Raw genomic sequence first — 143268 nt, 5'->3', positions numbered from 1 at the left:
TCACTACTGCAGGTGGCAGCGTTGTGCTTAAACAAGGTTACAAAAGCAGCCCCTCCCAGGCACCTTGTCGGGAGTCTTGGTACTCTTTCCACCTCTTTGCCACTCTCCGTTGTGAAGCGAGTCCACCCTGGTCTCTCCTCTCGCTCTCCTCCCTCTCTTCTCAGAAGGTGGGAGAGCTGTACATAGAGAGCCTCCAGTCAGCTCTGTCAGTCAGTGTTCACTCCTGGACTGACAAGTGTGACCTTGTCTCTCTCTCTCTCTCCATCTGGGTCTCACCTCACCTCTTCGGTCCTCTCGTTCCGTTGTGCTTGTTTTCCTTTTTACTGAATGAACCGACGCACAAAGCGCACACATGCACGCAGACACGGAGACACGCACACACACGCCAAGCTCCTCTGAGAAGCCCTGTGTCCAAGGGCTCCAAGATTAAACGTTTTTTTTTGTATCGGAGCATTTTAAGGTAGAGGGGGTGGGCGGTGGGGGTCGATCTGGCTTTAGTGCACTAATGAACAGGTCTCCTTTTCATAAACTGACTATCTACACAGACCTTCTAAAGATAGTCCATTCCAGTTGATTGCAAGCACACTGAGCGATGTTGCTGGTTCTGATGCAGCAGGTACTTGTGTGTGTTGTTCCCCAGCTGAGACGCCCATCGAGGAGTTTACGCCCACCCCAGCCTTCCCTGCGCTGCAGTACCTGGAGTCTGTGGACGTGGAGGGAGTGGCCTGGAGAGCAGGGCTGAGGACTGGAGACTTCCTCATCGAGGTAACCAGGGACAACCAAAACAGTCTCTGTGGGGACCGCTTCGGCTGCCAAAACGAGAAATAATATAATAATAATTGATGACACATCTAACCTTGTTGATGTTTTTTCTGTCTTCGTGGTGTGTCTGTCTCCGTGTGTGTGTGTGTGTGTGTGTGCGCGCCCTTCCCAGGTGAACGGGGTGAATGTGGTGAAGGTGGGCCACAAGCAGGTGGTGTCTCTGATCCGTCAGGGAGGCAACGCGCTGCTGATGAAGGTGGTCTCTGTCACGCGCAAACCCGAGTCTGAGGAGGTGGTCCGCAAGAAAGGTGAGCCACTGAGGGGGGGGGGTGGGGGGGGGGGGGCAGGTGCATGAGGAAAGTTAGGATGGAGAAAAAAGAGGGACGGATGGAGAGAAAGGGGAGGGGAGGGGGGGTTAACTGTGTAACTTTGCGAGTTGCTACGGCATGAAACGAGCAGACTGTTTCCCCGTGCCTTTCATAGTGTGAAGGGCTGTCTCATGGTGCAGCCGCGTGCAATGTGGACTCAGAAACAGACACTCACTGTTGAGGGGATTGTCGCGGGAGTATACAGGCCTTATCTAGAGAGTCTGTGTGTTTCCGTTGTCAAGGTAATTTCACCATGTTTCTCCTCTGTAAATTCATGTGGTTTCCATGTCAACCACATCTGATCATTACTCAGCTCCCACACAGTCCTGGCACTTCGACCTCGGAGCCTGTATGATTTTGTGTGTGTGTGTAGCATTGTACCACTCCTCCATATAGGATGGAAAGGTGGAGTCTGAGAGAGAAATCATTGACCTACTTCCATCTCGAACAGATACAGATCGCTGTAGTGCTAATTCTCTCCTGCTCTCTAGCTTTCCTGCTCTGTCTCTCTCTCTCTCTCCCTCTCCCTCTCCCTCTACCTCTCCCTCTCTCACACACACACATGCACAGACCAACACCCAAATGCACTCGCACACACATATGGTACTGTATGTGCCTGTTTGAGAATGTAAGAAGATTTCTCTCACTCTCTCTCTCTCTCTCTCTCTCTCTCTCTCTCTCTCTCTCTCTCTCTCTCTCTCTCTCTCTCTCTCTCTCTCTCTCTCTCTCTCTCTCTCTCTCTCTCTCTCTCTCTTTCTCTCTGGCTGTTGCTTTTCTCTCTGTTGTTCAGAGCAGACATCTGTCAGTAGCAGGGAGAGAGAGTGAGAAGGCGATCATATGCCGAAATGTTTAGTGGGTACTCAATGATTCTCATCATGAGGATCAGATCATCAGATACTGTCCGTATGTCCTTCTGGGAAGTCAAAAACCGTGATATGCATGGGAACTAACAAAGAGAGACCTGCGGTATTTGAGGCATTGACCCCCCCTGCGACACCACGAGGAAACTGGTATGATTTCTGATTTTAAATGTTAAAAAAGTGGACCCCTCTGTGCCACAGTACGCATGTCAGGTGCTGCACTGGACACTGCATGTCCCTGTAGAAGTGAAAGGGGGGGGGGGGATTGAAGCAAGGCTAACCTGTTTGTGTCCTCCAGACAAATGCAGAGTGAGAGTGTAGTATTTGATGGACAAGTGAGACGGCAGCGGCTAGATCTAAGGGGAGAGGTGTTCCCAACCTCCCCTGGGTGTTGAACCAGCTGTCTGTGCTGTCCCGTGTTGTCCCAGGCTCTGATAAAGGGGTCCTTGTCCCTCCTCATCGCTGGCAGATGTACTCCCTGTCTTCACTGCTCCTCCCATCTGATTCTCTGCAGTTTGTAACTTACCTGGCACACGCACACCCTCCTCTCTCTCTCTTACACATGCACACACACACACACACACACACACACACACATATCGTGGCTCTGCACCAACCTAGGCCTTACTACCGCCACCGTTACCATGGTGACTATGCTGCTAGTTTGAATTAGGCATTGCATTACAGCTACAGCATCCCCCTCTCTTTTGCTCTCTCACTGTCTTTGTCTCTCTCTCTCGCACTCTCGCTCGCTCGCTCTCTCTCCGTTCCTTCCCTCAAACTCTCTCTGTCACCCTCTCTCTCTCCATCCATCTCCCACTCTTCTTCTCTGTGCCGTAGATAGCTGTGTCGCCCAAGTGGAGCTGAGAAGATGTTTGCGAGCTCTGGACTGTGCCCAGGATGGCGCATGTACAGAAAACCTCTCTCTGCCGAGCCCAGCAGCATTATCCGGCCGCTGTAGTGTTTGCAGATCCATCGCTTTACAAGGGTGCGTGCAGAGCAGGCTTGGACGATAGTCCATAAAGCCGGCTGGAACAGTATTGTGGGGTATTGTTTGAAGACAGAGAGGTTAGTCAAGCTACTAGTCCGGCTGCTGTTACTGTATTTACAGTAGACGCAGGTTAGCTAGTGTTGGAATGTGGACGGCTGCTGTGCGCTTTCAGCGCGGGAGCGGGATTGCTCAACGGTCTGCCGCGTTCTGAGCCTGTTGAGGACACTGCTGAGCGTTGAATTTGTGATATAGTGTTGTGATATTAAGTCGGTTGGTTATTCTGTGTTGCTGTTATGTGGTGGCAGTGTGTCAAAGTAAGGGGGCCTTTCGAATATTTGGCTTTGCAAGTATGGTAGGGTACTGAAGGGTCCCTGGGGAGGCATACTAGCTGTTGGATCCTGTTATCTCTCTCTATCTTTGTTACACTGTCGCTGTCTCGCTGTCTTCCACTGGCAAAGACACATGCCACTACGTACTCATTGGAGGGATTCTGAGTGTGTTGGTGTGTATTTGCAGGTGTGCGGTTGTGTGTGTGTGTGTGTGTGTGTGTGTAGCTCCGAGTCTACCCCTGCCAGATCCCAGACACTGAGTAGATAGACAGGGAGATGGCTGTCTCAGTCCCTCTCTTCTCTCCCTTATTTTCCTTTCAGCCTGCTGAAGGGGGAACAGTGTGTGATTGCCCGCATAGATGGGTAGAATGGGAAGGTAGAATGCACGAGCTCTACTTCAAATAGGACTGCAGCAGCTATCTGCAGCCTGTGCGCTCTCAATGGGGACGAGACCTTGCGGCACCCAAACAGACAGACGGAGAGACCACAAGAGCCAACAGTACACTGACAGACTGAGAGTCAGACCGACAGACAGCAATGAGCATGAAGAAACTCGGCTCCAACCGGGACCTGAGCAAAGTTCTAGCCGAGTGCGAGGCGTCCACCTCGGCCCAGTACGACCAGATGAAAGCCGTGAAGACGGGATGGGGCCTCCGCCTTGGCGACGCCAGGCGAGCCCTGAGCCGCAGGACCAGGGGGCCTTCCTCCCCCTCGACGTCATCATCCTCACCCTGTCTTTTCTCCACAGCCCCCCCGCCACCCAAGAGGGCTCCCAGCACCACCCTGACTCTACGCTCCAAGTCCATGACTGCTGAGCTGGAAGAACTGGGTAAGTACAATAATCGTCACACACGCACACACACACACACTACTCTGTTTCTCCTTCTCTCCCTCTTCCCTCTCCTTTCCCCCCTCTCTCTCTCACTCTCTCTCTCTCTTTCGAATGTCTCTTTAGTCAATTCGCGTCTCTGCTCGTCTTCCTCTCCACCAACTGTTTGCTGTAATCTCTGTGACTCCACGAGCATTATCTTGTTCCTGTCCCTCTGTTGACACTCTCTCTTTCTCACCAAGCTTCTGCTCGGAGGAGAAGAGGAGGTGAGTCTGAGGCGAGACGTCGTCACCGAGCTCATCAGCGTCAAAGACATGATTTCACCTCATCCGTGTCAATTTAAGCAGCGTTGATTAGAACAACCAGACACACACAATCACGCACTTACGCACACGCACGCACGCACGCACACAACCAAGCTTGTCACTAATCCCATGGCACTTTAGCCCCCCCACAAAGGCCGGGACCACTGGCTGTGGTCCCCTCGCCCTGTAATTGCCGGGTTTCAAGCTCTCTTTCATCTCTAACTCCGTGATCTAGAACTTTCCTCATCATTTCATTCGCCGCTTTGCCGGTTTCCAAAGCTGATTGCCACCTCTAGACTTGGATGTTGTCAGTCAGTGTGGACTGGGGGCTGCATGAAGGGTCAGCAGAGTATGTCACTATGCCACCATGATGGCAGTGCTCCAGCAAGCCTTCAGTGTTGTGATGACGGACGTGGTTGATGTCGGAATGCCGTTGCTTGTTGTTTAGCGAGAGGCTGATAGTCTGGGCTGTCGTGACATTTTGCTGGAGGCGTGGTTGCAGACACATGTCACGCCGCCGTGTCGAGATGAGTGTGGTGCGGTGCAGTGTTTACACTGGGTCTCCTCCTCCTGTAGAGAGGCTGGATGAGATGCTGGCCTCCCAGGAGCCCATGCTGAGAGCCCAGCCCTCAGAGGTGGACTACAGAGCAGCCACCGTCAAACAGCGGCCCACCAGTAGAAGGATCACACCCGCGGAGATCAGTGTGGGTACACACACACGCACGCACCACACATACACATTCACACACACACACATACAACACACCTGATCATTTTTAGTGTGCAATCATTGTTTGGTCTTCTTAATATTCCTGCGTTGCGATGTCTGTAATGACAATGGAACCTTGTGGTGTTTTGTTCCAGTCGCTGTTTGAGAGACAGGGGATGACTCTACATGGAGGTCTCCACCCAGGGATGGAGAGGGGGCACATGCAGCTGCCCAGAGGCATGTCCAGGACCAAGTCCTTTGGTGAGACCTGGATATTGCTCTCAGGATAGCTATTGCACGGTCCAGCTAGCTGAGCTGGAAACTCGAACCCATTGGTTTGAGCTTTTTGGAATATGACCGCAACACAATTCGTATTTTATAGATAGATAGAGATACTGTATGTATTGTATGCTGTAATGTATGCACCCCTCCCCCTCCCCCACCCCTCCCCCTCCCCCTCCCCTCCCCTCCCCTCCCCTCCCCTCCCCTCCCCTCCCCTCCCCTCCCCCTCCCCCACCCCTCCCCCTCCCCCTCCCCTCCCCTCCCCTCCCCCTCCCCCACCCCTCCCCCTCCCCTCCCCTCCCCTCCCCTCCCCTCCCCTCCCCTCCCCTCCCCCTCCCCCACCCCTCCCAGGTGCATCTGAGGAGGAGCGTCTGTCTGCCCTGGCCGCTGAGCACCACTTCCCCCGCAGCTCCTCCATGACGGACAGCCTGCGAGAACACGCCCAGCCCCACCCCATCCCGCCTCCCCCGCAGACGGCCCCCCCGCCTCCCCCCTCCCACTACTACCTGGACACAGGCCCTCCCCCGGCCTTCTGCCCTCCCCCTCCTCCCGCCAGGGTCCACAGTCAGGGTCACGACCCGGGGGCGCGCTCCAGCTTCAAGCCGTCCTCTCTGGACTTGCCCTCGGAGGCGTCCTCGCGCCAAAGCTTCAGCCACGCCGAGAGACAGAAGAAGGCTCGCTCCATGATCATCCTCCAAGACTCCTCCCATCTCCCTGTCGAGCCGACCGACATACCCCGCCCCTCCGCAACCGGCACACCCCCTGAGCGAATCAAACGGAAAGGGCGGGTGATTGACAACCCTTATGCCAATGTGGGCCAGTTTAGCATTGGACTGTACACGCCCACCAAGCCCCAGCGCAAGAAAAGTCCACTTGTCAAACAGTTGCAGGTGGGTCGAAGATGTACACAAAGAAAAGTTTATGTAAAATACAGCTCAATGAGTCAACTAGCCGTTACAAGGTGCATAGATCCATAATATTAGGATACCATTGATATCCATATGGTAGGATATCGATAGTATTTCATGTTTCCATGACTTCAATGAATAGTGTGTTCTAGTGTATGCCTGTACAGTGTGTTTACAGCCCTTGCTGTAGGTGTGGTTAATACTGTGTGTTGTGTCTCAGGTGGAGGACGCCCAGGAGAGAGCCAGCCTGGCCTTAGCTGCCGGACACTCCCGAGAGCCCTCCCCTTCTGGCCGGCACACCCACGGCCACGCGCACACACACACCAGCCGCGCAGACTACTACCAGCAGCAGCTGTTGGCGGAGCGCGAGCGCCTACGCGCCCAGGGAGAGGCTCTGCTTCAGGGGAAGGGCCCGTTCGCGGCAGCCATCGCCGGAGCCGTGAAGGACCGCGAGCGCCGCCTGGAGGAGCGAAGGAAATCCACCGTCTTCCTGTCCGTGGGGACCATGGAGGGGGGGTCTGGACCTGACCCTGAGGCCCCCTCCCTCACTCAGTCGCGGTCCATCGATGAGCGGATGCTCACAAGAGAGCTGGGCCAGTTGCCCCCCCCAGCGCTGGCCCTCCGGCCCTCCCTTGGAGGGACCACCTTTATCCACCCGCTGACGGGCAAGCCCCTGGACCCCAACTCGCCCCTGGCTCTTGCGCTGGCCGCAAGGGAGAGGGCGCTGACGTCCCAGAGCCAGTCCCCAGCCAGCAGCCCAGAGCCCAGGACTAAACAGGAGCGGCCTGGCCTCTTCAGCGACACCCAGACCAAAGAGTCTCAGCAGGGGGAAGGGTCGCCTCCTTTCCCCCCACAGAGCACCATGGTAGTGGGGTATGGTGGAGTGGGAGCCCTTCCGGGGGCTGGAGCCGGTAAGGCCCAGTGGGGAACGTCTTCACCCGCCCTCCACCGTCAGGACATGGAGGGAAGAGCACAGGACAGGAAGGAGGAGAAGAGGACAGAGGATAAAAAGAGTATGTTAATCAGTATCATGGATACTTCTCAGCAGAAGACTGCAGGCCTCATCATGGTCCATGCTACCAGTAATGGCCAGGCTGTCGGGCTTGGGGCTGGGTTGGATCAGGCCCCCACCTCAACAACATCTGATCCCACCAAGCCCTCCAGTCCCCGGGCTGCTTCCCCCAGCCCCACACCTTCTCAACCCCAGGCCCAGACTCAGGCCCAGCCCCAGCCCCAACCACAGGCCCAACCACAGGCCCAACCACAGACCCAGCCACAGGCCCAGCCACAGACCCAGCCACAGGACCAGACAGCAGCCAGTCCAGGCCAAGATAAGGCTTTGGTCCAGGGCAGCTCAGAGGAGGATGTTGAGCCTTACACAGTGACACTGCCCCCCGCTATGCTGTCGTCCAGTGACGAAGAAACCCGCGAGGAGCTGCGTAAGATTGGGGTGGTCCCTCCACCAAACGAGTTTGCTAATGGACTGCTGGCCCAGGCACAGGCCCAGGCAAAGGCACAGGCCAAAGCCCAGGCACAGGGGACCCCAACATCCCCAACAAAACCTGCCACCACCTCCCCAACCACACCTCCTACCCATATACCCTTGACCCCCTTGGCCCCCACTCCCATCCTGACCCCCACCCAGGCCCAGGCTCCCCACCTTCAGCCTACCCCCAGTGGAGCAGCCGTCTCAGGGAAGCCCTCGGATCCTCTGGAGCCTCCGCCCATGGGGGAGTCTGGCTCGGCGGCCGACTCTGGCGTGGAGGAAGCTGACACCCGCAGCTCCAGCGAGCGGGAGCGAGACCATCACCTGGAGACCACCAGCACCGTCTCCACCGTCTCCAGCATGTCCACGCTGTCCTCGGAGAGCGGCGAGCCCGCCGACACACACACCACACACACCTCCTACGCCGACGGGCAGACCTTCGTGCTGGACAAGCCACCTGTGCCTCCTAAGCCCCGACTCAAGTCCCAGATAGGAGGCAGTAAAGGCCCTGTCACCTTCAGGGACCCTCTGCTGAAGCAGAGCTCTGACAGCGAGCTGCTATCACAACAACAGGCTGCCGCTCTGGCTGTAGCCGCGGCTGGGGGGACGGCGCTGGGCTCTGGGGGCCTGGGCTCTGCCTCCATGTCTGGGCTAGCCCCCGGCAGGCCTCGCTACCTCTTCCAGAGGAGGTCCAAGCTGTGGGGAGACCCCGTGGAGCCTCGAGGCCCCGGGTTGGGGTTAGGGGTGGGGAGTCTGGGGAATCTGGGAGGACTGGGGCTGGGGTTAGGTCTGGGACTGGGAAGTGAGGAAGGATGGAAACCGTCTGTGATGGGGGAGCTGAGTAGCAGACTACAGCAACTGAACAAAGACACTAGATCACTGGGAGAGGAGCCTTTGGGGGCATCTCTGGACCCTGGGAGGAAGTCACCTGTTACAGGTGCCAGGTAAGAAGACACGTTTACGGGGAGAGCAACTAGAGCTAAGCCTCCTACAATAATCTGTAGACACAATTTTAGCTGTTTTTGTTATGTAGTCCAAGTCCACACTGATTTGAAATTAAAATGGAGTATACAATGGGGGACATTGCCCTTGGATACTCTCCCAAGTTTATTGCAACATCCACCTAGAACAAGAATGAGATGAAACTGATGATTGATGTCATTCCCTGTGGATAGAGCTGGATGCATTTAAGTCTAAATAAATTTAAAAAATGATGAACCCAGTATCATCTCATGCTAGCCCAGAGACTTCCTACTCCCCCTTTCCATATTCATACGTTTACCTAGAATAACCACTGTAGTAGCTGTGCTGTTATCATACACTATTCGTTTTTTCCCCCCCAGATTTATTTTCACTGCATATTTGATCCTGATGTTATGGCTCTTACCTCTCTAGGCATGCTCCAGGCTATAGTCATGGATGTACATTTAGACTAGTATTGGCTAATAAGTATAGTAATAATATAACTAATAAGCTAATAAGCTAATAAATAATGGCTGTAAGTCGCTCTGGATAAGAGTGTCTGCTAAATGACTAAATGTAAATGTAATACTGGGAAGCACAGCCAGTGGTTATGTTACCACAGTTCTGATTATGTTACCACAGTGCTGTTAAAATATTACAATGTCAACACATTGGTTCATACTGTTCAAAACGTCCTGCTTTGTAGAAGCACTAGTAAATACATGTACTTATCACCAAATACAAGTGTTGGCGTATAGGTAATATATATTAATTTCTGAATATGCATGATCTGCTTTCTCTCATTGTAAAGTATGGGAATAATCCATGCCTATCCCCATCACAGTCCTCTTCAGTGGTAAGTAAGGCATAGATGCCGTAGCAGACCACAGACCTTCTGCAGGGCTAGCATTAGCATGTGGCAGGGCTAGCATTAGCATGTAGCAATGCTGCAGTGCCGGAGCTTCCCAACATAAACCTCCCCCTGTCCGACCTACAGTAACCATGGTAGTGAGGAGACACATGAACTAGGATGGCGATTTTTTGCTCATTTGAAGTACAGTAGGTTTGGGCGTTGTAGAACCCACACAGCAAAGTGTCAATGTGTTTTTTCCTGCTCTGAAAGTCCAATAAAGTCCTTTGTATCCCTACAGATGTGAAAAGGACCCAGAAGAGAGTAAACCTTAAGTTTATAGCCTCTAGGGTAAACCAACGTTCATTTCTTATCATTTCTTATTTCCTAACAAGCCTATCAACTAATCCCATGGAAATGGAATAACCCTTTTTTTTGACTTCTTGTGTCTTATTCTATTTTTGTTTCATCAAAATCCCAACGTCAGTGGTTACCTTGTTTGCATCGCTTCTTATCTCTGAAACGAATAGGACCCTTCTGTCTTTCTGAGGGTTTTACAGTAGAGCACACCTCCAGCGCTCCACAGGTAGGGCTGGTACATACGTGCAGAGTGAAAGGATTGTCTTTATAAAGTGCATGTCCTCAGGAGGATCGAGGAGGAGAGTCGATGACTCAATAGATCACAATGCTAGGGGCCCACTTGGAGTACAAACAGCTCTCTGTTTCCACGGTTACGGCATTGGCCGCTCACTTAGAGTTCTATCTAGTCCTTAAATGATTGTTGAATCAAATCAGTCTGTGAAACATTAGCTGGGTATGTGTGTGTGTTTGTGTGCGCGTGTGTGTGTTTGTTCCCATGGTTGCTTAGTGGGTACATGTTGGTGCAAACAAGGTAACACAGGACCTAGAGGCATGCACTTCCTATGAGCTACTTCTCATCTCTCATACACTTTCCTTTGGGTTTGGAGCTACAACCAGTCAAGCCACCGTTCTTACTCCAGTCTCTAGAACCTTCCTTTCCTCTATCTGTAGACACCAAGCTCTGCTCAAATACCATGACATGCATCCTTCTCCCATGTCCTCGGGAGATATCAGCATCGATCGCAGTAATAGATAGAGTAGCTCCACTCTACTGCGCTGCCCCCCCTCAACCTGGTCTGTGATCTCCTCACGGTTGGAAGGATGTATTCTCACAGTATTTGAACACATTGAACTCTACCCTCCTCCCACCCCCCCCCCCCCCCCCACCCCCCCCCCCCCCCCCCCCCACCCCCCGTTGCCTTCCACCCCGAGGGTTTAGCTCAAACAGCTTTGAGCTTCAGGCACTCTTCATAGCGGAAGCGAGATTCACCCGCACTTTGCTCTATGTCGCGTAACATTCAACTTCATTTGCTGGCATTTATGCTGATGGACTTTGTATTTTATGACTTGTATTTGTTCGTACAACAGTATAACACGATAAAGGTAGCATGAGGTCCTGTCACATGGAGAACTGAGGCGTAGAAGACACGTAAGAGCACTGAGATGCTTCCCCTGCACCTTATGCCTGTTTCTCTACTGACCAGGAGCAGTTATGGCTGCCTCTACAGTGGCCAGGCTGACCTTGGCCCTAACCCTGACCCTGGCCCTGACCCTGGCCGGCAGCAGTAACAGAGGGCTGCATGCACACCTCAGCTCTCTGATGCCCTTTAGTCCATGCATAAGCTAACATGCAGCTTTCCTATGTTCATAAAGTGAAGACCAGTATTACAATCTCAAAAGACATTCATCAATCACAGTAATAAAAAGAGGTCATAACACTATCTCTGACATCATCGGGATCCCTGAGATGGTACAGGATAGCACTTTGTCATATGAGAACAATCATTCTGATTGTCCCTCTTCCCGCTCAGTAACACTCATCCACACTTTATCCAATCAGAATTGTTCATCCCTCTCACTTCTGCCATTAACACTCCGGTGCACTCTTCTCTCCTGCCGAGCGGAGATCAATAAATCTGGATGAAATGCAGATGGAAAATACCCTTTATTTCTCTCTCTGCCTCTCTTTCCCCTTGAACCCTGTCACTTAGACCTGCTTAGACCATGCACCATTCCAAGCATAGCCTAGTCAGCATATCAGTCCTCCTACTGAGATGTTACTCCGTCACTCAATGCCTTCCATTCAAACTCACCCACAGCCAGCTTCTATACTGTATGTGCCATTCATATCCACCATTTGTACATGCTGTGTATGTAATAGATTGTTGGTTCAGAGAAATGTGGTTCTTTTCTGTTTTTTCCTCGTCTTTTAAGTTATATCCTTATTTTTCTCAGTGATTATGTTGAGGATGGCATTGGTCCTCTGACTAATATTTTCTTCAAAGTGTCTCTTTAAAGACAACAGGGGCACTGTTAGCTATAATGCAACTGTATTATTATTTACATTTAGTCATATTAAACTAATGTGGTAATACAGTTTGTATTTAACATTTACTTTTACAATGTTAATAATATACGTATATATATATGCACACATATATACATACTGTATTCACACAAACTCACATACTTATACAAAACTGGTTCTTGAGGTTATAAAAGGGTTGAGTTCAAGTCAGGAGACGTTTGCCATGGCTCTTGTTGCTTTATTTGGTTGTCTTTTGTATTCTTTATCATTTTGTTCAGTGTTTGAGATGTGAATAGTGTGCTCATTTCTCTCTCATGTACCTTGCTGGCCAGATTTAGTCATGCTAAAACCCGATTCTGTTGTTGTTGTCATGCCAAACATACACATACACTCACATACATGTAGACATGTGCAAATCCTCACACCTAGCCATAATAAATCTCTCTCTCTCTCACACACACACACACACACACACACAGGCATGGCAAGGGCAACAGAGTTGAGTTTAACAGAAGCTAGTTCTGGCTAGCAGGCTACGTCTCATGGACTGATGCTAACATTCTCTCCCATTGCTCTCTCTCTCTCTCTCTCTCTCTCTCTCTCTCTCTCTCTCTCTCTCTCTCTCTCTGCTCACCTTGCATGCTCCGCCCTGCTGCTCTGATCTGATTGGTCTAGAACTGACTGTGCGCCCAGGAGGGCGGGACGACTGTGTAAGTGCGCATGGAGCTCATCTCATCTCACTCCGCTCCCTAGACTTGGTCATGTCTGTACACGCTGCCTAGCACCATGTCCATCACACTCAGCAAATACAAATGATGCAATTTAATAAAAACATGCACGTATGTTATCTCGACATAGACATGCATGTTAACACAAAATGTGTTGGTACTTACTAAGCTCTACTAAAAACGTCTACTTTCCCACCTCTTCCCCCCCCTCCCCTCCTATTCCATAACCGCCACCTGTACCCTCCACGACAACCTCTCACTTGCTTCTTCGTTTGCTCTCCACCTCACAGCCCATAGGCCGAAACGGACTACTGTAGATGTTTGCACCTGTCACTGTTAACGGTCAATCAGGCGTAGAAGGAAAAACAAACAAGGCATCCTCTTGTTGCGGTGATAGGCAGGTGCAAACTCTAAGTGACTAGGCACTCGATGCTGCCAGACTCAGAGGAGTTGTCTCTTCGGACACTTCAGGGGAACAACACTGTTCACCTTTTGCAGTGCTGAGACTGATTTAAGAGTCGTAACAGACATTGTTTGTTTTCACTTTGACCTCACTAGTTCCTTCTGAGTAACCATTCATTCCATTACCCTGGTAGAATGATAGAGATGTGACCCTTACTCTTTGCATGCACAATTCAATTGTTTGGCTTAGAAAACAGTGTTGAATAACTGTGAGTGTGTGTGTATGTGTGTGAGTGAGTGAGTGAGTGAGTGAGTGTGTGAGTGAGTGAGTGAAAGGTAAAGAAAGAGCCAGAATAAACCACCAAAACAACTTGAATCATGATGCAATGTACAACGATTGAGAAGTCAGAGTCATTACTTTATGGTAGTGTTACAAGGAAAGTGGAGATTGGGAAAGTGAAACTCCTTTGCTGATTAACTGGACCAAGTTTCTAACTCTCCAGAGATGTTAGAGTTAGAGATCCCCAAAATCCGACCACCCATACCAAGACTAGACGTCAGCCATGCACTGATGAGAACTTTTATCAGGTTCTGCTAACGTGATTTAAAAAGTGAGGCTATGAGAGAGTTAGACACAGAGAGAGAGACAATCCCAGGGTTATAAATGTCCCCTGAGATGGGAACAATATTGTACTCCGTTCAAACATTGTCTTTAGAAACAAAATGAGGCTGTTTCTCTTGGTGGTGCTGTTAGATGAAGCCTGCACTGACTAACGGTCACTAACCCCAGCCTACACGTCTTGGTTTGTTTGGTGTGAGGGGTTCCAAAATGACATCGTCCTTCAGTGTCAGAACAAATCCATATTATTCTAATGGATTTTTAATTTCTCTGTCCCCTTACGTCTCCTTCTTTGATATCCTGGTTTCTCTGTCTTTCTGTCCCTTCCTCTCCTCTAGACTTTTCAGCAGTCTAGGAGAGCTGCACACCATTTCCCAGAGAAGCTACGGCACCACATACACCATCCGCCCAGGCAGCCGCTACCCGGTAACACGACGCACACCAAGCCCGGGCGCAGGCTCCCCTGACCGAGGGGATCCGCTCGGGCGACTCACCGGATTCGGCCTGCCCACTTCTCCCACCATGCCTCCCCACACCATCCTCAAGTCCTCCAGCCTCAGCCTGCCCCATGAGCCTAAGGAGGTCCGCTTTGTGATGAGGAGCTCCAGTGCCCGCTCCCGCTCCCCATCTCCATCCCCCTCTCACTCCCCCGGGCTGGGCTCTCCTCTCCTGGCTCTCAGGCCCTTCCACCAGAAGCCCCTCCACCTGTGGAACAAGTATGACGTGGGGGACTGGCTGGAGAGCATTAACCTGGGGGAGCACAGAGCAGGCTTCCAGGAGCACGAGATTGAGGGCTCCCATCTCCCAGCTCTGACCAAGGATGATTTTGCAGAGCTGGGCGTGACGCGTGTTGGACACCGCATGAACATCGAACGAGCGCTCAAACAGCTGCTGGAGAGCTGACCCCTGCCTTGAGACAGAGGAAGAGAGGGAGAGGAGATAGGAGATTAAGGGGACAGAGAGAATTGGGGAGAAATAAGTAAAGAGAGAGACAGCCTTCCCCTTTTACTCCGGCTATATGTGTAGGTCCTATCAATTCATCTTTAATTAGTTTTATTGTATTTGGATACAGTTATTGTTTTAAAAGAATACCCTGCGCTCTATACTGAATTATGATAATTTACTGTACATGTTACCCACTTGTCTGCTGCCCACATCATTGCCTGCAGCCAATCAGATTCAGTCAGATCAGACCTCAGACCACAGACCACTGGGTCGTTACACGAGTTCCAACTGGAACCAATTCGATTTGTATTTATTTGTGAAAGGTCAAGTGGATGCCCTGGGACCCTGGTAGCCTGTATCTTACCTCTCTACCTCTGTTTCTCCCACTCTCTCCCTCCTGTGCTCGGGGCCTCCGACGGCTTTCATCGTTTGAGTAAATAAGAAGGTTCCAAACGGAAAGTTCAGTTGCCTTTCAACATATTTCTACTGAGATCAGCAGTGGCGAACACAGGACTATGGACACATTAGTGACACAGCTCTGAAAAAGGGCGTGTCTTCTCTCTACCTGCTCTTATCTTTCAGCTGTTTGAGCCCAGATGTGGAGCTCCGCCAAGGAGCCCATAGGAGAAGCCCTTCCTTCCCCAGGACCCTCTCACAGAGCTCCGCCAAGGAGCCCATAGGAGAAGCCCTTCCCTCCCCGGGACCCTCTCACGGACTGACTGTGCTAACTATTATATTTGGAGAATGTTTAACCAACACTAGTGGCTTTTTTTCATAATCAAACAATTTGCTTTGGGTTTCCAAAGGGAATATTATAGATCTAAATGATATATGTACTTACATAGCTTTGAGAAGAAAAGACCGAACGTTGCAAGAAGAAATGTAATAAATGCAACTGTACCAGAAGAAGACAGAGAAAACACTTTCAATTTATTCCGACAATAATAAAGTCATTTCTACCAGTTATATACATATATATTTGAAAGGAAAAAGTATATATATATGAAAATGACATTTTGTCATAAGTATACAACTTTACTAAAACACTATTGATGGTATTATATATAAAAATCCAGTGTTGAACCTTCATTATATGGTCACCCTTTCCTGAACAGTAGCATGAGAGTTTGCATCATGTTTTGGAAAGAGAGTTTGTTTTCTAATTTGTTTTCTTACGGTCTTCCGTCACATGCAAGGGCATCCCATAATGTGAGCACGTGACCTAAATTGACTCCCATCCCTGTTGCCTTGGCTACAGATCTTTGTCACTCAAATTGGCTCAACTGCTAGACCTCCACCATACTGTGTTCACCTGTCCTGTTTCACCCCTCCCCAAATGACCCACCGGATAACCAGGTCTCTCACATCCAGCATAGCTAGAGTCCTTTTAACAAACACTGGCTCTCTGTTGTCCATCTGGCTCAGGAGATGGGATGTCATCTGAGAGGTCTCAACCATATGATCTACAATTGTATTCCCATTGGCTGCCCTTGGTGACAGTCTGAGACAGTGGGGGTTGTTCTATTGGCCTTTCTCTGAGAGAACACCAGTTGATCCCTCCACCAGAAAGCAGCACCTTCACACCAGGTCAGCCAAATATGGCTAGGAGCCAGGCATCTACCCCAGTTCTGTATTGGACTGTCTTGGTAGTAGTGGTGGAAGGTTGAGTCTAGTGTGGAGGCAGAAGGGATCGCCCTCATTGGCTCACTGTGACCACCTGACCTTGCTCCAGTGTTTTGCCCCAGGGCTCATTTGGGCTTTGGTTTGTTTTATTCTTGTTTTTGTTTGGACGTTTGTTGATGTGTTCCTCTTCTACACTGTGGGTAGATTTTGTAGCTTGTGGAACATAATATGTATCAAATTTATTTTCACTCACGTGATGTTTGGAGTGAAAATTAAGAGAAAAAAACAGATATTCAATCTGCTAAAAAGTACTTACACTTGTAAATATGAACAAACTACAAATATTAGCTTTTTATATTAATCAAAAGCAATGTATATATGATAGATTTCATATAAATTTTTGAAAAACAAAAAATATATAGATCTATATATGAATGTTTGGCATATATGCATAGTTAAACACCTGTGAGAAAGGTGAGAAGATTTTATTCTTTCTATGAACTCTTGAACTTTTGAACTCTGAACTATGAACTAGGGGAAGATTTGCACAAAACAAGGTGCTAGCATTAAAGCCACCCATTGTCCAAGCACATCTGGACACTAACTCTAACCATCCAATCATCCCTTTCCACCATACATGTATGTGTGCATGTCAACATCTGTGTGTGTGAGCGTGTATGTGTGTGTGCGTACTTGGGATAACATTTGTGTTGTGTGTTTATATCTGAAAGTGTTCATAAAGGTATAGATTTTAGGAGCTAGTCAGCTGTAGCCTTACTGTAATACCGTCAGAAATACCTGGCATGGTTTGTCATAGCCAACCCCATTTAATAAATCTAACACCCTCACACAGGCACACATAGACACAAACATGCCCGAGCTCTCACATTGTACTACCCTATATTGTCTTGGGAATATTGTCATATACAGGAATTAGGAAAGTGTGTGTTTGCGAGTGCGATGCGAGTGTGTGTTTTATTAAAACAGAAAATTCACCTGTCACCTTGGTGACAGGTGAATGAATTGAATGTGTGATTATTTCACATTTTGCCCCAGCTTGGTGGCTGTTTCTGTCTGGACTTGAGTGGTGGGCTTGTGTGACCTCAAGACACACCCCATCACCTGATGCAGTGATGCATCCCCTCCTCATGCTATCTGGCTGTACTCCTTTTTCCTTTTTCAGACTTTCAATTTCTGAGTTTTAGATATGCTCTGTGAGGTGATTTAAAGAGGACGAAAAACTAAGGAAAAAAACGTGCCAAAAAATAAGAACTTTTAACTGTATATTTTATTTATCTTTGCTTTAGGACTACCTTAGTTACAATGTTCTTGAGCTGTTACTCAATAATATGGTGCCATCTCCTGGAAATCTTGAGAACTACAGACATTCGTTTAGATCCTCCACTGTATGTACAGCACCTTTTTGAGGTGGGAATACAGTCATTTTTATGTTTTGTAAAGGAATAATAAATATATATAGATATATATAGATATAACCAGATAATTGATGATTTTAAGAGCTTTGCATTAACTTAATTAATTAATTTCTATTTATAAACAAGGTATTTGCTTGGTTTCACTGTGTTGAAGGTTGTTATGAAGCTTGACTAATTGCTCCCGAAAGATGTTGATTCGGAAATACACACACGAACACACACATACAGACACACACACACACACACACACTCAAATAGAAATCCAGTTGGATCCCTTTTGTGAGTTTGCCAGTTTCATATGCAAACAACACTATAGAACGGAGAAGTGAAACAAGACACATCAATCACATTGTTGAGTTTTGCTGTAGGGTGAACCTAATCTTCTTTTCTAATCAACAAAGCACAATCTAGATGGTGAGAGGGAGTGGTGTATCCTTTGTTTTTGATCCACTGGGATCTGGTGACCCTCTGGATATAGTGATCGTATCATGATTAAGGGGGTTTTACTTTCAATGTCAATTTTCTCCTTGTTTGCACTGTGAAGTTTAATATGGTGGGTCTATCACTGTGACGGCAAATCCTAGTCCTGCAGGATTCCTCTTTCCCTCCTCAGCAACTAGCTCTGGTGGGCTGAAACAATGTGAATAGTTAAAGATTTACATGTTTGTGTAAACCTCCACGCACATGCTATCACAAACCCTAATCCTACATTGAGTCTCCAGTGTTAAATGCAAGGGGAGGGATGGGATCAGAAAAGATCAATGGACAGCAGTGGACAAGAATAAAACAACAGGGTTTGAAAAACAAAATAACATTGGGGATTACCCCAATGTTATTGGGGTGTTTTAACTGCCCCCGCTATAAAGAGTCGGACTATTTCCTTTCAGCCCACAGGTTGTGTCCATTCGAAGACAGAAAGGGGGAGTGAAGGAGGGATACGGTAAGGCCACAGATGTCATTGTGATAGCTCCACCACAGAGATCTATGTTTGTTATCTTATGTAATAAATTTATAATTAAAAACATGACATCACGTGTCAATCAGTCATTGGTCTGACCACTGAGGTGTCTTACACTAAACAGTAGTTGAACCACACAATCATGCAGTTAACAGGGTTCCTGCAGGTTTCAGTAAGTCAAATTTAACCACAGGACCCCATGGTGTAGTGGGATGAGAACAAGGGCCTACACTACAACGACCTAGGTTCAAAACCAGCACAGAGCGTAGTGCCAAACACATCCGTGGGCCCAGATCCCTGCAACCACAGCGCACTCCCCGACTGTCCAGATCCCCTCTCCCAACTGTCTTTACAGGTAGCCAGCTGTCCCACCAGGAAAGGCTCAACCAAGAGTCTAAAAAGAACTTTACCTTTTATCAGTTTTATTTATGTCGAGTTTTATTTATAAGTCAAGTTTTATTTATAAGTCCAAGAGCAAAAATTGAGCTGTAAGAAGATCGTTCAGCCAGATTTGAAAAAAAATCCCTCACACACTAGCCCAAATCCACTACTTTGTAATAACTTTCTGGGGCCAGCGTTTCTGGAAATGAACGAGGGTAAAACCTTTTTTCGACCTGACTAAATTAAATTTAAGACCTCAGAGTTGAATATTTATTATTTGAATTGTGGTACACAGTAGAACATGATACACATCTACAGCGTAGCTGTCATTACGAGATAATCATTTTGAAGGGTGACTCTTTGTTTAACGTGTGTGTAAGCAGTTCATTAAAAGGAAGAATAAAATGTGTGAACAACACATGTTGATGCTTCCAGTATTGCCAGATAACTTCAGACAGAACTTTAATGAACATGAAAGTCAAACTTCCTTATAGCCAACAAAGCTGCAGAGGGTAATGAGCAGTGCCAATAGACGTATCTCTCTCCCTTAATGAGCTGAGAATATATTATGCAGATGTGTCAAAATCCTGATGAAAGTCATCTGGATTTTTTCACCAAGCTATCTTTACGAAGTTACCACAGTCAGACGACTCAAAATACACCGACACACCCTCTAAGACAATCACATGGTTACATGGTACCTTTGCTGTTTCATTAAAATACACTACACGACAAAGCTCTGGGTTGACAGTGCAGGACATAGAGCAACCATAGCAGCCAGTACATGTTCCCTAACTGTCACAGCACACAGAGCACAACCCACAGTGCAAAAAGCCGATGAGATCAGAGCAAAGAGACGGTTCACATTCACAGGTTCACTTTGCTCTCAGTCACACACCTCGTGAGTGTGTGCGCATCACGCTTTACAATAAAAACGGAATCATTCTCTTCTCTTCTGTCCTCTTAAATAACGTACCTAGTTCACACGCTGAAGAAAAAAAACAGTCAAGTCTTTCTACGTAACATCGAGGCCTGAACCTACACCATGGCCTCGTCCTCCCTCACACCACCCCTCCTGGGTGGATGGAGTGGAGGGAGAGAAGATGGTAATGGGGCCAGGTCAGGGGGGAGGGAGGACTATGCTGCAGGGAGGCTGAATGGAGCCCGGGGTGAGGCAGGCCCTGGATTACATCAGCACAAGACTATTATTAGACAGGCAGCTCACTGCGTGTTTAAACAGCCTGTACTAAACCCTGCTCACAGTGAGTGACAGGTTGGACCCACCACCACCACTGTTAAGTCAAAAAGGACGCAAAGAATAAGGTGTTGACAACATAAAACTTTTAAAAAAAAAGATAAGTCCATAATTTAGGAATGACTTCAGAACGATTGGTCCATAGTGTCCCAGAGAACCAGGGCATGGGTCTCCACAGGCTTCAGCATTGGAATGAAATGTCCACAACCTCAGCTTGACGACAGCTCACTGTGGCTGGTACCCACAGTACCAGCCACAGTGAGACACGGGAGGAAGGTGTCTATGAGGGGAAGATCTACTGCATTGAAACAGTGGGACTTGGTGTCACACAGACTCAGGGCTCTCTGTGTTCAGCCCTTCTTCCACAACCTCTGAAGTCTTCTCCTTCTTCGGCTCCAGCTCAAAGTTCTGCAAGTTGGGAAATATTAAGAAGATTGGATTAACACGTTGGCCTTTTAAAACCTTCTGCTGTACTTTTACTGCTGAGTGGCAACGTATGCACAGCATTCACAATAGTAGAATATTGTATACATTTGACAGCATGTGGTACAAATGTACATAACGCTCATCTAAACCTCTGCTACTACGATAAAAGACAAGGATGGGTCCGATCTTTTTAGAGGTAATTCAGTAAATAAACGTTTGTGTGCTTGCACTAATACCCTTTGGATTTCTGCTTGGAAACAAAACCTTTGCTGTGTAGGAAACCAAAAGATCTTGTAAATACTTAGAAAGAAGGACGCTGTACCTCTAGTTCTCGCATAACTTCATCCATGAAGTCCCGAGAGTTCTGCTTGTACTGCAGTGCCATCTTGATGGTTTCTCGGAACATCTGAGAAACAATCACAGCTGTTAGTCACCTGACCTATGTGTGATTTGATGTGAGGTAGGAACTGAGTGTGCATTTGGGGTGTATCGTCACCCTCACCTTCACTACATTAGTCCCATCAGCAGCAGACACAAAGTAGTGAGAAAGTCCCTGCTTCTTGGCAAAGTTAAAGCTCCTTTGAGTCACCTTCACATCAGCTGAAACAAAAAGAGACACTGCAAAATGCATGTCGATTCGTGGTTCGCCGATGGCTCACCAGTGAAGCTTGCGTACAGTGCATTCTGTACACAATGAATGAGAGTTATGACCTAATGACTCACCATCTATTTTGTTGGCTACCACCACACAAGGGATCTCTGGTCTGTATTCTCTCAGCTCTTTGTACCAAGTACTCAGATTCTTATACGTGATTTTTCTCTGGACGTCGAACACCTGGGACACACCACCCAACAGTCATCAGCTGGTCAACGTGGCACCTGAGGACTTGAGGTGGGCAGTTTTGATACGAAACACTTACCATGATACATGCATGTGCTTTATGATAGTAGGACGGGTGCATGCTCTGGAACCTCTCCTGACCTGCAGTGTCCCAGAAATCTGGGGGGGGGGGGGGGGGGAGGGGACACGAGAGCATGAACACACCCGACACCTCAATGTGTCATCCTGCATGCGGTTACCAGGAGAACAACTCTGGATAACAGTGACAGCTTACCAGTTACCACAGTAGTGTTCTTATTATGAGCTGTTGAACGTACACAGACACCTTTTATGACAGTGTAGTCAATAGCCACTGCGAAAGGAAATGTCAAATCATAATACTTACCCACTAATATAGTTTTCCCATCAATAGTGGTGGTGTACTTGTACAGAGTTAGGGCATAGGTTGACAGCTGGTGTGGACGACTGGAAAATGTGTTAGGGAATACAATAATACACCCCAGGTTTTAATTTGGGAGTTTAAAAACGAGTCAAATGGCAACGCTTCAAAGAAAAGAGCAGAGGATGAAACTAAATTGTAGGCTATATTGATTAAGTTAACAAAAGGTTATATGCACCTCAATAAAGGCCATCACATTTGATCTGGGACATACAGACGTTGCTTTTCCTATCTACCACATGAAGAGAGGCAAGTTTTATCGCGTACACTGTAGCAGCACCAACATGAAAAGGATACTATCCATCCATGAGAAATCTCTCCATCAACCTGCAAGACAAGAACGACAAAATGTGATTTAAATTGAATCATTTTAGAACAAAGTAGGCTAAACTACACGTTACTTCGGCCACTACACGGCACTGTGCAATCAGCTGTTAATACACTGTTGATTCAAATTATGTTCTCTCCCGTTTCAGTGTGCTGTTTTTGTTGTTTAGCTCACACCTGTCTACTGCAATTGTGCGCCGTGACTTACTTGGATTTACCAACTGCACTGTCTCCAAGGCAGATGATCTTGAGTTGTTCGTCCGCATCGTACTTCTCTTGATCCAATTCAGAGATGCCAGTGGCGTCTCCCGCCATTCTTTCAGGCAGATGTTCTGTCCGTAGCCTTCCTTTGTCTTCCCTTGGTCCGTTTAAACCAGTGGTTAGTCAAGATAGCTAACTAACTTGCTAGATTAGAAAATAGCTAGTTAGATAGCTATTTAGGATTGCTAGCTAACGTTAACTAGCTACTCACTTGAGAGATTAGCTCGCAAACTAGCAAGCTTTAGGGCAGCTACTTTGACAATTTACCGTAGTAACTACGACATGTACAAACACCAAATTTAGGAAATGTCAACGACGCCTAGATTAATACATGTGTGGAATATATTAAAATTTGCTGGACGTCGTTGGACTTGGGGTAGCAACATGTTTTGTGAACAGCAGCTGCCTAGTTCCTACGCAACGAATAGACGCTTTAAAGGCCCCCTAGTCTGTCCTTTAAATTGCCTGTTGAAATGCATTTTTCTACCTAATTTAAACCTTTAACAGACAAAAACATGATTTGCCATTCGAATTGTTTTTATTGCTTACAATGTTACAACTTAGTAAACATTGTTCATAATTTTCTTTTTCGAAAGAGACTAGGGATCAGCGTTTTACCTACTACGTATTTGCTATTGTTCAAGTTCAGTCACCATGGTTTTAATACTGTCAGTGTAACCTTGCTTTAGCTAACAACGCGCATTACAGATGATGAACCACAATCTAATAATGAATATCAATAGACAATGTCCACAGATTATCTTTTTCCTAAAGTAGTCATTTAAGACAATCATAAAATCAGAAGTAGCATTGACATAAAAGTATGAATACTTGGCACAGCACTCTTCAAAACAATTCTTCACTCTTAATCTAGACATTTGTATATGATGCTGGATTATCAGAATAAGTAATCATTTGTCAGTGTAGAGGATTGTTGATCCTGCAGTGTTTATTTATAGGTAAAAGGAACATGGCAAGGGGTAAGAAGAGATACTTATTCAGCAACATCCACAATAAGTGGCGCAATAAACTCAGAGTGGCGGATTCCAAAAGAGAAGCTTGGAGGCTTGACCCTTGTGAAGGTCACCTGCAAATGGAAAATAGGCAGCTAGTAGTACCCAGAAGTTCACAGGGAAGTTAGTTAGAAATATTGTTAGAAGGTAACTTACCTGCTCAGGATGGTGGGCCCCAGGGCCTGGTTTCCTGGTGGTATCTCCAGGCATGCTGTTACGGCCAGTCATGCTGTAATGGGCAGGCTTATGCTTGTAGGTGCAGGGGTCCACCACTCTATAAGTCCCTGGGCCAGGAGTCTACAGGATAAACAACATCAATTACACATCAGTTCCAGTCAGTAAACAACCCCCAGGAGGCCATAAAATCGTTTTTTGATGGATCAAACTAACCTTTTGCAGGTCCTCATGGAAGCTGCCAATCTTGCTGCGTCCGCGGAGGGAGAAGTTTGGAGCTGAGGTTTTGTTAACAGTGTTTGGCCCGAGCACAGAGGGCAGCATGTAGGCAGCAGGTCCTGAGGGAAGAGAAGACTGTTATTCACACCTAATACATTTATATTGAATGGCCAATTATTACAGTAGCATTCTGTCCATAATATAACCTCGAATTGGAACATTGATAGGGGGTCAGGAAGTTACCTGGTGTCTGGTCATTAAGGAATCCTTTGCTCCTGGCAGAAAGGGAGTAGGCAGGAGAAGAGTAGTAGGCTGACTTTCCTGCCCTCTCTGGGGAGTAACGCCCTAAAACACCGAACAGAGAAAGAGTGTGTGTGTGTGTGTGGTGGGTGTGTGTGTGTGGAGTTGGACGTGTGCATTGCTGTGTTATTGACCTGGCCCAGGGGTCTGGAATAGCATGATGTCCTTGGGCCGGCTGTAGAGGGAGTAAGCGGGAGTCCCATCTCGACCCACCCTGGTGATATTGGAAGGGACCAGATATCCTGGGCCGGGGGAGCAGTCCGAAGAGAACTGGCGGTGACGTGTCCCAAAGCTAAATGCAGCACCTTTCAGCTTCCTGGGGTCATGAAAGTTCATACCTGTCAGCACATATAGAGAGGAGAGTCATATGATGAGTTAGAGAATAGATGTTGATCTTCTCAGAAGGCCGATGAGGGTTGGATAAATTGTACCTGTGGCCCCTGGAAGAGCATATTTGGGTCCAGGGCTGCTGTAGAACGCAGCTATGGGGCCTCGGGGCTTGTGTGGCCTCCAGGACCCAACCCAAACATCCCTACCTGTCATGATTAGTCTAAAGGAAAGCACAAGAAAAGATAATTTCCTAAATTAACTCATATTCATTAGCAATAAAGTAGCAGTCAACTTGTAGTTATACAAAATGAAATATAAGCTCAGAATAAAATAGAACCAAGTATGTATAGACAAACCCTTCTTCCAAGTTGAACAGTCAGTCGAATGTCTTTGATTCTATGAATGTCTTTTAGCAACATTTAGCGCAATTATGACGTCGAGCGTCAGGTCACAATCTACAGCTGAACTGAAGTTGCGCTAAAGTGTTTAGCAACAGTGGGCAGGCTGATAAGTGAACTTGTGTACAAAAAAAATCCACCAATAACTGAAACTAGCCCAGTTTGGCACCTATTGCTGAAAATTAAAATCAACATTAGCCTACTAAAACAATAACGCAGCAATCCAGCACATAACAAATTTATAGAATCACACTTGAAATCGTTCCAACAGCGTTTTTTAAACTGTCTGTTTTGTAATCAAATCAATGTACTAAGCACTGATTTATTTAGCCCCAAATGAGATCAATCGATTCTATAAATATGTCAATATAAATCAAAGCAGAGTCCTTTATTGATGTCTGAAGTTCAACCCATTAGCCTACTTTTTGCTACATATATGTAGCAAAAAGTAGGCTATATATAGGCCTATAACCTATCTAGAACTGAGACTTGAATATTACAACCAACCCAATAAAAAGTACAGTCTGTAATTCCATATACGGCACCTACCCCATTACCTTACCGCCATATAAAATCCATACCTAAGTGATTTGAAGTAGTCGTCACCCTTCAGTAGCAAAAGCCGCTCCCCGGAACACCACACGTGCACAGAGACCAAACACAAGAGTGTTTAAAACTTGGTTGTGCTCTGGCTCACTATGACGACGTTTCCATAGAGATGACACTTTGGTAGGCAGGCAAAAAGCATTTAAAGGTTGAACAGTAGGCCTAGTGGACTATTAACATGATGGGAAAAACCTGATTGTATGCTTGCCACACATTTGTATTATACTGGGATCTATGAAAGCCCAGTCGTGAAACACAAACCTTGATCTCCTTTGGATTGCCACTTGTCCGAGACAAACCTGTGCTACTGATCACCACCACCCCGTTTCCAGACCGTGTTCTTAGTCATGTACAGTTACCTAGCCTAGGAACTAGATCAATCTTAGAGCTCATGCTTTACAGCTATCATGTAGGAACAGATCCTTACAATATTGAACTCGCCTATAGGCTTAAATATGGATATGTATTAGGCTTTAATCACAAGTTTACATTAAAAGCTCCATGAGCCGTGTTAAAGGTAAAAATGTATTTAATACAAAGATTTCGGAATCATGTAACATCAGGGCATATGGACATGTTTCTGAGGTAGGCTACAAAGAAAAAAGCTGACTTTTCAGTTATCATAGAAAATACAAATGAACACACTTCTGCCTATTTAAAAATATTGCTTGTGCATCTATTATGCGTGTCCTTATTATGAATTCCAAGCATATTCTTATCGTGATTTCTAAGCCATGCCTAGTCTCTTGTCATTTTTGCCAATGTAAAATTCGATGCACAATGAAAGCAGGCCAGTCAAATTAAGCATTTACCATGCCTGATGCAGGTGTTGAAAATTATTTATTCACTGTGCTTGATAATGAGTGTTGTTGCAAGCTTGTGTCAGAGAGTTATTGCTATGGAGCGTTTCTCTGATATTACACTTGAAGATTTTCATCAGGGCAGTATGGCTCTCCAACTCCTCTTGAGGGCGCTGTTGGAACAAGAACAATTCTTCACATCAGGGCCTAGCCCACAACATACATCTAACCTCACACACACGAGAATAAATGACCCAGTCAGGCTAAGGGACAATGACAGTCTCACAGCGTACAAGTCACCAACACACACATACTAAACACACTAACCCTGATAAGTGCCCGCATCAGGCGTCGCAGCACAGCATCCTCTCTGTATGGACACAGACTGGTCACCTGACCCACGCACCCCAAAAGACAGGAGATGGTGTGCTGCTGGGGCTGGCAAGAATAAACACAAATCATCAGATCGTATGAGAAAAGAGAAACAACACAGAATCAATCCTTGGGCTACAACTGGAGCCGATGGAGTTCCAGTACATTCGAACACATGTCCAAGACGAACGTGGATAGCTAGCTACCTTAAGCAGCACATGGAGGTTGGTACATTGGGCTCCTGAGGACAACAAACCAGTGTCCTCTGCACTCAGTACAGGATCCTGGCGGAGAACAGACCAGAGGACAGATGGAAAAATTGTGAGAGATTGAGAGGAAGAGCACTGTGTTGCCGTGTCGACCACAGCCTCAATCTCATCTCCACTGTTGAGGAGTATTACTCAGATTTGAGTCCTGACCTTGGGATCGTGTTCAGATCCCACTGACCTTGAGTTTCTCCAGCCAGGCCCACAGTAGACAGCTGAGGACTTGGGGATCCGACTCTGTCACCAGTAGGGCCCATCCACCCTCACTGGTGTTCAGCTCCTCCTATTGACGGTGGTTAAATATGTTAAGAGTCTCCGGAGCTGGTTGTGGATCGAAACGTGTGTCGAGAATGTGTTATTTAAGTACACTGGGGTTGTACTTCTTGGTGTGTTTCTATGGGCAACCACCTGTATCAGAGCTGCCCTCTGCAACACCGTCTCCCCTGGAGTGTTCTGGTCCGCCATTGCCTTGGCAACAGCACGAGCCACTGAAGCCTGTCCTGACTTGCGTTGAGTCCTGCGTAACTGGGTGGAACACAAGCGTCAGCCAGGACCATGTACACACAAACACTTATCAGTCAACACTGTTTACACAGGACGCATGTGTATAATTTGTCTTTAACATTGTTGCAAGTTTACCTCAATGTTGGACCTGAATTTAGGAAGAGCCATTGTCTTCTTGGCTGTGCACTTAGACTTATTGGCATGGTCATTGTTGTTTTCCCCACTACCAGCTGGGGGATGAAGTTTTTGTGTGTGCTCTGTGTTGTCACAGTGACCAACAGATGGTGTGGCTGGGTCAGGGCTGACAGGCTTCAGATCTGGTTTGATCTGATCTAGTCCATACCATACTCTCCCAGTCCCTGACAGGGGTTCATAGTAAGAGCCCAGCTCCAGATCCTAATGAAAATACAACCACAGTGAGGATAGAATCCCAGAGCAACCACTCTTCATTAGCACAGTCAACCTCACCATTGGGCCAAAGCCTTACCAGCATTCCAGAGTTGTAGTATGACGTACAAGCGTCCTAAATCCAGTCTCACCTGTCTGACCGTGATCTTGCTGAGGTCAGAGTCGCTGTAGCTGCGTTTGTTCAGCAGCACCTCTCTCTTCCTCTCCAGGAAGCCCTGGGGCTCGTCCCAGGAGGACACGGAGGTGAGGCGAGAGCTCAGCCAAGAGGCCCGCTGGACCTCCCTCAGCAGGGGCAGGTACTGCTTGGCCACCAGGGTCTCCCTCACAGCCCAGCCCAGGGCCCGCACCGCCGCCTTCCTGTCCAGCTCGGCATGCACCTCAGCTTGGGCAGGGAGGCCAAGGGCCAGGCAGGACAGCCGCAGACACAGCAGGTACACCACCTGTATCAGAAGTCAGCGGGAGATACGGACCAACATATCAGTTGAAAAAAGGTTGGTGGATTACTTCTTGAAGTTAACCAGTATTTGCACTAAGCGTGCAGCTGAAGCCATGACCTTGGGTAAGTGTCTGAGGGTGCGGGCCTCCTGGCCATGCAGCAGGAGGGCCTGACGGTGCAGGTGGAGCTGCAGGGTGAAGTGGGCCCCGTGGCGCAGGCTGAGGTCCGGGTACTGGGCCAGCTGGGTGCCCAGCAGGCGGGCAAATTCGAACACCAGGCTTATCTGGGCACGGGTCTGGATGGAGCGAGGCCGTTTGATCCGGACATACTGGACGGCTTCGCTGGGGCTAATGCGCAGGGTGTAGACCAGGTAACAGGCTATCAGAACTCCTGTCAATCACAGAGTACGTCTCAGCAACTCAACTGGATTCACACATTCGCTCCACTTCAATCTTTTGAAACAGACACAACTCCACATGCACATCTACACACAAGCCCACACACATTTCTACATATCCACCTGTCCTTCCCAAGCCTGCATGGCAGTGAACAGCTACTTTTCCCTCTTTCACAGCAAACGCCAGCACCTTCACTCCATCCATCATACCAACCAGAGATGACACACTGAAGTCTGGCATGCCAAAGTTAAAAAAGAAAACTTAAGACACACACGGACACACACACACACGGACACACACACACACACACACACACACACATACACAGACAGTTAGCACGCATGTGTTGGCATCAAGCAAGTAATGTAATGATTCAAAATAACAAGACTGAAATGAGAAATCTGGTTTGACACATCCAACATAATACACAAACTTAGAAAGTGATTGAAGTGTAGCAGAGTGTAAACTGTGGATGTACAGGTGTGTAAGGTATAAAGGTACTTACTGTCATTCTCCATGAAGGCCTGTGGGGAGTAGGTGAAGCCACTTCCAGGATCCAGGGGAGGGCCGCAGTAAGCATGCTCCCCTGGAAGCTGCATGTTGATGATGGACTTGATGTTTAACCTGGAAGATCAGGGTCACTTATGACAGATCCACAGAGAGATACCCAGCATACACAAACACGGTTTTGTTTGAAGCAAGTATGGGCTTACCGTTTGAACTGCTCTATTATGTTGTATTTATTGATAAGGTGAGTGGAAGGGCGTGTCATGGCTACAATGTCATCAGTTACCCTGAGAGCAGAACAAAATATGGTTAGCAGTTGGGGGTCTTATTTACTTCAATAACACAGAGCTCTTTGTTTGTCTCTCTGATTCTTTCTCTCTCCCCCCCCCCCCCTCTCTCTCTCTCTCTCTCTCTCTCTTTCTCTCTCTCTCTCTCTCTTTCTCTCTTGTTCTCTCTCACCAGGAGGAGAAGAGGCCCTGGATGACCTGCTGACTGGGCCTCCAGCATGCTGGGCCTTCATAGCGACAGTCCCGCCCTCCACAGGCCAGCAGACAGATGATCTTGTGTGGGATAGCCTTCACCAGGTTCTCCCTGGCCTGGGAATATGAGGGCTGTGGAATCGGCACAGGCAGGGTCATTCTGGGAGTTGTGGTTCCTAAAAGCGTGCTCTGTCTGAGAGCCCTGTTGGCTTTATGTGTGTCGTGTTTGCAGCGGTAGAGTGGAACAGCCGACAGGAGTCTGAATAATCTGTTGACGGATTTTAATCCTGCGAGGCCTCGTGGCAGTCTCACGCAACCATCTTTTACACATCAAGTCTGTTTGTCGGAGAAGACTCTTGAGGTTGAATAGCTGGAGAAAAAAAAGACAAAATTGTGCATCATTGCTGTACCAAAAGATTCTCAGATACATGTGGATAGTGTCAAGTTAAAGAGGTAACTGTAAAAGTTAATGACGCCGAGAAAGGACACTTCCAACTCAAGAAAGGATAAATTCAATTTATGCAAAAAATACATTTAATAAATACAATATAGATTAGCCCTACTGCCACTTCCAAATGTGCACATTTAAGATGAACGTTTATGATATTTGAAGGTACCATGGATGAAAAAATAAATCTGGAAACCTCATCTCTTGTGGCTCACCTTTCAGGCACTATCTTGGAGAGAGAGTTGATCCATGTCAGACAATATCCATACAGAGAGGAAAACAGGTCCACAGATCTGAGGGAGACACTTCTATGTGCTTACCTAGCAAGCCACACACACACACACACACATGTACACACTCATGTGTGCTGACCCAGCTTCTCTAAGCCTTATTAGCTGTCATAATTACATTAGAAGAGACATTCATAAACGATAGTAAGCTGTTTTACATAACACCTATACATTTTGCCATGCCAGTCCTATAGGGTCCCTAAATACCATCTGGAACCTGCAGTGATACATACCGTTACCATGTTTTAAATGTCTTGTCACAAACAATATTTGCCAAAAGAGATTTGTGTGTTGCGAAACCTAGCTATTTTAACTGCAGGAAATTCTATTTGCCGCGTCTAGCCATTTTACCAATAGTTACTGGGGAATGTATGTAAACAATCACGTTAACAGTAATGCTAATGGTTAACCAGGCACTCCAACACATAAGCAGGAAGAACGTAAGAGGACTACTAGGATGGGTTCCTGCAATGGCATTTAATATCCACCAGGTGGAAGCAGATACAAGGACAGCAACAGTGTTCCAGAAAAACATGGTACATTGAGCAAAACATACAGAACACAAAAATATGCATTAAAGCCCCCTACATAAACTAATATTGATTGAGGGATGATCCATATTGTGTGGCGCTATTGATATAAAAAGTAAATATCAGCGGTTTTCTGCACAAACTACACTGGAGCACTCTCTGGCTTTGCAGAGATTCTGTCTTCATAGGCCATCTGTCGCTACTCCAGTGTCCTGTCCTCCGGCCAAATTCAATAGGAACCTTCCAACATCCTGTTTCTAAATCCTACCATCTCCCATCTCTGCATTTAGGACACTCAGACCAATTTTTCTCCACATGTAATCACACATCATTGAGCATGACCATCAAAACCAAAATCCATATGTTCCTCATAGACAGACAAATCATCTCTGCAATTGGTTACATAAAACGACAGGGACTGCAGTGTAAACATTACTCTCTAAGACAGACCATCAAATAACGCTGAAAACAGCATTGTGTGTGTGCACTCTCTGGATTACTTTGACAAATGAACAGTTGTTTCCACTGATGGTTTAACTTTTTACGAATGAAACCCCGTCCAGACTTCAAAACAATAACAGCATACCATGAGGCTTCTGGTGATACATGTGCAGAGCTCCGTGCTTTACATGGAAGATGCAGTTATTCCAACCTTCTCTCTTTCTCATTACCCAATCTTGGACATTTCAACCGTTAAAGATCATTGTCGTTAGACAGATAGAAGCAGGTAGAAGCATGTTTGAACCGTAAAATAAATAATCCATATTTGGATGTTTGAACCTTAAAATAAATAATCCATATTTGGATTTGACAACAATTGTCTTGTGGATTAGAATTCTTATTGACTTTATTCACTGACTAGCAGACAAGGTGCTTCAGAAGAGTGGCTGTATACAGTGTCTGCAATGCACCATGTCATGATCCAAAACATTGTCTATCCTAAACACCTAGCGGGACATAGTCTAAAAAAGTCTGCTGCACATCCTGGATTAATTGCCCCAGAACTCCCCTCCCCTAGGTGTGGCGCTCCAGACGTCTCTGACCTCCTGACCCCCACATCCTGCTCAGCTCAGCAGGCCTCAGACGCCTCCCTCAGCCAGACCTCCAGTCATAAACTTCAGGTCTTCCCTATCCCCCTCCTCTTCTTCCAGGCTCCTCCTCTGCTTGTCTTGTGCATCTGTGCTTTTGCTGTCTCCCCTTGACCACTCAGCACAAACATTCGCTTACATAACATCTTTTTTATTAAAATGAAATCTTTTAAATCTCGCCTACTTTATTTATCTCGATTTTGGACCTTCCAGAACATGCTTCATGTTACAACCTGTTCAGATCCACCACTTAAACTTGTGGAAGGTTTCCTCCTTTTCATAGTTAGAGAGTATTAACAGCTCTGGCCTCAGTGCAAGCGGCCTTGAGGCTCTATAACAAGCTGTGAAGCTTCAGTCCAAGGCCATTAGAAGGGTTATGATGTTCTCTACTGCAGGGAGCTGGGGTCTGGGCCTGTGTCCCACCTCACTGTACTGGCCAAAAAGGAAATCCCTCGGTTAATGGCTATACAGAGCATTATCACATTAAAACTTGGGATGAAGCAGCCAAACACACAACTTTACACACACATGCAAGAGTACACCAGTCCATATTCATACTGTACACATTCACACTCAAATCAGACTCTGAAAACCTCATGCAGCCTTCACACAGTCATGTAAGCCCACATGCAACCATGCACTTCAAGTGGAACTAACTTCATAAAATATCCAAGCAAAGACAAACAGTGCAAGAGGCTGGATTGACAGTCTTATACATTAATTGAGAGTCCTTAGAGATCAATAATGTAATAAACCAGATTCACAATGAAATTCCATTTAGAGCCATTGACTTTTTAGAATCCACTTCATAACACGGCATGGATCATGGATCTCACTTATCTCCTCTCCACATGATTTTCCTCCTCTCCATCCTCCAACCTTGACTTCAACCCTCATCCCCCTATCCTCTTTTCTTCCTCCTCTCCCTGTCCTCTTTCCCTCCTCGGGTCCTCCTCCTCAGTGCTCCTATCCCCAATGTGTGCATGACAGGTGTGCTCTGGCCTCTGGTCCGCTCTGGGGGAGTCTCATCATGTCCGTCTGATCGTCGGTTCAGTCTCTACACCAGCACGGACACAGACACTAAATATGAAATGACTTTAAGCCCACAAATTGGGGAAATACACATGAAATGATTGTTTTCACAGCTGTGCACTTGGCGCCAATGCTTTAGACTGGAGTCAGTGGTATGTGTCAGGAGAGAGGGGAGTAGACTTCAGGAGTGTCCTATTAAGAAGGAAGAGTGTGCGTGTTCGTGTTCGTGTGTCTGCGTGTCGGTGTGTGTGTCTGCGTGTTTGTGTGTGTGTGTGCAAAAATATCATGGGAGCAGATGAGACCAGAGCTTTGGAGCTGATTGATGGGATTGCTTTCTGTTCTGTCATCAACTCGCTGGTCTGTCCTCCTCTGAGTTGTTTGTATTGAATAAAGCATCTGTAATGAAATCATAGTTCAGCGCTAAACACTGATCCTAGATTCCCTCCCTCTCTTTCCCCCTCATACATCCTCCCTCGCTCAGCTTTGATGCCGTTTATATAACAAGGTTACCTCTGGTACTTGCTCTAATTTCCCCATGAGGAGTTTCCTGTGTAGAGCCCAGAAGGATCGTCGTTCCACGGCCTCATTACACCTACGGTGAGTTACTGTACTGATGATAATGAGGAATGCTAATAGATTTCGGTGCAATGGTACTTGTGTTGTGCTCTCTGGGGTCAGCAGTCACATAAACACTCTGCTGCTCCACCATGTGGTTCAGGGAGTTGCTCGGATACAATTATTTTTACTTTCACACAGACAGTCCCACCATGACCTGACTCCGGTTCATAAACTCTCAGTAAACTGTGCATTGTCAACACATTTACATTTTGAATACAAACATTGAACAGAACAAACGAGAAAAAGCACGAGTTAGTGTTTTATAGACCAGGGAACAGTTCGATGTGCCAGTAGAAGATGACTAATTCCTGACTGGCAATGGCAAACTTTCATCAAAGAACAAGGTTTTGAGGAAAGAGTTTTGTGTCATATCCAGGCGAATTCTACAGTCACACGCAAGCACAGTTTACTGTAAATCCAAAGATTCAGATTAACTCTTTGGCTTTGGATTGGATCATACACACAGTAGGAAATTTGATCATAAGAGTAGTTAATGTATTGCAGACTACAAAAAATTGTGAATGGTGAAAGTGGTTAAATAATTTAAAAGGTTAAAGACTGTGGTCAGCTTGAGATCCTGACTGGTTAAGGGAAACAACAAGGAAATGAGTACCAGCCTGGTCCAGAACCGGCCGTCTGACTGGCCTTATTTCCCAGCTAAGGTTCATTGCTGTCTCAGGGTTACTGGAATGAGTCACTGTAGATTCTTAACCTGCTGACTCAGAGAAAACATTCACTGCAGTACATGCCCATCAGTCAAACACAGCTAAGACATTATTTATGGGGAGTAAGATTTTTTTAACGCTTATTGACATTTTATCTCAAGTCTCAGATCTAATAAATGTGGTAGGCAGCACAAACCTTTGGGTGGTCCATGCCCTACTCTGCACCCTCACACTCTGTGACCTTCTCTTTAACCATTGAACCATTAGATGTTGCTGTTGCTTTGCCAACTGTCCAGTGAATTACAGTTGTAAGTCATCCTTACATCAATACATCATTAGCTTATCTTGGGCCAGCCTCTCTCGGGCAAGTCTCGCTGGAGCATGCCTCTCTTCCTGCTTCTTCTGAGGAGTGTGGCTAGGTATTACAGCCAACACTCTGGCCAATCAGCTCACTAATAAATCTCCATGACTGAAATAATGCAACATCTGTCACTCCGTGGTGGTTCAGTTCCAACTCATCATGTCAAAAACAACCTGTGTTTTCATTTCTTCACACACTGCCTTGATGTTTTGATGCAAGCATTTCAATACCCAAGGAATACTTTCTCCAAGCTTGATTAACAAGGAAGACTGAGCCAGCCAAAGCAAACAATGAAAACCGTTAATTAGTCACAAAAGGATGTGTGTGTATTTGTGTATGTTTATTTGTGTGTGTATGTGTATTGACTATTAGGGAAGTGTTACAGTTATTCTGTGTGACGAATTCAAGCTGACCTATTTAACGGATTTTTTGTTTAAAAACATATGAGCTAGCTGTGATCAAATAAACAAATATATGATATATTAATCCAGCGATTGATGATCAGATTTGGACAGACACTCAAAGCTGACACTCAAAGCGTACACAAATCCCACTTCTGAGACAATGCCTGGCCAGAACAACTACCATCACAGTACCGATACCTCAGTAAAATCTGTCTTCTTGGTGCATTGGAAAATCCTGAGAAGGCATCTCAACTGAACCACACCTATCCTCATGCTCTGCTGTTTTACTGGACATTACATTACATTTCTTCTCTTTTTCTTCTCATTAGATAGAACCTTTCTGCCAAAGTCAAGCCTATTTCCATAGCAATAAATAGCAATATGTGAGTGTCTTGACTGAACTGATATAAACAAAATACATTAAAACACAATGCATGTGTTTGTTTTTCCAGATTTCTATTTCATGCATTTTTTTTTTCATTTTTTGAAACAACCTCTTGTACCCACAAGATGAAAATAACATTTTAAACTATTTGATTCTTCTTTGTGTTGGCTGCATAGGCAGCTGAACGTAGATCATGTGATGTTCTGCAAATCCATTGCAATTGCAAACCTTTATAGTGTTCTTTTCTTCATAACTGTTCCCACATGTTTAATAACAATATTGTAAAAAAAATTGCCTTTCCAACATGAGGGAATTTGAAGATCTAAGCAAAGATAATAGTGGTTGTAGTCTAATCTTACTTTCTTATTACAGTAGGATTCTAAAAATATGGAGGGTTAGAGGATCATGGTTGCCTTGACATTGATATGATCACAAAAACAACCATTTAAAAATAATAGTCAAATAGTAACCACTGTATATTACAATATGTGGTAAAATGATTCATATTTCTAGTTTGTCATAATCATAATTTATTTTCTTTTATACACATTAGTCAAACTTCTCTAAATTCTTAAGGAGAATAGAGCAGCTATTTTAAATGTGACAGCATTGTTTGAATCAGTAACTTAGCGACATCATGTGTGAGTACATGGCCTCTCTGGGTTGAAGGCCTCCCATGACATTAAACTTCTCTCTCCATTTTATTGATAGGGAAAAGGATCATGAGATTTGCCAGGCCGCACGTGTTTACAACCACTATTACGTATGCAGTGATGGTATAAAAGTGTTCTTTACCATTCTACACACACTGTTTTATTTGGAAGTTTTAGCAGAAGGGGAGGGATGACATTTCTAAAGTGCCCAGCAGCAAAGATATTTAATGTTTTGTAGGAAGCAGTAAACTGGAAAACACAAAGGAACCCTATGGTAATCATGCTGCCATGTTACTACGGAAAGCACAATGATTCCACTTAACCAGCACTCAGAAATGAGGCTAAGAATACACGCACCCTCTGGACATGTCCCACCAAATGGAGAGTGCAGAACACTGAAAGCGAAGCTTCCGTATCCTATAACTTAACACCTAACAGTGCTCATCTTAGCTCTGATCATGAAAAAGGTTTCTTTGTCGTTGAAAAACATAACCGTTTTTTAAACGGCCAAACTGTCAGTGATGATTTTCAATGTTTGATTTAATCGGCTGTAATCCTGAGTAGGCACTTTTGGTTTTCCTACTGCTAAACAAGCAGTGCTTTTTACTGCTTGTTACTAGATACAGGACGATGGCTGGCTTTTATCCTGGAACTGCCTTTAAGTTCCTTCCTGCCTGTGACCTTTAGTGTCAAGTCTGCATAATGATTGTGTGTTCTAGAATTCCTCTCAACCGCTGCCCAGCTACTGCTCCTCTAATGGACCGCACTGAAGAATGGACTTACTAAACTCAGTCCTCTTACTGTAAGTCAATATGACCTTGGTCTAATCTTCACTAGTGTCTTTGTCAAGGTGCAGAGGGGCCAGCAGTCAGATGCTGTAACACTCTCTTTCTGATGGTGACACACACACACACACTCACAGAACTGATTAGGATCCAAAGTTTAGCAGCCTTCCTCCTCAATAGCAATGTGTTCAACTCTCCACAATAACTCCTGTTAGAATATGTGTGTTATCTTGTGGTTGAAGGGGCAGAACCATGGTTTGCTTGAGTGAATCCACCATGTGTCCCATAAGAGTTTAATGATAATTTTTTTACTTTGAGAAAGAACGAGATCCAGTGCAGCTTTATGTGTGACCACAGTACTTCTGGATAACAAACTAGTTCAGCTCATTAGTCATCATGAGTGAACGGACCAACAGACCAGACAGAGCAATACCGTGAACCCTAATGGAGGAAAGCCATTTGAGCCTTGACTGTTGTATACATTAGCTGTCTGCAAGTTTTCTATATTGTTTTCCTGGGAGTCTCCTTAGATTTACTAACTGATAGATCTTAATTATTTCTAGGGAGGACCACCAGGTTTATCTCGGGCTCCGCTAGGGTATTTAAATAGAAGTATTTATTTTTACAAGATCAGTATAACGAAAATCACAAAACAAGGTCAGTGAACCCAGAAGGAGCAAAATCATTATGCATCTACAGACTGGGGGTGGAAGCTACAAGGGACGAAGCCTCAGATCATGTTGTTTACTTGAACTCTGCGTTAAAGAGCACAGCTCTGGATAGGCTTGGTGACTTATAGCACACTCTGTCTCCTGTGCCGAGCGTCTCTGTGGTAGAAAGTCCTTTTTGACCGGGAGGTTTTCCAGCGTGTTGTAGCTCTCTGGTATGGAGACTCTGCTAGAGTCTTTATTGGCAGTATATAATAGTACTGTCCCAGCCTGCTTGCAATTCGTTGGCAGCATAACTCCAGGTTTGTTCCAGGCCGCGACAGCTAGCCTGCTGTTTGGGCTGGACGTCTGCAGAGAGCACTTGTAGATCTGAGATGGAGAGCTTCTTCTTGCGTGTGGAGAATGTGGGAGAGATGAAGAAGGGGAGAGGAAAGGCCTCACTGTGTCTCTGTCAGGGAAGATCCAAAGGGTATGGAGACACACGCTGAGATGTGAAGAGCAACGAGCCACTGCTGTTGAGATGTGGACAACATGCTGCTAGTGGCCAGGGAAAGGAAGCAGGAATGTATTTGTTGTTTTGTAATTGAAAGACAACTTTCAAAAGTGGATTTTGGTAAACATTTACAAGCAGAAACTTTATTTCATTTTACTTGGCTACTGTATGAGTCCAGTTAGTCCCCTTCAGTAGTCCCTCTCTCTTTTGTATCTCATCTAAGGGTCATACTGGAGAAGACAAGCTGTGGACTGGGGCACCACACATCACGATAATGAAGAGAAAATGAGAAGAGAGGAAGTCGTGAAAGGAAATATCCCTTCAAATCCCCCTACCTTCTCTTCTCTACCCCTCCTCCGCCCTCCTCGTTCAGTCCCACAACACCAAAGCTGGGCCATCCAGCAGAGAGAAGGAAGTTGGAGAGCAAGCTGGAAGCATGTCTGCACCAAGCACGTGGGTACTGATGGTCTTTGTCCACCCTGGAGAGGATGGCTGCTCTCCCAGACTGACAGCCAGGGGACAAGATGGGCCCCTAGGACCCTGAGGCCACCCTGAGGGCTGGATAAAGATGGAAAACCACATCACAAGGCCTGAGAGGCGTGAAAACACAGTGTTCTGCCTTTCAAATGCGAGATAGTAATAATGTAAAACAATTAAGAAACGTTTTGTTTGTCAGTCTGGGAAAGATTTCAACAAGAGAGGGCCTGTCCTTTGAGTGGTATACTAAAATTCAGAAAGCTTCACAAATCCATTGTTTTGTCATTTAAACAGAGGCAAACCATCTCATCCTCTTAATTACACGTATCTTGTTGTCGTTTTGTAGAACAGCAATATATTCATGTCATTTTAGGAACTCACAGACAGCAGAAAAACATGTTTTGCTTTTCTCACACTTCGATGGCTAAGGCATTCTAAAGTACAGACACTTTCTCATATAAACATGTTTTGGTAAACAGACAGCCTCAAATGCCAAGAGGCTAACGCTTACTTTTATCCCCCCAACAGTTGAGGAAGCTGGATTCCTTAATGTACTATTTGGAATATGATCCACATAATCACAGCTGTTTGAAATTAGCATTTCAAACACACAGAATGAATGGAACATTTCCTGATATCGGCATAATTTCATGTAGTTATTTGCCATTCATGTGAAAATACCTTACCCAATAGGAGATACAGTCTTACTCTATATTTACCAAACTCTTGGTTTCCTAAAATCGGTTAGTGTTCTACTTTTTCCTCTTTGAACCCATATTAATTAGCTATTTTCATTATATTTTTATGTTATGGTAATCCACATTCCGGTTTAATCTAATAATTATACAATCGTGATTTTCCTTTCTAATTTGGGGTTTTGTTCGAGGGTTCAGGATTTGTCACGTTTTCTATCTATAAATCTTTGGACATTGTGTGAGCATTACAGTGACAGCTCAGTGATTTGTAGAGAATAAGTGTCCTGTAGACTCCACAACAGGCAGCTAAATGAAGGGCTCTATGGCTGAGCTGGTTTTATATAATTGTAAACACACATTTCACTTGCGTTCTTGTGGCTAAGACAGGGCTTAAGAGTTTTGTCTCTCCCATTTTGCCTTTTGCAAAACTGAATTACAATCCAGAAATAAGATTTAGCATCTTCTATTTTCACCCTGGGAGCTCCTTTGGACATTTCAGTCCACATCAGCAGATTGGAATGTCATAAAAATCAGCATGTTTTAAACATTTGTTAGATGATGAGAAATTGTTCTTAAAGTGCTGCAGAGTTCCTATTTTCTGTTTGGTTCAAGGGTTTTCTACAAAACATGTTTTGGTTTGAGTTACTACTTTATATGATGCTCCTACAAAACTGACCTTGATGGAGAAGTAACCATACTTTTTAGTTGTTTTTTTTTTACAGTAAGAGTCCAATAAGCTAACATTATAAAATAAATTTAAATTTGAGAAAAGCGAGGACGCGTGGTCTGAAACTTCTCTGTTCATTTTCAGTATTCAAGAGGCACTATTAACAGGCGCAGATCAAAAAGCCTCTGAATGCAATCGTATAGAATTAGATAGATACAACCAATCAGAGCAGCGCTCCTCTCTCTCCACAATCATCGTATTAAACGGGAGTGTGACCATACATATGCCAGAGCAAATAAGCCATGAGCTACCTTTCACCTCCAGTAGATATGTCCACTTTGGACCTGGCTTATTTTATTTCCAGTGATAAATGTTTTTAATGTTCTTGGATAGATCATTGCTGCTGAGTGTGTGCCGTCCCAGAGGGCCCCTGTCAGCCAAAAAAGATAATCCTACATGACTGGCCAATACTTCTGAGAGATGCGACCGGAAAAACGAGGTGTTTCTGATGATGTGTTATGAAAGAGATATGAAAGGAATTTGTCTTCATCTATCCAGCATCTTTTCTTTTTTTTTTTATCAGCTAACCAGGATTAAATTGTGTTCACACACATCGTGAGCGATGACAACACAGGCAGATACAATCAGCAGTGCACAGAGGAGGGGAAGGAGGACAAACATGTATTTTATGATGCCTTTAATGAAGGAATAAATCCTCTTCCAGTGTTCCCTAATTCCACAGATCACCAGGATACAGATCTGATGTACAACCCAGTGGTGCCCAATACAGGACCCAGTACCTATAAGACAGGATGTGTGCAGGAGCTTGATGTGTCTGATGAATTGTCAGTCGCCTCACTGAATGCAGCCATTGCATGAATGGCTGCATTCAGCTACATTTACATTTAGTCATTTAGCAGATGCTCTTATCCAGAGCGACTTACAGTAAGTACAGGGACATTCCCCCCGAGGCAAGTAGGGTGAAGTGCCTTGCCCCAAGGACACAACGTCATTTTGCGCGGCCGAGAATCAAACCTGCAACCTTCAATTATTAGCCCGATTCCCTAACCGCTCAGCCATCTGACCCCCCCCCCCCCCCCCCGCTACATGAGCGGCAGACCTTCTCCCTGTGCTGCTGTCACTGGTGGGTGTATTGCTTGGTGCACTGTGCGAGTTACATGACTTTCAGGAAGTCAGAGGGCCCTACTTCCTGTAGGGCATAGATGGAGAGGAAGAGGTACAACGCTGAAGGATCCCTATCTTCAGAATAAAGACCTGTTGAGTGATTTCGTCAGTAGCATTTAAGATGTATTGTCTGCATGACTGGGTTACTCACATTTAGGGCAATTCCAAGATTGAAAATGTTCAAATATTTCATAACTATCTAGCCACAAAGGATCATTTGATTAGGGTATGGCTACAGCATACAAATAACAACTAAATTTAGCTAAACTGTGGAAAGTGTGGTTCTGCCAGGTCTGAAGCAATGTTAGAGCTAAAGCAGGCTGGCCTGTGAGGCGACTGACAGTCTCCAGTTACTCTTGAAACAGAATTAAAATCATGAAAGGGAATCAAGTGCTAGGGGGATCACATTTTTTGACTTATACATAAATCATTCAAGGTTTCAAAAGAGTGAACTGCAGTTTTTGAGCTGAACTAATAGTGCTTTTATGTTCTGGTAAAACATTATATCCCAAAAATCTTGCTGGTGTTCCATTCTCTCCACTAGTAAGGCATGTGTGCTGCTCAGTTGATCCGAAATAAAAAATCTACCTGTAGGTTTTTCGGCTGAAATAAACAGCAGGGCACCAGTAGGTTCCGCATGTTCTCTCAGTACTGGTTCCCAATGCAGCATGTTTTGGCCTCCCTTGCACATAATTACACAGGCAGGCCTCTCATAGGGAGTAAGACCCTTGTTTTAGAGAGGAGAAATAAAGAGAGGGCTACCGTTATCGCAAACTAACCTCCAGGATAAAATAGGACATTTTCTTTTTTTTCTTTTTTTTTCTCCTTCTTTCATTTCAATTTTATAGGGCTGTAAAGACTTAAAGTTATTCGTCCAAAATCATTCAGTAACATGAAAGTGGGCTCAAATTTATAATTATGCACTAAAATGTGGGCCGGGCCGAGTCTTGTGACCGAAGTGACTTCAGTATGTGTGTGTGTGTGTGTGTGTCTTAGTGCTTTCCAAGGTTATTTATTGCAGAATGGATTGAAATGCATAACTGGTTTCTGAGTTGTCCCCATTGGCTGCCCTACCACACATGTATGCACTGTATTATGTATTGAACACCTCAGTGTATGTGGTCAACTAAATAATTACAGGGCCTCGGAATGAGCAGGTCTCTGAACTTTTATAAAGTCCACCTCTTAAACTGAAGCTTGACTCCACTCCAGGCATTCAATATCCAGCAGGCCAATAGAAAATTACGATTTGATGAGGAATATAAAAGAAATGCATTGTGCATATAATTGTACTTATGAAGACTGGGCTTAATATTCTCTATATTCTCTTTTTATCCCTGGTTTAGATATAACCACACATACAAGTCACGAGGAGGTCCCCTGGCAGAAATATGATTTGATATTGTGCTTTTTTTGTGTATTTGTGTGTGTGTGTCTTTGTGTGTTCTTGTGTTTATGTGTTTGTACAGTATATGTTCTGTTCATACTAGCAGTTCACCATTCATCAGATTCAGTATGGATGTCCCTTGATTGTACATGCACCAGAGGAGGCAGGCGCCTAGCCTGCACCCACATCTGAAGCATGTCAAGCCATACACAATTAAGGTTTTGTCAGTAAAAAAGGTCCTCATGCCACTGCTAGTCAACTAGTTCTGATAGATTGTTGACTAAAGAAAGTCAGTTGTGGGATATTGTCATAAAAAAGTCCAGATTTGTTTGAAACTAATGTTAATGGTTAACAAATGCCATTATGGACGCAAAAGAAAGGTTTACTTGTGAGTGTTAGATGTGCCATGTGTAATGTCAGGAGTAAATGGCAGTGACTTGATGGAGTCTGGAGGGTCCAGCTTTATGATCACTGTGACCAGATGAGATCAATGGAGAAGCAGAGGGCATGTTCTGGGGTTGGACTAGGACCGTAAATGTAGCGGACAACTTCCTGTGGTCCTTTCGTTTTTTTAATTGAGGCAGCTGGTTTAAATCAGTCATGAGAAAGACCGCTCCCTCTCACAGTGTGCCTCCATACTAACATGAAAGAAAACCTCACCACCAAACACAGTTCATTATCATTTCTAATGCATGAGGGAGGCTGGGTACATGGTGTTCTGAAGCTATAGACCAGACTGTGCTTCTCTCCGTTACCTCCATTTAAATAGGTATTGCCATGTTGTTTCATGGGAGTTAATGTACTATTCATGTTAAACTTTCTTTACCCAGAAAGTTTAGTCCAGCTGTGGCTATGTGGGACAGTTTTGGGGTCCATGTTCCCCTTTAGATTGGACCTGTTTCATCCTGGTCAGTGAGGGGTCTACATTCATGCTGAGTATGCATGGCGGCCCGACAGCTGTAGAGAGGAGGGGTCGCCAAAGATCTCTAGCCCAGACATCAAAAAGGTCCATTAAAAGATTAAGGAAGTGAAGATTCATGTGATGTTGGTCTGGATGACTGCTATGTTCCTCCTCCTGCTTCCCATGTCCTGCTTTTTTTCTATTTCCCAGAAAATGGTATATGGAGAATAAATTGGACCTCATGGTCCGGAAATAGTCAATCTTGGCCCTCCCCCTGAAAGAAGAAATGGACCAGAGAAAAGAGAGGCCTAGAGTGACTGATGTGGCACACATGACAACATGGGTGGCTTGCCTCATCTACCTCCATCCAGCCGTCATGGTTTCCCTCCATTCACTTCACCCCTGCTGTGCTCTCTCCATTCACAACCTGCAGGATTACCAACGTGGCCTCTTCTCCTGCTCTCCAAGGAAAAGCGCCCACTAGTCGCCCGTGAGGACGTTAGTTTGAGTCTCCCAGGCAGGGACTACTCAACATGAGAGAGTGGTTCCAAACCATCTCTGCCACCCCAGCCACATCCTTCTCAGAGCTGACCAGGCGTTTAGTGCCAGGCATGCAGGAATGCCCCCTCCACTTTAGTTATTGTCGCAGCTGCTTCTGATTTCCTCTGGCCCAAGTCTGCCTGCCCAGTCCAGCCCAGCAACACACAAACCTCATGGTATCCTGGCACTTGGATCCAAGTCGCTCTTGGCCCGCTTTTGTCATGGAACTGGAGACAGCCATCTACTGTTGAGACTGAGAAGGTAGATGGAGTGGGAGGAAAGAGGATAGAAGTTTTCTTTCGTAATAACATTTTGAATGCGACTCCCTGGTTCAGGCTGGCTCAGCTGAGGAAGGAAGAGAGGGAGCCATAAATGAATTAAAGACAAAATGTACAGATATTTAAACATGCCCACACAGCCAGGGGCTGATATAAAAATACGCCTGCGAAACGCCGAGGCTTTATTTGAAACTCGAAAGTTCCCCCAGGCAGAGCAAGCTGTGAAAGGGAGTTTGGGGGGGTTGAAGGTGTTGAAATGCTCATCAATCACCAAACTGCAGGCATCGACTGTAGTACTGATGGAGCGTGCTGTGGCAATATCCTACAAGTGACAGGGAGGGACATATGAGCCCTCCCCCTATACGATGTACAGTAGCTGACAGGAAAATATACACATACACAGTAACTGAACTACATCACTGCTCTGAGGAAGGTTGTATGTGTCCCTCAGTGTGAATGGACTCAGGTTGAACCCTCTCAGCAGGTCTGTTTGACAGGCGTTGGCAGAGTGTGACTGTGCCAGGCGTGGGTCTAAGCAGCGTGAGATAGTCTGGCATTGCCCGTGGCGAGACAGATGGTGGTGCTTTTGCTAACATCTGTGTCAGGGCAGCCCCTGCTGGATAATAGATTTTCCTTTCAGGGTGGAGGTATGCCATTGTCCTCACCATGATGGTACACCATCCACGAGAGTCTGCAAAACGTATTACCTAATGGCCCCAGGGAAATCTTCAACCAGGACGTAACATGGTCGGGGTAGCTTCGCAGCACAGGTGTGTATGGGGGCTTCCTTATTTCTACATGACTGCTACTGTTCTGAACATCTCTTTTTGAAGTGTAAAATTAATTCAATGGCAAAAAAAACTGAAAAAGTAATATTCCTCCTCTTCATGGATACAGTCCAGTGAGCTAACAATATTTTTCCTCTCTGTGAGAGCTCCACTGAAGTCTTCATTCAAAACTACTACTTATAGTGGCTGTATAGCAACAGTATGGCAACATTTTTGTTTTTGCACTAATGGATCTTGAAAGAGCATCACACCCACATTCCACACCGCTTTGCCTTTAACTAGTCAAATACATGCTGTATTCAGCAGGACCCGCATGGACACAGCTTAGCCTTCCCCTCTGACAAACGCACACACACACACACCTCTCCACCTCTCACCGCTGGCCTGGGCAACTGAGACTCTTTTGTGCCAGAGCAGGAAGTCTGCTACACGTCATTCTCTGCTCGGGCCATTCAAGTGTTCCTCCAAAAAAAAGCCAAACTTTCTTCCTTACACACTTGGCCTGCCTTCTCTTGGTTGCTTGGTGATTTAGAACTGTGCGATGGGATGGTGCTTGCCCCCACCCCATGCTGCTGGGGTAGGGAAAAGGGCATCTTTGCAAACTGTCCTCTGACACACCACCCACCCAGTCTTGAGTGTTATCCCCTCCACAAATCACACTGGCTATTAAATCACAACCCTGACACACATACACACACACGCACATGTCCTTTCTGAAACTGGCAGTTCCGCCATCTTTATTCAATTAAAGAGATTAATGGTCCATGATACAATAAGACACCCCAGGTTGACATTAGTTGTGGTGGACGTAGCTGAAATGTCATGGTTATCGTTTATGAGAAAACAGACTGCCCGTTTCCAGGGGAAAGGAGGAACTCAAAACAAGCCACTGCAGGGGACGTTCTGAAGATAGACCCCTTATTCATGATCGGTAAAACTTTTCCAACTTCTGGACTAATGTTACAATAGAATATGTGCAGACCTAACTTGGGTTGCAGTATAGATTGTTCCCCCTTAGTCTAGTAGGAGATCTCTGGTGGCTTCCTGTCTCTGTTGACAGGATGGCTGACAGCTTTGTCCTCACAAGGACTGTGTGTGGGTGAAACCTCATCACAGTTTGCCCTACAGTTATTCTCACACTGGTGGCTAATAGTGGTGCAATGTAAAGCCACAACAGACCTGAAGACAAGAAGCTAACCCAACAAAACAGTCACCCAAACCCCCACATTTTCTTTCAATAAAGTGGAGAATGAATTGGCATCATCCATTGTTTAATCTGTCTATCATGAAAATCACTATAGGAAGTAACGTCCAGGGTGGAATGACAATATTCTTCTGATAGGGTTCTGATCTTGAAGAAGCATTCAATTACAGTGCCAGATGTAAATACTGTGGTCTCATCATTGAGCGTTGCAGGGCTGATAACCTGGTGATCAGTTGTGCAATTTAGAAAATAGTAACAACAAATGAGAGATGTCGTTTTACCAAAGAGTTTTGGTAGCAGAGAAATAGTGATGATTCTATCTTAGCTGGACAATAAAACATCTCACTAATCTGGTGGGTGATGAATGGAATGCGCAGCACGTACAAATTCCAGTAGGTTATGCAGTGTCTGTTACATTTCAGTGATGTTGTTTATGAAAATAAACAAAAGGACTAAAAGTAAAAACGAAAACTCTGTAAGACTTTAACATCCTCACCCTTGGCTGGAGTTAAGAATCAACACATGTACAACAGGTACAAATAGTAACATTTAATTAGGCTTAGATTTCCTTCTTCCGAGTATAGAATGATGAATGTGGTAGCGTTCAGTTGATGTGCCGTGAAAACAAAAATCATTTGGTTGGGTTTTTTGTGAACCATAGCTTTGACTGAGTGAGGAGGAGGTGGCACTGAGGCATGCTGGGACAGGATGTGAGCTCATGTTAGTGTATATCCAGGTCATGTTTTCCACCTATAATGAATGTACAAGCTGGTCCTCATGTAACCGAGTTAAAATCGGTAAACTCTCTCCTCAACAAAAGATACCACCCACCCACGTGTGGCTAGGTCAGTGTTTACGAGAGGTGGTTGTTGCGTGATTCAGGAGAGGAGTAGCCCAAGTTTGATCCCCGGTGTGGACAAGAGAGGGAGGAAACATGCAATGTGACAACATCTGGGACTCTTTACACCAGATTAAACATTAAAGTTGTACTTATTTTGACCACATGAAGCAAGTCAGATATATCTCATTTGTATTGGTGCAAGGAAAAATACCACTGCCAAATCATACCTCCTGGATATACTCAATTACATTTGAGTAGTCTTTGAGACTACAAACAGCAATCTGTTCAATCTAGGATCCATTGTTTTATTTTCCGAGCTTTCGGATATCTCTGGTTTGCTGCAGGATACAGCTGGAGATGCAGGGGACGTGTGCGTGTGGAGATCTGGGGTCCTACAGTAGTAGTATCAGGGTATTTACACTAACATGGTAGGAATCAGCGTAAAGTGTAACTGTGCCAGATATATTAATTGAAAAATAATGAGCCATGTGTGGGTGCCGTAAATCAAGCTTGTATTCCTCTAAAACTATTCCATATGTGGATGCAGATTTTAACAAATCATATTTTACATAATCTCTGACTGATTAATAGTCTGTACATGTGGTGGATTACACTTTCCACACCAATAAATCACATAAATGCAATATGTTATTCTTGGAGGGATTCTTGAATGAATGCATCCTATGGATGCTAAGCAGTGACAAAATCCAATATTTCAGCAATATATTGTAATTTATCAGACTATAAATGCCTGACTATGCCTAAATGCATCAGGCATAGTCATCTAATTCTATTTAAAAATCTTTTCACAGATGGAAAACTTTCAAAGCATTTTGTGAATCTGTGGACAATGAACATTGATTTTTAAAGCTAAGGAGCAGTGCCGTATAATCAGCATCATATTAACATATGTAAATGTTCCTCTATCTTAGGCAAAGAGTATGTAAATATGCTAAGACTTTGTGTCACTATACAAACACCACACTACCCCATTTGTAATTCCAGTGTTGTCCCTTAGCAGCACTAGCCTGCATCAATGTCTCCATGGGAGAATGGAACCCAGTCCTTTGGAAGTTCTCTCCTCTCTCACTCTCTTTTTTTTTCTTCTTGTCATACTCTGGCAGGTGAATGACAAGAGCAGACATTTAGCCAACCCTGGCATTGTCTGGGGAGATAGATCACCCTAAAGTCGTCAGCTGAGTTTCCCCACAGTGACCACCCTCGCACAGACAGGCTGAATTGTCTGGCTGTAGTTAGTATTCATTTCTTCTGTGGGAAGACTGTCGGGCTCTGGGTAGCTATTGTTGGACTTCTTCAGGGTAGTTCCTACAGGCCTTCATATGCTTGTCTCAGTGACAGTGATTGTTAGTGAAGTGGTTCTGCCTTGGCTGTGTTCCTCTCACAAACATGATGAAACAAACATAATTCAAGCATCAGATTCGAAATGGTTTCAATGCACCTTGTGGACCATACATAACTCTCTAGGTCCCCTGTAAAAGATAAGATGAAGGAAAAACAACTGATTTCCTCATGGGAAATAATATGATTGCAAAGGTGTAACAATGTAAATGAGCTAGTTTAGGCTTGTGGTGCGCTGATGTCATTGTTTCACTAGATGAAGAAATACAAGGTCTACACGGCACGGAGCTCAATGGAAACCATGTATTGTGCGAAAGAAAATAGTCCTCTATTCCAAGATAGTAGCAAAGCCAGTAAAAACACATCCTTCTTCCTCGGTATTACAGTGTGGCCACTGTTGTGGCAACTGCGGACAAAATTGGACCCTCCCTTCCATTAAATAGCCATTTGTCACCATGGAGGGAAATGATGTGTACCATATGCCCTTTTCAAGACTGCACTGTATCCATCCTGAGGGTTTCCTGCGCTCAGTGGATGCTGGTATTGGAGGAATACATGAACCAGTCTTCACTGACACCACTGACTGACAAGATAATGGACCTACTCTCTCGGTCTGCTGTTTCGCCTCTTAAAGCGAGATGAAATTGGCTGCCTCCATCCTCAATGGAACACCATGGCATTTATGTGAAAGGACAGACACAGAAGTATGTGGTTTCTTATAGTATGGCATTCTCTTTTTCCATCAGGTTTGTGCATGATATATAATATATCTGGATCTTCTGCTTGTCCTGGCTTTCTTGTTAACCAATCAGAAAGTGCATACGCCTTGAAGTATTGAGGATGAATAGTTTGATTCTGAGGGGGCCTTCCTTTCACTCCAACACATTCTTCAACAGGACTGACACTTTGGAGGAGTGGATGCGGGCAAGCTGTTCGGCAATAAGATTAGCATAATTGCGTCATTAATTGTGGCTTCCTTTCACTTTGAATAATAGCAACTGGTATAGGCTGTGGCCTCCAGTCATGAGAATGGGGGTCCACACACAGCAGTTAGCATCGGCAGGCTAGCTGGAGCCGCGCAGGCTGCCTCATTAGGAGACTCCTGTAGGCCTGCTTCTCTCAATGAGGGGATGGCTGGCTGATGCTTCTGAATGACTAGCTGGATGTTTACCAGTGAAGGGGGCATTCAGGTGAAAGTTATTACACTTATCTTCCCACACTCTGAGCTGCATAGCTCTGGTACACAGTTTTAGTCCACAGGAACACTCATAGTTCCATTGTACAGGCCTCTGTGAGGTAAGAACCAAAAGTATTCAAGAGATTGTTAAGGAGTGGAATCTTTTCATGTTGTAAATTCTTTCTTGGTACTTACCAGTGTTCTGGAATAAATGGCAGGGAGTTTGTGAAGTGGGTGAATAAGGATGTAATGAGGAGTGCAGGACTGGTTCTGAATGAGCACTCAAGCTGTCTCCGGGGCTTTGGTTTAGGGACAGTGAAACCTATTCAGAGTGTTTGAATTATAATTGGCTCGGTCAGCAGCATCGACAATATCCTAAAAAGACACAGTATCTAAAAGATTCACTCACAACAGGACCACACAGCAATCTCCTTAGAAAGTTGACAACAATTATGATGGAGCACATTCTCACTAAGCTACAGTGATAAGAGTTGGAATTCAACCTGTATATTCTCTGAGGTTTATCTGTGTGCTTATCTGCCTGTCTTCCAAATGTCTTGTTTGATGAGAAAGACCAGTTATTTTTGTTCCTCCATTGTTTGAGAACATTTAAGGGAACCACAGCAATCTCTCTGCTGCACTGACTTCTGTCCTGCAATTACTAATCAGAAGTTCTACAGAACTGTGCGAAATAGCTCCTCAGAGATCACCGTCATAATCACAGTGACTTAAAAAAAATAATAATCACCCTGACTTTGCAATAAAGAGAACCTCTGTTCAGGATCATGCAGGAGGACCCAAAGTTTAAGTGCAACGGCAAAACACTGTTCATGATGAAGGAAGGCGCTTGGGAATGTTCGTCTCAAAGTTGTGGAAAACCAAACACACTAAAAGGTCTGGGTGCTGCTTATGTTGGACTGCAGAGTCCGTGATGAATGACAAGTGAATTATGATGTTGGCTGGAATGCACCCACCCAGGTGCAGCATTGTATAACTGTCATTGAATGATCAAACGTGAAATGTTAAAAGTTATTCTCAATCAATTATTCATTTGTCTTTGCTTTCGATTTCTCACTCTCACTGTTACGCACAACGCCACGCCTCCTAACATGGTAGTTACATTGTTATAGTTGGATGCTTCTCGTTTCGGCTTGTTATCGCTGAATGAATTTGGGACGCTGTGACAGAGTTTTGCTATTATATCTGCCAAGTCCTATTTTCCAATAAGGAAAGTGATGATAGATGAGGACCACTAGGGAAACCTTACTATATGTTGCATCAATTACTTCACCACAGCAAACGTACACAGGAAGGCCAAAAGCCACATCCATAAACTTTTATTTAGTTTCAAATATTGCCAAGATATTGTGCTCTGATCCAATTCCGAATCCACAAAGGCTCAATATTACAGTCAGTGTATTTTAATGAACAAGTGAATCATGGTCAGATAGTCTGCAAGATGCAGACCCTGTCAAAGTAGCGTTACCTGAGTACAGGATCTGCAATCATCACTGTGTCCTAACAACAAACATTTGTTCACCTAAAAAATGGTATGCTTGAAGAGTCTCACTGAGCAGAGTGTATTCAATGACACAAGGCCTGAGATCCTGCCATGCTGGCACTGGTGTGGTCTTGGTATGAGATTATTGGAATGAGAGTCCTAGAGTCCCAGTTTGCTGTTTTGGACACATCATTAAAACATTGCCTACGGTGATCTCTTTCTTGTGGAGTCCACATACAGCAATCTTGGCAAGACTGAAGCCGTGAAATAAAAACTTTATCAAGTTCATGTTAGTGGCCAGTGTCTGAGAAGCAATAATGTCACAAACGCCTTATTAAACATTACGTACTATATGCATATGCAATTATTGTTGTGTGCTATGGATGGAGATGTGGATAAGGGTTGAAATCGTGCTCAGATCATGGGTCTATCGGGGGAGCAGGGAACCCAAGAGTGTGACTCATCTGACAACTACAGTATTTGTCCGAATTATCCCCATGTGATCCAACAACTCATCGCTAAGATCCCTGAAACTACTGTAATACAAAACACCAGTATTCTTAGTCAAAAATGAAGACAGAACAGAACACTGTACAGAACAGAACGCTCCTGCCCCTACCCACCCCCACCACCATGGGACATGCTGGGATAATATATAACTCCAGTTCTGTGTATGCAGTCCTGGTCAAAACAGGGACCAGTCTCCAAGCCATACTGGCCATACTGAGCTCCAGTGCATCTACTTGTAGATGTAAATATTTAAAGCTCTTCTGCAACCTGTAAACAAACCTGAGCTCATGTTCCTGACACACAAACAAGCAACCCATGACAAAAGCATCCACATAATAGACGTATGATTTAGACAGTGGAAAAGTGTTTGTGATTTGATGCAATGATTACACTGCAAAAATCTATAATCATTGGTGTTGTGTGCACATCACCTTCTTACTGGGTTTAAAGAAGACATGAAACAAACCCTTGCTGGATCAGCCATCCGAATCAAAGCCCTTAGATGTACCAGAATGTTTCCAAAGTGTTCACTTGTTAGATCATCTCATTGTGATTGGTTTATTTTTGGTCCAAACCTCAAGCATGTGGTTAGGGATAAGAGGGGGGAAGACCTGTAATGGCTGGGGCAGATGGATATCATTCTCTCCTCTCCTTGTAGAATTTTTTTTTGACGTAATTAAACATGATAATTTATTCTGAAAATGTTTCAAGATCGTGTCAAGAATATGAAGTAGTTAAGGAGTAAATGAATAAAGAAGTTTCGGTCCGGCAACAAGGCTGGCCCCATGTTCCAGTGACCTATCTAGGTCAAATGAACAGTCGCCATCTGTAAGAATGTTTTGCTTCCACAACACTGAATGAAAATGTCAAACAAACATGTTGTATCAAACAAAATACAGCGCATACACATACTGTACACACATGCATACTTATCTGAACCACCCTGGACCTTAATTTGCTTATATATCTGGTATTCATAAGGCCTCTTTCTAGTCATGAATCATTAGAGGTACCTTCCACATGTGGCCTCCATGCTGTATACGACCCTAGGAAAGCATTGTGTATATGGTACACAGATGTTCATTTGAAGGGTCATTTGCTGTTGATCTTGTATTAACTCAAGTGTTTTAGCTAACTGAAACAACTGTAATTTATGATCTCTGCGACGTCCAGGAAGTCGTGGGCCGTGTTTAATTGCGAAGAGCATTTTTGGCATTTGCTTCGCTGATAAAACTCTGGACAATGTGTTTTAGGTCAGGGGTTCAACAACTGGTAGGTCACTTAAATCTAGACGCATTACTAACCCTCTGCTAGAGTTCAGATCTACAGCTCCCTGGATGTATTAACATATGTCCTACCGTGCACTTGACTTTGGTTATTAGTGGCAGAAATACAAAGTGAAAGTAAGTAAAGAACCCAGCCTCAATGAAGGCGCAACTGTGAATACTAATAAACAATGCTCAGTGTATTGCTGAACCTCAGTAATTGGCCATGGATGTGTGTGTGTGTGTGTGTGTGTGTGCAGAGACAGAAGGAGGCTTGTGTTTGCACCTCTAAGAGTTTCCTGCAGGTGTGGATACAAAAGCATCGTTTGTGGAAAAACACCAAGAAAAGCTCAACTTTATGTTAAGTGAATGCTCCTCACATCACATCAATAGAAATGTCATTATCTGTGACAGTATACAGTAAGCCATGGTCAAACCTAACCAAAGTCAGTAAAAAAGTGATGTCACTCTGGTATAAGTGAGTACACTTACTATGCCTTGTCCAGTTCTGAATGTCAGACATTCTGTAGTATACTATATTATGCAAGAGTGCATGTTGAGAGATAGCTTTAAAAAGATCCAGCTCAGGAACAAACGCACATTATTGAAACATTGTGTGTCCTTTCTGATGTCTGGCCATTGAAGTGTGCAAGTAGATCCCACTGAGATGGCAAAACAAGAGTTATGTTTCTCACCAACAGAGTGCATTGGTTAGATATGGATTCATGTTTGCTCTGATTTAATTTATATCTGAAAAGAACAAATACATATGCACTTGTCAAACATTCAACAGAGTAGACTGGAGCAGCTGCTTGGACTGTTTGGAAAGGCCACAGCGTGAAGATGATCCTGCATCATTTTAAAAGAAGCTTCAAGATAACCTTTGTACAATTATTTAAACTGAGGACCCACCCAAATCCTTATGATGACAGTATCACATGATATAGTTTGCTCAGTTTGTAAAACGAACCACATTTGGAACCACATTCAGATCATCTACAGCAGAGTGGGCCTTTTAAAAGGACTTCTATGAGCGATCGTTCCTACATTTGACACGTTGGTCGGTTATTTGTCGTTCTCTATCCCCAGACTTGCTGTCAAGATGTGTCTGGCCTGTTCTGTGGCCTTGAGGAACAAAACTATAAAATAAGCTCTGTTTATGTAGCATATCTACAGGAAATCCTTCTCTATGCATGTAAGCACAAATGATTGGTGTTCTTGTCCCAAGGGGAGATTTAACACTATGGGTCCCCATTCCTTAATGTATAAAACCCACAAATACACAAAACACACTTTTTCATACTTCTACTGTGCACTAAGTCACAGGGCGACACAGACACGATCATAAATTAATTACTTGCGGTTCAAATGGATCTTCTTAAAATGACGGTTAGGGTTCGGAGGGTCCTGCAAGGAAGACAAAAGTGAGGACAGACAACTCCGATTTCCTCCACATTTGAACCTGAAACATTTTTATAACTGCCTGTTAAATGGGTCATTCCAGAAAGCCACGCCAATCACACGCTAGCATAACCAAACAACAGCTATCTCTCACATTAGACTTTTTGTAAGAAAGAACCCTAAAAGACAAACTTGATCTGTTTTCAAGAAACTCATTGAATGTTCCATAAGAAGGGTTGATGGTGTAGAGAAAACAGCCATCATAAGACCCAGTTCCTTACAATCCCAGTGCAGCACTCTGGCTTTTCCAATCTAATGAAGAAATATAGCTGGTTTTACAGACAGATTTATGGCTGGTGTAGCAGAGAGTTAACCACCAGTCACATTCAGTTCCACAGCACAGTTTAATTCAAAACTTAACATTAATTATTTTTGGAGCAAATATACACGTAAGTAATTATTGCTCCAAGATCTTGGTTGCTCTCCCTCCCAATAAATTGAAAAATATAAACCTTTTTACATGACAGTTTACATGTTAACTGAAAAATTCACTCTATGCCTGACTTGATGACACCTACTGCACAGTACAGTAAGAACAAGACTTATTGAGAAAAACTCCAACATTTCCCACATAAGCAAAACCGTGACAGCCATTAAGCTTAATTATGTTTATGCAATGCCAAGATTCATATTCCAAAAATGCTTACACTAATATCTTTTGACCAAACAGAAATGGAAAGAAATATCATTGTGGGTGTGCTATTTTTTTTAACAAAGGAAAATGAAGGAATCTTGTTTATTGCGCTCAACTCTTTCCTTCCTTAACAAAATAATGAATAATTTTTAAACTGGCCCACAACTGTTGCACAACTATGAGAACTGTCACAGTTAGTGTCAATGGAGACTTATTGAAATGCCTCCCCTGTCTCCTGATGTAGACCAGCAGCAGCTTGGCGTGCTTGGTGTAGGCCTGTGTTTGGGACTCTCTCTCCAGCAGTATGTGGAAGCTCTTTAGCTCGTCGCTGCAGAGATGGAGATATCAAAGCGTGATACAAACAAAATGACTGAAAGGCACTGATTACAATCAGGCAAGTGTGGAAACTATCAGCAATGTTTGAAATAGAAATGATATGTGGACACTTTGCCTGACTTCTCCACATGTGTTTCGCAGTCATGTTAATGTTTCAACTGTAGATGTTTCCTGTATAATTAAAAACATGGCACATCTTGGCAAGAAAATGAAACCGATATGTTTTGGACAGATTAGAGGCCGTGCCATCCAAATACATTCTGCATCACTGTCAGACAGTGAACACGTAGCAGCTCTGCACTTCCTCAACTCGGCTCGTGTTTTGAATGCCAGATAGTTTACATTTGCTCCAATCTCAAGAAAACGGCAACCCCAAAGCTTATCAAAGGTCTGAAACATGAGCTGCTGCCAACTGGAGAAATGTTGAGTTGGTTAAAAGGGAACATGAAAGAGAATGCTTGAGTCCAGTTTTGAAAGGGTGGGTGCTGTCAATTTGAAGTGGAGCACATCATCTCCAGCATTTGTGAAAACATGTTGCTTAATATCAACAAGGTGACTGCTCGTAACAAACTCCTTATAATTCTGAAAAAGTGGTATTTATCAGCAAAAGCCTATTCCCTAAGTCAACCAGAAAAAATTGCAGAAATACAAGGGAAACACTGTTTATATCACTCACAAATGCCTCCATCATTCTCCAGACCCACTGGTCCTCGTCCAAAACCACAGGTTTTTGAGAACTTTCCATCGGAATTCCTATCAGAACTGTCAGGGGCCCCCGGAACCCTGGCGCTCAACATTCTGAAGCCCATTTGCAAATTACCTCCTTCACCAGAGGGATGGGGATAGAATAACATGCAGCCTGCTCTCCATCCAAGAACTACCTGGGTCAGCTACCGCGTAAAGCCGAGGAGCAGGGCAGGGCCAGGGGGTGTCAAAGCTGGCTAGCAGAGCTCTCTCTGATATGAGGCCTGTTACACCTTCACACTCACCCCAACCGGTGTTCTATTTCGATGTTTTTTTTTTGTTGCATTGTGGTGTCCAGAGTTATTAGCAGTTTTTTGCCTGAGCACTGACACCCAGGGCTAACGTGACAGGCTGGAGTAGACTTGCTCGAAGTGTCCGGGTTCCACATTTGCATGATGGATGGCGGCAGTGTTGGGCTAGGACAGCCTGTCTGCTCTAATGGGTCTCTGAGGAGTCCAATCAGCCATCCTACCACTCTCTGGATAAATAACGAGCTGTAGGGTTCCACTCTGGGGGTCCAGGAGGGACCAGCGGCACCCTCACAAAAATAGCAGGTCCCCTTTCAGCAAGTTAATGAGCGTAATGGGGAGTGAAGGCAAAGAACTGGAGACGTACACTCCTAAAAATACCTTCCACATTTCCCCACATCGTGGCCTCTCCGTCAATTTGTGTGCATTCACAAGGCAACTAAATGTATGATGAAGGGCAGCGTAAGGTGTGCTGGCTCCTGTTCAAACCACACATCCACGACCCAGACAGTTAGGTAACACTGTAGGCAGCGAGAGGCTTTACAATGTGACTGGCTCGTTTTAAACACGAGGTGCTAAACACTGACAAGGCCGTTTGATAAAAATCTACTTTACACACTTATTTACACACTTAATCGTTATTTTGAAATGTATATACAACCTCGTGATAAAAGAAGAAGATATTTCTTTCTGTAAAACAGTTTTACAGATCTTGAAGACATAGCAACAGAAAATGCCAGACTCTAGAGGCAATGTTTTCTTCGAGATACGTTTATGAAAGTGTGATGATTTGACTTACACAAATTACACTTAAAAACAATCAATGAAACTAATAACACCGACTGTTATTGAGTTATCCAGGTACACAAAACAACTCTGGAGTGAACGTTTTCTATATTCTTTTCCAGCATGTTCCCAACATGGTCCGGGCAAGGTTAAGGAGAGCGTCAGGGTTAGGGAGACATGCTCTCTACTGTCTTCTTCGGACCCGCTGACCACAGCACAGGTGGGACACCTGCAGGACAGATGCAGCCCAGATGCAGTCATTATGTCGGGTCTCCTGTTGGGCCGTAACAGGCCCTGTTCCCTGGAGCCCCTCCCCTTCCACGAGGCTCTCCGTCTTCCCCTTCAAATGAAAGGCCAGCTGTCTGGGAGTCTGGAGGAGCGCCTCTTGTTTTGACAGTCTCTGCAGGATCCACACATCCGTCTCCCTGGCTGGAACTAATCAATCCTGACGCCCACTTTATTCTCCTCTCCGTTCGCACCTGCTGCTTCTTATAACAGACATGATCTCAGTAATGTACAGGGCTGCAGAGCGGAGGGAACCTCACACCGGCACTGCAGCGAAGACACGATTGTGTCTCGTCGTGCCAGGCAGTGAGGGGTGTGATATCCTGCGTGAAGGTCTCAGACATTGCTAGTTGACCCAGTGTTTATGAGGCCCCTGCGCATTGTGAGGCTGCATCTGGGCTCTGCGGATCCTCAGTACCAGGCGGACATTTTGAGGAGACAGGGGATCTGTGTTGTGTCCCAAGCTCCTCGTGATGTACAGGCAGAGTGTGGCTGCAGCCTCCAGAGTCTTGGTAAGCCATGAAGAGATGAGAGTGTTAGATGTGAGCTGAGGACTGCAGGTTAGACTGACCGGGCATCAACCAGGGTCAATTTCACTGGATGAAAATCCACATATTTGACTTTAAACTAAATTGTTTAATGCACCGTTATAAAACAGATCTACTGTGTAATGTATCATCATTAGAAGAAATACATAAAAAAACAGACTTCTTTACATGTACTGTGTCTGTGTCCTATGTGTCAAATAAAATCTAAAATCTTTCATAATTAATTATCTAAAAGTGGGACTCACCTGGAATAAATGATTAGTTATTCAAGTAAGGTTTAGCATTCATGAAGTTGGTCCGTACCCCAGAGCCTGTTTATGCGTCTCAGCAGGTCACAATATCAGCAGGAAAGCAATTATTCTGTTTGATTCACTGTCACTCACTCTCACACAGGGAAGCACGCATGATTTCCTGCTGTGTGTGTGTGCGTGTGTGTGTGTGTGTGTGTGTGTGTGAGACAGACGGGCTGAGAGGGAAAAAAGGAAGAAAGAGAGAGGAAAGTGTTTGTGTGTGCAAAAAAAACACAAAGAGAGAGTGCAAGTCTTGTTAATAAGATTTCCGGGAAAAAACAATGTATAGATGCAAAAATGAATCTATGCCGCGAGCCTGCTGAATGTCTACTATTTGTCCAACAATGTGGTCAAAGGGCATCAATTGACATGGTTGTCTTATCACAAAAGTTTAAGTTTGAACTCGACTTGAAGTTTTGGTAATGGATAATGATGCAGGTCTTTTCAAGTTAAGACACAGCTCTGCTCTCAAATATAATGTTTTCTTTTTCATGTACAGAAGTAGTATCATTAAATGATTTAATGGAGGCCTACAGTATGGTATTTGAAAGAAATGTACAGCATCAGTACAGTACACTGTCTTTTTCAGTCTGGCAACAAAGCATCCTAAGACAGATCACACTTGATTCACTAGCATTTAGGACAAAAATGTGTCCATACAGTTTGTTTACGTTTCAAACATATATGTTTGATTTTCACAAACCTTTCATGACAGACTAGTTTTGATCAAATGGAAAGTGTACTGTAAGAGAGGGGCATCTTTCCTTATGACCTACAGTGCTATTAATACCAAGGACCTTCAGTTTCTTTAATTAGTCTACAGCAGCAGCCTGGTTACAGTACAGATACCTGAAGCACATTATAGCACACTGGAAGGAACTACAAAAGAAGGAAAGGCAATTTCCTTCCCAGAGACAAAAAAAAAAGCCCTCTTCAATAATATGAAACAGTGTCTTGGAGAGGTAGATGCCCTATTGTTGAGTCAGGCATCTCGTGCATGATCCTCATCTTAATGCTTCTTCTATCAAGCAATAACAACGGCTCTCAAGTCCAGAGGGGAGGACTTTGCTGCGTCACGCACAGCGATCTTCTGCAAAGACTCTGCATGTTTGCTCCGAGCGCCTGGCCCACGCCGCTCAGATCAAAGCTGTGATAGGTCTACGGCACATTCCACAAAATATTTGCTTGATAACAGCTGGCAGATTTGCCATATAACAACATAATAGGAAAAATACCCTCATAAGGAAATCGTAAGCTCTCACTTCTCCAGAGTGGGCGCTTCTGGATGCGAAAGGCAATATTGTAACATGATGAAGTGGGTCATGAAAATGCAAGACAGATGTTATTTATTTCCTAGGGTGCTGGACACAGGGAATCCATGACTTAATGCTTAATGCGCTGATAAAAATGTGCATTTATTGATAGAGTAGCAGGATATCAGAGTGCATGAGATGTGAATCTCAATGTGACGGAAAATATTTTGGTGAGTTCAGAGGTTTTTGATTAGAACATGTAAAGTTTTGTGATGGTCATCCAGCTTTGCTTGAGTGTACGAGTCTGTCGAGGAGGTATGCATGCTGAAATATTCTATTTGGAGAAACTAATCAGATAATTTATCCTAGACTACAAAGAGATCTTGGAGTCTTTCAGTGAATTGATTAAATGTTAGTATGGTTTTTCAAAGTCCCTGTAACTGTAATCACATTGGAATGTAGGCTCTCTGAATGAACAAATATATGTATTGGTAATTTGTAATAGTTGGGGAATTTGTGTATCCCACTGCTTTAGCATGAGAAGTGCACCAGTTTGATAATAATCATGCACATGAATCACCTGATACTGATCAACCTACAATTAACTGTACATGGTAATGCATCAAACAGGCTGTGTAGACATCGCTTGTGATCTAATCGCTCCTCATTTGTTCAATGTATGCTAAGAATGTCTTCCAGGATTAAAGTGCTACAATACCATTTGTAATGTTGAGAGGTACAATGTAAAGGCAAACAATGAGGTACAGTACTAAGGTCCCGGAAAACTGAGTACAGTAGATATATTTGACATGTAAGGCAGTAGATATACTAAGGGAAAGGAACAGTGGTGCCTGTTAAAGTGAAGGCTGAGAAAGAGGCAGATTGATTTTGGTGCATGCTTTCATAGCCTTCCTATCTAGCAAGTTTGATTTCTCTTCAAGATAAGAGAGGCACACCTGTGTTCTGGGAAGGAAATTCAAAATGGAATGGACAGTCCACAGCCTTGGCACATTCCAAATCAATAAGTAACCCTGGGCCCCCTCTTGCACATGTGAGAACCATCACAAGGCTAACTCCTTCATTCTCAGGCTAGGGCCTTCTGCTTGTCAGCAGGGTTTCAGCGGTGAGGAAGAATGAGACACACCAACCAGATGTAGAGACTGCACTACTCTACCATGTGGGAATATTTACATCCCTCTCGGTGTTGAACAAAAGATGAAAGTCAACGAGATCCATTTGAGCTGGGTTTATGACACATTTTAGCAAATTTGCAGGAGAACTTTAAATGCTGTGTAAAACCTGTTCCACAGCATGCTAGGCCACCCTATTAAGTCTGGGATCCACTAGTCATAAGAGGTGGATAAGAGTATGGACTGTATGGATTACTGTGTAGAACAGACATGCATGCTTTCTGGAGAGGAAGAACCCTAGGAGGCCGATGAAAGCAGAACACCATTTTATTGTGGAAAAGCAACATTGGGAAAGTCTATTCTGGCACATGGTTTCTTTTTATATTACAAAAAAGGAAAGGCTACAAATTGTGATCATTTATACAAATACAACAACTTTCCAAAAATAAAACTTTAATTTAGTAAACTCTCTGAGTGCTCTGTGAGCCATATTCTCCAATAACCCACTGCTTTGAAATCCCTGAGCAGAGACACAGAATGAAACACTTCCGATTTCAGTCACACTAATTTGTTCACGAACAGTTTACATACAAGAGAAATTAGAAACGTGATGGGAGATTTGCATGTATCCGTGTGTGTGTGTTTGTGTAAAGGAGTTGTGATTATCAGACTCAAACTTTTACTGTTACATCCAAAGAGGTGATCTTAGCCAAGTACATCACAGTGTTAACACAGTCACAACCACCACAATTGCCACACTCACAGCCAACTGTACCGAAACTGCTATCAAACCATGTGAAATACCAGATTAGTAGTGTATTCCTACCGACAGAGACACAGAAACACACCAGGTGGAGGGCTTGTAATGTTAGTGTAGAAAGAAGGTGACTTCCATGACAACTATCCCATCTACAAAGCACTGTACTTGACCACTTACGAAGTGTTCAGACAGAGGAAGATCCCATCCTTCATTAATCCCATTCAAAATTATTATAAAAATAATCATATTCAAATGTTCCTTTAAGAAAAAAAAAAAGAAAAAAATCTTATATGTATATTTAGGTATTGGCCAAAAAGTCAAACATTGTGGTTCAGATTACACTTCAGAATACTGTGCGATGTTTCATTAAATTGTAGTTGCACCATATTGTCTGTCATGGACTCTTACCAAACATCTTCCTTAATTACAGATTTGAAACACAGTTCCAGCTGGTTTATATCACAAATAAATATTTCATATGCAGTAAAACACAGACAAGGTAGGCATACAGCTGAGCACAGATGGATATCCCTACCACACCCCCACACAATGCCATAAGAGGACTTCTGATAGTCCAATGTACATCAAATAATCTATTAATTAACTGTGTTTTGATATGCTGACTACAAAATAGAAAGAATGTATAAAACTGAAATGTTAGTTCAGGAAGAGGGAGGGATCAGGGCAAAATACTTCCAATTACTTTCGAATTTGACCTAAGCCAGACTTGCAGAGCCCTCAGCCTCCCTTCCAAGTCTGACTGCAGATCTGTCACACCAGTAACTGCACACCGGTAACTGTCGCTTCTTGAATCATATATTAAGATTAATTTATACAAACAAATACAAGAAAATTAACATTTCAAAAAAGTATTACAGTTAAAGATTCCCTCAGACATACTATGGCTGTGCATTGTTATAAAAAGGAGTGCTTGGGTTAGATTGCTATTTGGTTATGAGAACTCTATGAGATTGCTCGAGTCTTTTTCTTGTAATGTTCAAGACATCAGCACATGAGTCTGTATCTGTAAAAGAACAGCCCATTCTCTCTGTTCCTAGACTGTCTGAACTTTCTCAAAGCAGTTCAGCTGAAGTAGGTAAATACAGGTACCTAGCTCATAACATCTTCCTGTACCCAGCCTCTAAGAGCGGATTTAGTACCCAAGGACACACTAGTTGCACACAAAGTAGCAAGTTATCATACTGTACCAGTCTGTTTCAAAGCTCAATGGAGTCATGGTAAAGTATGATCTCATATCTCTGCTACATTTAGAAGTGTAATGTTGTTTAGTTGTGCACCTTCGAATAGTAAGGCATAACAGAGAATAACTGAAACTGAAAAATGTTTACTTAAATAAACACCACATGTACATTAATGGATTTATTTATTTTTTAACTTTCCTTCAAATGAGCTTGTTTTGTAGGAATGTATTCATCAAATGAATGGGATTATTATTATTATTTGTTAAAAAGGTATCCAAAATCAGAGTCTTTTTCCCTTTTATCTGTAATCACTTTTCAACAACATGCTACCTAATCTGCTATTAAATTTACAGATATGGAAGTTAGGGGATTTGTTTCACATAGGAAGTTTGTGAAACAATTTCCCTTTGGCAATATCACCGGATTAATTTCAGTTTCCAGAAATATTGCCTTGAAATCAAATTTTGACTTCATGGTCAAAACAAAACATTGCTACTAAACCTGTTTCTTCCCATTATTTGCCTTAACTTCCACTTATGTGCACAGAAGTTTTGACCAATACTTCATTAAGTGGTAGTAGAAGTGGAATAATATCTAATGTACTAATGTATCTTCCTTCCGATTCTGAACGCTCTGGGCTTTCATTGTTTCTTCAGCTTTGAAACTTGCACTGCCCCTGGACAGATTTGGCCCTAAAAGACCTATTTATTCATAAAAATGACGAAACAATTATAAAAGAACTAGATTTCAAGTATGTATCTATGGCCCTCTTCAAGTTAAGTGTTCCAATAAAGAATCACAGGTCCTGTGAAGGGGGTTTCTAGAAAGGCATCCAAGAGTTGCGTGCTTCACAAGGACCAGCCCCTCAGAGAGTCCCTTCTGGCCTGGGGAGAGCTGGGGCGTGTGAGTATGCCAGTCATAGCCTATGCTGTCCCTCTCTCCTTATTTCCTCCCTCCATCTCTCCTCAGTGATGAGTAGGGGTATGGGGCTGTGTCCTTCCCCAGGCTTGGTGCACAGATGGTGGGCTGGCTGAGTTCACAGCCGCCTCATGGCCCCATGGTCCCCAAGCCCTGTTTCTCCATGATGTTCCATAACTTGCGCAGGTTGGACTGGGTGATGGTGTCGTCCGGCTTCAGCTGCAGGGCTCGGAGGTAGTTGGCCTCTGCCTCCTGTAGTTTACCGTTGAGGTGGAGGATCGCTCCCAGGTTCATCAAGGCTGCAGGATACTGAAGTAAAAACGAAGAAGTGAATTCATTCAGTGACAATTCATTGTATTTTACAGTACAACACGGTGAGATATCCTGGTTCAGCTGCTGCCATAAACACTTTATTAGGTTGGCAATCATGTGCTCTGTGTAGACAGATTATTTCATTGCATGGAACATTCAGAAATGAGAAAGTCATGAGGCTGAAAGCCAATGGGTGAATGTTAGGAGATAAATAATGCAAATAAATGTCATATCTACTTTCTGTTTGAATCCATCTACACTTTTAGGCTATGCATAATTGAACAGGGGGTACTTCTCTAAGGAGATTGCGTAACAGTCTGCCATCAAACACTGTAAATGTTGATCAAGCCATGTTTGAAGTTTAAACAAAGAGACAGGTGTCAGCCATTAGTAAAAAGTATTCCGTAATTTAGATTATGCTGTCACCACTTTGACAGGACATCTATGAAGTTCCAGTTTTGGCATGACATTTGACGGGCCTAGCCTCAAGACCGCCCTGTGTACAACCAAAAAACCCTGTGTGACACCGTGCCAGTCAAAGCGTGAGTCACCAGGACTAGAGCACAAAAGTGTTCACTGTATGATCCAAACAAGCCCACAGAGTCACCAGTGACCCAAAGAGTGTCTACACATCTGATCTCTATTTCAACCCTGAGATTGGAAAATATATTCCCCTCTGCACTTACCGCTACTGTACTAGTCCACAGCTACAGTACATACTATAGCAGGGTGTTGGTTAATAGTATGAAATGCGAGTTTTTGGTTTTATTTAATAAAAAATGTATCCCTATTAATACAATTTGAGATCATGTTACGGAATCCTGGTGTTTTTCTGACTTCTCACGAGGTCTCATGAAAAGTTGTGTGTTCATGTCATGAGTACATGCATGCCATGGGTTGCCAACATTATTTAAAAAAAATGTTCAAGCCAACTGTCAAGCTGTGAGGTAGAGGAGCTGTGTAGGTAACCATTTAAACTAACATACCTGTCATATCTTTGTTAGAGTGAGATTTATATTGACCTGGTGATGGTTTAGCCATCATTGTAATCCTGAGGGCTTGGACAGTCAAACACAGACAGAACTCCATTTTCCCGAGCATTTGCCTTGGGTGATCCACACTGTGCTGTGTAGGAGATCAGCTCTGGGCTAGCCTGCTCTACAACACTCATCATCTCTGTTTTCCCAGTGTCAAAGTTAGATGAGTGATGTGCCATGCATGAGAATTTCAATGGGAACAATATGTCCAATAGTGCTTCTCCTCTCATAGGGGAAATTAAATTGATTAATAAATCAAACGGCCTCTGGAATGATCCCGTCGTCCCATAGGCGGCCCCTCTCACCCCCTGACGGACATAAAATCACACATTTGCTCCAGACTTCCTAGCCAAAGTAAAGGCTGGTATGGCCTAAATTCCCACTAATGCTGACTCAAATGTGTTTGAGCCTTTAATTGTCAGATAAAAATGTACACTATTTCTGAGTTAATTCTGCTTTTGTAACGTCACCTTGGCCTGGGTACAATATAGGACTACACAATTATAGACATGCTCCCCAAGCTATAGCAATCTGTCTCCCCAAGAAACCAGATTTGAGCTAGAAGGGCACTTTGAACCAGGACCAGGATTGACTAGCCGTTATTTAACCCCTTAAATTGAAGATCAAGTTACGCGGACCAATTTGTAAAATGTAATCTGTGCAAGAGACCCATTTTAAGATTGCAAATATGATTTGAAAGGGTCACACATCCATGCAAGCCCCAGCACATATTATGATATATGGGCTCCACGTGTGTTATTGTTCCTGTGTGGAGCAGAAGGGCTTCCTACTGTTTTTGAGGTCCAAGCCCCCATGGAACACCAACAGAGATGGCCTGTGAGGCTGGGGCTGAACCCCTTCAGAGGTAAAGGAGTCACCCAGACCACAGAGTATCTGAACCCTGGGTGGCGGCTCTGGTTTCCACACTCCAACATTCAGAGGTAGCAAACCACAAGCCGCAAAGAGGAACAAAAACACCATTCCATATAGATTCCCTGGTCCACTCCTGTGTTTGTGTTTGAATGGATCCTGAAACGATTCATCAGTATAAACATTCGATATGTTTATATTGTATATTATAAATATCTTCATACAGTATGCTACAATTTGGGGTTAGGTCCACACTACACACTTCCATAGATGAATGTGCAACATTGTGCGAATGCTGACTCTCCTGCTTCCTTATTCAGTACAGCTCAGTTAAAGCGTCAGATCCCACACGCCAGCCCGCAGCCTCTCTCCCTGACCTTGACCCCCACCAGACCCTTCCTCCCTAGCCTCTCTCCCTCCTAACCCTTGACCCCGACTGGACCCTGCCTCCCCCGAAACCCTCCACACTCCAGCATCTCCCCCATTCCATTTCCTCAGGCATGCAGTTATAGGACAGATGTGGAGTATATCAGTTGGGCATCGGGGAAAACAGCTGCTTTAAACCATGGAAGTACAGTTTAGGAGGGAGGGGGTAGACCAGTAACAAACCTACTTAATCCTCAGAGTATACCAGGTGGGGCATATCTAAGGGAGGGAGGGTCTAGTAGACATGAATCCCACAGATGCTGCTGTTTTAAGGGGACCACTGCTGGGGGAGTACCTCTGTCAGGCTCCAGTAACTTTGGTGGAAACCACTGATGGGATGGAGCTACACAGCATTTCAGTTAAAGAACACTCAAATGGAATTGAAGTGTCGTTAATAAATGCCAGTCTTAAGGAAGCATGAGCAGTCAGCCAACAGCATACTGAACTATAGTGTTAAATAACAAATACAGATTGACAAGAAACATGGTTTAAGTCAAGTCCTTTCTGATAGAACAAAGGATAACTGTAAGGAAGATGAAAGATTGTCCTCAATCATATTATGGCCTACCTTATAAACAACCCTAATGGAGAATTGCCTTCCAAACAAAGTGATGACATTCGGCTTAAATCAACTCTGTTTTTGAGCTTGGACAAAAGTGTTTCGATTTGCGGATGCCCAAAAAGCTCAAATACAAAGCTCAATGGATGATGATCTTCCAGAAATAAACATGAACACTGGGAAGACAACATATAATCAAGCTGGCTGCTATGATGCCCTGCTTACTTTCAGTCATCGTTGACATTTGGAAAGTCTAAATCAAGTCTAAGATTAAGATTTACCAACTAATAAACAGGTTGTTAAAAACAAAGCACTTCCACCTCTCAGAGTCAAAGAGAAACAACCTCTAAATCCTGCATCAACATGGCCTACACGAGAAGGCAGAGCAACTGAAGACTGTCTGCAGCAAAATGACAGTAAAAGCCTCTTCCCCACAGCAGGGGGATCTGGGTTAATCATATTAATGTTGCTGACTTATGGATATGAGCTCTCTGTTTCACCTTTGACTCTCTGGTGGCTCAAGACTCTGGTAATGTATTCCTTTCAACATAGACAATAATGAGGGCTGTGCTACTGCTAGGAGAGGTGGGGAGTGGTACTTGATTAGGAATTCAGAATACAAGGTTGGCTCGTATAGGAAGAACTCTGGATATTGTACATGTTTATCACCGATCCTTCTAAGCAGCATTATCAAATGAATAGGATTGATGAGAGAGCCACTTGGTTAACACAATGTGCAAACTGTGTATTTTGTACTAAACATATTGACATTTTAAACTGGCTCAGCACAACGTCTAGTAGTCCGACACTGTCCAGATACCCTTTGCTACTCAAGAAGTCATTTCTTCTAATCAGGAATATAGCAGAAATGCCAAAAACCTATATGCCCATGAATCACTGGAAGACAAACAAGTTATACATTCCCTGTCAAACGAAAGTCTACTCGTTTTCAAGTCACCAAAGCCCCATGACTAAGTGTTATTATCATTATTCTTCCCACCATCAAATTACCCCTGCCTGTTCTTTGAAGTCTCTGATTGATGTTGCACTAACAAACCTTTAAGCTGGGTACCAACAAAGCCAGAGTCTTTCTGATCTGATCCTTCACAATGGGGGCCATTGTAAGAGAACCTTCGGGGCAGCCGAGGGCTGTTGATTGCTCCGAGAGCCACCCAGCCTGTGATTGCAGCTGAGCGTCCATCATGGTGAGTAATAACGGGGTCATTAGGACGGTACTCACGTTGGGTCTCAGGCTCGCAGCTCGTCCGTAATACTTCTCAGCTGCCTCGTTCAGACTGGCCTGTCTGCGGAGCAAAAACACGGAAAGGAACCATCAGTCATCTTTATTGCTCGGACTTCAGAGGGAGACCTTGACCCCTGAGTGTTCACTGGTCACCGTGGGCCAGCGACAGGGCAGAGCTGGGACACTTGGAGCCAGTCCCACAGGCTGACAACAAACCCAGGTCTGTCGGCAGGCCCTGTGTAGTTAACAGTCTGATGACGTTCACTTCATTACCAGGTCACGATCTTTGACCAGCTACGTTTGTACAAAGAGAAGGATCTTTCATTCATAACAAACAACTTCAAAGACTATTATGGCCCCTTGTGGTTCGTGGTGCATCAGTGTTCGTGGTTGGTACGAAGATGTTGGATCAATATTTCATGATTAGCAATATGGATGAAAGATTCATGAGAAAGAAGTGTGGGGAAAGGATGCTTGGATGGTGGTACTTTTGACAATATGTAAACAGTCTAGATCGGAATGAGGGAACGCAGTTCTTGCATCACAGCATGAGGGAGTAGGTCTGCCACAAGTCCAATAATAGAACTGGCAGTGACTACAGGTACACCTCAGGACCGATGAGTCCTCACTTCATCCCCGAGGACCCGAGGAATTTAATGTCTGTAGTTGCTCCTATAAAACCCATCGTCAAAGCAGGAATGTCTTCCACAGCTCCATACCCAACCGCTTCTATGCCCTTTTTTACCTGGCTGCATGACTCCCCCTTCCCTTCAGCCAAAAAGCTTTTCCGTTTATCAATACCCCTATAAATCAAAAATAATTTTACAGCTCACAGCTGCGTTTCACTGATGGTAGCAATTGTCTCATTGCAAACAGTTTAACTTTGACAGAGTCAAGGACAGGCCCAACACGAGCTGGCCCCAGATCCCTGAGTCGTTATGATAAAAGGGAGGCCAGACCGTTTGAACTGGGCTTAGGAAGTCTGGCCCTATTAAAAGACTGTCCTCCGTAGGGCTGCAGGGAGAAGGGGAACCGTGACATTGGACGACCAAGAATGCACCATGGATACATCCTTACCTGGGTAAAATAATGGTTCATCGTCATCTTTGACAGGTGAAGGCTGAGAGGGACGGATGGAAATATATATGCATGAAAAACAAATGAGGCCGGAAAAAAGACGACACTTGATACTCCTGTAGGTTGTTCAAAGCATCCAAACCTTGGAGCTCCACATGGGACCGTTGCAGTTAAGTCACAGCAGTAGTCCAGTAGTGGCTGGACAGCAGACGTGTATTTGGATGCTTTCCACATGAGGTAAGTCAGACTGTGGTGCGGCGAACTGAGCTGTAGAGGTGCTCTGGGGTGAACCGATACGAAGAACATTTGGAGACTGTCACAACTGCAGGTATACATTACATGTCTTTTCAAAGTATATGCTTCTCTCCGAACCTCCCTGATGAGTCAATGTGTATTTTATTTGTTGGCTAAACATACATTTCTCCAGTTTTTGTCTCCAAACCACAATTGTGTGTTCATGTGCCAGAATAACATTTAGATAATAGTATTTAAGAAAGAATATCTTAAGAATTACAGTAATCCAAGTCTATAATGTCATTATCACATTTCTAAACACATTCTTGGATGTTTGATAGAAGGTGGCCACTCTGTGGTCACCATAGTGATTGGTCCTCCCAATTTTTGTGGGATTGTGTTTAACCGGAGCAAAGGACGACGAGAGCTAACAACCAGTTAAACCAGCACTGACCCTCATTCTAGACCCAAACCTCACACTTCATCTAGACCAGCACTAACCCCCATTATAGACCAGCCCTAACCCTTGGGGGAAAAAATACACCATATACCACAAATATACAGATGTTTTATTAGGCTCACTGCAGACACAACGACTCACCAATCATTAATCTGACTGCATCCCTTACAACTAAGGTCAGTCTGAAAAACATTCCCTTTCAGCACCAGACAGCTATCTGAGTGTAGATCTAACTATAGCTGACGTCTCTGTCTACAACGACGAGACACTTTTTTTGCACAACTGCTCAAACTAATGACCTTGTATTCTGTCTGGATGTTCTGGACTTGGCAAGCATCGTTACGGCATCACACAGTCAACAGTCTGGCTCCCAGAGGAACTTGGGCCCTGAAAGGCCAGCATTAGCACATTCCCCAGGGCCTGAGCACTTGAGCGGCCCTCCCTCCCCACACCGGCCTCCACTTCCTCCACCGGCTTCCACTCTGAGGGTCCGTTTGGAATAACGTGCTGATTGTTTAAAGAAGGCTGGGGGAAGCGGAGAGAGGAAGCAAACTTGTCAGAGGCTGCAGAGGCCCCGGAGAGCAATAAGAGACGCTAGCACATCTAAGGGGCCTTCCCTCCGCTAACCTTTACTCCGTCCTTTCTCCCCCTCCACTCCTCCCCCGTACACATTCACTTGCATCGCCACCAACTGAGGGTCTTCCATGTCTGGGTCCAAAACAAACACATAAAGAACATGAGCTCCAGAAGAGCCAGACCCCATGCCAGCAGGACGTTGGGGAGCACGAGCCCCAGCCCCTGGTTCTCTTCGGCTGCCAGGGGTCTGGATCCCGGAAGGGGCTCTCCGCGGAGAGGGAGGCCTCAGAGGAGCACATCACCCTGGATCAGAGCTAGTGTGTGGGAGTGAGGCACCAGATGAGTGCAGACAGAAGTTACAAACGGCTGAATGACGACGTTTTTTTAATGGATTTCGTCAAATAGACTGAAGAGCTCAATGTCCCTCTACAGGACTGGAACGATTCTAGACATGTTGACTTGTACTGACGGCTTTCACAGTAATAACTTCCCTTGTAATTCTCCCTGGATAGATTCAAGCAAGTCAATCTCCAAACTAGGAAATATAATATTGTTGGCGCCAAGCGCCCTCAGCCTGTGTGGCACACTGTAACTTGGCACATGGCTCTATTTACACATTTCCACTCGCGGCTTGAGTTGGAACACACCAACAGCTTGCGGCCTCCAGGAGCACTCTGACTCAGACTCACGAGATGAACCTTGCTCTGGTTTGGAGGCTGCCTTTCATGAATGAGAGAGAGAGGGGAGGGGAGAGGGACAGACACGGAGGCAGCGGGAGGAGAAAGGGTTTGGGAGAGAGAGAGGGAGTGAGAGAAATAGAGGAAGGAAGGGACAGAGTGAAAAAAAGAAAGAAAGTGAAGGGGGGGGGGGATGGCGAGGGCGAGGGGAAAAGTCATGTAGCTGTGCGATTTGCGTTCAGACGAGCAGCTCCCTGGCTGGTGCAGCAGTTGAGGAGGGGATCTCAACAAATGTCAAATAAACCACTCTGGCCTCGGAGGGGTGTAATCCTGGGGGATCAAGTGCACACTCGCAAACCTCCATACACTCCCCCTCCATCAACAACCTAACCTCCCTGGTCTGAGTGTGACTACTGGACTGAGTGGTGGAGGATGACAAGCTACTACCAGTTTGGGTGTTCCTGGCAGTGCTCACAGTAAACCCGTAACACCAGCAAATCCTTGCTCTGCCAACTGCACAGAACAGGTGGCGGTGTCACCACCATACCTCCTCGTCTACTTTTTTTCAAAGTTTCCTTTCAGGACATTTCCGTTGTGACTATAAACCCTTCCTTTAAAACCCTCACCTCAGCATGTGCGCTGCGCTGAAGACAACGTCAAACTCCCCGCTATCCAGGCGGGCTGCCTTCTGTGCCATCTCCGCCGCTTCCAGCAGACGAGACTCTTCCAGTAAAAACTGACCTGGTGGAGGGGGAGGAGAGAGAGAGGGAGAGAAAACGGTATCATAATACAATGGGAGTCCATCAGAAGGAAGGCTAAGGCCTCGGCCTGGAAATGTTGCCTTTGGCCTGGGGAGGTAGGTAGCCGTGTCCTTACTCCTAATGATGGGCTGAAACATGAGATCCAAGCACATTGGCCCATTTTTGCTTGGCCTTCACTCAGGCCCATTTGGCGTGGTGTAGATGTGTGCAGATGTAGATAGACAGAGACCTAGCTATCATCAAGACTGTTTGAAGCCATAGTTAGTCTCCCTGTAGGTGTCCTGGCAACCAGGCCATGTCTATGCATATTAGGTGCAGCTGATTGGACATAGCCAGGGTCTGGAGGCCTCTCAGGAGGCTGGATATTAGACCCTGGATGGTGGCGTGAACCAAAGGTGGACTCCCATAGAGGGTCAAGTTGAGACAGGCATAATACCATGTTGATCTTGGTGAGCTCCTCCATTGGAGCTAGCCAGTAGACACAGACCACTGGGCGAAACCAAGCATACTTTCCTAAATAGCTGTGGAGGAAACTGGACCCTGCGCTGCAGGCCTGAGGTGCGGGAGCTCTCCGTGGCCCTGACGGAGCTCCACAGACCCAGGCCAGTGCAGCCATGGAAGCGGATGGATTTCTTCGAATCGGCGATGCGTTATTGGAGCGGTTAGGAACATTTGACAGCAACCCCCGTGAAACATCCAGAAAAAGAACAGGATTTCACTGGGCAGTCACTCTCAAATGAGAAGGATGTGTGTGACCGGAGAGGGGGATCAAATGGGGTGTGTTTGATACACTGTGTGTGAAGATGCTGGTCGAGTTTTTTGGGGAAGGCCTACACATGCACAGATACACACGTGCGCACACACACACTTCTTACATAATAGTGTGGGCACCGTATGCAAAAACTTCAATGGAGCACAGTGTCATGTCTAGGGTGACAGTGGGAAACAGTGGACAAATGAACAGCCTCATTCCCTATAGTATAGGTTTACCTTAATGGTGAAGACATGTAAAACAACAGTCATAGGCACTCACCATAATGCATGTAGCAATTGCCTTTCATGGGGTCCAGTTGGATTGCCTTCAGAAAGTACCTCTCTGCTTCAGTCTTCTGGCCCTGAGAGGAGCAGTTAAACACGCTGTCATTATTTGCTTCAAGTTCTGCCATATTCGTTTCAACGAGAAACTTTCCCGGCCACAAACCTACTGTGACATTTAATCTTAATAAGCGGACATAAAACACATGCACTGGTGTTATTCTTTCAACACGTGCGCGTCCTCCTGAGAAAGATTTACAGTCAAGAGTACACAATGTCCCGCTTGGCACAGTCGACTACACAGTGGACGTAGTGCACTCATTCATTACACAATTATATCTGTTCAAATAACACTCGCTTGACCACAGAGAGACTGTGTGTGGCCCCCGCACCATCATCTGGGGAAGAGCGAGAGACACACAGAACAGGACACCAATATGAATGTATGACTTTAAGTGTGTTCTTTTTTAGTTAACCTTTTGGTTACAGGTTATTTAAAAAAATATATAGATTATTGACCCATGGAAACCAAATCCATTTCTATATTTACACTGAAGAAGAAAGACAAAAAAAAAAACCTTTCTACTAAAGCATTCATCGGTTATGAAAGAGGCACATGTGAGAGAGGTAGCCGGTCCTGACGGAGTAGAAGAGGTTTACAGGAGCCGGGCCAGCTGCTCTCACACAGTGCTGGACTCAGCTGGACGTCAGCTGCACTCAAATCAACAATCAACCATCAACAGTGCATGTTTGCCTCACTAAGCTAATAGCAGTTATCATGAACGCTGCATAAAAATCATAACACAAGACTCCACTGGAGCACACATCTATGTCCTTTTGTGAGGAAAATTATCAAACAAACTAGATATTACATCCCAATCCCAGAATACATTTGAATGTGATTGAATGTGATTAAGCTGTGTAGAGTGAACACACTTAATTCGAAATTCAAATGCTTTGAATAATTATTTCTCCCCCCAAAATGCAATTAGAGCTTGGTTGCTGTAGGTTTACCCTTCAATAACTTAACCATTTTCTACATTTAATATTTGAAGTTTTCCTTCCTGAGGTAAAACATTGATTACATTCTACTAAGAATAGTGTCTATGTTTACCACACGTTCTGGCATGAACGTGAGTGTAAGAGCTCCACTCTGAGGGGAATCATCTTTGTACAGTTTGTTTTCACACTCCAAATACCCTCAAGTATGAAGCTAGTTGATAAGGGGCAGCTGCAACATTCTAAACTCAGACGGTGTTTTCGCAGCAACACATAACAGTGCACGGGGGCAAGCAGCATGAATAATCCATAGTTACAGCTGACACCGAGAAAAACAGAAGGGAAGATAGCGGTCCAGTCTAGTTCTCTAGACGAAGAGGTATGCAGAACTCAACATAGTCTGATGCAAATTAAAAGGATGGATTTTTTTACATTCATTGTTCATGTTGTCCTCATCGTCTTTTAATTCCTCTTCGCTTTGTTTCTTACTTAGGTGTTTGCCGAGTCATCTTCTGCTGCCTGGCTTGAAGATTAATCATTCTGAGCCCCTTTGCTCTCATGTCTACCTATCGAATCGTTCTGCCTGTCAAACCCAGCCTCGGCTCAGTTGTTAGTGGTTAGTATGCAGGTCTGGCTCTGGCCTGGAAAGGAACCAAGTACCAAGTACATAGCTCTGACACAAATGCTGTTGGATGGGCTGTCTGCCTGAAATCTGTTCTCTCTGAAGCTATTTGGTGAGATGGACAACGTACTGGAAATATCTGAAATACAGCCAGCCCTCCGAAAGGTCAAAAGGTAAATGTCAACCTCCCAATTACTATATCCCCTCCTCACCTAACCTGAGCTCGCTGTGTGACTCTAATATCCTGTTTTCACATACGGGGAGAGCTGTTGGTGCTGACCCTCTAATCTGCGGGTGCCATCAGCCACTGAGCAGATGCGGTCAACGCTCCCTCTATCAGGAGCTTCTCAGGCTGTTCCTGTGGGCTTGATGAATGAATCCTGCTTCTGATTAGACCAGGAAATGACATGGGTCCAATACGACCGACATCAGCAGGGAGTCATTCATCACAAACCTCGCCACACCCACACCCACACCACTGCCAGGGTGTCCAGAGGTGCAGCAGGGTCCGCACAGCGGGGGGATGACATCAATATCCCCTGCTTGTTACTGACTCCCCCCTGCACTCTCATACTCTCATACTCTTCCCCCCTCCCCCTCTACTCCCACCACCCCAGCATCTGCTTTCCCCTCAGAACCCCCTTCAATCCCCCGCTGCCTCACCCCGGCACAAAACCGTGCCCCCCTGCCCTTTCCCTAACCTCCCCGTGCCACGGCCCCAGCCCCCCGACTCAGATCCTAGCCGCTGCCCTGCCACGATCTGAACCCACGCCCCCTGACAGGATGGAGGCTTCCCATCACTCACTGGGGGGGGGGGGAGGGTCACTCAGACTGTGTTGGGTTTGATCAAGACTAAACACGGTTGTCAGAGAGTACACAAGGGTACCAGCAGGATGGCTCTAAGGAACAGTGAGACTGATGGAAGTAGAGCTCATCAAAACATTCCGGAACTCCCATGTATCCCAAGGTAAAATAGTGAGGTCAAGTTTTTACAATATAGGGAAAAACTATTAGTTGGGGGACAGGACAGAATAATCGGAGGCTGATGAGTGTCGACAGTTCTGTGGCTTTTAAAACACTCATAGTTTGTGTCCATCATTCTACCTCCGAGCTTGAGCTAAGGATTTCTATCTTCACTCTGGACCTCAAAAGAGTCTCTGCTCAACTCCTGTCTGTGTAAAGGCTAACAAGACTGTAAACCTGTCAGAAAGACTCTTTCCTCCCTCATAAGGCAGAGACACCTTCGTTTTTTTTCTTAGTCTCGGAGGAGGGGAGAGGGGAGGAGAGGAGAGAAGAGAAAGGAGAATGTGCATCTCAGTTCTCACCTGCCTGCTTCTAAGAATCAATAACTGTTGCTTAGGCCAAACTCCTTCACGCCTCGGTGAGTTCTCTTTCTCTTCGGTGAAAAAGTGAATCAACACAAGAGCATCGCACTTTTCTATATATTGAATTGTGTTGCTTCCCCAGAGTTCTGCACGGACAAAGGTCAGTTTCATATATACCTCCGTGTCCAGGGGCTTTCGTTAGAATCCAATTCACGTCAGCTTACCAAGCATCTTTCATCGCCACCACCTAAAGACATTCTTTAAACTGACTGATAAATCTTTTGAGACAGAGAAGATCCCAAAGCAATAAGGACAATCCACCATCCATCTGTAACCATTATATCCTTGTGAGGAAAATCATAGAGACTGATGAAGATAATCTTTTGTGTGTAAGATGGAAGGAGTGTAGTGTGTCGTGGTGTGGTAAGGAGCCATATGTGTGTGTCTGGCATGCTTAGTACTTAACATATACTGTGCATTTACAGTGTTTTTTTCTTTCTTTCTCACTCACTTTCTAGGAGGAAAAAGAGTAATCAGTACTTAAATATGATTTAAATGTAAATAAATGAGAAATACAATTTTGATATATTTGTCTTTCTCTACACAACTGAAAGTGAAAAACTTTATTATATGTCGATATTTTTTACTGTAGTATACTACTGTACTAGCGTATACAGTAGATTCAAGTTTAATTCATTCTGAAGTAAATGTAGAACATTACGGTTTGATAATGCAAAGTTGTGTGTACTAAACACACTGTCCAATCATCTCGAATAAATCAGGATATATTTTCTGGTATTGCTGCATTTACTTTCAGCATGCCCCAAATAGGGAGGTAGGAAGGATATCATTTTACCGACTGAGCCTGATCCCTCTAACCCCTCAACAGAAGGGGACTTAAGTAGAGCTCAGATTCAGGGATGGAAATGAGACGAGACATGTGCAGGAGGGGCCCAGTCAGTCGGCGGTGCTCCAGAGCCCATCCGAGCTCCGAGGTCCTTTGAACACGTGTGTATCCTGCCATCAGAGGCCAGACTCTGGCCGAGAGTGGCGTCAACCTGGGGAGAGAGGCGACACCTCCATCCTGTTGATCCCCATCTAACACTCTGCCATACCTCCTCCCCTCGCCGACCCCGCCCACTCCACCCTGGCCGTACTCTGTCTGGGACGGATCGGATCTGTCACTGTGAGCTCACACACTTCATGCCGCACTCCCCCTCCTCCTCCTCCTCCTCCTCCTCCTCCTCCCACCTCCCATTCCTCAGTCCCCTTTGTCCCAGTCCAACACACAAACAGCCCTCTCTACTCCAACTCCAAGTCATCCGTATAACCTGAAGGATCAGGAGTCAGACAAACCTGGCCCAGGGCGAGGAGGTGGACAGTAGACAAGTGGGAGGGGGATGAAAGGAAAGGACAGGTAGGATGAGGCAGGAGAGGAAGAGAGAAGAGGACGGAGGGGTAGACGTAGTTGCTCCAGGGCTGTCTCTCCACAGCAATCTGCAACCTTTGTGTAGACATTGACTGCATGTCAATACACAGGGCCTGTTAAAGGAGTTGTTGAGCATTAGGCAGGGGATGTGGTAACAGAACACAAAGGCACGTTGTGACATTGGCTCCCAATCAGACACCTCAATCAGATGCCTATCCCCTCAGGCGGATGGAGCACCTTCAGAAACCCAATATGATTCACACACACACACACACACACGCGAGTACATGCACACACAGACACAGACACGCGTGCACACACACACACGAGCCATTGATTAAGTGTGGAGATGGGCTGGTTTTCCCTCTCCAGGCTACATGCTCCTAAAGTAGGAGAGACTGCCGCTGACGAGCGAACAGCGGGGGAAAGTGAGCAGAGCAGGCCAAAGAAAACAGGGAAAGGAGAGGAGGAAGATGAGAAGAAGATGACAAGGCTTACCGTGACGGCTAGTAGCTTGCCGTAGGTGAGGTGAGCTGGAATGTGGTCTGGTTTGGATCTCAGAGACTCCCTGTACCAGTGTTCTGCTTCAGACAACTTGTTCAGCCTCATGTAGGCCTCTCCTGTAGCGAGAAGGAAATGCGGAGGTCAGGGGTCAAGAGGTTGAGGAACCAACCATATTCTTATTGTTGGAACGGAACATGAAGGGAGGCGACCGAGCAGGAAGACATGCCATCGCTTCGGTCATTCCTGAGACCCGATCACAAGCCTGCCATTTCATTTGATGGAAAAAAAAGCTTTGCTGAGGTCAGGCCTGAGCTTAATTAAGATAACGATTTAATTGCAGTGTCTGTGATGAATATCGACTCAATAAGATCATCTTAGAGCAAAACACCATTAGTTTCTTTATTTATGTAAAGTCCCGTGTCACAATAATAAACCGTTCGTGCAGGATCAGTGAGGGTCACGTAAAAATAAATATCTGCCATGGTTGCGATGCTCCGGCTCAGTGTTGGACAGCGATGAGAGGAGCGCTGCCTGACACCATGTCTGACTTCACCGTGGTGATGGTAGAGATAAGGAGCTGATGACATGACACAGCACGTGTCACCTCCGTCCACCTGACAAAACATGGCCCTCTCCTGTCTTCCCACCATCACTTTCGGAGGACACCGGTAACAGGGCACAACAAGACAAAACAATGTTGGAAGTGTAATGACTTAGTAAAAACCAGAGGAGCCAGAGGATATAGCAGCTGCTAGGGTTTCTATATAAACACAGAAACGCTCTTTTCGATCCACACCCACGGCCAATTAGAGGACATGTAATCTAGACTAGTGGAGGATTGAGTGTAATCAGTTCTCTGACGATGGACTGAGATTGGCAGCAGGTGGCCGGTGATTACTGATGAACTTTTGCCCTCTGATATGATCTGACCCCACTGATATGATCTGACCTAATATGCATCAATAAAGGCTACATTAAAAAATATAATAATAATTGGAATAGAGATTCTTTCAACAGATGTAAGCGAGTATGTAGCTCAAGTGAATTATTATTTAAGCTGTTATCCATTAGCACAAATGTGTATGATCAGGTCAAGGGGGTAGAACTAGAGAACATACATTAATACCTGATGTTACCCAAATTGAATAACACTAATGGAATTACAATAAGATCATAATCATTAATATCAGTAACATTTTTAATATGCAACAGCAAAAGAAAAAAGCAAACATAGGACATGCAGGTCTTGCAAACTCTACAACATAAAGCTTCACATGGGGCATGCCCACATAGTTGATGCCGAATCACAAGTGACAATTCCACGGAACTGGAAACCACCATCTTCGGGTAGAACATTCCAGAGCACACAAGAGACTAGGAGACCAGCAAAGAGCGGTTGACTGCCAAGTTTCGACGGGAATCAAACTTTGTTAACCCGCCTTTCCCTCCCTCTTGCTGTCTCCCTACAAGCGTCAGATTGATTAGCCTCGTAAAAAGATAGGATGGATGACAGGTATTCACAAGTTCCCTCAAGGAGCTAAATCCAAGGAGCTAAATCCAGCCACACAGCGCCTTGCCATGATGGACTCCCACAGCCAGTGCAGCTTTGAAACTGGTGAGGGCTTTTCTAGTCAACATTGTGACACATCTCAGCACCTCTGTCAAGATGCATTTGGCTCCACTGGTGAGCCCAATGTTGGGTGGAATTACACTTCTCCAACGAGAGATTGAGAGGGTGCGTGTGTGAGTGAGTGAGTGAGAGAGTGAGAGTGAGAGTGAGAGTGAGAGTGAGAGAGAGAGAGAGAGAGAGAGAGAGAGAGAGAGAGAGAGAGAGAGAGAGAGAGAGAGAGAGAGAGAGAGAGAGAGAGAGAGAGAGACTTTGCAAAAGCTCAGAATGGCTTTTGACTGACAAGAATGTGAGTGGAAGCAGAGGTCACCTGAAATAGAATATTATTGTTTTTTCCAAATCAAAAGTCACAACTTAGTCTACAGCTGTTTTCACATGACTGTAACTCGAGTGCAAAGGTTATTATTGCAGCGGGAGGTGAATTATCAGCGTTAATGCACTTTAGAAACCCCAACATCAGGGCTCAATGGGAGCGTTGAGCTGCCACTACACAGTCAGACTTTAAAGCTGCTTCCCGTGTATTTCTGAGAATGTCTAATCCCGGTGCTCAATTTAAAAGACCTTCCGAAAAATAGAGCACCCTCAAAACTAACAGCCTGAAGGCGCAGTACCTTCAAAAACCTACAGTCTTAGAAACCGCAGTCTACCTGATATACCAACAGTCTACTATCAGAAATCCACAGTCTCCTTTCAAACCCACAGTCCACCTCAGGAGAGAGCTCATGCTTCAGCGAAACGAGCGGCTAAGACCTGGTGCAATCAGTGCAGCTAAATCCTGCAAACTTTAGATGGAGTGAGGGTCGACTAACCCTGCCAAAGAGAAATTATACACAGCCAACAGCAGATTTAACTGTTACAAATGACCCCAGTATCCAGTGAAACCCCCAATCACTTCAATCCCTTCGTTATCGTGTTTGCAGCTTACGTGGTTCAATGTACCAAACTGGACTTACCCATCATGTTGTAGAGGCTTTGAGGTGCAAACTGTCTTGGCATTTTCTGTATTGCTTCTTTATACACCGAAAGGGCTTCCTGTGAATGACAAGAGAGAGACCTCCGGTTTGAGACAAGCAACCAGTTGGGAATCATTTGTCACATCTCTCCGACAAAGTCCCTCTTGCTACAGCACCACAGAGTACTCGGTGGTTTCTCCAGCCTACCTCCTGGTGGCCCTGCTCGTGCAGCAGCTTGCCCAGGTTGTACAGGCAGCTGGTGACAGAGCTCTTGTGGGCATGCGGATCCTTCAGGTTCTCGTCGGGGATGTCGGCGCAGGTCAGGAAGGTTCTCCTAGCCTCGTCTAGATGGCCCTGGTTCATCTGGATGATGCCTGTGTTTAGGTAGGCCGCTATGGAGAGGGAGAGAGGGAGAGAGGGAGAGAGACGGAGGGTTAGAAAGAGAAAGAAAGCAAGACAGGGAGAAAGAGCTGCATGACTAACCTTTGCCCAGAACATCCACTCTATGCTAATATATATTCCAGACTCAGGGGACCAGACTGGTTGTGCTTGAGTGGAGAGTGGAACAGGCTCTGTCAAGAGTCTCTGAGCGGGTGCCATGGTAAGATGTACAGTATGAGTTCTGTTAAAGCTTTCTCCTCTACTGCACCTCAGAGTCATCCGTCTTAAAGGTCCAGTGACATGCTCAGAGAAGCTTTCTAATGTCAATAATACCGTCTGAACAATGCTGATCAGATTACTCAAAAGGCTGTTGACAGTTATCATGCTTTTGGTTGCACCAACAACATAAGAGAAGAGCAGAAACATGGACATTCTTTCCTCCAGCGGTAGCTTTGAATACCTTACACTGTAAAACCAATTTTGTTCCAGTTGTCAATCAGCCATTATAGTACAACCTTGAACAATTTCTTTGTTCTCTCTCATCCTTACTTCTTTTCACTTTCCTTCAATCTCCACCACTTTCGTTAATTAATTAGCGTTATCACCAGTAAAAGATAATTAAATGTTGAGTGAAAATTACAGTTTAATCATCATCTTGATTGAGATCGTAATTACTCTCTGCATGACAAGGAAGAGAGAACTATGGAAGGGCTATCTGATTATCTGACTTGGGTTGTTACTGTACCACAAACAATAGGACATTGCTGATGACATGACCAGAACAACATGACCAGAACATGACCAGAACAACATCGGAAGAGTGATTCATCTGAATATGAATGCATGACTTCTGATAACTACGGGGCTGAAAAAATGATTTGCCGTCGTTTGTTAACAGCTGCATGAACAGTGCTATTTCAACAAGAGAGAGAGGAGAGGCAGGACAAATAAACGCTAAAATAGAGGAGAGGAGAGGGGGAGAGGCAGAGGGGGGGGGAGAGAAAGAGATGAATGGTGAAAGGGGGCCCTGACCTGAATTCATAAGTAATGGAATTCTGCCACAGTTTAATCAGTGACATGAGGTGCCATCGAAAGACGGTCTGCAGCCTGCTGAATCATGAATCCAGTAATGTAGCCGTCTGTGTTTTCCACCTTCCCGCTCTTTCTTCACCTTGGCTTACCCTCTCTCTCACACGCACCCCCTTGCACCCTCTCTCACCCTCAACCCCATTTCCTGTTGCCTGGAAACGGCAACAACCTCAAAAGCTTGAGATTGACCATAAAGAGAGAAGCTGTACTTACAAGCCAGAGTTGGACGGCTTCCAATGGCCAGCTTATAGTAGTGCAGCGCCTCAGAGAACTTGTTGTTCTCTTGAAGCAGCAAACCGCTGAAACAGAAGAAAACAATCCTTGAACCTGAAAGACAAAGACTACAGAGACGTGTAGAAATGCAGCCAAAGTCGGTGACTGTCTGCCCTTCACGGTAGACCCGAACAGAGTACAAGTTTATAGTCCAACTTCTCAGATAAGGTGAACTTGAGCAACAACATTGGTGAATCAAAGGATGCACTTAAAACACCTCCTCTCTGGGAGTCTGGTCTGCCCCCCCCCCCCCCCCCCCCCAAAAAAAAAAAACCCACAACCCACAATGATTAATCACAGCATTGTCACATAGAGCACACCCAGGGGAGTACAGCAGTGCACTTTCTCTGTCTGAAGAGCTGGGATCAACTGACACAGTGACACGTGTGGAAGCACATACACGGGTAGTTTCTAGGACAGAACGGACAAAAAGGTAGAAGAGGGCTCCATGAGCACACTCACAGGTTATACAGCATGTCGGCCATGTTCCTGCGGTAGTACAGGGCGTTCCTGTAGGCCTGCTCGGCCTCCTCCATCTTGCCCTGGTTCTTCAGGACATTTCCAAGGTTACCCCATGCTGACGGAGGAGGGAGAAGGTCAGTCACAACGCTGCTGCCACCCTCACTCACTGTAAACACCACTCTGCTTCCCTCTCTTCACCCCGGACAAACAGCTGTCGTGTCTCAGCTCTGCCCCAGAATCGGAAAGGAAAATGAGCTCCAGTTGCAGACGCAGCTGTGGCCTCTCAACTCTGTCCCTTCACAGCCCGAGGCCAGCATGATGAACACAAGAAATATCATCTGTGATACTGAATTTCAATGTCAGAATATAGGATAAGATCTAAAAAAAATACATTATGGTTTACTAACCAGTGCAAATAAATATGAGATTCATAGTAGTAAAAAATTAATCCTCAAAACTCTGAACTGTGGTTAGTTTACTACAAACGTCCTCCATTAGAAGAAGGCACATTTGAATGTGTCCAACCGCAGGGCTAACAAGGTCAACATGTTTACACCTGGAGGTGGAGAAGGCTGCAGGCGTGAGATATTTCTGAAGCAGCAGTGTGTTACATTATTCAGTGTTGATGTAGCGACAGTCTGTATGAGAACGGCACGGCAACACGTTCTGTCACATGCTTAAAAGCCCCATCCCTACGCTGTACACTCCGTAATGTAACATCGCTAAGAGGTTGTGTGCTAATTTGTCTGTATCTAAGTGTGTGTGAATGTGTGTGAGGATGTATATGTAGCCTACGCATATATAAATACGCGAGTGTCTGTCAGTGAACATGCATGCATTTAAGAGTGTATGTGTGTGTGAGTCCAGTGTGTGTGTGTGAGAGTCCAGTGGGTGAGTCCAGTGTGTGCGTCCTGAGTGTGTGTGTGTGAGAGTCCAGTGTGTGCGTGTGTGAGTCCAGTGTGTGCATCCTGTGTGTGTGTATGTGTGAGTCCAGTGTGTGCGTGTGTGAGTCAAGTGTGTGTGTGTGTGTGTGTGTGTGTGAGAGTCCAGTGTGTGTGTGAGTCCTGTGTGTTTGTGTGTGTGTGTGTGTGAGTCCAGTGTGCGCGTGTGTTACCTTTCGCCGGGTTCACGTAAATCCCTGACTTGTACAGCATCTCCTCGTTCTTCCAGTCCTGGTTCCTCAGGACAGTCTTGAGGCTCAGCAGCAGCACCAGAGCAGCGCTGCAGTACAGCAGCAGGGTCCTCGCCGACCTCCTCCTCACGCGCACACACAACGCCCGCAGCCCCACCGACACCAGCAGGCAGAAGCCCATGCTGGGGATGTACAGCACCCTCTCGGCCACCACGAAGCCCACGTAGAAGAACAGGTTGGTGGCAGGGAGGAAGGGGATGGCCAGCAGGCCCAGGGAGAACACCACCACGTTCTCCGTGGTGGGGAGGGGAGTCCTGGGCGGCGCGGGGTGCTTTTTGGTACCGTTCTGTGTGCAGGCGTGAGGTTCCGCGTGAGAGTTTGTGTGTTCCTGCTCAGGGGGGTGGTAGCTGTGTCCGTTCGTGGCCGACTTGCCGTTAGTCACGCAGTGAGCTTTGCCGTTGGTCTCCTTGCCCTTGGCCTGGCGAGTGCGCAGACCCATCCAGGCCAGGAGGACCAAGCACACATAGAAGGCCACGCTGTGAAGGTTCCTCCAATCGCCAAAGCCCCTGATCAGAGGCACAGCGTCCATGGACCAATCAAAGCTCAGGGTGTCGGGGCAGAGGAGGAGCCAGAGATTGACTGCGGGCAGATAGAAAAAGGTGAGCGCCCGCGTGAGCAGGGAGGGGGAGTCAGCCGCAGGGTTGTCCGAGTTGGAGAAGTTCGGGGGTTTGTTGCCCATCCAGTACAGCCTGCAGGCCAGCAGGACGGCTCCGCAGACGGCCAACAGCAGCACACTCAGCAGCAGGTGGACGTTTCTCCTCTGGAAGACACGAAACACAAGCACACGGCTGAAACACAGCCGCCAGGCAACACTGGCAACAGGAGCTAAACTGTTTTGAGAGCGGACGGCCAAAGTCGTTTTCTGGTTGGTTTGTGATTTTTCGGACTGTCTGAGTTGGATTTCGCGCCAAATCGTAAATTGAGCGTAAGACTGAGTATAATGTTGATTTCTGACCTCACGTCAACTGCAACAACAACAGAACATTTTACAGTTATTTAAAGCCTAAAACAGTGGACATTTGTGTAATGCAATCTGGAACTAAAGCTGTTGTTCATGCACCATTTGGCCAGCCAAGAGTTTTAAGCAGCTTTAAAGCATGTTTCCAGAAACAAGAAATACAATGCTTTTGCTGTAACTGTTTCATTTCTGGGTGTTCAAACTGGTTTTAATTACCTCTGTACAGGAATATATCAGTTAACAGTCAGTTTCATTGTTAAGGGAAATTGTGACTGTTGCAGCCAAAACAACCACGGTTGAATTAACTGACTGTTACAATTGAATGTGAACAAGTGGACCTCAGGTTATTTAATACATTTCAATTAATCTCTGTTGTCTTTTCACGCAGCACACCTGGCCAACATGGATACGTCAAAATGAACTGTAAAATACGACCCTGCAGATGACTCCACCTCCATTGCAGGCAAGATATTAAACACTTTAGGAATTCCCCCATGGAAATGATCATGAAGTATTTATGGAGTGTTTGAATCTTTTACACTTTGCTGGGGGAGATTGTGAGTTTGGACTATATAGCTCCCAATAGGTCTGTTCCACCATTAAGATCAACTAGCCTTTCTTACGGTGTTTATTTTGGAAAGGTCTCTCCTGCTAAAAATCTTTATAGCTTCCTTTTAACAATAACGCTAGCTAGAACATGCAGGTCAACATCCCTTTTTTCCGCACACTTACACTGGAACTGAAGTCACACAATACACATTAACACACACACACACATACTATAGACCAACGCTCAAGACGGTGTCAATAAAAGGGTCAGGCAGCCTCTCACAACCAGAGCCTGGAGCGCTAGAACATCTCCAGTGTTCCACATCACTCCCCAGAGATCTCACGATAAGAAACTCACACATACTGTATACATTTCCAACCCAGCACTAATTTCCTGCTAAGATCAGTGCACGTATCCCTACGCACCATGGAAAGTCCCGTCAATTCTAAACAATGATGACACAAAATGACATCAGTCTATTATAGTGTGTCCTTTATCTCTGGCGGCCTAGGGGAATGACATGACACGTCTATGATTGTGCACTGCTCTGGGACTGGCCTATCGATTCCTGTCCTGTCTTTTGTCCAGACTGATTGATTCAGAGAGCAGAGGCATGTATGCTCAGGGGGAACCCGACCAGGGGACAACTCTTCCTCTCATCACACTAATGAATAGAACTGACAAAGAGTGGAGAGGAGCAGAGAGGAGATCAGAGAGGAGGCCCCATCATTAACAGTGACCAGCCATTAATAGTGCCCCCAGTTGGGGGAAAAAACAGTTTAATGATTTCATGTATTATTGTTCTACTTCATGTTTCTTATACCTAGAAATACACCGATGCTAACTCAATCCGTCCCTGCTGGGTAGAATCATCTGCCACTGATGCCCGGTGTTGTGTAGAGAGGCTCCCAATTGAAACCGTGTAAGGTCAGCTCTGTCAGAGGCACGGGGAGGAGCCTGACAAACCGCTCTCTATTCCAGAGGTCCCTCTGTTGCCTGGCAACGGAAAGGTCGGCGGTTCAATCCATGGCCCGATCCCTCGATGACACGAGAACTGCTGTCAGGAGTGTGAGGTCGGCTCCGGGGTGAAGCGCAGAGGATGGGGAGGTGATCAGGAAGGAGGGACACAGGAAGCCACAGAGCAGCTCTAGAACAGAGATGATCACTTTGCAGAACCCGGTAGGCTACCCCTCAGCCTTACCCCCTTTGGAAAGACCTTCCCTTCAGTCTACTTCCCTACCATCTTCTATGGAAACACAATACACTTGTCCTATGCAGGGAATTAATTACTGTCCTGAAAGGCAACAGGACAACGTTTATCACTCTATACTATAGTGTGTAGTCTGCCTCTGGACCTCATAGGAAACTCTGAGGACTAGGGTGAGGGTAGAGTCGCCTTTACAATATACAAGTCAGTTGCGTTATACAGGATTCTGCAATAGATACACTGTTCTCAACAGAAAAAGTAGGTCAACATCACTAGATGGATGTTTGGAGGGCAGGTAGACTACCTCTGGTCCCGAGGTTAATGCCAGAGCTGTGGATGACAGTCTCCTGGGATAGAGACAGGAAGGAATGCACCAGGAATATTTGAGCTGACAGCTAAGGGATTAACTCATGTCGGACTTATAACAGGAATAAACAGCCAACATAGCATTATGGTCAATGTCATTGCCCTCTCACCCTCTCTGTCACTGTGAAAGATGGCCTTCATAGTGGTGTGTCTGTGCTGTATGTCAGTAGGCTTGTATCTCTTATGAGATGAGGACTATCACTATAAGAGGCTTATGGAAAAGATCCTTCCTATGCTGGACAGCCAAAAGGACAACCATTGTGACAGGGCAGGCAGGGGTAGATATGTCAGGGTATGTGTAGTGTCACATACATGACAGAAGCAACTTGGTCCTACAGAGAGATGTTCAAAACAAGGTCTAACAATTTTATTAGTGCTATGAGTTCTGAGGGGAGTGTAAACCAAGCAAAAAATATGTTGCTGTGGAGCTATGTTGGATGTAGCACAGACAAATTCTAGCTTCGAACTGAAATATTACAGGTATAAAGTGGATCACATGAACAGGACAGTTATGCTTTAATACAGATATAAATCAACAGGAACAGTAAATGCAAAAAGATTCTTCTCTCTAGCACCATTACACACAGATTGCCTGTCTAACATCTTTTGTCTGAACTTCCCATGAACCTGTTGGACATCCTCTTTAAAACTCAAACACATTCATCTCTCCAAACAATTACTAGCGGAATGCCGCTTTGTAGACTCACAATAGAAATAACTCAGACGACCTACTCGAAATAAGAGCGTGTGTACTGAACAGTGCAGCAGCCTCAAAACAGGGCGTCAACCAGCAAGGTCAGAATCATGGTGTTAATACTATCACCACCACTGGAGATCCAGACTGGCATGCGAGGGGCTCCACAGCAGGGCTCTCCCTAATTAGGGGCTTAAGACGCCCTGTCCTCCAGCCCCACCAGGGGGGAGATGCAGTTGGAGAGGACACAGAGGGGCTCCATGAGATGGGAAATGGGACTAGGGTCGAGTCCCATTGAGCTGGCTCGAACCCACCCTAAGCTGCACGGCAGTCCACCCAAGAACCAGACCTCACCCACCTGGAGAGCCAGGGAGCGGGTCCGTTCTGGCAAGGCAGGGCACACAGTGGTGAGGCTCATCTGGCTGTGAGTAACTGATTGCCATATACGCTACCTGGCCCTGTGACAAATGACTATGTCATCCAGACTCCTCTCTTGCCCTGCTGTGGTACACTAGACACACATCACCATGCCTGCTAACCACAACCACACTGCCTGCTTCGTATTTGCATACAGTATGTTTGGCAGATAGTCTCTGCTAAATGCAGGCCAAGCCTTAAGGCAGTTTCAACAACATGGAACAGACCTTTATTAACATTTCCATGGAAAACATGTGTGGCCCTTGGCCCTTGCCATTATATTCTCAACAAACCGGAGCTGTTTCAGGCTGAGCAGTCAGACTGACAGCGAAGGGTAGATTCAGACTGGTGGGCTGGGGTACCGTCAGCATGTTGCAGACCTGTGTACATTGACTGTGGAGCTGTCACCATGATCTCTTTAAGCAAACAAACACAAGGATCTCCCTAATATGCCTCCCATTAAAAATGTCTGCCTTTCAAAAGCACAAGTTCAATTACGGGGCCCAGCATGAGGTCCGAGGGCCCTGGCCCCATTCTGCTGAGGGCCCAGAAATTCCAGCTTTGTCCCCTTTTGTCCATAATCCAGTTTATCTTGAAATAAGTGGTTTAGCACAACCCGGTAGGAGGCAGGAAGCCTTTGTGTCCCTCTTTTCTGTTCCTTTTTATTTCAGGCTCAATCAGTTCGGAACTGAAACAATTGACTCTTTTATGAGGCAGGCATGTGAAGAAAATATCCTTGGAGATGAAGTGCAAAATAGACTAATTACAGAAACTCCGTTTATTCTCTTTGCACGCCTTTCTTCCAAACACTTGGGGTGGAAAACGAGCGGGAAGACATTTCAATCAGAAAGGGTTTCAAGAGCGACTGGTGAGTGGGGAGAGATACGTGCTGTGCCATTGATTAGACCCTGGGTCTGGAATGGGCCCTCAAAGAAAAATAAATCATTTGTGGCAACTCAAGTTTTTTCTTACACACACACACACACTGAAGCACACATCTCCCTCACTCATTGACACATGGCCCCATACTAATTTGCCGAGCACCAATCCGGACTAGTTGAGGCAAAGGTCCTTTGTGTCACCTTGGATTTCCCACCTACCAAGCAGATACTGGGATAGGAAGCAGGGGTGAATCAGATCAGATACTGTACCCTGGTCTGACCTATCCATTCATCCTGGCCTTCACTCAAACCCAGTATCAACAGAGATAATCCCTCTCAGAAGGACTAGGAAGGATGTAGCCTAGGTCTTATGGATAAAACAAACCTACTAGACATTTACAAGGTGCTCTGTGAATAACATAATACATTCAAATAGAAATGCAAATCCAAGTACTCCAGGACTGACAAGGAGCTCATATCCATCACTCGTCATGGAAACCAGAGACAACCATCCAACCCCTTTTCATGTAGAGACACACTCTGCATCTGAAGGAGAACTCCCATGCTACGTTTTCACACGATGGGAAAGATCCTCGCTAAAGATCACAGCATCAACAGCAGAGGGTTTGAGGGAAGTGACACCTCCCCCACATTCGATCAAACAAATATGACACGTTCACAGCTGCAGCGGGTTACGTGATAACAATGTGGACGTCTGCATGGCATGAAGGTCAACCACAACCAGTGCACCCCCAACCCTCCCTAACCCCAACCCTTATCAGCCATGTTGAAAGGGTTCTGTCAGCAAGGACAGCAACTCATAGTGTAAAACACATGACAGAACATGATAAGAACTGGGGCTATATTGCTTCCTTAACGTGTTGAGAATTAGGAACAGCTCTCGCACAGTGTATTCAAGATAACTCCAATTGTTCCACTTTGACTACTTGGAACTATATAACTACATAATGAAGAGACTTGAAATGCTCCAATTAAGTCACCAACTTTTATGGCTTGTTATGGAAATTGGGGCAGAGCTTGAGGATTGTTCTGCATTTAATGATGTTGTCCCCATGATTAGAGAGAAAGACGGAGCATGTTACTCTGTAGAATAACAGACACCGAGTACATACATGTAAGTGTCTGTTCCCGGAATTAGGTGGAAATCAAAGTAGGTTGTGAGAATGTAAAAACTGACAGTTGTAAAATTGACACATGGATGATGTCAGAACCTTGAAATTGATCACCCTTTACACATGGCCAAGCGTGACCTGACCTCACGTGGACCATGCTTGTCGGGGTCAAGGACCACATGTTCTCAGGGTTTAAACGGTCAACCTCCTCAGCAGGAACCTGCTCAGCAGTGCTCTTGTTCAAAGCGTTTAACCTGAATGACCTCATCTCACAGCGAACACAGTCAGCTGACTCTGGAACCCATAATCCACCAATCACCTGGGAGGGGGAGGAGTCAATGATGGAGCAGGAATCTGCTAGAGATAAAACCTGACATGTATTGACTGTGAAACATTAAAGATGAGAGGAATGAAAACACTGATTTCCAGGAGAAGAGAAGGGCTTTGATGGAGGGACGAGGAAAGAGGGCAGGTCTTCAAGCAACTCGGCATCCACCTGACCAAATGAATGGTATCTAGATGGTATCAATGGTATCAAGGGAGGTATCAAGGGAGTCAGATGGCTGAGCGGTGAGGGAGTCGGGCTAGTAATCTGAAGGTTGCCAGTTCGATTCCCGGACGTGCCAAATGACGTTGTGTCCTTGGGCAAGGCACTTCACCCTACTTGCTTCGGGGGGAATGTCCCTGTACTTACTGTAAGTCGCTCTGGATAAGAGCGTCTGCTAAATGACTAAATGTAAATGTAAATGATAAGCCACGACAAGTTAAGCAGCAAAGCTGAATTTTTATGTTTGCTTCTGGCTGTGATTAGGCTCTGTGTGAGAGTCTGTAAGCAGGTCTAACCTCAGGTAGGCAGAGATAACTTATCCCGGAGGAGATTCCATATTGGATACCCTGAATGGACCCCAACAGATGTTCAGATGGTCAGGTCACATTTACGAAAATCCCCATAGCAACCCTTGTACATGACCCATAGGATTCTAGCACTAACCTCTATCTTTCTCTGTCTCTTCCTAGCTCTAATTACATACACCATTTGTCACACGGACAGACAGAGACGATTACACACGGTCCCATTTGATGTTCCCTCTAATCATCCATTTCACATATTTCACACACACACACACACACACACACACACACACACACACACACACACACACACACACACACACACACACACACACACACACACACACACACACACACACACACACACACACACACACACACACACACACACACACACACACACAATTTGTGGAAATTGATCTTTGCCAAAGACATATGAGCCAGGTTGGAGGGTCAGTGGGTTCTCTCTCCCTTTCTACCTCCTCCTATAATCAGAGCCCATTAGTGCCCTCAGCAGCAGTCACAATCAGCCGCAGCAATCTGAAGACCCTCTCTGGGTTAGAGTTAGGGCAAGTGGGACTCTATAACCCCTCTCTGGGAACAGGGCTAAGGAAGGGGCTCTGGAAAGTCTGGGTTGGAGCTGTGTTAGAGGCCAGTGCCGAAGGAGGGTTAGAGGGAGAGAAGTTAAGGGAGGGAGGAAATGACACCCAGCACAGGTCTTGGGAATATGAACAGCCAATCAATGAAAAGATATTCCATTGCTAAGTTTGAGGGAGACTGTAACTTGAGATTATAAGAGCTATAAAGCACTTTATTCCAAAGTAATAATATCAATATTGCTAGATATAAATGAGAAGTTAATACAACAGTTGACTGGAACAATCTAGGAGGTCAAGTACTGACATTATTTTGGCTTGAAGAATCGCTGACTGTCTAATGTTCAAACTGCATGGTCAGAATCTATCAGCAGCAAATTCAAGATCACGTCAATCGCAATTCATCAAAGTCCCTTAAAACAAGGTCAACTGAAACAGCTTTGCATATCTTTATCAGTAGCAGATATTCGCCACGGCCCTTTAGAGAAGAGGGGAAAGGGTCAAAGAAACCAAATTAAAACAGTGAAATGATAGGGAAAACCAGTCTTCAAACAATTCACCAAAAACATTTATTGAGTGAAACCACAATAAGGGTCCAGAATATAAACTGACAGCCCCCAAATCTTACTTTTTCCTTCCCTGTGTTTATGTACTCTGGGCAGCCCTGCAGTATTCCAGAAGGCTGGGGTCACAGGGGATGTGGAGACAGAGAACGGCTCGGTACCTGATGATAACTCAACCAGCTTCTGAATAAGGAATATGAAATGACAAAGACCTGCATGGTCTTGAGCAGAGTCAACCCTCTGCATGGAGATCCCCCCCCCCCCCCTCAGTACAACGGGAGGTCAGGCATCCTCAATACATGAAGGCTTTCCATGGCAGAATAGAGTTGTGGTCTTTAAGACAGACTAAAGCACCATGCAGAAGGACAAATATGTTAGAGCTTCCACGATGGCAAAGGGATAACAAATTTGAGAGACAGAAAATATGAGAAAAAAGAGTGAGGAGTAAAGAGTTGCTTAGTAGATTAATGGACTAAGAATAATACTGAGAGCACACTCTTCAATCCAAAGACGCAAGCTGAATACTGTGTTTACAGTATCAAAAATAAGAGATCATATCCACCCTGTGTCATGAAGAGTAATTACGTGAGATGTAAACATTGTGTTGCTTATAAAGCAAACCTTTGATCAACTTGAGAGTGAAGCATTTGAATCAAAGATGGTCCTAATTCTGCTGGAGAGGTGGGATGCTGTCTTTGTTACTGGGGGAAGATTTTCCACAATTTGTATTGGTGTTTACAAGCAGACTGTCCACTGTGGCTTGGCTACACCACTGTGATAATCATTCCAGTGTGTCACTATGGAGAATATGAGAAATGAGTCTGGGCCAAAGACGATTTATCCCAAATTGCCAGCTGAATGTTTGGGGACAAGAACTGCAACTCAGCAACAAACAAAATATGAGTGTCTGAGTGAAAATAACAGAGAGAGAGAAAAAAAAAGAGAGAGAGAGAGAGAGAAAGATAGAGTGAGAGAGAGTGCGAGAGAGAGTGAGTGAGAGCGAGAGTGAGAGCGCGAGAGAGAGAAAAGACAGATGGAGAGCAGATGTTGAAGATCACTCCATCTTTCGCGTCTGTATGGAGAGCTCAACTCTACACGTCTAATGACAGAGTTGAGTATTCCATAGCTGTCAACCAGACCAAGATCCCAGTTATTCATTATTGTGCTTATAGGCCAGTCAGCCTGCTATGACGTGGTACGTCGTCTGGGAGGGACACTAAGCATGAGCACTGTGACACTGACAGATATGACTAGGTTGATGCTGGGTCTGGTGAAGGGGTAGGGAGTGGGACTGAGGCTGGGTTTGGTGTAAAGGCTGGGATCACAGACTGGGAACCCAGAAGGCCTTACATGGCCTGGGCCCCATGGACATCGGAAATCATCACAGGAATCACAGAATATATATACATTTATATATATATATATTTTTTTTTAACTCATGCCGTCACATCTGATTGAAGTGTCACCCACTTCATAGGATAAGTCATACCTAGAAGTATTTTAGATGCCAATGGAAGTTCTAGCTGTAAATGATGAAACGATGTACGGTAAAGAGAGAGAGAGAGAGATAGAGGTGCTGTACAGTGTGGACATGCAGTATCCTAAAATAGACCAACTGCTTCATGGTTCACTGAGAAAAAAACACTGCTTCTGACCCTGGGATGTCAAGTTCAACATCTTGCTCTCCCTCTGTCTTTCTTCTCTCTCACTCTCCCTCTTGCTATATTTCTCTCTATCTCACAAATACACACACACAAACAGATACAGAGAGACAGAGAGAGACCTCACAATAAGTGCATCCATCCTAGCGGCTCACAAAGGAGCTCGTTTTGGCTGGTTCATTTTACACTCAGATGTGAAAAAGGACAAAGGGAACCCTAAACAACGGAGATTGTGATGAAGTAATTGAATCAAGACGGAATACGCATTTAATAATGAATAGAAAGATTAATTGCTTTCAGTTCCAAACAGTGATTTTCTATAATACAAGCCGTTACGCTGAAAAACCCATTAACCTAAGGGCATTTTCATGTTGACATATTGACATGCTATTTTTTAACCATCAAAATACACAAGGAACTGGCCTTCACACAGCCTGAATACGCAGACAGTCTGCTAAGATCGGAGTCATTGTGAAACAGCAGGTCTGTATTCAGTTTAGACAGATGTGTCCCTTTCTGTGTTCCCTCCTCCTGACATTCTGTCTGTTGGTCTCTCCCTCTCTCTCCCTCTCTCTCCCTCCCTCTCTCTCCCTCTCTCTCCCGCTCTCTCCCTCCCTCTCTCTCCCTCTCTCTCCCTCTCTGTGTCTCTCCCTCCGCCATGGGGAGGGTCAGGGTCAGGAGTGTTTGGTTGTCACGGACACCATGTGTGTCAGGTTGTCTTATCTCTGACGAGTGTAAGCCGGCCATGAGCTGCCACAGCGCAGTGGCTTCCCATCATGCTCAGGGGGTCTCCGAGCCTCGCCACGCATCCTGGAGCCCGGCAGGGCAGAACAGGAGGCGTCCTGGGAACTCGCACTGACCTCAACATTGTTTGGCACGGCGCTCTATGGCACTCCTCCACATCCGAACGGGTGGGTGCGAGGGCGAGCGGCAGGTGTCTGAGGGTAGGTGAGTGGGGGTAGGCTGGAGGGGGGGTCAGCTGGGAGGAAGGTGTGGGTGGAGGAAGACGGGCTGCGTCCACCAGGCCCACTCCATCACATGCTGACAACGGCCATTAGAGCATGGAGGAGCCATCTGTGAAGCTCCGGCTAAACTGGGGAAGGCTCTGTTTCACTTCGACATGTTACACTGCAAGGGCATGCATCTTTTACTGTGCACACAAACACACACACAGCGCATGTTTTGGCCCCCATCCCCGGGTGTACGACACACTCCCACCTGTGCTCGGCCTCCTTGTCTTTGATGGATCCCTGTGGCCTCACCAGCTCCAGGAACACCTGAGCGCCTGGCTGGGCTAAACTGGTCACGCTCCAACCCCCCCACGGACACATTAGGAGCACAGACACCGTGTCCTTGCAGGGTAGCAACAGAGCACTACATGTGACAGGTGTGAAATGATTTGTTTATGAAAGAAAAAAAAAACATGACAGATATTCTGGTGTCATACTTGGGAGTAGTGTTGGTCTGGGTTAGGAGAGTTCAACATGGATGAATGAGCTCTACAGACAGCTTCCAGACTGCCCCTGACCTTTAATGGAGAGCACTGTATGAGGAATGAAGATGACGTTACAGTGACAGATCTTGATGCCCCACAGTGACAATTCAATCCAGCCATCTCTCAGGCAGGAGGCCTTGTGTCCTTGTGGCATAACAGGACATTTCTGTTTACTGTGGCAGGGGAGGGGAAATCGCATCACCACAGACTAAGCCCTTTTTTGTACAGCCAAAAATGGAGGGCGCCATGTTTCTGAGTGGGTATTGTCTTGTCTTGCGTCCTTCTCTTCAAGACAAGGCTCACCCAGGAGCAGTAAATCACACAAGGCTGTGAAGACCATGACTGAACACAGTCCCTTATTCAGGCTATTACAAAGAAGCTGCTCCGTTTGTCCGTTTTGGATGGTTCAACTGGGAAAGTTACACTATGTGGGAACTTTCGGAAGTTGAAAGTACAGAAAAAACCCTCCTTTTAAACTAAATCAGGGCCATTGATCAAAAGAAAACAATTCTAATTTCAGTGTCACATAAAATGTTTACACAAAGTATGTTTACACAAAAATCATGGGGTAAACAATATTTTGTCCGTTTTTTTGTCTTACCAACTCACTCGAATTACAGAACTATGTCACACAGTTGTCGAAACATTTACTTTAATAGCTAACCAACAAAGAAATGTGTTGTGGAAAAACAGCCCAGATGCCAAGTCCTGAGGAGAAGTTTTACTGCACCACATTAATGAATCAACATTGTGAGATCATATTGAATAGCACAACTCAAATGCCAAACTAGGTGTACTAATCGTATCTAGCTTCAGTATCTGTTATTGAAAATGAGCCTGTTAACCAGTTCCACGCAGAAAATTAGCTCATAAAGAGCATTTTTTTCCACATAAAGATAGCTCAGTTACACGACACATTTAGCTGCTGCCAACATGTCTTATACTGGGATACTAGTAAAGTATTTGGTAGGAGCTAGCATGCTTTTATAAAACACAACAATTATATTCAAAGGCCATACACTGTTGTAAAAGAGGAGCCTGAACAAACAAATCTGACAGCTTTAAATATGATTTCTGAGTTTTTAGTAGCCTACAGTACAAGTCTTAGCTGCATGATTTCAAAGGAGTCCTCATTGTAGCTAGTCTTGTAGCTTCGTACCTTCAGAGTAGCTACATAACTCTATAAAGCTGTTGGATTTCCCCTGTGTAAACTATGGACATGTTCCCATCCATACAGACACCTCAATGGAGTGTGAAAGGAAATAAGCCTGTGCAAATGTTTGTGGCAGGATAACAGGTTGTTAGCCATCAACCCCCCCCCCCCCCCAAATCAGCTGATTAGACAGACATAAACCATGCATGGTTGCAGAACGTCAACCGAAGGCAGCTCTTTAAAGTTCCGTGACGGCGAGATGGCTGACTTTCATTGGCTGTAGGAGACGCATGGTGGTTGTTTTTCCTTCCAGAGGGGCGGTGAGCGGCAGGAGGAAGCCCTCCAAGAGTTCTCTCAGGTCTCTCAATAAAACCTCCCCTGTGCCCTGGGACCCGAGGCTGCCAGGAGCTGCAAACCTACATGTGCTCCTTCGCTTACTGTACAGAACACTCCGTCCGACTCGCTTCCTCTTCCCCTCCATGGTTCTCTCTCACACTCTTCTTTCTCTCTCCCCACAGCGTTTTTGTTTCTCTTTCTCCTCGAGCCTGTTTTCTGCTCGACTAAAACAAAACGCCGAATGCACAACGTCGGCGTATTCCACGGCAAAGAAACAGAGACATAATTTTAACAACACTACACGACATTATAGCTCTGGATGAGAGCTTCTGCTAAATGACAATGTATAGTGGTGAGCATGTTCATTTGTCACCTGCTCTCTTCTCAAACTGATACTTCAGCAGATTTAAAATGCTTTCTTGCGAGAGAAAATGCTTTCTTGCAAGTGTCTTCAATTAGAATGAATGGTGTTTCTAATATGCACCACTCACTTAGCATACCTAAACCGAAATTCATCCTAGTGAGCATATAACTGACTGTTTCACAGTGCGCTGGGAAATGCGAGAGTGCTCAGTCGTCAGAGACAGCAGGCAGAAAAATTGTGTCGATATCCAAACTGACATTCTAGAATATACTAATTGCTGACCTAAAATCCATTCTCCAGCGTACAGGCTAGCGCTAACCCAGCCTCGCTCCCATTTCGCCCTGAGGAAAACCTATTGATTATTATCGCTCGTGACGAGTGGTTTACGCATACCAGACTCATGCTAACTCGGGTGGTGCTGCCAGCTCCTAAAGCATGCCACTGACAAATCAGGCCTCAGCTGTGCTCCAAATCAATCACACCTAAATGGAAACTGGTGACGTGTAGTAAATCTGGTGCACACATAATGTGCCAGGGCATGAGATGAGCCCAGGCCCAGGTCCTGCCAGCCTTCTGTAAGCTGCCTCTCCTTCCCCAGGGAAGGCCTCCACTGGCAGGGTGGACCTATTACTGTGGTCCATTACGAGCAAACACAGAGACAGTCAGCTATAGGCTATCCTCTCCTTGAGCAATATTACCCATCTCCCCTCATCAGCCTCTCTCCGTATGGCCCTTTCTCTCTCTATTTCTCTCTCTCCCTCTCACTCTCTCTCTCACTCTCTCTCTCACTCTCTCTCTCACTCTCTCTCTCACTCTCTCTGTCACTCTCTCACTCTCTCTCTCACTCTCTCTCTCACTCTCTCTCTCACTCTCACTCTCTCTCTCACTCTCTCTCTCTGTCTCCGCAGCACTCCTCCACACCCCAGTCTTTCTAAAAGACACGTTGTGTCCTCAGCCTGTGTATGTCAGGGTGTTCCAGTGCCATCAGCTCCTCTGGACTCCCTCCCGCAACATTTGTGCACATGTCTGCTTCGATCTGGCCTGATGGGCACAGAGCAGGGGCGGTCACATGACCAGAGAACAGACGCTAAGCACTCCTGACAGGGCGCAGTTGAGAAAAAATCAAATTCTTGATGGCTGGTGTGCTTCAACAGAAAACCAGAACCAGGGAGCCTTTGTGAGAGATCTTGCTTTTCAGTTTCATTTAACACACAAGCGCACACACTTAGATGCTGATAGATTCCAAGGCTAATGTTTTGCATGTAAACACAAAACTCCTTGAACATTTGCTTTCATCGTAGCATCATTCATCTCAATAACATTCACTTTACCCTAGTGGCAGACACGTCATTAGCAAATCATCATCCAACTAGCCTGGATGTAATTACTCGCTTATTAGTTAAGTGTTTCTTAATTGGGCTTAAAGACACTGTTAACGCAAGATGAAACACTCGTACATTCAAGATGACAGTCAGATAGGACCACTGGAAGTCTCACTCCACTAACATGGCTCCTTGTCACACTCCACTCATGTCAAATGCACAGCAAAACCAGGACCAGAGTAGGACCATAGCTTCCCACTGACTATGGCTGTGTGTGTGTGCGTTGTGTATACAAGAGTATGGGCCTGTTGACTCAAATAAACAAACAGGAGACATGCATTCTCTTTCTTTTCCCAGCTTGTATATTTAACTAGCATAGCGGGGGGAAAACAACAGCTCAATCCGAATCACACAGCTGTACATACATTAGAAAAATGTTTTCCAAATCACATCCCAACGCAAAGGCAAACACACAATGTGAATATCCCCTTTCTGTTTGCGGCTTGCCACTGGGGGCAGCCGGGGTAGGAGAAACAGGAAATGGGAGCCATGCATAACAACCACGGCGTGGACCAACTGTTTACCTTGCAGTAGAGGAGCGTGACGACCTGCCGCAGCTTGAGCCGGTGGAAGACGCAGACGTCGTAGAGGGCGGCCACCGCCAGCACCGTCACCCCCTGCTCCTTCCACAGCATGCTGCAGGCGGCACAGCCCAGGCAGCCCAGGAGCCAGACCCCCCCCGGGCAGCCCGAGGACAGCCCCTCCACGCTGCCCCCAACGTGGCTCCCGCTTCGCCGGCAGCAGTGACGCACGTAGCACAACAGGGACAGCAGGAAGAAGAGGGCGGCTCCAATGTCTGCCCGCCCCACGATCCCGGCCACGGCCTCCGTGTGGATGGGGTGGGAGGCGAACAGTAGCCCGGCCAGCAGGCTCCAGAGACCCTCCCCCAGGAGCAGGCAGGCGAGCCGGGTGAAGAGCGCCGTCACGGCCCCGTGCAGACCCACGTTGACCAGGTGGTATCCCCAGGGCTCCAGCCCCCCAAGGGCATGGTTGAGGCGGAAGGAGAGGGTGCAGAGCGGGCGGTAGGACTTGTGGCTGCCGCTGTGGGTGAGCAGGGTGCCCCAGAAGTCGTCATAGAAGATGTTGATCCACGGGGTGTCTGGGAGAAGGTCCTGGTTGGTTTTGATTGCGCGGCTGTGGAGAGACGGAGAGAACAAGAGAGAAGGGGAGGGGGGGTTAGAGGGATCTTTCATTTGTTTATCGCACCTTTTTTCATTCTGTCATGTCTCTAACAAAACTCCTGGTTCTCCTGATTAGAGGGGAGGGACACAAAATCTTGAGGCGAAGAACAAGCTGTTCAGGAGCATACATTACGCACCGTTGGAGCGTAATGGAGTTTTTTTTTTTTTTATATGAAGAATGATGCAGCTTTAATAGGGACATCCAGTCCTGAGAGTGGGCATAAACACTGACGTGAAGTGAAGCCTGAGACTCATGGAGCCGGGGGAAATGAATACAGCCATAGTTAGTTCCCACTGACGGCTGTGGACACACCACACCCTTGCCCCAACACAAATAGTCACACAGAGGGAGAGGGAGGGGGGTCGCCATATAAGCTGCATGGGGACTGAGGGACCAGACCTGTCAATCACGCGTTTGCTTGATTGCTTGATAACCAGCTGAGAGCTGGTTATCTCCAAAACAGACCCACCACAATGGGTTGAGAAAGAAGCAGAGCGAGGGATGGGGGAAGCCCGCGGAGGACGGAGGGTGATTAACATGTTTGCATTTGGGGATTTAAGAGCAGCAGGGTCCACAGACAGAATAGGCTGTGTTGATCAGATGTGAGGGACCTCTCTCAGGACCAGGCTGAGGAACCGAGGGGCCCCCCTGGTAGCTCTACGTCAGCCTTCAGCGGGGAGAGGAGGACCGCGCTCCAACGGAAACAGGGACCAGGGACTGGGGGAAGACCTGCTCCTCCTCATCCCAACAGGGGTAGGTCAACTAGGAGTTCCTCGGTGCTTGTCTGCCCTGGTACAAAAACAGACCTCGCATCCCTTTGTCTGGAGAGCGGAGATGACAGCCATGGAGATGACAGCCATGGAGATGACAGCCATGGAGATGACAGCCATGGAGATGACAGCCATGGAGATGACAGCCATGGAGATGACAGCCATGGAGATGACAGCCATGGAGATGACGCGTGTCCTTGGAGAGCAACGTGTGAGCTCGAGCACAGGCGTGTAATTAACCATGCCTGATGGATGGGACAGGACACGTGTGATAACACACCGGGATGTAATCAGCCCCCATGGTGGCCACATTAGCACAAGCAATTAGACACAGAGAGGGAGGAGAGGGGGGGGGGGAGAGAAGCAAACAGACAACCGTACAAACACAATAACAAAAGGCAGACAAAGAAAGCTCTCGATGGGAAGTCAAATAAAGAGAGAGAAATAGAGAGCAATAGAAAGAGAGAGAGAAATAGAGAGAAAAGTGTAAAGGAGCAATCTATAATATTCTATTTTAGGCCATTTCATCGAATATGTTTCTACATACACTACAGTCACCAATACATCACAAACATCTCATCCTGGGCCACTAGCAGCAAGCCTATTGGTCTCTCGTTGAAGAACAATTATGGGATGGCTTATACTCTGTCTGAGAGACACGAATAAATGCAACTTTGTCCTTAGTACATGTAGCATTATTGGAAGGCAGAGATAGATTTGCGAAGGACATGCAGTCTTGTTGGACGTGGCTGGATGTCACGGAGAAGCATCTCTGGTTTCTCTGAGTCCTCAGCCAGCAGGGCGGTGCTGGGCTGCAGAATGCCAGCGGACTTTAGGGCCCAGGGCTGCAGGCCTACTGCTGGGTTTGTGACTCAGATATGCCAGTTTATTTTCTCTGGCCCATTTGTCAAGTAAAATCTTCACTCTACCGCAAGATGCTCACATAAGAAGCATTAGGGTTCAATTACATCTTTGAACCATTTTGGAGACAAGTGTGTGTGTGTTTTTTTTCATTGCCCATTGCGGTGGGGCCAAAGAGGCCAGATACAGTGTGTATTGCATCTCAACCACTGCGACTGGAGCCGAGACAGAGGTGGAGACCCAAGCCAGCCTGTCAAACCACTACAAGCACTGTGGCTTCCTGAGTCACGCAGCCGAAGGCTCACCTCTCAGATAGTCATCTTACGACAGGCAGGCAACACTCCTGAGCTCTGTGGTTACCAGTCAGTCAGTCCCGGGAGGAGATGGAGGGATGTAGAAAGCAGGGAGAGAGCAAGAAGTCCTAAACCCACGTTGCCACAGCGACTACTAAGACCATATACTGGAATTCTGAAGTCAGGCTAACACATTGATATAGCCTAGCGTGTCTTTTTCCTGACAGTTAGGCTTCCAGTGCATGGTCATTCATCCCAGTGCATGGTCATTCATCCCAGGGCATGGTCATTCATGCGAGATGGTCCTTCTTAAGTCTTGTGATCGAGGATGGACATCATCCCAGGCAGGTTCAGCCTTGCTGAGAAGCCTGCTGGAGTGAAGAGGAAGATTGGGTTTCTCTCTGTGGCTAGGAGGCAGGCGGCAGCCAAGACAGGCAGGACCTCTCAGCGCACTGCAAACCTTTTCCAGCCGGGAGCACATTCCTGCTCCAACCGCACGCCTGCCTGTCGAGTCTCAGAGGATCGCCTGGATCATGTGATCACTCCCAGAATCCCTATTCCCTCGTACAATCCCTTCTCTACCTCCATCCTCCACCAGATATCCAACCCAGCCTCCTTTCCCATGCCCCTCCCCCCTAATCTCAAACCCCTCCACTTGCCATTGTATTCCCCCCCCCTCCCCCCCCCCCCCAACTGTCCTTTGACCTTCCACAAAATGGCAATCAGTATCCTCTTCTCCAGCCAACCTCCTTTCACCCAGCCAAGCCCTTGAAAGGTTTTCATTCTTCAAGTCACTAGCCTTCTCTTCACTTGGAAGGTTCTTTGCAAATGTGTCTCATGTTATTCTAATGCCCCTGGATCATATTGCATCAAAACAAACATGCGAGTTGTTAGGCTAATGTCAAAGATTAGTGAAACATTCTGAAAGAAACTGTAGATCTTGCAGATGCCAGATAGTTGACAGAGATGTGTGTAATTCAGTGCTTACAATAGATAAACCTACACATTGCTGTGGTAGAGGCAGAAACGATATCACTGTGGAGTTAAAAGCAGTCTGTAAACCTCAATGTTTTTAGACAAGTGCTGCATGACTTCATCCAAACAAAGACGTGAGATCCCACCATCCAGAAAAACAAACCTTGTAATGTGCGCCTGGTGTTCATATCATAGGCATGACTAACCATACTCACTGACTCCAAGTCTTTTCAAATAGGTTCAGTTTCCATACAACTAGTTAACCAAGGGACTGCAATATACTGTACTGCCTGTACTGTATCACACCTAACTCTCATCAGCTAAACAATAAGGAGCTATAACAAAGGTATCCACTTTGACAGTACAAATATGTGTTTTTGCATAGTTTCAAGAGGAAAGGTTGATGTAGCAGGAAATAGTATTGTCCTAAAAGAAATGGCATTGATGTAGAAAAGCTTTCTTGTATACAGTTCTGATCTTGCTAGCGGTGTGCTAGTCCCTCGCACTGTTCCCGGGGGAGCTGGTGTGATGAATACATGAGCAGGGTTTGGTGAAGAACACAATCCCTCTGACTGTGGGATGCCACGTTAAAAGATCATCTCAGATTGAAGATTGATTGGCTTTTCCATCGCGTCTGTGGAAATCGGAGAGGTCAGCAGGCCGGCAGAGGCCACAGACAGCAGAGGAGATATTAGATTGGAAAGAAGAGCTGGATTAGTCCAGCTATGCATTTAAGATGAGGGGATGGATCTGAAAGAAAATGTGAAAAAATCCCTTTTGTAAGTGAAAAAGGGTGTGAGAGGGAAAAAGCTCATGTATTGCCTTCTTATAATCAGCACATTATATTTTATTTTATTATATTTTATTTTCGAAAATATATTTCACAAGCATAGAAAGCCTTTTGCGCAGAAAGAAAGACAATATAGGCAATGTAGTCTTCCACAAAACAATCTACAATAGTTGTCTATTTATGCCAGCATGTGAACACAGGGAAAAGGAACAACGCTGGCATAAGAGAAGAGTGATCTGGACAGTGCCAAGTATGTGTCATCACGGTGTTTCAGTATCTGAAAGAAAGCAGCCATATTTCCAGAATGCCCACAGAGGCCTCTGGGTCGTCCACCCAGCAGTGCCACCAGCTCCATTGTCTCGGGTTTCTTCCCATGAGCATTCTAGCAGATCAATAACCACATGCCCAGGGCTGCAAACGAGGGGAGGAGGGATTTGGGGAGAAAATGCTTTCTGTACTTTTGTAATTGGGGAAAAATCCAGAGAACTTTCATGGCAAAGATACCATGGAAATTTACTGGACCTTCCCTCGTTTTTGAATCCCTTAGCGTATCTCTATGGTAGACATCAATGTGCCAGTGTTTAATTATTCCATTAGAGATCCAATATAAATGGGATGTTGGTGAATCGGCCAAATCATGAAATAACAGCATTATATCTAATTTCCAACGAAATCAGGAAAAAACACAAGCTTCCTTTCCAAAACAAATTGTGTTCTTATGAGCAAGTCTGGCCAACATTTAACTAAATCTATTCCCCAGAGGTACTCGACACGTTCATCAAAAAGCTTTTCTACTTGTCCTATAACTTACATCGATGTTTGATTTGAGTTGTGTGAAGAGTGAGAGAGTAGATTTCAAGCCAATTCAATTAATTAAATGTTCGGTCAGTCAGTCACTTACCAGTGACACATATGTCACATTTTAATGTCAAATTCATAGACTCAGGACTCCCAAGAAACCATAATCAGGTTTACAGCTCTCAAAACAGTTTTCTAAAACTGTTAGGATTTTTTTGTATAGGGATTTGAATTCATCATGGCTGTTAGACTGAACAAGGGTCTAACTTTCCTGCCTCCCAAGTTCAGGTATCCTACAATCATCATTTCTCAGCAGTGCCAGTTTCCGGGGCGAACATCTGAAGTTGCGTGGAGGTCAGAGGCCCTTACCAGGTGTGAGGGCCACTTACAGGAGCAGAGTGAGGGAGGAACAGCAGGCTGGGTGATAAACAGCCTGATTATTACATCTCATAAATCTGTCAGCATGCACCAGGTTGCTGCCGCTGGACTGGGACAACATGGTACCATGAAGCCCCTTTCCATTTCAATCTCTGGCTCCATATTGCCCCTCTCGGAGCAGCTCTTGACCTGACCAGTGTTGTGGGCAGGTGGAGGAGAGGAGGGATGGTCGTTCCCTGAGGGTATATAAGATGGATGCCCTTTGCCTGGTATGCTCATTAGCACACATATTATACACATGCGCTCGCACAAACACACACACACACCGGAGACCATGTCAGGTTGGTGGCGATACATTGGCCCTGCTTTTTAGATTGTGATCAAGAACACTCCAATACACAAACGATTTAACTTAGTTTAACAAAGAGGCCAATTGTACAACTCAATCTGTTTAGTGACAGAATTTACCGACTGCAGAGCACTTAAGACTCTTAATACTGGGAGATTCAGACAAATAAGCTTTATCAGATAACTCTTATCCTTTACTTATCAGTTAAACTATGTTGGCTTACTCTGGCAAGTGTTTCAAGGTCTTTTTCTCCCTGCCCCAGGTTGACCCATGCCTAATGCTGCACCAGACAAGCAGAGGTCTGGCTGGGGGGCCTCCCAGCAGCAGCCCTCCTCTCCGCAGGGGTGGCTTTGTCACGCTGAGACCTTTCTGGACGCGCTGTAATAAATTTGTCTTGACTTTTGTTCCCCTTGTGTTTCGGAAGTTCCTCTCTCTCCCTCTCCCATGGACAGGAATATTAATATAGAGAGCTTTTCTCCTCTCTCTCTCTCTCCCTCTCTCCCTCTCTCTCTCTCTCCCTCTCTCCCTCTCTCCCTCTCTCCCTCTCTCCCTCTCTCCCTCTCTCCCTCTCTCCCTCTCTGTTTCTCTCTCTCCCCCCGTGTGTCCACTGGTTGCGTGCAAGCACCATCCTGTCCCTTCCGCAGGTCTGTTTCATCACTTGGGCTGAGGGGTTGATGACCCAGAGGATGACTCTGGGATGGATAGATGGGCCACTCTTTCACCAGACGGGACGAGAGCTGCAGCCTAGACCCCCTGTCAGAGCCGCGCTGGGCCAGCCCCAGCAGCCTGTGTCGCCAGGCAGGCGCACACCTTACCAGGCCCAGACTGGGCCTTGCCTCTGCCTGCCCCACCCGACGTCAGGGAGGCTTTATGGGCCACAGCAAATACTCAGGCTGGGCCCGGCCATGGCACGCCACTACTGACCCCTCCGCCCCTCTGATGTTTTATGGCCGGAGCGTGAGTGCCGGGAGATAGAGGGAGAGAGAGACAGAATGCCAGCCGAGCAGAAAGGAGAAGACAGGTTTAGCACTCTGACCTCCTCAGGAACCGCCTCACACATGAATCAGTGCCTTTTCCTACAGGCCTGTCCTCTTACTCAAAGAGTCCAGCAACCCACAACATGATTCGGTTACCGTCGTCGGGAACGTAACTGATTTAAATTCAACCATCTTGAAACCCATTACAGAAAAACCACTCTCGCCATTGCATGTAATTATTCACGATAAACATTCGCCTTCTTTAATGGAATCTTTTTCGTAAACAGAGCACCGCGTCTCTGTGCCATGTTTTTTTTCCGTAACCCAAGGAGACCACAGAATTGAGTGGTGGCATATGGGAGGTTCCATCTGCATGTGGACATATTCATTATGTAAATGAAAAGGTGGGAGGGGGGGGGGGATTTCCAATGTACTCTTTGTGATCTCATTAGATTCTATCACAGCAGGCCTGTGTTCACATGGCCTCCCACCCATCCATTCTCTCTGGTCCTCTACCATTAGTGCTGCTGGCCTTAATTGAAGGCACATGTGCAAGGAGATCTCCCCCACAGACAGCCATGAGAGGGATGGCAAGGCTCTCCGTACTACAGAGGAGGGCCTGGGCCAGCCTCGCCTCGCCTGCGTCGCAGGCGGGAGGATCTCTCCAGTCCTGTATCCCTCCAGTGTTACCCCGGTTAGTCCAGCATGTACCTAGGACCCCATCCAGCCTTAGCTGCTGCTGCTGCTGTTGCGTGAGACTGCAGAGCTTGGTAATCCTATAAACATGTCTAAGAGGAACCCAACTAGCCACTTAAGTGTTTTTAATGCTTTGTCTTCCACATGGTGTCAATTTGCATTTTTGTGAAGGAGCTCATTTAAGCATTTCAGACTTTATAGCCACCAAATCACACAGACCGCACAGCCTTCCTCATTCACTCCCATGTTTTACTGTTGTTTGATTTCACTATTTACTTTTCCATTTATAAGCAGTGAATCCTTCCATGTAGAAATTACAACAAATAAACAACACTGGGGTCAGACAATGAATGGCGTGACAGGCTATGTTAAATTACATAACTTAAGAACGTATTTTAGTATGAGCAGCAAAACTCTAGTCTAAAGGAACGAATGTGGAACTTCTGAAGCAACAACATCCCTCACACATGGCAAGTAAACCCTCAAGCAGACAGATTAAAACACTTTTATCAATCAAGCAAACAGAAAAGGTTATTGCTCCAGTGCATCATGAGGGCCCATTCAAAGGATGCCTGAATGACATATATTTACACTGACTCAAACCTGCTCTCTTTCCTGTGTCTAATTGACATTACAAGGATACTGTAGGGTTGGATTTTCACTTTCTAATCCATTTGAAGTCAATAGTCAATTCTGGGCAATTCTACTCAGTTCATTTTTCTTGGCTCAATCGATTCACAAGCCAAGATGTACTGCAACAGCAAGCATAATCCTGTTAAATAAGCCATCTCTGCCTTATAGGAAATGATTATGTGCAATGGGCTCTTCATGGTTGTTGGGCCATAAAAGATCACATTCTGCTAGGAAGTTAATATAGATTATGTTACAGAGAGACTACATGGAATGTGAACAGAGAGAGCTTGAAGCTTAAATACTGTTTGGGTGACATCATTAGCATTGAGCTATCCTGGAAAATACTATGCTCGAATCAATAGCCTGAGATGGATGTGTTTTATCTGACGGATAAGCCTCACCATGGAGAAGAATCCCACAGCTGAGAATCTCATCCTGTGATGGAGGATTCATCAGCAAAACAGATTCACGGATTTCATTGGCTCGAGTACCTACAATCAGTTGTGGATCTGCTAGCGGATTTGGTAACTGCACAGGATAGTCCCGGAGTTCAGGAATCAAAGGATCATATTTTTTTACTTAAGTTTTAAGAGGAATCCAGATTTTAAATTTTGACTGCTGAGCCAATGACGTTGGAGATGACAAAGTTCATTGAGTGGCTGGATTGATCTGATTGTTCCCTATTTGTATTCCCTTGATCAAGGGTGCTACAAGTTTACCATGAGTAAAATTGGATTCAGCATGAAAAAAAAATACAAATGAAGACAATTAATTTCACACAGGTCAGGTAAACCATCAAAGACTATCACTCAAAGAATGTTTTCTTCCCACTGATTTCTCAGGAAGTCTGGTGGATTGTTATAAAATATTTGCCAAAGCAAGTACACCCTGAACTACTTGCGAAATGCAAACATATTTTCTTATCAAGGAGCTATGCCTAAGCAGCCTCAGGATGTAGCTCTTACACATTGTATAAACATCAAAGCAGCGTGCTTGACAAAGTAGATTTCCTAATTAGCACCAGCACTGCAGGAGCCCATATGGTTAGGGTGAGGCATAAGGCTGGCATGTACAGTGCTAAACTACCGCCTAGGCAAAGATTTTCAACATTACAGACAGTACCATGAACAGGCCTAGCTATTATTAAGACTAAATTGCTGGTGATTTACAGTCTAACACTGTTAGCATAAACAAGCCTCAACCAAATTGGAAACACTTGATTCTGCTCATCCCTCTTTAGCTGCCATGGCACTTGTGGTGCATCATGGTAATTGTAGAGAAATCCTCCACCTCCTTTTAGTAAGACCGACTCTTTCCTGTCAGTCCGTTGGTACTGGTGGATAAATATCTATGTCAGCACCCAATTTATTAAATTACAACTTTGACAAGGGATTTGAAATGCCCTTCTTTGCAATCTCTACAGTATGTTTACTTTGATATGTAGTATATCAAGCATGGGCATGTCATTAAGGCTGCTTCATGTGTCCACAGCATGTCTCGTGTGACTTCAACAGAGCAGGCGGCCACCCTTGGAGGCCTGAAGGGCTCAACAGAAGTTTTAGAAATTAGCATGGCCCCCGGCATCATGAAAGAAGGGGGGGGAAAAGTCTCCCAACATGTGTGTGACACATCAAACAGCTTCCTCCATACAGCCAAGCCCCATAATAAGCCCTTCACATGTATAGGGATTTATGGGAGCTATGTCGGCCATGTTAGAAGAGAGAGACGGTGGAGGGGTATATATTATGTTGCAGGCGTGTTTATTATGATTTCCAGACTTCTGAGGACATTTTTGGCTCTTTTATTCAACAGAGAACAGGGACATAAGTCTCCAGATCACAAACTTTAATTCCCAGTTTCGGTCCATGTGCTTGGCTTCTTGTGGTCGGGGATGGAGGGACCCAGCCAGTCTCATGCTGGGGTGTTATGGAGGAGCCTGTCATTACCTACACTACAGCAGTATGGTGTTTCTTTCCACAGCCAGTGGTAAAGGTACAGTACACAATAAGACGCATTCAATTCAAGCCCCAAAAAAACAGAAGTCTTTACACTCAAAGTAATTAGTATTCCACCACTGCTACCTGTACAAAGAACGACAAAAATCCTTAAAATCTCAAGTTATTTATCCACATGGTCCACCCAATTCAATACACAGCCTTAATCGTCAGCACATAACAAAAAGACCATAAGCTACAAGAAAATGAAATACCTCCTTTTCCATTGCTCTATTTAAGCACATTCACGCAAGTAGAAAGAACGGCATTCATGGCATTTCTGAAATACTTGTGTGTTTATGCGAGGGCATATAGTAGGTGGAGGGAGCAGAGGGGGAGGGAGGGGATGCAGAGGAACCAGCCTCTCAGCCAAGTGGACAAAAGAACAAGCATAGCTGCTGTGTTCGTAGGCTGGCTGTGTGAATGGCCCAGACAAAGGCCCTGAGAGAAGGGAGGGAGAGAGCGCTGCGTCTGGGCCCAAGATGAGGAGGGACACACGGGGCTTGGACTGGAGAGGGAGTGAGGGAGGGAGAGCCAGGCCTGGGGAGGGAGGGAGAGGCAGGGATAGGGCTGGTCCTGCGCCCACGCAGGGGAGGCTCGGCCTTACAGAACCACTGAGGCGGGACCATGTGTGGTCCATTATCACACCCCGCAGGCACGACATCCCCGCCCCCCTCCATGGAGAGACTGATGCCCCCTCGCTGCCCCTTCCTGGCCGGCAAGAAAGGGGGAAAAGGACAAAGGCCCTCAGAGAAAGAGAGAGGACCATCGAAGAGGAGCGAGGGAAGGAGAGCCACCGTGTAGGAGAGAGATCTTAGGGGGGGGGGGGGGGGGTCGGGATCTTTGTGGACTTCCGCTTCTTCAGGGAGCAACAATGACGGTGACAGGTGACAGAGGAGGACAGAGGGAGGACAGGGGTACGACAGAGAAAGGGAGTAGGAGGTAGAGAGGTGGGGGGGTAGACAAAGGGGTCAGATGGAGGAGAGAGGACAGGGCAAAGGGTCGGAGGGTGGAGGTGGCTGGTGTGCTGAGGACACAGAGGTCCTCCCACGGAGCGGGCGTCTTTCCGACGAGTGCACCGCGGGAATGGCGTCTTTCGTTTCAAAGTGAACTCGTTAGCTCTGTTAGACGCACACCGCGATCACATACGAGTTATCACAAGCTCATTAACGCACACAATGGTTATTCATTATGAATTATAACCATGCATGAAAAGGGTGTGTATTTGCCTGAAAAATTGGACTTCCGACATTCAATGAGCTGCAGCAGTGCTTCACATGAGCATATATTTACATTTAGTCATTTAGCAGACGCTCTTATCCAGAGCGACTTACAGTAAGTACAGGGACATTCCCCCGAGGCAAGTAGGGTGAAGTGCCTTGCCGAAGGACACAACGTCAGTTGGCATGACCGGGAATCGAACTGGCAACCTTCGGATTACTAGCCCGATTCCCTCACCGCTCAGCCACCTGACTCCCTATATATAGTCGAACCGTATACTGTATTCCAGAAAGACGCCCACGTTTCCACTCCTGTAAGAATCCATGCAGCGCCCCTTCCTCATGAGACATCCGACACTTTCACACAGACACAGAAGGAAACAGATGGGGGAGCACTGTCCTTCATCAGATCCCAGATACACACACACACACCGCCCGGCCCCTGCCTGCGTCATCCCGCTCCTCACTGTTTCCAGGTCAGTCGCCGAGACAGTGAACGCTGCCTCGCTCAGGAAACATTGCCTTAAAGAATTAAGGTCAGCTGCCCTGCTCTTCCCAGCCTGAGGATCAGAGATCAGGGGGGGGGGGAGACTGGAAGAGCAGAAGGATAGCTGACGTCACTCCCGTCACCCTCCCCTGACTGGCCTTGTAGGCCGCCGCTTACACAACAGGCTTCCTGTGGTATTATGAGCTGCTTAGAGAGGATGATGGGGGTCAGGGGAGGCTTGCAGTCCGGATCTGGGCCAGGCTTGCTCTGCTCTCACGTCCACCAACGCCGGCACCCTGCGAGCTAAGCATGCACGCTCTCGCAAACATGCACGTACACACAGTCACACCATGCTGTTACGGCCACTAATGCGCTCATTTCAAAGAAGAACAGGAAATTCACATACAGGACGCAGACTTCGGTATAGTAGGGGGTCAGGTCAACGCAAATAAGCACCTCATATAGGGTCAACGCCAACCCTCTGGCAGAAAAGCCGGACATCTCCCTCAAGTCATCTCAATGTTGCCAATAAGGTTGCATGATATGACTCACTGATGTCTCCCTGCAGCTTTGAAAATAAGTCAAATCAACAAGTCTAAAAATAGAGGTGGTGATTCTGAACACTGCAACATCTGGAAATATCTGCCTTACGCACAGCCTATTTCACCATAGTTATGACTATAAACTATGTTTTCAGCCCATCTGTGTGTGTACGTGTGCATGCTATCTGTATATGGTAGTAAAAAGCTTGTTGCTAAACAGTTTTACTGTGTACTCGCCCGTAAAGAGGGAAACGGCAAAGAAAGTTAACGACAGAGAGAGCAGGAAGATGACTGGCCACCCAGGGGCTGATGGAATGGAGTTGGGGACTCACCCGAAACCTACTCCATCATGGTGAACCATCAAACACAAGCAATGCTACATTCGCCTATGGTCTGCATTGTTCGGCCATGTTTCTGTTTAGTGGGTAGCAATCCTGCTTTACGTTATGTAACACGTAGAGAGGAGAAGAGATCACTGTGGAGAAGTTGTCAGTCTGTTTTCTGGTTTCCTGTGTGGAATACCCCTCCTAGTTTGTTCCTGAACAAAACATGTTTCTCACACTACTCATCCACACAGGAGAACCAGAACCAGACCTCTCTGGATGGGCCAGACGTATAAACCTCTCCCCACATCCTCAAGCTCGTACGTCCCTGAGCCGCCTCTGTTCAGAGATAAGGAAATGACACGCGAATGTAAGCGCAGCGGATATCAAAGCGTTGGGATTCAGATACGGCAGGGAGGTGAACTCCTACTTTCTCCAGGCGCTGGTCTGAGTAATGAAGTGACATATCTGAGTAAACTGGCAGCGAGACAAACTCGTAAACACACGGTGCACTTTCAGCACACAGCACCGACAGTAATATATCATGTGCAACCTACATACAATAATAATAATAACAAAGCTGGAGGAAACGCAGACGGCATTCCTGCTGGAATCCTCTTCTTACAGAGTCATTTGTTATCGCAGGTGGCCCAATTTCACCCCCTTGTTCATTCAATGATCTCCTTAAACAAAGATTTTTTTTTAAATCGAAACAATATTAGAGTTTTTTCTTTGTTCTAATGAAGGCTGCCATTCATAATGAAAAACACCGCACTGGTAGACTAGGAATAAGTCAGCGTTTGTGTCAAAATGCTCTTGACAACTACATTCATGGATGTAGATTAGATGTGGGTTTTAATCCCTTTGTTACATTCTAGGTCAAACTGGAGTGGGGGGTGGGGTTTTCCTCCACCTAGAGCGTAGTGCGAGCAAGGCTGCAGTACTCCAGGCAGACAAGCAAACAAGACATCCATGTGGTCTTCCCGCCGCGGGCCCCTCCCCCACCCCGCCCCTCAGACACACCAGGAGCAAACCCTGGCACAGTGACCTACTAACCACACACCCATGGGAAAACACCCACCAGCACACACAGTGGGTTTCTAATAAAGTCAGCAGCAGGGATGGGGCCCGTGTCTGGAAAGGTAGAGTTGTGCAAAGTGTCTCCCCAAAACCGTAATCGTTTAATGAGTTCCCTCAGTGCCATGGTGCCAGGGCTGAAAGACAGGCAGGCCTGGTCCCAACACGCAGCCGGCCAGGGCTGGCCAGGGCTGTGAGAGCAGGCATGGAAAACTGGAACAGTATGGAGCCCGCGAGGAGAAAAGACAAAGAAACACAGCTTGATGTAATTCATCATGAGTTTCTTGTGTGAAGTGTGCCCACCACAGCTCCATTTTCACTGTTCCTTTAGTATACTGTCAGGAAGAAGTACTTTTACTCGTGGAATCACTTGGTGTGAGTGTATAAAGCCAGCTGCTAGGCGGTCCAGCCAAGGACACTCCGGGCCTAGGAACGCCACGGTGCTTTTCAGCTAAGGAAAGACCTTCACACTACAGTACCATCCATTCCATCTGATCCAAAACTCACAAAGTAATGCTATTTCATGTTAGTTGTACTGAAATCACACACCCGCATATAATGGTGCAATGGGATGAGAGCGTTTTGATTTCACGTGAGGACTGAATCTCTTCAAAGTAACCCGGAGACGAGGAGCCTTGCGCGTTGTTTTCGGTAGAACTCGTTCCTGCATCGTCCAAGGCGGCGGTGACGAGTGAGAGAACCATCGAGGCCTTCTTTTCGTGTGGCTGGGCGTGACACGTTCTAAGTCAGTGACAAGTCACGCAGGATTGGGAGCGGTGAGAGCAGAGAGAAGGCTCATTTTTCACATGAACTGGCATCGCCGTGGTAACAGTGTCCTCTTCATCTGAAAAGCAACCGAAAATGGCAAGTCCATGATACACCAGACCCAACTAGAATTTATTTACATTCCATGCCCCATTTGACTTGGTTTTTCATCAAAACAAAGACTGTTAACTGAGCTCCACCCATGCTTAAATCGAAACATAAAACCTTTCTAAAATAACGTGCAAAATGTACAACTTAAGACAACTATTTATTGGATGGTGGCACACCCAACCAGCCAATAATGGACAGTGAAAATGCTCTGTAATACGTGCTATATTTATGTTGGGTTTACAAAAATTAAACGGTACAGAAGCAAACTTCTAGCAACATTGGCAACGCAAGAGTGTCTGACTCAGGGCCTTTACTGTATACTACAGATATGTTTTGAGAAAGGATCTAATGAATACACGATGTGTACTAGCCTGAGAATTGGATATGCAACTACTGGAAACAATTAATAGCTCTTTTATGTGTTCCTTCCAGCTGTGCTGTAACTTGGATCCTCTTTTGTTCGAGAATTGCAAACAGCTCACTCACTGGAATGCTAGATGAGAAGAAAATGCCAAATATCTCATAGTTATGTCAGTTATGACAACCAGTACAGTGCCCGTTTGAATGCAATATTTTTATGATCTGGGAAAGGGGGAGTGTATCCTGCCGCGGGGAAGGATACCACATTGGATTGATCCATGGCTTCATCGCTTAGGGCAACTCAACATGCTGGAAAACAAGTTTATATTTATTTCTTGCGAACAGCTCATCCAAGGAACTTCACACTCCATCCCGCACATCCTTGGGTCCTGAGCAAGTCTGCTGGATTATCTTCATGCAGTGCCCGCTTCTCGAGAAAATAGAGCCACAGGTAGACACACACACAAACAGATTCCTGCCCTTTTCATCACTCTCCTTTAAAGTACTAATTCGCGTATTTCAAAAGAAAGATCTCGAGGTTCCTCAAAAAAGAATTTGGATAGAGTGGGATATAACAGTAGGATACAAACGATTAAAATGGTCATATCCACATCTGACAGGGTTAGAGACAGACAGTGGGGCTTTTGTTTGACAAGAAGCTAACAAGCTAATAAACAATGCTAATGCTAACATCCCATGCTTGCCGTTCCACACCACAGGGACCACCTGTTCATAGCCCTCATTACTGGCGACTGGGAGGTCTGTGTGTCTTAGAGCAGGCATATGAAACAGCCTCACTCATCCCTGAGGAATCCTGCAATAAAATCTCTCTCGCTGGGATCTCACAGATACGAGCTCATAAACCACAGGCTGCGTGGCTAAACTGAGCATAAACGACCTTCTCAGGAACACACCATCTCCAGCACTAGTCCACTGGGCCAATTGGGTTTAAGTGTTGGGAATTTAGTATGACAAGCTTAAAGCAAGAATACATGACTGCTCATACTGGGTGAAAAGATTACTAGCCCCATCACACAGCAGAACCAGTTTGGTCAACAATCCCTGAGCCAATCCTCAGAGATTATGGGTTTGCAGCACTGAGAGTCATCCAGCTGTGTAGTCGAGAAGGCCTTCTTGTGTAAGAACATGCCGATCCAGAAATAGAGAGGATCTCCACCAGACTAGACTCTCCTCATCACCCATCCCCAAAAATCTCTGATTATTGGGGCCATTGTTGATTGTGAGGAGTCCTTAGAGCGCCTCACTGATCCAATCCCCCCCGTTTCCCTTAATGACCCACAATTCCTGTCATTAAGCTGGGATAGAACATGGGTTGAGCTCTTTTCTGGCCAGATTGAGCGGGCACAAGGCCCAAGCTGTTTATACCCTGCAGTCTTGATCTCATTTGGGAATGAGCAACACCTACTACAGAGTACAAACTCTTTAACCCAAAAGAAAGGAGAGTCAAAAGTGACAGTAGAGAGAGATTAACACATTAGAACAGGTAAAGTAGGTACTTGTGTACAAAGAGGGAAAAACTTACCATATGATGAACAATTCAACCCAGGCTGCCACTCAGATCTCTGATGGCAAAGTTCATCGCTCGCAAACTACACAGCTCTTTATCTGGGTCTTTATTCCCTGATTCAGATTTCTTAACCTTCTTAAACCTAAATCACAGAGTGCGGTCTTCCCACACATAAACCTTTGCAGGGCTTCCGTACTGATGCAGATATCCCATCCCATTTGGACTTAGTCAGAACCTAATCTGCCATGGATGAGCTCTCTGGAAGAAAAGTAACAGCCTGAGAGGAATGATACTTACTACAGATGAATCACATCAAGGGCAGGACACACACATTCCGTCATGATCTGGGATTTACAGTAACTCCAACACTGCCTCCTCCAGACAGGGGCGGGGTCAGTGTAACGCTACTGTGACATCGGACACAGAGAAAGAGAACTCTGGGACTCCCTCTGCCTGGAGGTCCAGAGCTTGTTGCTTTCACATTTGGATACAGCTGGGGGGGGGGGGGGGGGGGGGGAGGTTTAGCTCATGAGTTCGAGGCAGTCAACACTGTCTGGATGGTCCTGTCTAACTGATTTGTCAGCTTTGCTCACCACTGGAGGGTGATGAGGGTAAGCTGTTGCGGAATAATTGAATCGCTTGGGGGAAAGAGAGTTCCCCATTCAGCCATTTGACTGCTACTGAGAGCATTCCTGGAGCTTAGTAGATATTAAAAATTCAAGTCACCCAAACTAGGTTAACACACCAAACAGTTAGACATTCTCCTGAGCTCTGGGACAGCTTTGTGGTGGAAGGAGGGAGAGAATCTTCCAAAGAATAATAACATGAGAAGTTACTAACAGGTCATTCCTCCGTGTTAAACTCATGCCATTCTGTTCAAGATACGTATTGTGTTTCATTACCTTGATATCTCTTAAAATGACGGGAGTTCAAAATAATTATTTCTGGCCTGTGGTACAGAAAACCACATGGTCATGTCTGTAAAAGTCAATGGGCTGTGCAAGAATATGGTCTGTCTGTTATGATATCACAACGGGAGAGAAAGCCTGCATATTACAACACCAAAGCAATCTGAGAGACAAATACAAAATGGTTTGTTCTTCAGTACATCCACTTAATTGATCTGCAGTCCCTGGCCACCCCCTTAGTCTGCACTTGAGCTCAACTCAATTACCAGCTTTGTGCTGTGATGCTTCCCTGACCTGTTCTGCCCTGCTTTCATGTGGGAAGGTAAGATCATTTTCTGCCTGAAAAAAGGACCTCGATGGAACTGAATTCACAGCTTACTAACACACCCCCCCTACACACACACACACACACAATCACTAGGCGACAGAGGCATGCCTGTTCTGTTTCAAAATAAAATAGCTGAATGCTTTGTTTGGAGCACACTGGAGGGAGGACTCTGGTGGAACAGAGGAGTTTAAACTTGAAAGATAGTGCTTTTGTTGACTTCGGAGCCCAACATCCAGCATGTGACGCATACATCAACATGTCAATATCAGCATCACTGACCTTTGATGGGCAGCCAAGCAGGGAGAAGAGGAAGACCATGGACGAGTGAAAAGACTAAAAGTGAGAAGGGACCCAATTCATTTCTTTGATGAGTTCATGATCAGTCACAACATCCAGAACCATACGGTTGGGTTTCAGTAGGAGTGCACACATCATTAAGCAAACTGTCTCCGCTCGAGGGTAGTGTTACAGCATGATGTAGGCTGAACAATCAGGATCTCTGCGGATGCTCCGCTCTTCCTCTGATGCAACTGTGTTGCGTTGTCACGCACGTTCCAGTGCGTTCTGTGGCGTTCTGGGCCGTTGGTTTTAAACATCTTCCAGACTGTGGGATGGTGGCCCGTGGCCAAGTCCCCCCATGCATGACTCAAGCTTTAGCCCCAATATTTGGTGCTACGGTCTTCTGCTGACAGACTCAAGCACACACAGGCCGGTCATGCTGACCATGAACGCTGCATCTGAATGCTACAGATTCCCAATCTACCTGCTGGCACTTGCGATGCAGTGTGTGGTATGGACTCCTAGAGAGAGTCCTGAGGTGAGGGCAGGCCTGGGGGGACCTGTTTTCATGCATGGCACATGTAAATATGTGTAAATAGCAGAGCTGACGCCTGGGTTCTGACAGCGAGCCCCAGAGTTGGCCCGCCTCCCATCTGATCCATGCCGCTATCAGACTGTAGCTGCTACTGCAGCAGCACCACTGACTGGTGCTTGGGCCCTGATCTGACACAAGTTGCCGCAGCACAGGCAGGACTGAGCTTTATGTGACAGTGGCTGCTGGGACAGCTGGCCAATCCTGGTAATGCAAGCAAGCACAGACTGTCAAACTCACTGACATGTTGGGAAAACAGTTTGACTTGCCAAGTGACACTATCTTTGATTAAATAGAGATATTATCTTATTTGTTTTCGACGACCGAGCTTCCCAGATATCCAGCATTTGAAAGGAGGGGAGATCCATACCCTGAGGTAGGCCACAACGTTTCCCAGGTTACGCAGTTTTACATCTTCCTCATCTCATCGTTAAAGATCCCCCCCACCCCCCGAGATTAATTCTTTGGTTTGGAAGCCCCGACAAAAATAAATATGGCTTCTGTCATATCTGGGCATGTTTCTGCAGACGAATAGAATACAAGCCATAAATCCCCGTGGAGTATGATAATTAAGATCCGTATCCATTCCTGCTTTAAAGCAGTAAAGTCACTATGTGAGAAATACTGCAGCTCAGGCCATGAGGACACTTTTCTCCAGAGACTCCATTTTGAAACTTGGATCCTTATACCCCCCTTCCCCTCAAACAAAAACACGAGGATTCTGCCTCCTTCAAGCCCTTAGGGTCTTAGCAGAGTAATAGAGTTTTAACCACAAGAGAGGGTTAAAACCGGGATCAAGACCTGGGTCTCTCAGGGGGTTTAAACCTCTAATCTGGTTTAGCTGGACCCTAGTCCTCCTGCAGCAGCTGTCACCCATCATCTCTCCGAAGGCAGACGAATCTTCCCAGAATTAAAGCTTCACTAAAATTCCAGTTCTCTATTCTCTGTCCCAACCAGAAGACACCAACACCTAACTAGGGTGGTGCATCTAGCAGACCTCATTCTCCTCTCCGAACCTGATCAGGTTAGCAACTGCATGGTGTAGCCCAGTCCACCCCTGCTAGCCCCCTCCCTGGTTCCTCTGGCCCGAGACGATGATTAAAGGGACTTTAATGGGGCGGAACCAATAAACAATGGCAAGCATCTTACGAGAGAAGAAATGTAATACTGTGAAAACCTCTGATCTCAGATGACCTCTGAAGACCGAGCGTTATGTTCCGGGAGGACACGTTCCTTCTGACAGGCCTTTCCTTATAAATAAGGCTCAGATGAAGGGCGAGAGGGAGTAACGGTAGTTTATAGTTTGTGTTCTGAGGAAAGACAGAAGCTCTATCCACTGATGTGACATCCTGTATCCTGATCTTGGCAGAGCTGAGGAGAATCTGTCACACAAACAACAGTGAAACCACCCCTCCATGTTTGTAGGATTGTCCACACTGCAACCACTAGATCATATAAACTACAGCAGCTAGCATTCTAGAAGAACTGGAGCTAACCAGTCTCATAGAGACCATGACCAGCGAAATACTGAAGTAACTCAGAGGTTGTCATGGGGCTGGGTGGTTGATAGCCAAGACCAAAAACTGTAATACATAAACATTTCATGAAAGCAACAGCCAACTGCTCAAGAATTCCCTGCAATATTGACAACAAGCCAAGAAGAAAGAAGGGGGTTATTTCAATGACTAACGCTTAAATGTCAAACAGATATTTCCAAGATGTTCAATGAAACAGCTGTTGGCTACTAACTAAGGTCATTCTTCATCCAGTCCTATTGTTTCTCATGGGACACAAGGCCTTCCTGGTTGACCACAGGAGCCTGGATAGAGAATGAAGGATTTCAACACACTGCAAATGTTTGCACCAAAATCAAGGTTTCTGGCATATTGTGTTGCATGTTGCTTGTGCAATGTGGCACTTTTGAGACAGGATTCAGTCAATTGGACAGCACAGTTAAGTTGAACTTCGGAAGGCGGGACTTCCATCTGAAAATAGAAGCACACTGCTGAGACCCAAACAAACACATTTCAACACAAGGGCTCTGGGTTGGCACATGGCAGATGTCTTTTTGAAGCCCTCCCGTCATAAAAACCCTCCTCAAAAGTCCCTCCTCAAGTCCTTTCAGAACCATAACGCCTCATATCTGTCTGGCCCAGCATCCCTGTATCAGAACAGAACCAGAGGAGAACAGCAACAGAACCTGGCAGAACGTGGAGCCGAATCTGGTAGCATGTTTTCCTCTAATCACCAGCCCCCTCTCCCACTCCACCATCAATGTTAAGGAAATTAGAAACACTTAAAATCCCATTGTGCGGACAAACAGTGTAGGCCCTGCCAACTCATCTGCTCCTCACGACACAGCGTATTAATCACTCCCCCTCCTCGTCTCTCCCCATCAGGCCTGTGGAGGGGAAGACAAGCCACAACCCCACACACACACACACACACCTCTCTGATCTTTGCATGTCAGAGAACACATGCTGTGGGTCACACGTGATATGGTGGGGAGGGGGCTGGTGTTGAGGGCTTACGGTAGTGCACTTTCACTGCTTCATGCTAGTCAAATATTTAGCCTACCTCCGTGCTCCAAACATCAATAAATGAGAGCATACATCTTTTTGGGACCTTCTCCAGTCCTGGAGAGCATTTATAATGCATTATAGTGGCATTGTAGTCGAGGGACAACCCTCTATATTCCATTCTGGATTGGCTTTACTGTCAGACTGGGCTTCGTGACAGCAATGGGCCAGAGTTAAACTGAGATGCAGTACTTTACCTCTATGAGGCCAAGCCATCTAGGCTTCACTGGGAAACTGGGATACACACAGGATCAGCGGTAATCAAAGACTGCGGTCTTGAAACGCGAGAGGAGACGCCAGCGTTCACAGGAGAGCTGACGTCATAGCTGTCGATCTGGTCCGTCCGAACAAAGCAAGGGGTGCGAGAGAGACACCGCTGTACATGCCTCAGAGCTGGGGCTGGACAACCACACACTGTGGCCGCCATACTGATGTGTACGACATCTAGGTCCAGCTGCAGTAGAGCCTTCCGACCCAGCAGTCAAGCAGAGTGACGGGTACTCCACATTAGAGCACCAGGGATGTATTTGGGAATGACACCATGGTGAGGTAGGGAGAGAGAAAGAGAAACATCATGCTTAGACTGAAGCGTCCTCTGCTGATTTCGGTGGACTCTGGCCTCTCTTCTCAAACCAGTCAATCACCCTGGCTAATGGTTCTACCATGTGGTGATGAGGTGGGCCACAACCATGGCATGGGGAAGGTGGTAGATGTATGGGGAACGGAGGTAGTCTATAGCCTAGAAGCCAAGGAAATTTCAGGTCATGTGAGGGGCAGTTAGTTAATTAGGTGGTGAGATCTCTGACCTCATCAAGCTCAATATTGTATATTTTACTGGATTTCAATGCAATTCCTGTGTACAGGTGTGCTTGAATGGCCCAGGATGTTGCCTATTATTTTTGTCCTTAATGGGGGACTCAAAAGTCAAAAGTCCAAACATTTGAGTGCATACAGATGCGTAAAACACCAAATCAGAGCACCGATGTTTTTCCAAAACTCATGAACAGTAGCCAATAGGTATGTGGTGCAATGTGAGCATGCCCACCCTGTGCAGACAGATCAGTAAAATCCACTACTAAAGGCATCAGAACAGAGCCTGTGCACAGCACAGCAACGACCAACTCAGTAAGCCATCCTCTCTCTCGCTCCCTCCGTACCCCCTCTCTTTCTCGGACGCTCTCACCAGATCGGATGCCTATTTATTTTACTTGAGAGCATATTTAGGAAGTCTCATTAGTGTGTCAGACTGGCTGACAGCCCTCCACTTCACCCTCTCAAACTCTGGGGCTGAGAAGGAAAAAAACCAGCACGCCCTCTCTCATACACACTGCTCCTCACAGTCACACTCCAAAAATAAACCTGGCCTGGTGTCCTCCCCATGCCTGGGAGAAAGACCTCACGGGTCTGGATGGACCATGGAGGGGGAAGTCCCAGGCAAAGTTCAAAGGTGAACAGAAACAGCATGGTTCCAGATCTCACGGATCAGTGCAAAGTTAAAATAAACTCCTGGACTCGTGTTCACATTCAAAACACTGACCGGGACTAACACTTAGCAGTCTTTATTCATGGTATGAGAGAAGATAAGGGAGTGAAGGAGAACGGGAAAGAAAGAAAAAGAAAAGACGCGAAAGAAGAAGTGAAATGTGTTTTTTGAGAGAGCGAGCAAAACAAGAAGAAAGAGAGAGAGAGCGGGGGATGAAATGTAATATTCTACAACATAAGCCATTCTCCATCTGGAGAAATGTCAGACTCGTCTGTAGCTCAAAGGCAGGAAAAACTGGATGAGAAACAATTCAATTTACACCAAATTAGATTCACAATGTTGTATAGCGCAGTACACAGAAAAGCTCAAAAAGGTCCAGAAAACATTCAAGTAACAACCAGCTGGTAGTGGGGTCGGGGGACTCTGAGACGAGGCTGGCTTTAGAAATGACTTAATGTCCAACCAGCTCGGGTTTCGTTCTCTCAGAACCCACACAGCCGCTTGATGAAAGGCCCCAGAGGACTGGCCTTACTGCGGGGGAGTCAACTCTTGCCCTCGATGTGATGAAAGACAGGAATCACACTTTCGGTCAGAGGGGTCTTTCTATTCTTAGCCCCATGACAGTACTGTCTGAGTGGGTGTAAACAAGCCCTGGTCTCCCCAAAGGGGAATCAAGCACGGACCGCAGGTAAATCACAGAGCAGGGCCCAGTGGACTCAACAGTTGCAATCAGAGACAGCTTGTCACAAAATGGGCTTCCTCCTTCAGTGGGGCCGGGGGTCTTTAAGGACAAAATGCACAGTACCAGTCAGCCCGTTCTGGGATCAGGAAGAGTCTCTATTCAGTCGAGGTGATGCGTTTCCTGCTTTCTCTTCTGACCAAACGTGGCATATAAGGATAGACTACAGCAAGGACAAGGGAGAAAATGGAAAGTGCAGTTGTACAGGAAGTAAAGTAAAGAGGTAGGACAGGATGTAGAAAAGAAGGCACTGTAGGACAGAATGTAGACCTCGTGAAGAGGGCTATGTAGGACACGATGTAGGAAAAGAGGTAGGACAGGAAAAAGGGCCCATGTCCTACATGTGGCTTACCACAGTCAGGAGAAACTAAATACTGGAGTCATTACGATCAATCACCTCCACCACAATAAAAACAGAAACATAGCGAAAGCAAACAAACTGGCATTGTCCTTTCTGCTCCAAACCATGCTTTTCATTTCAAGTTTGTGTTTCCAAACTCTTTATGCACCCCTCTGTTCCTCCATCCCTTCACCGATGCCACCCGCTGATGAACTGGCATGAAAGAGAAGCTTCTGTGGGCCGTGACGCTCTAGATCCAGTCCTGCCCATTAGCCAAGCCACGTACGCCAACAATACCCTGACCCAATTGGTTTGAACAAGCTGGTCAACGAAGGTGCCGCATCTTTACTCACATACCACTCTGAGGTTTTATTTCTTTGTTGGCCCAAAACAACAGAGCAACACATTCAGAGCACCCTACTGCCCCTGCCCTACCCCCGGGCAATAAGGCCCTTCATTAGCCCGGGATGAATACAAGACCTCTAAGCCCTCCACAATGGACAAAGGCCATGGTCAGGATGTGTCAGGCCCGTGTCACAGTGCCAGTGCTGTGTGTGTGGATGACCAAGGCCACCGAGATGGAAAGGACTAATGGTGGGTGGGGGGGTGGGGGGGAGGGGGAGGGGGGTGGTTTGGGGGAAGCCTCATCTTTACTGAGAGCGGCAAACTATAGCATCCTTGTTCGAAATTGGCAACAAGCGTGTTTTTGTCTCTAACGGATTGGTTTCTGTGCTTACGCTCGCCCCCCCCCCCCTCATCCATAGCCCTGTTAATCCCATTAATATGAAGGGAGCAGGGAGACCCATTAGAGTAACCCTGATGAAATCACATCATCCGAGGCCTGTGTGGATGACGGGCGGGCCGCTCCACTCCTGGCCGTGAGAAGACGTCCCACATGCTGTGTGAAAGCAGAGCCTACAGGGAGCGGTGCATTATCACAGACATCGGCGTTAATTGTGCCAAAAGGACCCTAGCTTAATTACCTATTATGTTTTGTTTAAAACCCAGACCAGCCTCTCAAGTCTTCAAGTCAGCTTAACTGCTTATGCCACATTACTGTGTTGGAGTGTTGAGGGGTTTTGCTATGCAATACTGGCCATGCGCAGGATTTCCAAGGGCCTGATGATTCAATCTTCAATTATTAGTGTCTAAGGTGATTAAGACTGTGTGTGTGGTTGTGTGTGTGTGTGTGTGTGTGTGTGTGTGTGTGTGTGTGTGTGTCAGAGCACATGATACATTCTGTGAGATAATCTGTTAGACTTTAATTAAATAGGCTGCAAGGAGATTGTGAAATGGCAAACTGGGTACAGATTAAACTGTGGAGCTGCGTGCTTGAGTTAATCTCTACCGCGAGCTGCCCACCACAGGCCCAGAGCAGTAAACCCTCCAACTACATTTGACCACACACTCCTCCTCTCCTTGCAAAGAGGGCGGGGGATTGGCCTCCCTGCCGGCCTGCCTGCCTGCATCTGTCTGTCTGCCTGCCTGCCTGTCAGCCTGCCTGCCTGTCTGTCTGTCCCACACAACCCCACGGCAATCATCCAGTCAATCACATACAGCAGGTCATCAACCTCACTCCCCTCGACAGAGTTGGCTCTGCACTATGCAATCTCTTTAATGGCTCATTCTAGTCAGCTTCAGCAATCAGAGTCTGTAGGAGATTTGCCTTTAGCTTCTCCACAGCCCCTGAGTGATAGGGACAAGGCCATCTCAGATGACTGGACGGGAGGGAGGGACCACAGGTAGAGAGGTAGGAAGGCTACGGATGGAGGTGGAAGCTCACCTCAACAGGGACACAGCTGCCTGTCACGCAGAACAAACAGTTGTACAGTAGCTCACTGTTCACATACACACACACACACACTCTCTCTCACTCCCTGGGGAGCTAATTCTAAAGTGTTGAAAGTCAAAGTGAAAACCAGTGACCCAGAGTAGAAGGGCAAGAGAAGAGCTCTCTCCAGAGGCTGGTTAGACAGCTCGGTGCTAGACATTGTAAACCTTCTCCCTGGCCCATCACTCACAAGCCAGAGTGACGATACTGTGTTGCAACAGAGCACCGACACAACACAGTTTCATGTTACAAATTGATATACTTCATTTTTAAGTGTGCACTTATCTGAGGTCATCTTCCTTCCCTAAGCAGAGGACATAAAGATAAGTAGGAAATCTTTTTTTTTTTTTTATCATACCTAAAATCAATCACCGAGGCGAGAGAAAATGATACTTGAATTCAATTCTAGGGGTTGTTGACAGTGAGAAAAATGATCTTCACATCTCGTCAAGCATTTCTCATGCCCCTAAATCTGAACTGATTCTCCCCTAAAATGCTTCGAGTAATTTGGGAGGGTTTGCAGGGAGGGAAAGCGTTGCACAACCTCTCATTAATAGTATTTTTAGAAACAAATATGCCTATGAGAGTCTCCGTTATCTTGCCTTTGTGGTGAGGGTGAAAATAACATACAATTTAAACTACTTCCATATCTTCTGGGAAAGAGAATTATGTAGAGATGTGAAGGCAAGTATCTGCGGCTGGATCCAAGCTGAACTCTCTAAGCTATAGATAGATCTGGCCTGGATCTAGATACAATATAAGACCAGTTCCCTTAGCACACAGTATCCTTGTATATGAACAGGAAATAATATAGGATATCATCAGACAGCATTGATAAATACAGGAGATTGAATCTGAGATGAGTCAAACCAGGAGATGTACTTTTCTGGCCAGTGTTGGGAATCATGAAGTTTTAAAAATATATATATAAAAAAATATATATAAAAAATATATGATAAAAACATTGTTTATATCATACAGTGCAATGTATGGATACAGAGTCTTCCATCTCTCTGTCTTCCCTCTGTCTTCCCTCTGTCTTCCCTCTGTCTCTCCCTCTGTCTCTCACTCTGTCTCTCACTCTGTCTCTCACTCTGTCTCTCACTCTGTCTCTCACTATGTCTCTCTCTCTGTCTCTCTCTCTGTCTCTCTCTCTCTCTCTCTCCCCCCTCTGTTTCATGTCATGGAGGATCTCCGAGATCGCTTAATAACTTCAGTGTCATGTCATCTGGAACCCTGACGTCTCCATCTCTGTCCTGGCTCCACTCAACATAACACAACACTCCCCCACGAGAGCCCACCTCAAAACCTAACACTACTAAGGCCAGCAAACCCTCAGAGCCCCACAAATAGCATCTGGAAAAAGACGGGAGAGAGAGGGACACAGAGAGTGAGACCAAATAGAGAGAGAGCGAGAGAGCGGGGGGGGGGGGGGGGGGGTGTGGCTGCTGCGCAGTGAGTCCAACTGAACGGTGGTAATTACAGGGAGAGATGGGGGAGATGCTCAGACTACTGGGGTGACGCCCTTGGGCTCTAGACTCTTGACATCACCACAACGCTAGCCTAGCTTAGAGCACAACAGGAGAGGAATCGCCACTGAACAGCAGGTCAAGCCAGCTTAAGTTATTTTGATGATCTGTCTGACCAGAACCATTACAAATTCTACAGATCTGGACACTATAATTACATTGATTGCCATTACATGCATTTGCTGCAAGCGAATTCAAAGACGCGCACACACAGACACGTTAAGAGGCTAAGGGTGTTAGCGCTGGTTAAAGCTACTTAGAAAATGGTGTCATCAAACATTGAGATTAATTATAGTTGGATACGTCTGTTCATTCCTGAGGAGAAATAATCCATTCAGACCATTCGTCAAAACATCCACAAGAAAACATCAACCTTTTACTCCACATGTTTTCCAAACATGTGGGCATGTTGTGTGATGTGAGCAAAACAATGTGATGACAGATTAATACCCTACAAGTATCCTCACAAGTTAATTATCATGGAATGTCACTCCTTGTCTACCTAATATAAGTGATCATTTTACCAGGTTTGTTATAACTTTAGGCAACAAACATCCTTACAAAACCAACAGTGCTGACTATACAATACAGGTGGCTCTAACCTGACCACAGTCACCATACAACCAAAGAATTAGCCAGGTCATCACAGCAGACTCTAAATTAGAGTCTGGGCATGTTTATAGAGTCCCAAAGATTGGGTGATAATTCTGCTTTGACATTTATCTGTTCTCTCTCCTTCCAGCAGCTCCTTTCTTCTCTCCTACGCCTCCGCAGTTCCGAAGGTTGTTAACTAGACACAAATGACCTTTGTGACGTACTACCGTCATTTTGCCATGTGGGTGTCAAGGCTGTGTCTGATCATGATGAGCAGTCCCAGATGGACTCCACTCCAGCTGATCACACGCCAGGGACATATCTCATCTGACAGGGACCCTACGCACCACAACTGAAAAAGTTTTTTGGGAACAGACTTTTTTTTTGTGGGGGGGGGGGGGGTTATTGTACTGGGAAAAACAAAACATGTTCTCAAATCGTGTATTTTAGAAAGCATTTCAAGTCTAAACACCACAAGCTACAAATTTGAAATAATGTCATCCTTGTTTATTCCACTACGATTACACTATAGGGTCGAACTGAAAAGCCAAACAGTGAATACTGACCTGGACACTCCTGAGGGCTGACAACTAAACTGAACGATGCATCTAACCAAGAATATTCTCATGCCAGACATTCACAAACATACACACACACACATACATACACCGTGAATAGTGGAAAGTCCAAGGGGAAAGTGCTGACATCTGCTAACTGCGGGTCTAAAATAAACAATACTAAAACGGATAAAACTGTACGATAGCGTAACATGACGATGTTTTTATCACGCTAATGTCAAAGTCAGCTACTACACAAGTTGTCTGGTAAGATCTTTTTTCGCTTAGTTGGAATATTCTCTAGTTAAATAAAATGGCTGTGTTGAGAGAGTGAGAAAACAGCGAGACAAAGAAGACAAGTGAGACAGAAATAAAGACAAAAATTAAGGCATGAAAATCAAGACAGAGAGGACAAGAGAGAGAGGACGGAAGCCTTTGAGGCTTGTCTGCCCCCTGCCACATCACAGTCTTGGAGCAGCAGCCACCCAGTCTGCAGCATAACCCCTCGCTAAGTCAGCCTGCCTGTCAGCCATCCAGCGTGTCATCCATCCAACCACCCATCCAACCAGTCAGCACTACTCTCTCTATCCTCTTCATACTGCGGCCACTCCCTGACAGCTTTATGGAGTTCCAACACCTCCGTAAACATGAGGGATGATCAGACCTGAGCACACAGTCCAAGGCATCCTCCCTGCCACAGTGAAGTAGAGCAACGAGACAGGAGGACGTCTTCTGTTGTATCAACGTATGGTGATGTAGATTATAGGGAACACTTAAGAGGGAAAAGAAAGATTCCACAACCCCTCTTGCTGATGTTTTTTTTAACATACACAGGCTAAACAACATCCCCTAGTCTAGGCTTTTATGGTCGCGACAGTACTAAGAACAGCGTGACTTCATTTGTGTCTGGGGAGGAAATGTATTCTCTTTAAATATTTGACAGAAGTCATGTTGGTTCTCTTTAAATAACTTGATATGAGTGAGCTGGAACCAGGATGCATTTGGATACAACAGCCACTTAACCGTCTTAAATCTAAAGGTTAACAGCAAGTAATACAGTACTGCAGTAGAAATCAGAATCAGAATTTGGTTTATTCGCCATGTATGTTACACAAACACAGAATTTACTGTGGCAGGAAGGACCAGGAAGTAAACTATAGTGCTAAACCATTGACTTACCAAAATACCAATATATTAACATTCTCAGGTGATATTAGACAATAGACTACAAAACATTGAACGTTATGTTAATAATTCTCCACTTTAAGTATGTATCCACAGTCCAACTTAGATAAGACAACTAATGTATATTTTTATCTACACTACTCAATCTAAGCTATTACTTAGAGCATATAGGTCTTTGCAGATCAATAGTTTCCCGTATTGACTGCTGATAGGCATACAACAAATGGAGACCTCTAGACTTCTGCTACATTTTCTTTCATATTATTCTGGGGTGAAATAGTTGTAGTTATTTAACCAACAAAAAAACAAAGCCAAATGATGAAACAACTTTTAACTTACATTTTTAAGGTGGGCACAATGTTTTCAGTGTTTACACAACACAAAGTGTTGGCGTTGTGGAAACAGTAAACAAATTTGTAAAAAGGACTGCTATTTCGTTCTGTTGCTAGTTAGCTGTAGTGAGCCGACCACGTTCCTATGTAGCCTAATCAACAGTGCGGGACTGTTGCACCGCACAGGATTTAAACTTCATGCATGATGTTGTTTACTGACTGTGCCTTGGCATTGCGATCTCAAAGCACGAGAGCCATAGGATCACATCTCGTTGCCAACAGATTTGTGAGCACGCCGTTCCAAACCGCACATTATAGAAATACTCTCTGGATTAGACCAGACATGACGACGAGGATTCCATATGACTGTATTGACAGTGTGACCAGGTCAGACATGGCTGACGCGGTGTCTGTGATGTCGGAGTGCGTGCTTCATTCATTAGATCTAGCCTACCTGTCATCGTAGCAGAAATCGGCACCCAAGGTGTTGATGTAGAGGACCAAAGCCACGGCGCTGCAAACCAATTCTGCAATCATTTCTCAAAAACAGAAAGCAAGGAAATAAAAACTCTAAGAAAGAACAGTAGAGAAAATCAAACTCGATCTCTATTCTCTATCTCCGTCTTTGTCAGTATGTTTTTTGCGAAAACAGAAATTCCAGTTCCCCATCCTCGAAGTGTTGAAAGTGAATTGCCTAGTCCAGACACCGTCCTCCTAACCCATTTTGAGCTAGAGGGAGACAGTTTTGATGCAACATGAATAGTAGCAAAAACGCCACCATCTATGACTGCATTCGCACGCCTTTCTAGCGGAACTGTTCGTCTGATGCATAGCAGCGGTCGCTGGATAAACGTAGAGATTGAGCCGCGTGTGGTAAGCGACCCTATGCGCAGGCGCAGTGCCCCTCCTCCTTGTGGACCGCACAATGAAGGATGCTAAACTCAGCGCGCTCAATGCACACCTTTCGTTCAAGAGATGGGGGGCTGGCCAAGCTACACGGACACGAGTCTATCAGAGCGTATAAAAATGAGCAGTTCTGTCAAAGCCGTTTAAATGCTCCTGACTGAACTGAGATACTCGCCGCAAATTATTCATTGCAGTGGGGTTTCTCACAAATTCGTCTGCACTACAGAAATGTGTATACTTTGCCTTGTATTCATTCATTGTCATATACAAATATTTCTGATGATCCTCATTTAAAAAAAATTGAATAATAGAGATTTACAGTTTAAAGTAAGTTTGACACATGCAGAGTAGTTATTCAGATCTAGGCTATACAGGCTATGAAGTGTAGGTTTAACACATTTATTTAAATGTGTTAAACCTGGGGGGGGGGGGGTTGAAGTGTGACTGACTATCACAAGACTTCTAGGGGACCGTTGATGTGTCCAGTAGAGGGCTCTTCCTCGCGTCGGAGGCATCAAACAAATTGGAATGTCATTAAATCACAGTTGACCAGAATTCGAGTACCATATGGAACATTTTTAGTACAACTCCCACTCATTCCTCTCTCTCTCTCTCTCTCTCTCTCTCTCTCTCTCTCTCTCTCTCTCTCTCTCTCTCTCTCTCTCTCTCTCTCTCTCTCTCTCTCTCTCTCTCTCTCTCTCTCTCTCTCTCTCTCTCTCTCTCTCTCTCTCTCTCTCTCTCTCTCTCTATCATTCCATATCTCTATATTTCCATCTCAGGTTTAAAAGTGTTGAAACACCATAGCATGGGGCTTAGAGGGAAAATCAATATCCCTCAGCAAACACTATATTTAGGTTGTCAAGGTTTGTTCTCGATAGACCTTTTTCACCACATGTTGTCTACCCTTAACCTTTATGTGAGAAGAGAGATTTTACAGGGGGTCAAATTCCGAACTCCTGGGCCCCAAAAAGTGTTACTTCTTGTTGATATGACAGGAACTGTTCTTAGGCTTTTTCTCTGTTGTATGCAAGGCCGTAACCATGGAGTCAACATTGGGGGGGACCAATTACATTTTTAATGATTATTTCGGACAGTGTGCGTGGTTGCCTGTCGTAGCGTAGCACATTTATATTTGTATTTATATTTTTATATCAATATATTGTGGGAGAAATTTTGACCAGATTTGAATATTGGGGGGGGATGTGTCCCGGTCCTGCTTGTATGCATCGTGTTCCTCTTCCCCAGTGTCTATCAGACGTCCCCGTATGCTCAGCAAGCTGTGCTCCAAACACGACTGCTCCAGATTCTGAGCCCCATATTGGGCGGCCATAAGGCACAACATCAGATCATTAGCTATAGCCACTGCTCACAGCATCCCCCTCAGACGTAGTGGCTGGCTCAGCAGTGAGTATGTGGCAGTGAATCAGGCTCTGACTACCAGGCTCTGAATCAAGGCTGCTGGTGTGATGCAGGGGGGTCGAGCAGGTGATGGATGGATGGATCGATAGATTGAGAGCGCAATGATGTGCCTTAATTTGAAGCTGCAAGCAGGAATACTGCCATTAACAGCAGTTGGTTATAGATAAGTCTTCATTGGTTAATACTAAATTGACCGTGCACACGTACAGTACAGGCACACGCACCTCATCTCACCCACACCAGTGTGATGATGATGCATCGAGAAAGACAATCCAATTTCAAAAGCATAATGACTGAACTGTCAGTTGTCCTCACTTCAATGAGCATCGGTCCTGATAAGGACTTCTCATAGACATCCCTGTCTCCAGATGGCAGCTCTCTCGTCAGTTTTGATAAGGGAAATTAATTAACTTCATACTCTTCCGATGACCACGAGTCATTCCAAGATGGTTGTATCAGTCCAATGGAGAAAGACATCTCTGTTTCTAACGTTCGCAGTGGGCCTGTGAACTGGGAAGGCCTCCAGGGGTTTAGGTACACTGTTGTTTTTTCACAGCTCTGAAGGGAATAGGTCTGCCTTGATCTCTGACTGGGCAAGAGCGGTGGCTTCTGTTTTATGAGCAGTTCTGGGATGAATTCTGCTTTTATTCCCTGGGTAGAATCAGAGGAAGCTGGATTGTATGAGTCACGGTTAAATAACTTTAATATTTCCTCTCCTGGACCCACGCATGCAGCACTGACTGTCATATCTTCACAGAACTGACAGCCTCCTGACCATTAAAGTATGTGCACTTATATTGTAAAGTGTGTGAGTGTATGTGTGTGTGTGTGTGTGGGGGGGGGGGGGGTCTGTTTGGCCCATATCCACCACAGTCAGCCTCCATCCTGCAGGCTGGGCCACTGGTTTTCGGGTTCGCACAGCTCCTAGAATCAGTCATCTTTTTGCTTCAGTAAACTGCACCTGCACACATTTGCAACACGTCGGGAAAGGTCAAGGTTGTAGGCAGACAAGATGAAGCACCACGATTATCCACAGCACAGAGAGACACGGGGGACAGAGAGGAGGTGGAGAGAGGAGACAGGGAGAGGTGAAGCACAAGCCATGCATACATACACCTGATAAACCGGAGATTGTTTTCTACGTCGCACTGTACAGACATTAAGAAAATGGATCTGTTTTAGAAGATAAGGGACCTTCTTCCCCAGGTTTGTGACTAACATGCAGGATGCCTTGAAATGGCTGATTCTGCAAAGTATCACTTTGGATTGGTGAGGAAATGTACAATCTCTCACAGTTCACATAACTCAACAGCAGTTTAGAGCTACTGAACCAAGGGTAGCATTAGTCTCTTCTCCAGCCCAGCCAAGACCTCCCATCTGTTTATGCTATGTAGACATAGGCATGCCCAGAGGAATGCTGTGGCTTGCTCAAAATGCAATTTTCCCTCTCAACCAAGCCGAGGAAAGGGGATAACAGCAAGTTGTCTGGGGGTTAGAGTGGAGGCACACTTTCCGCAAATGTCTGGATAACCTGGCCTTGCTCCTTGTGCTCCTTTAGGCCAGCCACACCACTATGTCGCCCCACCCTCACCCCCCACACAACCACACCACCCTGTCCCTCCACACAGCCCTGTCTACTCCCAGCACAACCAAACAGCCACACAGTCCTGTTCCCCAAGCAATAATCACATAGCCCCACCCCCCAGTACAGTCACAATGGCCTAGGTCCATCTCCAACACACGTCTGTTCCTCACCCAGCATTTGCACAACTAGGAGAGCTCAGCTCTTACTTGTGTACGTAATCAAATTACACCACTGTATAGTTTCTCCATGGTTGAATCAACCTCCCTGCTCAAGACAATCAGGGTAAACCTTTGTCCTTGCTAACGTCTGTCTCCACATCCCACACTGGAGACTGACATCCAATCCCACAATAAGCACAATCTCTGGAAAGCTTCTACTGTAATCCTTTAAAACCTTATCTGAGGGCATCACACCATTTCACACAACTTGGCTCTTCTCAGATGTTGTGAGAAGATGTTTCTAGTTTTACCCTTATGGTTGAATATCTTGTCAGTTATCCCATGTTGTCTTCTGTGAAGATAATAGGGTTGTTTGCATCACCAGAGTCATGTAAGAGGCAACGGTGTGTTGGTTCATCTTAGTTCACTATCTCAGCCTCTCTCCACTTTGTTTACATTGGTCAATGAGCTCCTATGATTGGCTGAGAGTGTTGTGGTTCGTTTTAAAGCAGGCTGCCGGACAGGCTTGACGTGATGGCTTATATCTCTTACGGTAGGACAGAAGAGAATTATGAATATTTGAGAGGAATTGGTTATGAGAGAGTGTGATAGATTGTAAATACAAATCATTTGAAAGAAATAGCACAACTGAAGCGGATGAAATAACATTAAAACTTAAATCAAAGTACATTTGTTCCCACACATAATGTCGCAGATGCCAACTTCTCAGCTCCACCCCAGTGATTAAAGCAAGCTGTGTGCCAGCCTGGGGAATGATGTGGGCTAGGGATAGGTAATAAGGCTGAACATAGTTGATGAGGATTCTGGCTGATGTGACTTCCAAGGATTTCAAAGGAGAGTCATGCTTTAAACTTCTCTCACATCTCCTCCTGTCTCCGACCTTGTGTCCTCATCTCCTCTCACTCTTCCTGATATCGGATTAAATCATGGGACAGGGAATTATTTTTGGGGTGACTGTTACAGTCGAAATGTAAAATCCTTCAAGTCTGCCCTCCTTCATCATGTATGAAGCACTGCTCTCTTTAAAACAGGTCACTTTGAATGTCCGACGGATGTTAAAACTGATGGGATACGTGGGTTTGCAGGTTCTTGCCGTTGTGTGAAGCATTGATGACTCCCGAGAGGGACTGACCCGCTGCTGAAAACATGCTAATAGATTTATCGCGGAATGGGAACAGTGGAGAGGCACTGTAGCTACTGAATGCTAATACACTGGAGCGAGCCCTTGCATACTAATGGCTTCCAAGTTGGCTTCTTTTTTCTCTCGCACGAATGACAAAGACACACACTGTTGCTTAGGTTAACAAACACACACACACGTAGTGAGCAAGGAAAATTGCACGACTGTACCCAAGCTCTCGAGACTCTTAATCCTGTATTGGGTGGGGGGGGGGGGTAGAATGGTAGTAGGGGTGGTTGTCAAGGCGGTGCAGTCAAGATAAAAAATGAATAAATATCTAAACTCCTGCGGGCTGCCGTTCCCTTCCTTCCTGTCTGCCCCCTCTCTCTGCTCTCCTCTCCCTTCACTGCAGCATTCTCTGCCCAGCTGTAACGAAAGGAGAGGCATGGAGATACTGCATCCACGTGCTGCTATGAATCCAAGACAGGATTGACATGGACATAAGCCTCATGAGCCCGTAATACCTCCCAGCATTTTACTCCGCACTGGATCCTCTGTGGCAGCAGTACATGCACTGTAATCTGCCGCAGAGTGCTGTGAACAAGGCTTAGTGCGCGGGAGAGAGTCTGTCGAGGAAGTGACACGTTGGGTGGGGAGTATAAGGGGGGTCTAGTTACTGTCAGGATTGATGGTCTGGAAAGGGCCTAAGGTGACCCCTGTGTTTATTAGTCTGACTTACTAGGAGTGATGGATGAGGTGAAACCTCAGATCAGTTTCTGGGCATAACCCTTAGATGATGGCTTATTGGTTAGACGGGTTTCTATGACAACCCATGTCAACACACTGGGACACGTCTGTAACATGTTTTGCTATCCTTAAAACTTTCTCCATAGAAGGGTTTTCAAAGGCTTTCAAAAGTCATTGTTATTTAGTTGTTGTACAGCATGTTTCTCTGTAGTGACATATACAGAGCTTATATGGCATTTACTTGAGTTTATATGGCTTATATAGCAGCTTATTTCATGACATTTGACTGTTAAGTACTGCAAGGCCTTTGAGAGTTCCAAATTCCAAACCTTCTCTGACAAGTGTAAATTTAGAGCATCGGGAACAAGCTGACAGAATCTCTCCCACTGGAGAATGGTGTTGTTGAGGTCACCAGCCACAAGGAATGGAATTAAACAAAGCCTGAGTTGAACAAGACCACAATACCACAACCAAGACTGCATATAATACTTTCCATAACATATTATGACACTGAATTTAATGTTTCAAGTACACCACAAGAGTTTTACCATCATACAGGGCTGATTTAACTTGACAGGTACTGATGGATTGTTGTTGAGACCTCCCAAAGCCCTATAATGTTATGAACCTTTGATAAGATCTATAGTACTGTTCCTTAGGGGGATTTCATGTTAAAGACAGCAGCAAAACAGGATAAGCATCAAACATTTGCACAGAAATATTTATATTGGAAAAATAGCCACAAGAAACGAAAAAGCATTAACCAACAGCTAATGCCATTTACAAGTACACAAACGAAGTTTAACAAATACAAAAAGAAAACCCTGACAATACACAACCTAATAGACCTAATCTGAGACAGTCTGTTCACTCAGGTAAAAATGCTGTGTGAATGTGCTATTCATAGACACACTTACTTCAAGCACATCTACTGCAAGCAGCCGATTGATTCCATTCTCAGACGCTGATATATATGGTTCTCCTGAGATGTGCACTTTAACAGACGGTAGGGCAGACATGACAGAGTAATTACAAGGTACTGGCGAGACATACCCAAGGGCCCAGTTACATTCATCAATAGGTCATCAGTTAAGTATCATTATGAAGTATCATTATTAAGCAGACAGCTTATTTCCCTGTGAGACTCATACCGACATGTACATAAACCACGGTAACCGCTAAGAGCGATAAAGGTGAAGGAGAAAGTTCAAACCCTTCTATGACCAACAGTTAGATACTGCAGCATCTCCTTGAGAGAAACACTGACAAATACCCATGAACGTACTGGAATACATTGTTTCCGAAGACGATCGTGTATGCTTGTATGTGTGTGTGTTTTTGCGACTGTGTGCGTGTGTTTTTGTGAGTGTGTGTGTGTGCAACAGCCCCATCTGGAGCAATGACTGACCTGTAGCAGTAAATAAATTATTCCGGAGAAGTTTCTTTTATGATATATACATATACATATACCAATATACCATTTTCCTATTTTTTGTGTCATACATGGGCATGAACTTACAGTATTTATATTCGGAGGGAAGCAGAGACCAGATGAGAAAGTTGTGGTACTGAAGCATGGCTGGATCAGCCTCATGGGCCTTCCTACAGGCTGAGTGTGCACTGTAGAATCAACTCTTTAAACCAAATTTGTTTTGGTCTATAACTCAACATTTTGCAACCAGAATGAAGTCCAGATCCCTGTCACAATTTGGCTTCCATCATGGAAACTTTAGAAGTTAAGAAATGTTTAGAGGGAAAAAAACCTTTAGAAGGTAAGACATGTCTGAGACCTTCAACAACTCTGGCAGCCAACAGAGACATGTTCTTCCTGCATGTTCAAGGTGAGGTTTCCAGTAGCTGCTCAATGCCAGGAGATGCAGCTGAAGTCAGTGAAAGCATTGTTTCCTATTACGGCTGTGTTTGAGGGGCTTGCAAACTTCCGAGGTATCTTTCACAACATCCTGTGGTCTTCCTGTTGACTGTAGGATAAGGAAGTGGCAGTGTTGGTTTTCTTTGTAGTGGCACTCTATTCCTGTGGCAGTATGAGGGTATGCTACAGGTCTCTAGGCTACAGGTACGTGGGTGTAGAGGAGATGAATGTACATTTGCACACACTGCACACAAACACGCAAGCACGCACACTAACACCGGGACAAAACTACAGGATGTGAAGACAAAATGCCCCAAGTGGCCCTTCTGTGCCTGGATAGAACATGTGGACATCTTGAAGTGTTTCATCTAATCAAGGCTGTTTTATTTATGTGGCAAGTTTCTCAGAAGTGGAAATCTGACTGATCCTTAGTCCAACCACCCCACCCACACACATAAAGTTCAGCCTGAATCCTGCCAGTCAAGTCCATTTGCCTCTTATCTTCCCTGGCTGACTTTCTGACTACATGTCAGTTCGTTTTTTCCATCTGGCTGCCTTTCTGCTTGCCTGAACACCGATTTCCCTACTTGCATGTGTGCCTTCCTACCGTCTTTACTTCCCTACCTGTCTCGGGCAGTGAGAGTCAGTCCTGTGCCCCCACTCTCCCCACCCTGCCTGTGGGCTAGTCTGCGGTCTGGGCTGCCCAGTTCTGAGGTCTCCTCCCTGGAGAAAGTGCACCTCCCACAGGACACACTGATTCACTGTCATTAACTGGAATGATCATGTGAAGGTAAGCCTGGATGGCTCTGAGTGTGAACATGTGTGTTGGTGGGTGTCAGGAAGGAGCTGTTTTCCACACTGACACATAAACACTCTGGGCCACGAGCATCCAGAGACCAGGCAGGAGATGCTCTGCACATTACAGCCAGCGCTGTGCTCGTGAAAAAAGGAACCATGCTTTTTTATTAGGTTCCAATCGTTGCCAGCAGTTTCTCTCTGTCCCTCCTGCTCTCTGTCTGTTTGTTTGGAACAGGTAATGAACCTGGGTCCAGTCAGTGGATCAGACCAGAGGTCTGGCTAGGAGGAAGCTCTCAGATCCCAGTTCTCTCCTCCCTCACACTACCATTACAAAACCCCTGTTCAGCCATATATCTGCACTATCCCCACTAACATCATCTGGAGCAAATCTCCACGGTCTGACACCTAGACTTCTCTTTTCCCTGTTTCCATCTCTCTACTTCTGCGATGAAGTAGCTGCATGGTTGCTGTCATCTTAACCAGTCCTCTTCCCACTTATGTAAAATTCAAACCTTCCTTAATTCCCCAAGTTCCTTAATTTCCCAAACTAATGTTTTTGTAGTTTTCTTAAAAAATGTACATATAAATATTTGACGAGGTAAAATAATTGTAATGATCTCCACCCAGAACCTGTCCTAAACCACATGTGGGAGGTAATGCACTGTAAACTTTATTCACATTTGGCAGAAGAAGTAGAACATCATATATATGTCTGTTTTCAGGCCAGACTTTGCTTATTTTGGTTTTTAAAGCTCCAGATACGTTTCATTTTGAAAGACTACAACATCGTTCCTCATTGCTTCAATGAGGCAAACAGGTGCAGATTCTGGACCCTGACCAGGATAAACCACATGTTGGGGTTTTCAGGTTACTGCCAGTGAGATCTACTGTAGGCTTCTTCACCTCACACCTGTCCTTGTGTGTGTGTGTGTGTGTGTGTGTGTGTGTGTGTGTGCCAACAGACATAATGAAGGCTTCTCCAATGACAAATAGCTTTGATGACGTCGCTAGCTTGTTGGAATGTTTTGAACGGGGTGCTGGTCCAAATTTCTTAGAAGCATAGAGAACATTCTGATTCCCACAAAAGAGTCTCAATGGTTTGGTGTTGGGTCCTCAACCCAGAGACAGGGTGTACGGTGTAACGGGTACCACTTGAGGAAACCCTGATATGTGTTGGCTTCCGGACTCTCTGAACCAATTAGCCCGTTTGTTTATGTGTCACATACAGAATCTTCAATCTGAATGTTTTAATTAGTTCACTTGTCTTTTTTCTTACCTTGCCTTTTCAAATGCAAGTGTCTCATGAGTTAAATGCATAGCTTTAATTATTAAACAGATAGCTATCCTGCACCAAAATCCTGTTTCAATGATATGTGTGTGTCAGTATTACAGATAGTTCTGGTTCAGCACATCAAGTAAGGCTCATTAGAGATAAATAGGAAATGATGATGATGTCCTCTCATGGTTATTGTGTTGTCTCCAGGTCATCCATCTTGTGTCTAATTATATGGACATTAGAATTCATTTTGCGCATGAGAGCCGACCTGGAGTCCTGGTGATTTTCCATTAACATCAACCAAGGTAAAAGCCTGGTCTCACAGATACTACATCCTGATGACATTTAAACTGAAGGCAGCAAATGTCTCCTCTGTCTCTCGGATGGAGGAACGGTGTGTAATTAAGCAATTACAATGGGATCTATAATTATATCTAATTATAATACAGGCAAAAGAGCATGTCTGTCCCTGTGGGGGGGGGGGGGGGGGGGGGGGGCTATGGCAATGGAATCCAGAGGAGACAATGATAAGCTGATGTCCTCGCTGGAGAGGTCTGATGTGTGGAATAATTACTGTGACTCAACCTTGGACTCAGCCTCACCCCACCTCAGACTCAGATCCAACACTTCTGTGTGTGCGTGTGTGTGTGTGCAATGCAAGTGTTGTCTGTCCTTGATCATTCTAAAGACAGGCCAGAGGACTGTGAGAGGGGACTTGGGCTGTTTGCCAGTAAGGACACAGGCTTCTGCATCTCAGCCTGCACTCTGGGTGCTCCTCATTCTGATTTACTGCCCAATTTAGACTGCTAGAGGATAGCTGGATGCCGTGTTACCATTGTGCTCATAGGACTCATAGGACACACTTAAAACAAGATATATGAAGAAAACAGAGGAAAATACACAACAGAAATCTATATAGCAGGTGTGCGTACTTCTGTAGGTGGTCCGTGGAAATATATCCTGTTCAACGTGATGTCTTTCTGGTAGGAGCTTGTGCATAGAGGAACCTTTACCTAGCTATCACAATGATCACAAAGCTAAAGCATCACAGACTAAAAATCAGTACAGAGCAATTTGCTCTATAAGGACAGACACAAACAGACCTCAAAGCTGTGAATATGGTGGTCTCCACCTTCAACATGTTTTCTAACAACCATAGCCCCTAACTCGTAGCCCTCGGCTGCTAGCCTTAGCCCACAATCACGGCCATGTAAGTCATGTGACTCAACGTTCCTGGTATCGTGATTATTTGATGTGAAAACACTGAGCAGGAACATACGTGATAGAGAAAGTCCTGGTGGATGCATCAAGTCTCCCTGGATCTTAGTGTACTTCATGCTGTAGAGCTCACCTCGCCCCCCCACCCCTCCTCCAAGAGGCTCACAGGATATATGATGACCATTAATGCACTGGGGGGGGGGGGGGATCTATTTTACTCCCAGCAGGCTTGAATAAACCAGTTCCCTGGTTCCAAGTGTTTATGAACTAAAAACATGACAAGAAGAAACTCCCCTGACCCCCCAGGACCACTCTGGAGTTACTGCAGCTAGGTCTATATGTGCTGTTAGATAAAGTTCAACAGAAGTTCACATTATGTGACCTCCCTGTTACATGGCTGAAAATGTCTGACATACCAACCAAAACATCTCAGGTGACTGATCTGTCCTTGTGATGTATACCCTGAAGAAGATGACCCATCTGGTTAAGATCTGGACCTGGAAACGAGGTCACACACTGCTGTGAAATTAACCTTTTTTTCTCTCCCAAATCTGGACCTGATAGCTGTTGTCAGAATATGTGACCTCCCTTTTACATGGCTGAACATTTCTGACACACCAACCAAACCATCTCAGGGGACTCATTTGTCCTTGTAATGTATAAACAAAAGATGTCACCGGTTCGGTCAACATCTCCATCTGGAAACAAGAAGTCACATATTTTGATACCTGTCGTCAAAATATTAAGGTAGGCCTATCCTCCCTATATATACAGTAGATAGGGTATATATTTTACATGGACTTACAATCAGTGTACTTTATGGAACATGATAAGTTTTGACGCATTCAAATTCAATCTTTTGGGAACCAAAATGTCATATGTTTTCTCCTTTGTCAGACAACAGCTCGTCTCTTTAACAGGTTCCTATCCCTGAAGAAAGAAGCTCCCATAATAATGTGACATCTAAAAGCCCCCAGGGCCTCAAACATATGGTGTAATATTCAGACTGAAGATTATTCATCCAAAACAACACACACTGTCAACCTCCCTGTATTTTGTCTTGACTCGTACAAAACTCTATATAGGTATTGGTATAATCCTACACTCCCTTCAACTTCAAATTTCTCCTTTCCCAAACTGTCTGACACCCCAGACAGACAAAGCAGTAGTGTTCTCCTCCTGATCTCATTCGACCTGAACACAGAGGAGGTAACGATACATCTATGTGGTTGTCTATCCCACTGACCCAGCCCCCCCATCCATCCTCCACAGGAGAGAGGGTGTGGGTCTAGCGGAGCATCCCCGGGGGATAAGGGGGTTGGGGGAGGAGCTGGTGTCTCCTCTTCTGCAGCCCTGGTCCTGTCAGCTGCAGCTGGGATGAAGCCCACCACGACTTTGCCCCAGAAATCCCCAGATATGGGATCCCAGAGAGCTCCTAACTCTTTCCATGACAACATGACCACCATGAACAAAAATGAACATAGAATTCAATATAATTGTCTAACAACACAGAACCTTTCTGTAAATTGAATCCAAATGTGTGTGGGGGACAGTGGTCTCTGAGACAGGGTGCTGAAGCTGAGAAGCTGCCTGCAATGCAGGTCCTGGTGGCTGAATGACTCCATCACTGTGTCACTGTTGTTTGAGAACATGACATTTAGTTTCCTTACTTGATTTTCACCACGCCAATGTTCAGTTTGAGTAGGGCCTGGGAAAAAATAGAGGTGGTACTTACCAATGAATGCAATTTTGTTCAGTAAAGATTTAGAAAGCTTTAAAGTAAGAGACTTCCCTCTCATATTCCATACCTGTGTTTTCATGACACATTCAATCCAAAAATTTAGCTGATTTCAATTAAATCTTAACCCACTGTTAAAATGTTATTTCTATTTGTACAGCTACAACAAATTCAGTACATTCAGTCCAACTGCATAGTCTTGCTGTCACAAACTCACTCATTTACCCACTAACTGACACACACTCACACAAACCAAAATACAAACGCAAACAATGCTGCTTTTTGAAACTCTTTCGTGAACTAAAAAAGTTTAAATTCTTGCAGTGATGAAAAACTTTGAGCCAGCATTTAGGCCACGGACACTGTAAATAGGGCAAAATGATTGTAGTTACAGCACATCAGGCTATGTTGTGCAGGGAATGAGGATGAGTAGAGTAAGCATATACAAAAGAAAACAAAAGGAGAGGCAGTCAGAAGCAGAGGCAGTGAGATGGAGAGGCAGTGAGAAGGAGAGGCAGTGAGAAGGAGAGGCAGTGAGATGGAGAGGCAGTGAGATGGAGAGGCAGTGAGATGGAGAGGCAGTGAGAAGGACAGGCAGTGAGAAAGAGAGGCAGTGAGATGGAGAGGCAGTGAGAAGGAGAGGCAGTGAGAAGGAGAGGCAGTGAGAAGAAGAGGCAGTGAGAAGGAGAGGAAGTGAGACGGAGAGGCAGTGAGAAGAAGAGGCAGTGAGAAGGAGAGGCAGTGAGAAGAAGAGGCAGTGAGAAGGAGAGGCAGTGAGAAAAAGAGGCAGTGAGATGGAGAGGCAGTGAGATGGAGAGGCAGTGAGAAGTAGAGGCAGTGAGAAGGAGAGGCAGTGAGATGGAGAGGCAGTGAGAAGGAGAGGCAGTGAGAAGGAGAGGCAGTGAGATGGAGAGGCAGTGAGAAGGAGAGGCAGTGAGAAGGAGAGGCAGTGAAACGGAGAGGCAGTGAGAAGAAGAGGCAGTGAGAAGGAGAGGCAGTGAGAAGGATAGGCAGTGAGAAGGAGAGGCAGTGAGAAGGAGAGGCAGTGAGACGAAGAGGCAGTGAGAAGGAGAGGCAGTGAGAAGAAGAGGCAGTGAGAAGGAGAGGCAGTGAGACGGAGAGGCAGTGAGAAGGAGAGGCAGTGAGACGAAGAGGCAGTGAGAAGGAGAGGCAGTGAGAAGGAGAGGCAGTGAGAAGGAGAGGCAGTGAGACGAAGAGGCAGTGAGAAGGAGAGGCAGTGAGAAGGAGAGGCAGTGAGAAGGAGAGGCAGTGAGAAGGAGAGGCAGTGAGAAGAAGACAGGCACCACACAGTCAAAGATCTGAAAGCATGTACTGTATTACAGTGGTGTACATGCCTACTGCTATCTGCCTGATGCATGCATGTAGCCTTAATAAACCAGGAATGGCCAGGTGACCTCCAGGTGACCTCCAGGTGACCTCCAGGTGACCTCCAGGTGACCTCCAGCTAGGCCTGGTCACCAGGGCTTTTTTATAAGGTGGAAATATTGGAAACAAGGTGTCAAACTGTTTTCCGATGATGTTTTCAAAGAAGAAGGGCAGTGAGCTAAATGATGTAATGCTCAAATCCATAGCACTGATTATTCTATATAACTAAGTTTCCCTC

General features: G+C 45.6%; 5 protein-coding genes across 7 annotated transcripts in view; 1 reads left to right on the top strand and 4 right to left on the bottom strand.

Annotated features, from left to right (window-relative positions):
• shank3a (SH3 and multiple ankyrin repeat domains 3a) overlaps nt 1-18805 on the top strand; it is a 113547-nt gene extending 94742 nt beyond the window's left edge. Inside the window, 9 exon segments of the mRNA XM_062460829.1 lie at nt 641-765; nt 935-1070; nt 4059-4139; nt 4382-4405; nt 5021-5148; nt 5309-5414; nt 5787-6325; nt 6564-8773; nt 14119-18805. Of these exon segments, the coding sequence (XP_062316813.1) occupies nt 641-765; nt 935-1070; nt 4059-4139; nt 4382-4405; nt 5021-5148; nt 5309-5414; nt 5787-6325; nt 6564-8773; nt 14119-14683 (3914 nt within the window). The 3' untranslated portion in view covers nt 14684-18805.
• Nucleotides 18806-19379: 574 nt separating this feature from the next.
• rabl2 (RAB, member of RAS oncogene family-like 2) lies at nt 19380-23105 on the bottom strand. The gene is made up of 8 exons (XM_062462232.1): nt 22620-23105; nt 22382-22411; nt 22031-22110; nt 21725-21804; nt 21528-21639; nt 21307-21404; nt 21127-21210; nt 19380-20786 (listed from the first exon to the last, which is right to left on the bottom strand). The coding sequence occupies exons 1-8, from the start codon at nt 22724-22726 to the stop codon at nt 20703-20705; spliced, it is 675 nt and encodes a 224-aa protein (XP_062318216.1). The 5' UTR covers nt 22727-23105; the 3' UTR covers nt 19380-20702.
• A 264-nt stretch (nt 23106-23369) lies between these two features.
• Nucleotides 23370-25819, bottom strand: cimap1b (ciliary microtubule associated protein 1B). Of its 2 annotated transcripts, none has more exons than XM_062460706.1 (7): nt 25688-25819; nt 24810-24928; nt 24513-24716; nt 24322-24423; nt 24076-24197; nt 23842-23982; nt 23370-23759 (listed from the first exon to the last, which is right to left on the bottom strand). In XM_062460706.1, the coding sequence occupies exons 2-7, from the start codon at nt 24919-24921 to the stop codon at nt 23667-23669; spliced, it is 774 nt and encodes a 257-aa protein (XP_062316690.1). In that variant the 5' UTR covers nt 24922-24928; nt 25688-25819; the 3' UTR covers nt 23370-23666. The 2 variants fall into 2 exon arrangements, with proteins under 2 accessions (XP_062316690.1, XP_062316691.1); XM_062460707.1 differs by lacking the exon at nt 25688-25819 and adding an exon at nt 25065-25202.
• Nucleotides 25820-26223: 404 nt separating this feature from the next.
• On the bottom strand, nt 26224-30661 carry zgc:77752 (uncharacterized protein LOC393862 homolog). 2 transcript variants are annotated; one of them, XM_062460705.1, is made up of 13 exons: nt 30546-30661; nt 29863-30252; nt 29610-29690; nt 29402-29520; nt 29003-29156; nt 28617-28845; nt 28194-28502; nt 27790-28050; nt 27559-27675; nt 27332-27433; nt 27091-27168; nt 26840-26950; nt 26224-26685 (listed from the first exon to the last, which is right to left on the bottom strand). In XM_062460705.1, exons 2-13 carry the CDS (start codon nt 30039-30041, stop codon nt 26557-26559), a joined length of 1869 nt encoding a protein of 622 aa, XP_062316689.1. In that variant the 5' UTR covers nt 30042-30252; nt 30546-30661; the 3' UTR covers nt 26224-26556. The 2 variants fall into 2 exon arrangements, with proteins under 2 accessions (XP_062316689.1, XP_062316688.1); XM_062460704.1 differs by having other exon boundaries at nt 28617-28888; nt 29019-29156.
• A 30440-nt stretch (nt 30662-61101) lies between these two features.
• On the bottom strand, nt 61102-129647 carry tmtc2b (transmembrane O-mannosyltransferase targeting cadherins 2b). The gene is made up of 12 exons (XM_062462283.1): nt 129243-129647; nt 98928-99537; nt 83718-84555; nt 82604-82718; nt 82082-82167; nt 80606-80790; nt 80399-80477; nt 77813-77934; nt 72938-73019; nt 71770-71884; nt 68117-68180; nt 61102-63981 (listed from the first exon to the last, which is right to left on the bottom strand). The coding sequence occupies exons 1-12, from the start codon at nt 129323-129325 to the stop codon at nt 63802-63804; spliced, it is 2559 nt and encodes an 852-aa protein (XP_062318267.1). The 5' UTR covers nt 129326-129647; the 3' UTR covers nt 61102-63801.
• Nucleotides 129648-143268: the final 13621 nt, after the last annotated feature.

The sequence above is a fragment of the Osmerus eperlanus genome, chromosome 5, assembly GCF_963692335.1.
Source record: "Osmerus eperlanus chromosome 5, fOsmEpe2.1, whole genome shotgun sequence".
Lineage (NCBI taxonomy): Eukaryota > Metazoa > Chordata > Actinopteri > Osmeriformes > Osmeridae > Osmerus > Osmerus eperlanus.
The sequence above is the reverse complement of the archived record's forward strand: the minus strand, read 5'-3'. Positions and strand labels throughout refer to the sequence as shown.

Coding starts and splice junctions, on each gene's coding strand:
- cimap1b (XM_062460706.1), bottom strand. CDS start 24,921: ATGACAGGTAGGGATGTTTGGGTTGGGTCCTGGAGGCCACACAAGCCC. Junction 24,717..24,809: donor TGCTCTTCCAGGGGCCACAG/GTACAATTTATC, acceptor ATGTGCTGACAG/GTATGAACTTTCATGACCCC. Junction 23,760..23,841: donor GGGCCCACCATCCTGAGCAG/GTAAGTTACCTT, acceptor TTCCATTTGCAG/GTGACCTTCACAAGGGTCAA.
- zgc:77752 (XM_062460704.1), bottom strand. CDS start 30,041: ATGACCCTGCCTGTGCCGATTCCACAGCCCTCATATTCCCAGGCCAGG. Junction 28,889..29,018: donor TGCAGGCTTGGGAAGGACAG/GTGGATATGTAG, acceptor TGTGATTGACAG/GAGTTCTGATAGCCTGTTAC. Junction 28,503..28,616: donor CCCTCAGACACTTACCCAAG/GTCATGGCTTCA, acceptor CTTCTGATACAG/GTGGTGTACCTGCTGTGTCT.
- tmtc2b (XM_062462283.1), bottom strand. CDS start 129,325: ATGATTGCAGAATTGGTTTGCAGCGCCGTGGCTTTGGTCCTCTACATC. Junction 99,538..129,242: donor GATTTCTGCTACGATGACAG/GTAGGCTAGATC, acceptor GTCTCTCCACAG/CCGCGCAATCAAAACCAACC. Junction 80,791..82,081: donor AAGCCGTCCAACTCTGGCTT/GTAAGTACAGCT, acceptor CCCTCTCCATAG/CGGCCTACCTAAACACAGGC.
- rabl2 (XM_062462232.1), bottom strand. CDS start 22,726: ATGGCGGGAGACGCCACTGGCATCTCTGAATTGGATCAAGAGAAGTAC. Junction 21,405..21,527: donor GGTAGCCAACAAAATAGATG/GTGAGTCATTAG, acceptor TTTTTGTTTCAG/CTGATGTGAAGGTGACTCAA. Junction 21,211..21,306: donor ATGGGACTAATGTAGTGAAG/GTGAGGGTGACG, acceptor ATTGTTTCTCAG/ATGTTCCGAGAAACCATCAA.